Source organism: Phyllobates terribilis, unplaced genomic scaffold, assembly GCF_046119375.1.
Source record: "Phyllobates terribilis strain yellow unplaced genomic scaffold, ASM4611937v1 Scaffold_9__5_contigs__length_417890890, whole genome shotgun sequence".
Classification (NCBI taxonomy): domain Eukaryota; kingdom Metazoa; phylum Chordata; class Amphibia; order Anura; family Dendrobatidae; genus Phyllobates; species Phyllobates terribilis.
This window is the reverse complement of record NW_027362769.1, coordinates 297,783,869-297,928,047: the sequence shown is the minus strand read 5'-3', so window position 1 is coordinate 297,928,047 and position 144,179 is coordinate 297,783,869. Positions and strand designations below refer to the sequence as shown.

At 43.6% G+C, this 144,179-nt stretch overlaps 1 protein-coding gene and 1 pseudogene across 1 annotated transcript; one reads left to right on the top strand and one right to left on the bottom strand.

Moving 5' to 3' along the window:
• Positions 1-37,895: 37,895 nt before the first annotated feature.
• On the bottom strand, positions 37,896-127,391 carry CAVIN2 (caveolae associated protein 2). The gene is made up of 2 exons (XM_073647877.1): positions 126,568-127,391; positions 37,896-43,150 (listed from the first exon to the last, which is right to left on the bottom strand). Exons 1-2 carry the CDS (start codon positions 127,060-127,062, stop codon positions 42,383-42,385), a joined length of 1,263 nt encoding a protein of 420 aa, XP_073503978.1. The 5' UTR covers positions 127,063-127,391; the 3' UTR covers positions 37,896-42,382.
• On the top strand, positions 110,817-111,483 carry LOC141162717 (zinc finger FYVE domain-containing protein 21 pseudogene; annotated as a pseudogene).
• Positions 127,392-144,179: the final 16,788 nt, after the last annotated feature.

Genomic DNA, 144,179 nt, shown 5'->3' with positions numbered 1-144,179 from the left:
GTTGGTATATTTCTTTATTCAGTCAAAGGTATGGACAAGTCCTGTGGGATCCACGCCTGGTTCATTTTAATTAATGTGAGCTTGCCCACATTGGCTGTGGACAAGAGCATGCATCTGTCTGTGATCACAAGTCCTGCCATGCTAAACACACGTTCCGATAGTACACTTACCGCAGGGGAAGCTAGCACCTTTAAGGTGTAAGGGGCAAGCTCAGGCCATGTGTCCAATTCAGAGACCCAGAAGATAAATTGGCCAGACCCATCACTCAGTATGTGGAGACATGTGGACATATACTCTTCCACCAAGTTGTTGAAACTGTCATGCTCATGGATTTGTTCCCCTGAGCTTGTGTTTTGTGGTCGACTTCTCTTTCTGCTGAGCAACAGGAGACACACCTTTTCTCTGGGTGTTTGCGTTGTTTTCTGGCTGCAGTCTGTCTAGCTTAATACAGGTATTTTCATTTGTTCACCTATCACCTTTTGGGTACAGCTTTATATTCTGTCCCCCAGGCGTTTCCTGCCGGTGATGGATTCATTTAGATGTTCTGACTTTGTATTGATGTTTGGAACCAATCTGTAAGCTTTGAGCAAAGGATTTTCGCCTTGATTTTTCTTTGCTATACTTTGCACCTCTCTTCTTCCTATTTTCAGTAGGCTGTATATTTGTTAACAGTAATTGCTTTATTCTTTGTTTGGTATTTCGATATTTACTTTACTCACTTTGAGCTCTTTCCTTTGTTCATCACACTTCTCCTCTTGTAGTTAATTCACACTCTGTTCTGCTCTCCAGTTCTTTAGGAGGAAAATGAAGCAACTTGACGGTTGTTTAGGGAATTTAGGTCCAAGTTGCCATTTAATAGTTCTTTGGTTAGGGCTATCTCTGTACCTGCAGGTATCAATAGGAACTAGTCTATACAGGAACTGGCAGGGTCAGTTGCATTTTTTTAGTTTCTAACCTATTAATCCCGAGTGAGCTTCTACAGAGGCATAACCGAAACGATGCCTCCTGCTAATACGGTCTGCATCAGATGTTGGTGCTGGATATTTCAGAGTGCTGACGAAGGTTTTCCACATTTCTGCCATGCTAACCCTCCCTTCCGAGGTTGTTCTGGTGCCCCAGCTGAGTTGGCGACTTCCTCATCCTCTGCCTTGTGCTTCCACTGAGCCCCCTGCTGTCAGGGAGGATGCCGTCAGTAATGCATCTACCAGTGTGCGCTTGTATTCGCGCATTTTCCAATCACACTCTAGTGACAGAAGTAAGGATGGCACGTTGTGCTTGTAGCAGGAATCCAGCATGGTGGCCACCCAGTAATCAGTACTTGTACAATTCATCCAACTTGGTGGTTGTTGTGCAGGCACAGCAGCATGTATTGGCTCATGTGTTCCAGGCTACCCAGAGGCAACGACAATCTCTCCTCAGTGGGTGGTGTATCGTCAAGATCCTCTGTATGCTCTGTATCCCCCCAGCCATGCTCTAGTGAGCTGCTTTCAGTGCCACCCTGCTGTGAACATGGTTGTTTCTTATCTCCCTCCTCCTCCAAAACTGTCCTCTTCCTGGACAGTTGTGTACCTGGCTGCTGTTGGTACAGGAACCCATCCTCTAAGCCACGTGTGGAAAACTGGCCTGATGAGGATGTGAATGTTCCCTGTTCCTCCTCCTCTTCCCCCTGTGCCACCACCTCATCCATCATCGCCTGAAACTATTTTTTCTAGGAAGCATAGAAGTGGGATAGTAACACTGGCCAAGTTTGTGGAGTACTTGAAGCAGCGCAACGTGGCACACACATCCCCCATGGAGACCCTCTCGTTGGTCGTGAAGTGGTGTTGTTCCGCAGAGCGACTCAGCCGTGCTTGCTGCAGCTGAAATTCCAGTATCGCCTGCTGCTGCTCGCACAGTTTCTCCATCATATGTGAGGTGGAGTTCCACCTTGTGGGTATGTTGCAAATGAGGAGGTGAACGGGAAGGCAGAAGTAAAGCTGCAGCACAGACAGGTGAGCAACAGCAGGGTGAGAACACCGAAAGCTTGCACAGATGGCCCACACTTTCAGCAGTAGCTCTGAAAAATCTGTGTAATTTTTAAGGAAGCTCTGCACCACGAAATTCACCACATGCACCAGGTAAGGGACATGCATCAAACCAGCTAGACCCAGAGCTGCTACGAGATTTTGCCCATTATCACACACCACCAAGCCAGGCTTGAGGTTCAGTAGCAACAACCACTCATGTGTCTGTTCTTTGATCCCCATCCACAACTCCTGTGTGGTGTCGGATTTTTTGCAAAAACAGATGAGTTTCAGAAGAGCTTGCTGTCGTTTTCCCCTGTCAGTGCTGAAGTTAATGGTGCAGGTGTTACGCTGATCAGATGAGAAGGTGTTGGAGGAAGTGGAGTAGGAGGAGGAGCCAACATGAACAGAAAAACATCCAAGAAACATCCAGCAATCCTCGTCGTGGTAGGACATACACCAAAAAGCTTTCTGCCTCAGGCCCAGCTACCACATTTACCCAGTGGGCAGTTAGAGGGATATAACGTCCATGTATCGTTGGTTATGTGAACCTTTATACTGATGGCGCTGCTCAGTGCACAACTGATTTTGTCTGCAACATCTTCATGCAGGGCAGGGATGGCCCACATGGAAAAATAGTGGCAGCTGGGAACCAAATACTGTGGTTCCCATGATCCCAACATATTGTTAGCCCTTTGGAAATCCCTTGTGAGGCCACATGTAAGATATGGGATACAGTGTTTTGGGGATGTACAGTTGAACATTTCAAGAGGATGGTGTTGAGATGCTCAGTGACACTGCTGGTGGTGGTGCTGTTACATCCTCTCTTTGTGGGGAGCCAGGTGAATCTGTTGCTTGTTAAAGGGAGGACGAGGCTGAGACTTCAACCGAAAAGAGAGCAGGAGGAGGCTCAGGTCTTTCCTGTTTTTTCAGGTATTTATTTCACTGCAGTTTGTGCTTTGCATTTAGATGTCTTATCATAAGCCACTGTACTTTGTGTCACCCCCACCTCATTGTAGATTGTAAGCTCTTATGAGCAGGGTCGTCATTATTTTTGCTTTAATTATTGCATTATCTTTAGCTATGTTACTTATGACTGTTGAATATGAATCCCTAAATTGTAAAGTGCTGCGGAATATGTTGGCGCCATATAAATAAAGATTATTATTATTATTATCATGCAGGTGGTGCTCAGGTTATGAACATTTATGCCTCACTTCAGTCTCTGACAGTATAGTGTGCAAACCACCTGTATATTGTCAAGGAGCTCCTTTGAGCTCGCTTTGATGTGCTCAGTTTGTCAGCGCAGTGGGCAGTAGCAGCCAATGCATTGGCTAGGGGTCGGACACGACGCTTTTGCACCCTGTTCCCTCTTTTACTGTGCAACTGGGCCAGCGTGATCACCACCATTTCCTCCGAACTGCCCACATTACTAGGATGGCCTTGACTCCATGTGGGGTCTAGGACCTCCTCATCCCCCATTGCATCATCGCACCTCTCCAGTCTGTCCTTAACTCTGCTGCCCTACTAATCCACTTCTGTTCTTCCTACTCTTCCGCTTCTCCCCTCTGCAAATCCCTTCATTGTCTCCCAATTCCACAACTTATCCACTTCAAGCTGTTCATGACAGATAAGACTCCTCGTTTGGTAAATGGTTTATTGCAAGCTGACACTTGGAACATGAACGTGTCCTGTTTAATGTCTCACAGCAGATCAAAGCTGCCTTGCATGGGAGGAACATTAGAACCAAGATCGGGGCCCTTTAAGCTCGTTGCATCATCCTCAGATGGAAATGCTTTCATTACCTCCTGGCCATTAGAAATGATCTTCTGAAGTCTGAGGTTTGCTGCAGACAGCTTTTCCTGTGTTCTAGAGAGCAGATAAATTGCCTCTTCGCTTGTGGGCAAAGGCTTAGGTCCATTATCTCTTTAGAAGTTCTTTTCCACAAACACACGAGCTTAAGATCGGTACTCTCTCTTACCTTCCAGGGCTGTCCGTCTCAGTCAATAGACTGTCACAGTAGGTGAGGGGCTGTTGCTGAAGACATGTACCTTCATCCGGTAATCTATGATGGCATTGTGGACATCATTATCTTTGAGCTATAGGAATCTGAGGTAGTTTCTACTGTCTTCCTTCACGATAAAACAATGGAACATTTGCTGGATTTTGGCCCTTACTGTAACAGGTTCTTGTCTGAAGCGAATCGGTACTCCTTTTAGGCTGTTGTTTAGGTGAGGCCCAGTGAGGAGCAGGTTATTAAGAGAGATTCCTTCATACTGAGCACTGGTGTCAAACACCACTCTGATTTGGCTAGGTTTGCGAGGGTGATGGACACCAAAAGATGGAAGCTACCAGAATTCTTCTTCCTTTTATAGTAGTGCAGGCTCTGCATGATCTCTGTCAAAGATCTTCTGTATGAAGTCAATGAAATGTTTCTCCATCTCTGGTGCCTTCTTTTGGTGTGTTTTAAAGATGAAAACCTTGATGCATTCTTCAATATATGCAATCTTTGCTTCATCCAACTATTATGTTGTCTTTTGCACACAGGTTTTACCAGGTTCATGATAATATGCATGCTATTGTGATTGGCTACCAAATACATGTGATTTATTATGAAAAGCATTTAATGGCAGATTATTGACATCTTTTTAGACCATGACTAAGGCTCTACACTAAAATGGGTTGGTTTAGTACTTCTGCATGTGGTTCTGCCATGTTTATAACAATTTTTAACTATAAAGAATACATGTGACGCTTATATTTACTTTTTCCATCTCTGGAGGATTTCTTCTTTTTCCAGAAAAGAAATAGAAGCTAGCATTTGTTACAACATACAGTAATAATGCAAGTCAGGATCACAATATTCTGAAGAAATATGGAACATTTTAGAAAATGTTTAGTGATGAGCGAGCACTAAAATGCTCGGGTGTTTGCTGCTCAGGTCGAGCAAATCGAAATGCTCGGGTGCTCGACCCGAGCAATGAGCCCAATGTAAGTCAATGGGAAACTCGAGTATTTTTCCGGCGTCCCCCCCCCCCCCGGAAGTCTGCAGGGGCCTAAAAATTGGCCAAATCGATGGAAACAGTGCTCAAATGATATGGGAAAAGCATGGGGAAGACCCCTGGTAGCATCTCTGACTCCCAGGTCAGTGCTATCAACAATGTTGTCAGAGTATTATGCCACTTTTACAGAATCACAATAAAACATACAAAAACTAAACCAAAATAGATTTTCCTGGAAAAAATGTTAAGGAACATTCTTTCCAGAGTCATGATTTGTATATAAGGCAAAATAAATAACCAAAAACAAAAATGCTCCTCCACACCTTGGGCTATGTTCACACGTAGAGTTTTTGATGCATTTTTGCACTTTTGCTTTGCTTTCAACAGTGAAAAATACATTCACCGGTAAATATAATTTTAACATTTTACTACCTTATCTGGCCATGTGGTGTGTGAGACATGATCAGACACATCCTGCTTCATTTATGAAGGAGGGACCCTGAAAGTCACAAAGCCTATTTTTGCAAGGCCATCAGGCGGCCCTTACTATTGTTAGAGGGACAGCAGTCGTCCCTCACTATTGTTAGAGGGCCATCAGCCGGCTATGCTTTGTTGTTCCCATTATTAATGAGAGGGTCTCCTATACTGTTATTGCATATACAGTGACTGCAAGGGCTGCCAAAAATTTTGCATCAGGACTTGAGTGCTGGGAGGGTCTGAGAAAACTGTCCCAGACCTTTGACAGTTTTCCCCTGGCTCTGCTGCATCGTATTTGTGTCTCTCTCGCCTGTACTCCTTGGTTGTCCAACAAACTGTGACCTCTGCGGCCAGCATTTTCAGATGGGAATTGTTTCAATAATTCTTCAGTAAGGGCCTTCTGGTATTGCAACATTTTATTAGACCTCTCCGCCATGGGAAGGAGAGATAGAAAATTCTCCTAGTAGCGTGGGTCTAGAAGTGTGACCAACCAGTAATTAGTATTAGTAATTAGCCAAAATACGTACAACGCGAGGGTCACGGGAAAGGCAGGGGAACATAAAGTCAGCAATGTGTGCCAGACTGCCAACATCCATAATAACAAATTGAGGATAGCACCACTATTATAATGTAGAATGCTCAACCCGCCACATACAGTTTATACGTAATGACCGAAAAGAAGAAAAAAAAGACTGTATGCATAGGCAAGGATCACTGTAAATCAATATTTATTGGACAAAGACCATGTAAACAACACCACAATGTATTAAAAACACTTAAAACATGAATGCTTCAATATATATCAAGAATCATAGCAAATCATGATATGGTAAACCCTCATGTATGCAAGCCAAAGACAATATATGTAATAGTCTATTATGACAACGATACCCTGTAGTGTCATATATGAAAAAAGATGAAACAGCACAGATTGACCTAAATAAAGGTATTAGTAAAACATATAAATATGCTGCTGACACAATTTTTTTTTTTTTTTAAAGCATTGGTGCCGTCATATAATAAGTATGACAAACGCTACTGATAATATGAAGCATCAGTAGAAGGTCATAAAATGGTATAACTGAACCAGAAGGTGAGCCATGAGCTATACCTGGGGGGTAAGCAAGCAATCAAAAGCCCACTGCCAACAGCCAAGACTTCCCTGTCCTGACCAAGATTACGACTGTCCATGCTCTCCTACTCCTCATCCTCCTCCTGGTCCTCCTCCTCATTCTCCCTCTCCTCAGGCTATCCACGCTAAACAAACGGTATGACTGTTGTGTGGGTAGTACCATCTGTAGTGCAGGAAACAGCTCGTTCCTCCCCCTCCTCCTCTTCCTCCTCCTCATTATCACCCGATTCGCGTTTAGATGAGATGAGGCTAGGCTGTGTGGCATCACCCTGTATAGTTCCTTTCTCCATCTCATTGTGCTCCGCCTGCAATGCCTCCTCTTTAATTGTGAGCAGCGAGTGTTTCAGCAGACAGATAAGCGGGAAGGTGATGCTAATTATGGTGTCATCGCCATCTTGGTGGAGTCCTCAAAGTTTTGGAGGATGACACAGATAACCGATATTCATGCCCACTCATCAACTCTTATGTGCGGAGGCTGACCTGAATACCGACGGGAGTGTTGAAGCTGGTACTCCACAACTGCCCTCTGATGCTCACAAATCCTTCCCAACATATGCAACATTGAGTTCCAACGCGTGGTGACATCGCACACCAGTCAGTGATCTGGAAGCTGCAAACACTGCTGAACCATGCCAAGGGCCGCGGAAGCTTTAGCTGACTTTTTGAAATGGGTACACAGGCGGTGTACTTTCACAAGCAGCTCAGGCAGATCCTGGCAGGTTTTGGGAAACCGCTGAACCACTAGGTTGAGCACATGGGCCAGGCATGGTACATGTGCGAGGTTACCAAGCCTCAGAGCTGCCACCAGGTTCTGGTTATTGTCACACACGACCATGCCTGGCTGTAGGTTCAGTGGTGACAGCCACAGATCTGCCTGCTCTGTTACAGCTGCCAACAACTCTGCAGCGGTGTGCGGTTTGTCACCTAAGCATATTAGCTTCAGCACCGCCTGGCCATGGCAGTGCTGCAGTGCTTCCAGCTTCTGAATAATGTGGTCATTTCGGAGGTGGAGGATGGAGAGGAGGAGGAGGTGCAGGAGCTGCAGAATGTGGGGGCAACCCTGATTGACCCAGGGCCAGCAATCCTCAATGTTGGGAGGACGTGTTCAGTCCCAGGGTCCGACTGGGTCCTGTCTTCCTCTATATTAACCCAGTGTGCCGTCTGGAGATGTACTGTCCCTGGCCACAAGCACTTGTCCATGTGTCTGTGGTTAGGTGGACCTTGCCAGTAACTGTGTTGGTGAGGGCATGGGTAATGTTTTGGAACACGTGCTTGTGCAAGGCAGGGATGGCACACCGGAAGAAATAGTGGCGGCTGGGGACCGAGTACCGAAGGACGGCCGCCGCCATGAGGTTGCGGAAAGATTCCGTCTCCACGATCCTAAAAGGCAACATTTCAAGTGCAAACATTCGAGAAATATGGCAGTTTAGTATTGTGGCCTGTGGGGCATTGGCTGCGTATTTGCGCTTGCGTTCAAAGGACTAGGGAAGGGACAACTAAACGTGCTGGGACAAGGACGTGGACGTGGTTGCTGATTGTGGTGGTTGCTGCATGGAACGACAGGTGCAGGGCGGGAAGCATCTTCACCTGCACCATGGACAGGGGATTGGCATACACGTACAACAGAAGAACAGGCAGTGGTGTCACCCGCAGACACTGTTTCTGGACCCTGGCGTTCGGCCCAACTACTCGGGTGCTTTGCGGTCATGTGCCTGAGCATGCTGGTGGTGGTCAGGCTGGTAGTTTTGCTGCTCCTGCTGATGCTGGCATGGCTGATGTTGCAAATGGCCTTTTGGGATTAATTTGACAGTCTTTAAAAAAGAGCCAGACTCGGGAAGACCTAATAGTTGGACTGGCAACTTTTCTTGTGTTGGTATTCTGGGTAACAGTTGCCTGCCTTGTCTCTGTGGCCACCTCACTGCTTGTTCCTGCCTGTTGTGGTGCTATGCCTCCCTCCCCCTGTGTGCTGCTGTCCTCGCTATGCATCTCACCTTGCCAGGTTGGGTCAGCGCCTTCATTGGCCATCACCTTGTCTTCCACGTATGCACCCTGGGCTTCCTCCTGACTTGCTGGCAATTGTGTCTCATCATCATCCACCTCTTGCAACAGTAATTGCACTCTCCCATCGTTGCCTTCATGTGACCGTGGCTGCTCAAATATTTGTACATCGCTACAGGCGATCTCCTCTTCCCCACTTGAAGAGGGCCGGGCGAGAGGCCTGAATTTATAAATGGAAAAGTGAACAGCTCTTCGGGGTGTCCAAGTGTGCAATCACTTGTCTCCGGGCGCTCGTCATGGTGGGAGGAAGCAGGATCATGGTGAGGAATATGTGGTCTAGACTCACGGTTACTGAAACTGTACCGTGTGGAAGACAGGGTGGTGGAGGTGGCTAACTGACTGGAAGTATTATCTGCTATCCAACCAACAACGTTTTCACACTGCTCTGGCTTCAATAGTGGTGTTCCGCGGCCCTCTACAAAGTGGGACAGGAAGGTAGGGTGACATGATGTGGGTGCTTGTTGTTCTCCCTCAGCAGGCAAAATTTCAGCTTGCCCGTGACCTCGGCCTCTTCTTGCACCATCACTATCATGTCCACTTCCCCTTCCCTTGCCACGCACCTTGCCCATTTCAAATGGAGTATAATATTTGTCACGTTTACAAAAATGTCAGGATTATTACTGCAGTAATATTGGATCACTTCTGATGACCACGGTTTTAGGCAGTGGCCTAATAGTAGTAGACATCTGTCTGAGATGATTTAGTGAATCCTGCTTTGAGCAGGGGGTTGGACCAGATGACCCAGGAGGTCCCTTCCAACTCTACCATTCTATGATTCTATGATTCTATGGTATTGGTCAGCGACCAAGTGTGAATAGGTTTGAACAATGCAAAACTGGCAGACTTTAAATGGAGTTTAATATTTGTCACGTTCACAAAAATGTCAGGATTATTACTAGTGATGAGCGAGCATGCTCGCCACTGCTCGGTACTCGCCCGAGCATCTCAGTACTCGAGATGCTCGGAGCTCGCCGAGTGCTTGCGCGATGCTCAGGTGGGAGCTCAGGTCCCCGTCCTGCATGTTTGGTGCTATTTAGAGCGCCAATCAACATGCAGGGATTGCTTGCCACTCACTGTAATGTCGCAGCCATGTTGGTTGTGGCATTACAGCGATTGCCCAAATCGATGGGAACAGTGCTCAGTGAAACATGAAAAATCGGCAATTCATCAGCGGCATACATCGGTACCCGACAATTTAGAACAGAAAGAATAGAGCATCACACATAGATTAGATAAATAGAAACATGTCAGTCACATATATAATAAGTACAGTGACAGTGTTGGTTACTGTACTTGTCATTTAGTGTTAAAATAAATGATTTATTAAAAAAAAAATTGGCGTGGGGTTCCCCGTAATTTTAGTCTCTAGCGGAGGTTAAAGAGATGGCTGGGGCAGATGTTTGAAGCCTGGGAAGGGGGTAATACCCACAGAGCTTCCCAGGCTACTAATATCAGCCCCCAGCTGAATATCTAGCCTTTACTAGCTATTAAAATGGGGGACCCCAAAAAAATGATGTGGGATCCCCCTATTTTAATAGCTAGCAAAGGCTAGGCAGACAGCTGGGGGCTGATATTTATAGCCCAGGAAGGGTGCCATGAATATTGGCCCCCTCACAGGCTAGAAACACCAGCCCTCAGCCGCATCAGAAATGGCACATCCATCGGATGTGCCAATTCTGGCACTTAGCCTCGCTCTTCCCACTGCCCTGTAGCGGTAGCAGTGGGGTAATAGGGCTGGGGTTGATGTCAGCTTATAATGCCAGCTGACATCAAGCCCAGGTTAGTAATGGGGGGGCGTCTATAAGACGCCCCCATTACTAACCCCATGGTGAAGGTGAAATGTAAAATAAAAACACCAACACCCAGAATAAAATCTTTTAATTGAAATAAACACACAATACTTTAATATTCTAAATTAAACTCTACTTACCATATCGCCCAGTCCAGTTGAATCCCATGTGTCCTGCAATAAATGTAAAATAATTAACCAACCTCATCCTTACCTTTCCATGGTTCCCACGACGGCTCCAGCTCTGCTACATTGAGATGGCAGGCTGGATCGTAGCAGAACACTGCCATTCAGCTTGCCATGCCGCAGAGACACTGAGAAGCGCAAGGGTGCTTGCACTCCTCAGTATCTCGCTGCAAGGGCATCCAGATGAGCCGAGTTCATGTCAAATGAACTCGGCTCACCTCATGCACGCTACCGACAGAGTGTGAGAATTCTCCTGCTCACGCGGTGACGTCAATTGCATCACATATCACGATGTGCTCGGCCCGAGCTTCGAACACCCAAGCATTTTAGTGCTCGATCAACACTAATTATTACCACATTAATATTGGATCACGTCTGATGACCACGGTTTTAGGCAGTGGCCTAATAGTATGGTATTGGTTAGTGACTAAGTGTGAATAGGTTTGAACAACACACAACTGGCAGACTTTAAATGGAGTATAATATTTGTCACGTTCCCAAAACATTTCAGGATTATTACCATAGTACTATCGGATCACGTCTGATGATCATGGTTTTAGACAATGGCCTAATAGTATTGTATTGGTCAGAGACCAAATGTGAATAGGTTTGAACAATACACAAGTGGCTTACTTTAAATGGAGTAGAATATTTGTCACGTTCCCAAAAATGCAGGATTATTACCACAGTAATATCGGATCACCTGAGATGATGTACAAATTTCTCTGCTTCCACAATACAGCAATGCTATTAAAATCAAACAAATCTGGCTTTATGCTGCTAACAAGCAAATGAAGCTTTAGAAATGATGTATTATATTGCTTTTCAAGCAAATAATCAGGATTAAGAGTAAAACTAATATTAGCCCTGATATTTAGGTCTATAGATATCAGTAACAGCAACAGACAGAACGTGCAATGGACCCTATTCTGCTCTATACACTCTCCGCAAGCTATGCCTGCTTAATCCTGGTATCACCGGGATTGATATGCATCTGAATTAGTCCTTAGAAGGTGTGAAGAAACGGCACCAGGGGGGCCCTGCAGAATCCCGCTGTTGCCGCTTCTTCCAGTGGATCCACACCCTGCCACCCGCCTGATGTCACACTATGTCAGACGGAGCACATGATATGGATCTACCCTTTGCACCAACATGACGTTCCGCATCCCCTCAAGGATGCGTAAGATCAGATCGGCACAGTTCTACACCATCACCTCCTGTCCACACGGGTACAGAGAGGCACCAGGGGTTGGGACCATGTGGTCCACTCAGGTGCTGATGTGGTCCCACACTCTCCCACACTCCTGACAGGCTGAGAGGCTCTTTCACTACTCCAGTGAAGCAGAGCCTTGTCAGCCTGGATAGAGCTGCCACCAGTTTCTATTTGATATAACAGCCTTATATCGAGCTAGAAACCAGCCAGGTAGCATGTCGTTGGACCGAACAACAGACGTGAGGTCCGTGGATCGAGATAAAAGGCCAGCCCAAGATTAAATTATATATTTAATCGCCATAAGGGCTCACTAACAATCTACTATATACATCAGGGTTATACATATACAGTGGTCAGAGTTACAAATATAAAATAATGGTAGATAAAGCATAGCAGATCTTAAAGTCAATTACCGGTAGATGGAAAGCATGGCTCGGGGGTTGGGCGACCACATGGGGAAGGTAGTGGACCCTGCTTGGTTATTGGACTTCTCCCACACGTCCTGATGGCACGAGCTTCCCCAGGAAGAGACAATAGGTTTTAGCTACACAGACCTTCCAACTCTCTGGGAACTCCCACTACCTGCCCCCTGTTCAGCCCAAGTCTCCACCCCCTGTTCCTTCCTGGCTAAGAGACTCCCAGAACTAACGTGGCCCATATGTCTTTACTGGATGGTCCCAGGAAACCGGTTCTGGTGTCAACAGACCCGGCCAGGACCCTGCTACGTGTGGGTACCAAACACAGCAGTTGTAGTAGGATCCAAAAGGCTTGGACGTGTATCTCCTTGTCCCTACACGCTAGAGTGGGCTAGCTTGCAGTCTGGAATTTGCTATCTTCCCATGAGCTAGAAAATCCATTTTGTGAAGAGCTGAGAGATATAGTTTTTCCACAGCTTCGTATAGAAATATAGTACCTTACAAAGCAGAGCACATGTTGCTGAACAAAGGAAAGAATCACAGCAGGGGGCTTGCCTGTCAGCTCAGCTCAAGCTGCAGAGGGACACTCACGCTGAAGCCCACCTCCCTTCTCTCTTACAGCTAGGAGTCGGGTTACGCTGTGCCTGGAGACCTGACAACCAGGGAACATGTGATTATTCTAGAATATTCTTCACAGAAGGACTGTTAGTTTAGATGTTTATTGCTGTGGAATACCTGACTAAATCAGCAGACAATTCTCTCCCTCACTCTGCAAATGCTCTCCCTACTCTGCCTGTCTGAAGGGTAGACTGTGACGAGCATAGGGTCACTGGGTCTTACATAGAGCCCATGATGCTATGCGGCCTACCAATCACTGTAATGCCACAACCAACATGGCTGCGGAATTTCAGTGACTGGCAGGCAATCCTCGCATGTTTATTCGCTGTCTAAACAGTGGCAAACATGTGGGGCGGGGACTCAAGCTCCCGCCCGAGCATCCAGGATGTACTTACCGAGCGCCGAGCATCTCGAACAGTGAGATGCTGGGCCGAGTAGCAAGCAGTTGCGAGCATGCTCGCTCATCACTAATAATGATCATTATCTTTAGAATGTATCAACTAAAAAGCTGATTATATAGTTTATTGGAGGCTTGCTGCAGATTGTTTGTCAACTTTGTTCTTGGAGAAAGAAAAGGTAATGGTGCTACCCAGCTGTTGGAATCATCCTGAGTGAATTCTTTTTCCATAACCTTTATGAATTCTTTGTCCTTTCTTGCAGATGCCAACTTATTGTCTTCACTTGTAGAATTGAAGACCATTGACCCGAGGCTGTCATCACAGAACAGGAACATGTTTGTGTTGTCAGGGGGTTCTTGTCGCCACTTAGTGTCACTAAGTTTCTCCTTTACCCAGTAATGATGTGGGCATGGCTAAAAATAAGTGCCGCGAACATTTGGCAAGATATGAGTTTTACAGGTACATCTCATTAAATTAGAATATCATAAAAAAGTTAATTTATTTCAGTTCTTCAATACAAAAAGTGAAACTCATATATTATATAGCGTCATTACAAACAGAGTGATCTATTTCAAGTGTTTAGTTCTGTTAATGTTGATGATTATGGCTTACAGATAATGAAAACACAAAACTCATTATCTCAGTAAATTAAAACATTTAACAAAAAACACCTGCAAAGGTTTCTTAAGCATTTAAAAATGTCCCTTAGTCTGATTCAGCAGGTTCCACAATCATGGGGAAGACTGTTGACTTGGCAGATGTCCAGAAGGCAGTCATTGATGTAACATCCCTGGTGGCGTGCTGGCATGGCTTACCTCCTCCCACCAAGCAAGACCGCCATCTTACCTATCAATCCAGGCTGCACACTTTGCTCCAGTACCTGCTGTGTCTCTTGTCTGATTGCTTAGGGCGGCAGCGTGGCTACTGCCTGATTCTTATAGTTACTGTGTGCGCACTCCTAATGCCTCCCCAGCCTATTGCTGTGAATCACTGGATACTTAAACCCCGTCCACCCAGTAGGGGGTGCCTGAGCAACACTTTCATTCAGTGTGTTCTGTGCAACTGAGTTGCCAGGTCCTGTCCTGTATCTTGTCTGTTTCCGCCCCTGGGGGCTGTATACCCAGGCCCGTTACCTGTATCTGTGACTTCTAGTCTGTCTCCGCCACCCTGGGGGCTGAGTTCCCAGGCTCGTTCCTGTATCTTATTCCTGGTTCAGTTTCTGTCTGAACTGTTTCCTAGCCCGTTACCTGTTTCTCTCTATGTCCGAACCTTCCCTTTTCCTGCAGTGTCTGAACCTGCACCTAACTCCAACTCGTTGTCTATGAACTTCTGCTTGTGAGTTTTGTGTACACTCGCTACTTCATTTTAAGTACCTTGTGTGTATCTGGTTCTGCTTGTTCAACGCACCTGTGGTTTTGCTCTGCTCTGCTTGGTCACCGGCGGATTCGCTCTGCTCTGCTTGTTCACAGCACCTGCGGTTTTGCTCTGCTCTGCTTGCTAACCGCACCTGCTGTTTTGCTCTGCTCTGCTTGTTCACCGCACCTGCAGTTTCGCTCTGCTTGTTCACCGCACCGGCGGTTTCGCTCTGCTCAGCTTGTTAACCGCACCTGCGGTTTTGCTCTGCTCTGCTTGTTCACCGCACCTGCGGTTTCGCTCTGCTCTGATTGTTCACCGCACCGGCGGTTTCGCTCTGCTCTGCTTGTTCACCGCAGCTGCGGGTTTTGCTCTGCTCTGCTTGTCTACTGCACCTGCGGGTTTTGCTCTGCTCTGCTTGTCTACCGCACCTGCGTGTTTTGCTCTGCTTTGCTTGTCTACCGCACCCGTGGCTCCGTTCCTGTATCCCAGTCTGTACTGGTCCCTATCCTGCCTACGTTTCTACCTGCCAGTACCCGCCTGTCTGCATACCAGCCGTGCCTGCCAGTGCCCACCTGTATGCATGCCAGCCGTGCCTGTCCACCTGTCTGCATACCAGCCGTGCCTGCCAATACCCACCTGTCTGCATACCAGCCATGCCTGCCAGTATCCACCTGTCTATATGCCAGTCTAACCTGCCTGTTCCTGCATTGCCCAGTGTGGGTCAACAGCTGTGACCGGGGTCTGACCTGGAGTAGCACCTGGTCCCTCTGCTCGGTTCCTCCCTGGTTCACGGAGTCGACTGAGCCGCCGTGCGACCTTGGTCGGACCGGGTTGATACTTAGTCACGCCCCTCCAGGCACTCCTCGGTTCATGGTCCAGTGGGATCACTAATCACACTCACTCCAGTCAGTCCAGGCGTGTGCGTAACAGTTTGCTCAGGCCATGGTCCCCGTTGAGCCCCACGGCCCTTCGCTCTCAGAGACATTTGAATTCTTGTCTGGCAAATACGTGCACCAAGGAAAAAAATTTTCTCAAGTTGAGGTCCAGGCGATTTACGCACCAGCCCAAATGGAGTTTTCAGCACTGGTTCCTGCGGATCCACCACGGTACTATGGGGATCCAAAACAAAGCCGTGCGTTTGTAGAGCAATGTGTGCTGCATTTCAAATTCTATGCTCACTATTTTCCCACTGATCGGGTTAAAGTAGCATTCATGATGTCCTACTTAGCAAGTGATGCCTTGAATTGGATCACCCCCCGATGGGAAGCATGGGATCCTATTGTCTTTGACCTGCAAGCCTTCCTGGTGGCCTTTCTAATGGTTTTCGATGACCCTAACCCTGAGGCTTCTGCTAAAGCTTCCCTTCCCAATATCCTGGAGCAGTCCCGATGGGTGATGCGTGTAGGTAGCCCACCAGCTCTCCTGCTTGAAGAGACTGCTGCCCACACAGAATTCACACAGGATGACAATGCTCCACAGAACACTTCTCTTCCCAACCTCAAGAGGCAGTCCAGACGTGCAAGGCATAGAGGTAAACCATCACACCAGGTTCTGTCCTCCCAAAGACCTCCTGTTCCCCAGCCTGTTGAGGCAGCTACCCGCACAGAATCCATGAAGGATGACCATGTTTGTCAGGCAAAGCAGAGACCGGAACTTAGTCACAAAATCGGATTGCGGTCCCGCTGCGGTTGTTTGGGACACCCTGACGGTTTCTGTCTAGCGAAGGTTGGAGAATCCCAAGACATTAGGCCTGTAGGAGAGGCTGCCCTTGGCGTTAGTGTTTCCTCTCCACAGATGACCGTGACTGTCTCCATGGCAAGTAAAGGCCTCGGATTAACCGGAAGTTTTGGGCATAAAGCCTTGAAGAGTCGGTGTCTGATTCCCGTCCAACAACTCCAGAATCCGGTATGGGCATTGTCAGCGGAAGGATGAGCCCTACTTTGAAACAGTCAAAATATGTCTGTACAAATTAAGCTTCAGATTGGAGCATTACACATGAAGAAGTTCACATTTCAGGTGCTTTCTGGTTTACCCACAGGTCATCCAGAGCCGAGAGATCTAGTGCCCGCTCAGGTCTGGAGATCCTGCATGGTGTTTTTTGGGGGACTGCTGAGGTACAAGGGGTGTCCAGTCCCCATATCTTCAGGACAGTCAGCAGTGTCTTCTTCTTCTTCTTCACCAGATCTGTTAGTCGCTGACTCGCTGTGCGCTGAAGTCTCCGAAGGAAGGGAAGAGGAGGCATTGTCCCCACACAGTCTCGACGATTGTACCAATGATCTGGCTTTAGGCACCGCCCCGCCTCGCAGACGTGTTATCTCAGAAACCAGACTGAAGCTGGTCCCTAAGCAAGGATCCTGTATCTCTAACAAATATGGCAATAAGTCCATCAAGGCCGTGGCTACCTCCAAGTCTCTGCACCCCTCCAACCAGGCGGAGGACCTCCAGTTGCCTCCAATCCTCCGGGGTGCTACATGATAACAAATGGAAAGAGAATTTTCTGCACCCTGAACCTGGTACTTCGCCCACTTCATCCAGCAAACTTGGCAAAGTGTACATCAAGGCGGTGGTTACCCCCGAGTCTCTGCACCCTTCCAACCCGGTGGAGGATCTTCAGTTGTCCCATGAATCCGTGAAATGGAGAGAGACTTTCCTGTGTCTTGCTCCTGGTACTTCACTCACTTCATCTGTTGCTGAGGATGGCTCGATAGGAGGAAGCATCCTAGTCACTAAGATGGTGAGACCAGTTTTGTTCCCTCTAGTGGACAGAAGTGGTAATCTTCTTGAAGAGAAAGATCGGCCTCCAAATTCTCTGCAGAAAATCCTTGCAGTCTTGAAGAAGAGGTGGCATAAAGGGGGGGGGGTACTGTAACATCCATGGCGGCGTGCTGTCATGGCTTACCACCTCCCACCATGCAAGACCGTCATCTTACCTATCAATCCAGGCTGCACACTTTGCTCCAGTACCTGCTGTGTCTCTTGTCTGATTGCTTAGGGCGGCGGTGCGGCTACTGCCTGATTCTTATAGTTACTGTGTGTGCACTCCTAATGCCTCCCCAGCCTATTGTTGTGAATCACTGGATACTTAAACCCCCTCCACCCAGTAGGGGGTGCCTGAGTAACACTTTCATTCAGTGTGTTCTGTGCAACTGAGTTGCCAGGTCCTGTCCTGTATCTTGTCTGTTTCCGCCCCTGGGGGCTGTATACCCAGGCCTGTTACCTGTATCTGTGACTTCTAGACTTTGTCCGCCACCCTGGGGGCTGAGTTCCCAGGCTCGTTCCTGTATCTTATTCCTGGTTCAGTTTCTGTCTGAACTGTGTCCTAGCCTGTTACCTGTTTCTCTCTATGTCCGAACCTTCCCTTTTCCTGCAGTATCTGAACCTGCACCTAACTCCAACTCGTTGTCTCTGAACTTCTGTTTGTGACTTTTGTGTACACTCGCTACTTCATTGTAAGTACCTTGTGTGTATCTGGTTCTGCTTGTTCACCGGACCTGTGGTTTTGCTCTGCTCTGCTTGTTCACTGCACGTGCGGCTTCGCTCTGCTCTGCTTATTCACCGCATCGGCGGTTTCGCTCTGCTCTGCTTGTTCACCGCACCTGCGGTTTTGCTCTGCTCTGCTTGTTCACCGCACCTGCGGTTTCGCTCTGCTCTGCTTGTTCACTGCATCTGCGGTTTCGCTCTGCTCAGCTTGTTCACCGCACCTGCGGTTTCGCTCTGCTCAGCTTGTTCACCACACCAGCGGGTTTTGCTCTGCTTTGCTTGCTTACCGCACCTGCGGGTTTTGCTCTGCTCTGCTTGTCTACTGCATCTGTGGGTTTTGCTCTGCTCTGCTTGTCTACCGCATCTGTGGGTTTTGCTCTGCTCTACTTGTCTACCGCGTCTGCGGGTTTTGCTCTGCTCTGCTTGCCTACCGCATCTGCGTGTTTTGCTCTGCTCTGCTTGTCTACCGCATCTGTGGGTTTTGCTCTGCTATACTTGTCTACCGCATCTGTGGATTTTGCTCTGCTCTGCTTGCCTACCGCATCTGCGTGTTTTGCTCTGCTCTGCTTGTCTACCGTACCTGCGGGTTTTGCTCTGCTCTGCTTGTCTACCGCACCAGCGGGTTTTGCTCTGCTCTGCTTGTCTACCACACCTGCGGGTTTTGCTCTGCTCTGCTTGTCTACCGCACCTGCAGGTTTTGCTCTGCTCTTCTTGTCTACCGCACCTGCGGGTTTTGCTCTGCTTTGCTTGTCTACCGCACCTGCGGCTCCATTCCTGTATCCCAGTCTGTACTGGATCCTATCCTGCCTGCGTTTCTACCTGCCAGTACCCACCTATCTGCATGCCAGTCGTGCCTGCCAGTGCCCACCTGTCTGCATGTCAGCTGTGCCTGCCAGTGCCCACCTGTCTGCATACCAGCCGTGCCTCCCAATACCCACCTGTCTGCATACCAGCCGTGCCTGCCAGTACCCACCTGTCTATATGCCAGTCTAACCTGCCTGTTCCTGCATTCCCCGGTGTGGGTCAACAGCTGTGACCGGGGTCTGACCTGGAGTAGCACCTGGTCCCTCTGCTCGGTTCCTCCCTGGTTCAAGGAGTCGACTGAGCCACCATGCGACGTTGGTAGGACCGGGTTGATACTTAGTCACGTCCCTCCAGGCACTCCTCGGTTCATGGTCCAGTGAGATCACTAATCACGCTCACGCCAGTCAGTCCGGGCGTGTGCGTAACAATTGACAGACTCCACAAGGTCCCAGAGTTCCAGTTGTCATATGGAAATCAAGGTCCTAGAGTCTGGAGGAGGAGTGGAGAGGCCACAATCCAAGCTGCTTGAGGTCTAGTGTGAAGTTTCCAGAATCAGTGATGGTTTGGGGAGCCATGTCATCTGCTGGTATTTTTTTTTCATCACCAAAGTCAGCGCAGCCGTCTATCAGTACATTTTAGAGCACTTCATGCTTCCCTCTGCCAACAAGCTTTTTGGAGATGGAAGTTTCATTCTACAGCAGAACTTGGCACCTGTCCACACTGCCAAAAGTACCAATACCTGGTTTAAGAACAACAGTATCACTGTGCTTGATTGGCCAGCAAACTCACCTGACCTTAACCCCATAGAGAGTCTATGCGGTATTGTCAAGATGAGAGACACCAGACCCAAAAATGCAGATGAGCTGAAGGCTGTTATCAAAGCAACCTGGACTTCCATAACACCTCAGCAGTGCCACAGGCTGATCGCCTCCATGCCATGCCGCATTGATGCAGTAAGTGATGCAAAAGGAGCCCCAACCAAGCATTGAGTGCATTTACTGAACATACATTTCAGTAGGTCAACATTTTTGATTTTAAAAACATTTTTCAAGCTGTTGTTATAAAGTATTCTGATTTACTGAGATAATGACTTTTGTGCTTTCATTGGCTGTAAGCCATAATCATCAATATTAACATAAATAGACACTTGAAATAGATCACTCTATTTGTAATGATTCTATATAATATATGAGTTTCACTTTTTGAATTGAAGAACTGAAATAAATTAACTTTTTAATGATATTCTAATTTTGTGAGAAGCACCTGTATATGAAATCTTTGTAGGCCTCTTCATCTTATCTATGCAGACATTGTCTATGATAATCCAGCCTAGTTCTAAGTGTTGGGCAAATGTGGTCCGCTGATTTGCTGACGTACCTTGGGCAACCGGAAAATGTGTCTGCCGAGTAGAATCAGGATATCTACACTGTTGTCAAGGGCTGAAATCTTGTTAGGTATAGTCTTTAATGAATAAACCAAAAGAAACTCTTTACAAACAAGGCCAATATCTTAAAAGTTAGTAAATTTTATTAGAGAAATAAATACAAAACTTCATAAAAACACAGAAAACAGTGAGAAACACGGCTGGTAAAACCTTGGTGGGAGAACCTGGATGGTAATAATAATCTTTGATATGCTAATGATAAAATATTAAATATTGCCCTAGCTGGATAAGTACTCAGAGGTTATGTATATACCTTTGTATAGCACACATATCTATAAGGTATCAAATATGTGCAAAATCATTAATGCTCCGCATAACAACATGGCATATAATATAATAGAAAGGCAACAGTGTCCCAAAAAAACAGATATAATTATGCAGATACATAAGCATAGCTAGGGAGTGTATAATACAAGCAGCACATAATTACCACACCCAATGAGCGTTTCGCACTGAAATGCACGTCTGAGGGTGGTTGGGTGCTGGCCAGGTAAGTATTTATATCATAGATAGCCAATCAAACACAAGGTACCACACATGTCATAACATATATATTAATCCCACCCCATTCACCACTGTTCGTTAGTACCGCCATGGGATTGAGTACACCGTTGCTATGGTTAGTGGTCACGGGACCGGATACACGTAATATCAAGTTGAGTCACTTCCTGGTTATCCCCAGTAACCCATACACGGAGATGCTTTAAACAGCCTTAGACCGGATGCCGGACTACCTCACTTCCGGATCACGTCAGCCCTTAGATACCAAATAGCGTCACTTTCTGGATACCAGGTACGGAAGAGAAGGCTCCATCACGCATGCTACGGAGAAATAGCACATCAGCGCCGCAGTACACATGAAGAGGATATGCATCTACCAATGGTCACCCAAAACAAATAAGATGGGATTAATTTATATTTCGCAACCAATATTAGTGATTACATACTATCCAGTGACCAGGGCATAATGGTTCCGTCTTATAGATGGCATAGTCTTTAGATGAGGGTGATGAAGAGCATGGTATCTGGTTGCACTTGATGAATGTGGGTAGGGGGTATCTCCACATTGTTCTCAAGAGAAGCTACTATAAGCCCACAGGCTCTTCTCCCAGAGTCCTCTGTGGCTCCCTAAGAAACATCTCAAGGTCCTGGAGTGGCCTAGCCAGTCTCCAGACCTGAATCCAACAGAAAATCTTTGGAGGGAGCTGAAACTCAATGTTGCCCAGCAACAGCCACGAAACCTGAAAGATCTGGAGAAGATCTGGAGGAGTGGGCCAAAATCCCTGCTGCAGTGTGTGCTAACTTGGTCTAGAACTACAGGAAACGTCTGACCTCTGTAAATGCAAACAAAGGTTTCTGTACCAAATATTAAGTTCAATTTTTCTATTGTATGTAATACTTATTTCATGCAATAAATGCAAATTAATTATTTAAAAATCATACAATGTGATTTTCTGTTTTTTATTTTAGATTCTGTCTCTCACAGTTGATGTGTACCTACGATAAAAATTACAGACTTCTCCATTCTTTGTAGGTGGGAAAACTTGCAAAATTGGCAGTGTATCAAATACTTATTTTCCCCACTGTAGGTGTGGGAAGAATATCAGTCTTTTTCACTGACACTGGACCTCGGCGGTTTCTGTTGTTTGAATGTGGACTCTCATTTTAAGGAGGAGATAAATCAAGGCCGCTGGGTTCTCCGTAGGAAAAGTCTTATACTCTGCAATGTTTTTGATAAACCCATATACGTAAGAAAACAGACGAAAAGAGTCTTGATTTTCTTTTTTGTATTTTGATCCAAGTGTGGTCCACTTTTCTTGAACATTGTACAGCAGCTTAGAGTCTATTGGGTTTACCCCATGAGCAGTGTCCAGGTAGCTGAAACCAGGTAGTTGAGTACCTGCCTTGGCCAGCTGAAACTCTAACAGCAAGTCACTGAACTCTTGGAATTTTGAAATGTCCTTACTGTATATTTTTTGGAAAATCATAGTCACTTGAACAGTGTATTATCTATGGCTTCAGGACTGCCAAAGCTTTGTTCTAGTCTCTCCTATGCAACTATGAGACCAGCCACTAGATTACAGATGTGGACAGATCTGATTCTCTTTACCCGTTCTGTGGATTCTGGCCCAAGCCATCTGCTCAGCAGATCTAGCTCTTCTGCAGCAGTATTACCGAGGTTACTTATTACAGTTCAGAAGGCACATTTCCAACCTCTATAGTTCTGAGGTTTATCATTGAACCTTGTGAGACCGGTTTTAGTAAATTCATGGCGAACCATATACCTTGCAAAGTCAGACATGTCCATTTTATCTGATATTGGAAGACAATTGCTGTCTGAGTAGTGCTATTCATATGGCTAGTAGTGTCCTGACATAGAGATGCAGACAAGTATGGAGCGACATATGCATTTAATCCAGTAACTGGTTTAATGTGCATAGCTTCTGCAACGTGTGGAACGTACCGTATATAGTCGAGTATAAGCCGACTTTTTCAGTCCACTTTTTATGCTGAAAAAGCCCCCCTCGGCTTATACTCGGGTATATACTCAAGTATATACATAGTCCGGTGGTGGATAGTGGGGGGGGTTGCGGCGGAGGAGGAGCAGGGCACACGCAGTAGCCAGCTGCTGCAGCTACACATGTGCCCGCTGTTAAAGGGAAATGAATATTTACCCTTCTCCACGCCCATGGGAGTGGAGAGGGGTGAATATTCATTTCTTTAATAGCATGCGCACAGTGTCAGCAGCGCCGCAGGTACTGCTGCAGCTCAGCGACCCTTTGTGCCCGCTACTAAAGATAATGCATATTCAAGGGTGAATATGCATTCTCTTTAGTAGCAGGCACACAAGATAGCTGAGCCGCAGCGGGAACTGCAGCGCTGCTGACACCTTGCGCACGCCATTAAAGAACAGGGATATTCACTCTTCTCCACGCACATAGTCCCGGCGTGGAGAGGAGTGAGGACATGTGCTGCTCAGATGCAGAGGCAAGCTGCTGCTGGCAGAACAGGAGCAGCGCTGGAGCAGAGAGGAGGAAAGTGAGTGTTATGGGGACGGTTGCAAATAACTTTATTAATAATGGAAAGCAACCGAACCCGGGGTCCGCGATGCAGCCTGGAAGACTGCGGCCGAACACCTTCCGGGTAGAAGGAAAAACAACCAACTAATATATCAATCCCTCCAGTGTTTCTGGACACCGGGACAGGAATAGGGATTCGCACTATCTCCGTTAACTGCACGAGAGATGTGCGACAGATAATGTAGCCGTAGCCCTGTTAACTGCACAGGGGCTATGCAGTAGGTGCTAGGACGTGTGTGTGATTCACACCGGCGTATACGTGCTCCCAGCCGGCGTGCTACCGGACTGTGGAGTATCTTTCCACGTAGTTAACAGGCGGTGCCAAGAATAGGGAGTCCGCAGTCTGCTCGGGGTGTATAGTGACCCCCTTGTCGGAGCCAGACTGTCAGACTAAGCTACCTGCCTCCCTCCAGTTAAGGCTGCCTATCCCCCAATAAACCTGCCTGTCCAAAGCTATAACAGCAAGAGAGCACGTGGAGCCCAAACAAACAAGCGTCCACAGTTACACAACCTTAGCTCAATGATCAGAGCGTGCCGCCATGTTTGTGGGTGGGCTATTTAAAGATTAAGCCCTGCCCACCATCGCATTATTGGTGACGTCACCCGCGGCCAATCAGGCGGTGCCAGGTCACCGGATCAGCTGACTCCCAAACCACCAATCACGGTCCGCCATGTCACGGGCATGCTCAGTGCAGTGCATCCTGGACTTAGGCTTTAGTAGCCCTGTTTCCCTTCGCAACCTATGCTTCACATTGCTAGGCACAAAGACCCAAGAGACAGCTTGTACATTTCGTGCACCAGCTAGGCGTTGGGACTGACGGTGATGCTGAGCAGCATCTTCCCTGGCTGGACCAGAATGGGAGACCACAGAGTCTACTGATGATTGTGAACCCATTTCAGATCCAGCAAACGCCCGATGCCTAACAGTGAGTATAGTATTTTTTTTTTTTAATGTCTGCAGTAATAGGAGGCCATGCAATCCAGGGTAGGGGGGCTATACATACCAGGATTGGGGATGAGGGGGATATGCATACCAGGATTGGGGATGAGGGGGTCATGCATACCAGGATTGGGGATGAGGGGTGCCATACATACCAGGATTGGGGATGAGTGGTCCCATACATACCAGGATTGGGGATGAGGGGTGCCATACATATCAGGATTGGGGATGAGGGTTGCCATACATATCAAGATTGGGGATGAGGGGGTGCCATACATATCAGGATTGGGGATGAGGGGGCCATACATATCAGGATTGGGGATGAGGGGGCCATGCATATCAGGATTGGGGATGAGGGAGCCATGCATATCAGGATTGGGGATGATGGTGCCATGCATATCAGGATTGGGGATGATGAGCTCATGCATACCAAGATTGGGTTCAGGGGAGCCAGGCATACCAGGATTGGGGATGATGGGGCCATGCATACTAGGATTGGGGATGATAGAGCCATTCATACCAGGATTGGGGATGAGGGGGCCATGCATACCAGGATTGCTGATGAGTGGGCAATACTTACCAGGATGGAGAAATTTACCAGTAGCTGCTGCATTTCCCACCCTAGACTTATACTCGAGTCAATACGTTTTCCCATTTTTTTGTGGTAAAATTAGGTGCCTCGGCTTATATTTGAGTCGGCTTATACTCGAGTATATACGGTATGTGGTTGTCAAGAGTATGGTGACTTGCCGGCATATTGGTTTGCACATGGGCCTCTGTGTATAGGGTTTGCTGAGGTTCAGGGTCCTGTCACATTCTGGTGCACGAAGACGGTTCAATATAATGAATTGGCAGTGCACTGTACCAACCTTGAATGCATAAACTAAACGCAGTTGTCCTAGAGCTCTATCTAGTGGTAGTTTGTGAGAAGCAGGCTGGGAGATGGTGTTGATGTGACTCAGCAAATTTTGCCATAAGAATGATACATTACAAGAAAGTTCACGTTTAATCCTTTCAAAGTTTTCTTTAACTTTCCAAGTGAGCTTGGTAGAGCATTTAGTTTTCTCACTAGTTTGTGGATTAATCTTTGCACATTCTTCATCTGACAGTGGATCTTGCAAAGACTGTGTTGTCTTTCCCTCAGCCATTGTACTTCACAGGAGGAATGGATCTGTATTGTGATGTGGGCAGCTGGATTCTAGGAGGGTCTATGCTGGGTGAGATCTGTTGATTTCTTATATGCTGGGAGCAGAAGTTCTGAAGTCTGTGCTGCATCTTTCTAGAAGCTGTAATCTGGTTTTACAGATGAATCTGGCAGAAGTCTTTTTACTATTCTGACTCCATAACTAGACTGCAACTGTAGAGCGTATAAGACACCGTTTCTAGGCTGCATCAGTATGAACCACACGTAGATAAGTAATCAGATAGCTTGAACTCGACTGCAGGAAGCATGTATGAAGATTTCAGAAGAAGGTTTATTTTCCAGGTAAATTCTTGTAGTATGCACAATTACAGTAGTAGTAGCTGTAAAGCTACAGTAAGTAAAAAAGACTAATTCTGAACCAGAGCTGCCAGAATACAGCTTCTTAAGATGGCTGTCAAGCTTACAATGAGGAAATAGAAGAAGAGAAGCTGCTGACATCAGAACTACAGAGGCAGACAGGGAGAGAGGGTGGACAAATTTGTAAAAGTCAAACCTTACTGTATAGCAACACAATTGCAACAATACAATAGAATACTGTAAGATTCCCAAGTTGTGGGACATGACAAAGTGGTGGCAGGTAACCTAAACAGCAAGCAAAAAAATGCAGAATGAAAAATCCCTCCATTCTTGAGAACAGAGAGGATTTTTAATAAGAAGTAAATTGCATAAAAGCACTTTACAATTTTACCCATTCAAGAACTTGTGAATAACTATTTAATGGCTTGCTGGGCAAATCACCACAGGCATGTCATTTCAATTGTCACCTAACTAGAACAACACAGCTTAATATACGCTGCTTTACACTGTCATATACCCCTGGTAGCTAAAGTAGGATTAAAAAGAAACACCTTAAAAAATCCTGGAATATAAACCACAGACAGCAGAGAAGGCACCTGTTTTGTAGACTTTCAGTGAATGTAAATGTGGCGCCCCTGAGGGTTCCACCGCCACAGGGATGCTGCACTTCTCTAATGGAGTGTAGTGTTCCTCCTCTGAGGTAAGAACAGTGTGATAGTCGTGACCCAACCTTTGCATCCAACACCACATTTCTCCACCAGAGGGAGCTAGTAAGCACTAGGTGCTGCCCTCCTGGTTACAGGGAGACTGGGGAACCAAGAGTTAGGGGAACCAGTTAGTGGGTGAGGGTGGAGGACTTACAAGTTAGTTACACTTTAAATTTCATATTTAATAAAAAGCCATCTTTGGTTTTGGTCTTTTGATGGGTCTTTGACTGTTGTTAGGTCGTGATCTCCCACCCTGATAGTGGACCCTGTGTGGGCCTGCAGAGGTCGGAGACACAGCCCTCGTACCCCGGCCTTGGGACAAGAGGCAGGTTGCAGACGGGGAATGTCTCAACCCGGCCAAGGACCAGGACCAAGAAGACCCGGAGCTTAAGAGTGTGGCTCCATAGCAAATGGATCCCAGGCAGGATGCAGACGGAGCTGTGTACGCCACCTGTCCTCGCCATGCTGATATATTCAGAGGGAGTCCGGCTGCAAGAGGGGTACCGGCCCCCGACACCCGACCTTGCTACTCCATGTCCTGCTCGGGAAAGCCCGGTAGGCCCTGAGGATCCCACCGGGTATCGGACGGCGCAGAGCTGCCACCCGTGCCCTTGTCCTGAGAGGAGCTCAGAGGGAGACCCGGCCTATTTCGCACACACACACGGACAGGAAAGGATTCGGTCTGTAGTTCAGGGACACTCTGGTGTAGGGTCCCGATTGAACGCTGGACTTACTCGGAGGTTGTCGGACCCCCGTTTCTGGTGACCGCAGGACTCCGCGGGGAGCAGGGAGTCGCCTTCCTTCTGCCAACTCTAAAGTGAGTAAAGCTTTGGAAGTTCACCCCTATGGCCTCCGGACTGTTTATTCTGCGCTACACCGCACGACGCGGCATCCGTTCTCCTCTACTACTACCCCCTCCTTCCTGTCCCTCTGCCCTGAGGCCTTTCTCCGCCGGTGGGGAGTAGTAAGAACTTTGGCCGCCGTAACACCATGCCTCAGCGGACTGCAGCGGCGCTGGTGGCCTTCACCAGGTGCCACAGGTGGCGTAGTCGTAAATCAGCCACTCAACCCGGATAAGCCCACACCATCCTTTTTAATGTGACGGCCCTGAGCACGGGTCGGGTCCGGGCCACGGCTGCACCCCATCTCTCCATCACAGGACTCGACTCCGAGTCCCCCATCTCCCAGGGTAAACTAAAGGGCTTTTTCGAGTAAGAGGCGTCACATAAAGATAGTTGGCAACCCAGCACCACCTTTGATCATATTCACATGTAAGGTGAGGTGATCTGAGGAGAATCACCGTACTGCCTTGACCTATTTACAAGCAGGGAAGTTTTAAGTCATGTTATGTCATGTAATATTTTATGTTCTCCCAAGAGAAACCACCAAAATGCCTTTCCACAGCTAATATCAGTAAGGGTAGGTTCATAAACTCATTCAGAGTTTCAAACAGACTAGTGGGACGATTTTCTTCTCACTTGTCATCTTTGCGCAGTTCATATGCAATCCGTTTTTTTTTGCAGCAGAAATGAATCATTTACAAGACCATTCACAGTTTCCTATGCGTCATCCGATTTTTTTTTTACCGCACCCATAGATTTGAATGGGTGAGTCTCATCCGATTTACGGAAGAAACTAGTGCACGCTGCGATTTTTTTCAGATGCAGATTTGCTCAGTGAAAAAATCCTCATCTACACTGCCTTATTGAATAACAATAGTCCAAGTACTGTCCATTTTTTTCACAGCCAGCACCAAAAGTATGGTCATGTGAGCGAGCCCTAACAGTGAGCCTGGCAGACTGCCTCAGAAAAAAGAGGTTGTCCACTACTATTAACATTGCCCTCATGTATTTAAATTGTGGCAACAAGTGTTTTTGTAAATACCTTGCTTGTTCTTTATTGCCTGTGAGCGGCACAATCGCTAGCCGCTCACCAGGCATCATGTGACTCCGGCTGCAGCCGGCTCCGAAATCCGCTGATGTCACGTCAAGTTCCGACTGCAACCGGGCATGACCCAGTGACGCGCTCCCCCCTGATTGACGGGCTGTGGGTGGGGTTCACAGTGCGTCACAGCCCAGCATCCACCGCGCGCTTTCCCAATGAAAACAGAGGAGGGGGAAAGTGTGCAGTGGATGCTGGGCTGTGACGCGCGGTGAAACCCCGCCCACAGCCCATCAATCAGGGGGAAGTGCGTCACTGGTTCACGCCCAGCTGCAGTCGGAACTTGATGTGACATCAGCAGATGTCAGAGTTGACTGCAGCCGAGGTCACATGATGCCTGTGAGCGGCCAGTGATAGCGCCACTCACAGCTAATAAAGAACACGCAAGGTATTTACAAAAACACTTGTTGCCACAATTTAAATCCATGGAGGCAATGTTAATAGTAGTGGACAACCTCTTTAACTGTCCAAAGTAGAAGGGATTTCATGCAAACTCCTTCCCATTGTGCGATTCTGTTGAATTGTGCACTTTTGGTGCATTTTTTCACCTGTAGGCTTCTATGAAAATCCTGATAACAAGCATGTAAAACATGCAGTTGCATTTTTAGGTACAGAATCAAAGCTTTTCTGTACTTAAAAAATGTTGCTTCAAATCTGCCTCCAAACCACTTTAAATAAAATGGAAAATGCATAAAAATATGCAACAAAGTAATAATAACAAAAGATTATTATTCCATGTTGTGGTGTGAATACCTGCAGATAACATGCAGCATCTACGCAAAGTGTGCACATGACCTTATGTTTAATTGTGGCATTTAACTCTTTATTGCAGGCAATGGATGCTAAATAAAATTGTGTATGATACAAGGACTATGCTTATAAGGGCTCGCTCTCACTTGCGATTAAATCAGACGAATGCAATCCGATAATAAAATTGGATTGCATTCGGACAAATTTAATCCTATGTTGGTGTGCTCAGTGATGTTTTTTTTTCCAGCTCCGATCGGATTGCGATCGGGCTGGACAAAAAAAAAATCGCAACATGCTGCGATTTCATGCTGGATTTGGATGGCACGCACCCATATAAGCCTATTTTGTGACATTATACAGGTATATTTATGTAAAAACATAAACATATTTATGTAAAAACAAAAATAAACAAAAAAAGTACACATATTTGGTATTGTCACGTCTGGAATGACCCGATCTATAAAACTGTCACGTTAGTTAACCCTTTCAGTGAACCCCCGTAAAAAAAAAACATGTCAAAAGACTGTTTTTTCATCATACTGTAAAAAAAAGTGGAATAAAACGTGTTCAAAAGGTCAAATGTAAATAAAAGCGTCATCTTATCCCACAAAAAGCCACCATATAGCTCTGTCAGTGGAGAGATAACGATTATGAACCTCTCAGAATATAGCAATGGAAAAAGCATTGTTTTTTCTATAAAAATAGTTTTTATTGTGTAAAAGCAGCAAAACATAATAAATGATATAAAAGTGTTATTGCTGTAATTGTACTGACCCGAAGAATAAACAGTCTCATCACTTTTACCACATAGTAAACGGAATTAAGGAAAACCCCTCAAAAAACAATTCCTGAATTGCTGGTTTTGGTTCATTCTGCCTCCAAAAAATCAGAATAGAAAGTGGTCAAAAATTATTATGTACCCGAAAATGGTACCAATAAAAACTCCAATTCATCCTGCTAAAAAACAAGGTCTCACATGACTCTGCCGGGATGGGAATTTTTTATTTACTTAGTCCAATGTTATACAATTCTGTGAATCACCTGATGCTCACTACTCACATTAATTCCACAGGAGGTTTAGTTTCCAATATGGGGTCAATTGTAGGGGTTTCTGCTGTTTTGGCCTGTCAGGGGCTCGTCAAATATGACATGCCATCCACAAAATATTTCAGCCAAAATGGCATTGCTTCCCTTCCAAGCAGTGTCGTGTGCCCAACCAGTAGTTTCCCACCACATATGGGGTATCTGTGTACTTAGGAGAAAAATGAAACATTTGGGGCTCAAACAACATTTTTGTGGGAAAAATTAGATTTTTTTTTTTACTCCTCAACGTTAAAAAATTCTGTGGAGCATCTGGGGTTCAAGGTGCTCACCACACATCTAGATGATTTAATAAAGGTGTGTAGTTTCCAAAATGGGGTCACTTGTGGGGTGGTATCCACTGGTTAGGCACATTAGGGCCTCTGCAATCATGGCTTCAGCTATCTATTCCAGCCAATTTTGTGTTCCAAAAGTCAAATGGTGCTCCTTTTCTTCCAAGCCCTGCCATGCGCTCAAACAATAGTTTTCATCCACATGTGGGGTATCTGTGTACTCAAGAGAAAATCACACAACAAATTGTATCATCCAATTTTCTCCTGTTTCCCTTGTGAAAATGCAAAATGAGGGGCTAAATCAATATTTTTGTGGGGAAAACGTAAAATTGTATTTTTTTTCCTTCCACATTTCCGTTATTCCTGTGGAGCACCTGAAGGGTTAATAAACTTCTTGAATGTAGTTTTGAACACCTTGAGAGGTGTAGTTTATAAAATGGTGTCACGTTTGGGTATTTTTGTCACATAGACCCCTCAAAGTCATTTCAAATTTGATGCGTTCCCTAAAAAAAGTTTTGTAAATTTTGTTGGAAAAATTAGAAATTTCTAAAAAACTTTTAACCCTTCTAACTTAATAATAAAAAAATATGTTTCAAAAATGATGCTGATGTAGAGTTAGACATATCACAGTGTGATAAATGTTATGTATTAACTATTTTGTGCAATATAACTGTCTGGTTTAAGGACATAGAAATTAAAAAAATTAAAATTGTGAAATTTTCGCCAAAATTCCGATATTTTCTCAAATAAATGCAAAAAATATCAGCCTAAATTTACCACTATCATGATGTACAATATGTCGCAAAAAACAATCTCATAATCCCTAGGACAAGTTGAAGCATTCCAGAGTCATTACTTCATAAACTCGCACTGGTCAAAATTGAAAAAATTGGCCTGGACAGGAAGGTGAAAATGGGCTCTGCTGCAAATCAGTTAAAACTTGCTTGGGATATTTTGTAGGGTTTGCCTTCTATCACTGGAGCTTGGTAGCTGTTAAGCAGTTCTGGCAGGGTTGGTAGAACCATAGTAGACAGTTCACTAGTACTGTCCTTCAGCAGTAGCTGATTGTTGACCGTACAGGGATAGAGCAGTTATGCCACTTATAAGAAAGGTGGGGATAGGGCTTAGGTGGGTGGAAAAACTAGACTGGTATTAAAGAGTAACAATCATTTTAATTTCTGTTTCATAAATAAAAAGTACACTTGAAAATAATCAATGGTGTAATATATTTTTTTCAGTGGAATCTGCTTGTAGGTGGTTATCCTTGAATAAAGCTAGTATATATACGTCCAGTGCTTTTTGTAACACAGCTCCTGCCAGCGTGCGATTCAGGTACATGTTGGGACTAAATAAAAATGTATACTAATGCGTACGATTCCGACAAAGGTCAAAAAGACACTTTAGTCCTTTGATGGGTAAAATGGGGCGAATGGCTACATTTGGCGCATACAAAACATGGTCACATAATGAGATGTGAACTGTGTGTTTTCCATATTCTCATGAAGGCATATATTGTGACGATAGAACAGTGGTTTCTAACCTGTGGCTCTCTAGCTATTGCAAACCTACAAGTCTCAGCATATTTAAGAGCCATAGCCATGCCATGGAGATTGATGGAGACCAGTGCTGTATGAGTTAGTGTCTACATTGTGTGCAGAATTATTTGACAAGTTAGGATTTTGACTATTTCCTCATTTTTATGCAGATTTTCCAACTCCAAGCTGTAATAACTTGAATGCTCTTTGGATGAAGCAGATCAGCTGATGAGTATTTGTGTAATGAGGGAGAGTGTGATCTAAGGATAAAACATCCTTTATCAAGGTGTGCAGAATTATTAGCCACCTTGATTTTCTCAGGCAAAATGGGCCAAAAAAGAGATTTAAGTCTTACAAAGGGATGCAGCACTCTTGAAATTGCTAAAATATTGGGGCGTGATAAAAGAACCATCAAAAGTTTGGTTGCAAATAATCAACAATGTCGCAAAAAATGTGTTCAGAAAAAAAATGCACATTAAGGGTATGTTCACACATTGCGTTTTTTCAGCTTTTTTTCTGCAGCAAAACCTGATGTCTTGCAAGGAAGGTTTGTTCAGGATTTTGCTTGTTTTTTTCCTTGTCTTTTTTTGGTGCGTTTTTGCTACATTTTTCAGGATCCCAAAGTTCAGCTTTGCTTCCACCACAGAAGCATGAACACAGGTCACCAATTCAAGACATACAGGTGCATCTCACTAAATTAGAATATCATCAAAAAGTTAATTTATTTCCGTTCTTTACAAAAAGTGAAACTTATATTATATAGAGTCATTACAAACAGAGTGATCTATTTCAGGTGTTTATTTCTGTTAATGTTGATGATTATGGCTTACAGCCAATGAAAACACAAAAGTCATTATCTCAGTAAACTAGAATACTTTATAACAGCTTGAAAAATTATTTGTATGGTCAGTAAATGCACTCAATACTTGGTCGGGGCTCCTTTTGCATCAATGCGGCGTGGCATGGAGGGGATCAGCCTGTGGCACTGCTGAGGTGTTATGGAAGCCCTGGTTGCTTTGATAGCAGCCTTCAGCTCGTCTGCATTGTGGGGTCAGGTGTCTCTCATCTTCCTCTTGACAATACCCCATAGATTCTCTATGGGGTTAAGGTCAGGTGAGTTAGCTGCCAATCAAGCACAGTGATACTGTTTTTAAACCAGGTATTGGTACTTTTGGCAGTGTGGACAGGTGCCAAGTCCTGCTCGAGAATGAAATTTCCATCTCCCATAAGCTTGTCGGCAGAGGGAATCATGAAGTGCTCTAAAATTTCCTGGTAGACGGCTGCGCTGACTTTGGTCTTGATAAAACACAGTGGACTTACACCAGCAGATGACACGGCTCCCCAAACCATCACTGATTGTGGAAACTTCACACTAGACCTCAAGCAGCTTGGATTGTGGCCTCTCCACTCTTCCTCCAGACTCTGGGACCTTGTGGAGTGTGTCAATGACTGCCTTCTGGACATCTGTCAAGTCAGCAGTCTTCCCCATGATTGTGGAGCCTACTGAAACAGACTAAGGGACCTTTTTAAATGATTAGGAAGCCTTTGCAAGTTTTTTTTGTTAATTATTTTAGTCTAGTGAAATAATGACTTTTGTGTTTTCATTGGCTGTAAGCCATAATCATCAACATTAACAGAAATAAACACTTGAAATAGATCACTCTGTTTGTAATGACTCTATATACAGTGCCTACAAGTAGTATTCAACCCCCTGCAGATTTAGCTGGTTTGATAAGATGCAAATAAGTTAGAGCCTTCAAACTGCAAACGAGAGTAGGTTTTATGAACAGAAGCATAAATCTTACAAACCAAAAAGTTATGTTGCTCAGTTGAATTTTATTAAATTTTAAACATAAAAGTGTGGGTCAATTATTATACAACCCCTATGTTTAATATTTTGTGGAATAACCCTTGTTTGCAATTACAGCTAATAATCGTCTTTTATAAGACCTGATCAGGCCGGCACAGGTCTGTGGAGTTATCTTGGCCCACTCCTCCATGCAGATCTTCTCCAAGTTATCTAGGTTCTTTGGGTGTCTCATGTGGACTTTATTCTTGAGCTCCTTCCACAAGTTTTCAATTGGGTTAAGGTCAGGAGACTGACTAGGCCACTCCAACACCTTGACTTTTTCCCTCTTGAACCAGGCCTTGGTTTTCTTGGCTGTGTGCTTTGGGTCGTTGTCTTGTTGGAAGATGAAATTATGACCCATCTTAAGATCCTTGATGGAGGAGCGGAGGTTCTTGGCCAAAATCTCCAGGTAGGCCATGCTATCCATCTTCCCATGGATGCGGACCAGATGGCCAGGCCCCTTGGCTGAGAAACAGCCCCACAGCATGATGCTGCCACCACCATGCTTGACTGTAGGGATGGTATTCTTGGGGTCGTATGCAGTGCCATCCAGTCTCCAAACGTCACATGTGTGGTTGGCACCAAAGATCTCAATCTTGGTCTCATTAGACCATAGAACCTTCCAGGTAGGCCGTGCTATCCATCTTCCCATGGATGCGGACCAGATGGCCAGGCCCCTTGGCTGAGAAACAGCCCCACAGCATGATGCTGCCACTACCATGCTTGACTGTAGGGATGGTATTCTTGGGGTCGTATGCAGTGCCATCCAGTCTCCAAACGTCATGTGTGTGGTTGGCACCAAAGATCTCGATCTTGGTCTCATCAGACCATAGAACCTTGAACCAGTCTGTCTCAGAGTCCTCCAAGTGATCATGAGCAAACTGTAGACGAGCCTTGACATGACGCTTTGAAAGGAAAGGTACCATACAGGCTCGTCTGGAACAGAGACCATTGCGGTGGAGTACGTTACTTATGGTATTGACTGAAACCAATGTCCCCACTGCCATGAGATATTCCTGGAGCTCCTTCCTTGTTGTCCTTGGGTTAGCCTTGACTCTTCGGACAAGCCTGGCCTCGGCACGGGAGGGCACTTTCAAAGGCTGTCCAGGCCGTGGAAGGCTAACAGTAGTTCCATGAGCCTTCCACTTACGGATGATGCTCCCAACAGTGGAGACAGGTAGGCCCAACTCCTTGGAAAGGGTTTTGTACCCCTTGCCAGCCTTGTGACCCTCCACGATCTTGTCTCTGATGGCCTTGGAATGCTCCTTTGTCTTTCCCATGTTGACCATGTCTGAGTGCTGTTCACAAGTTTGGGGAGGGTCTTAAATAGTCAGAAAAGGCTGGCAAAAGAGATATTTAATCCACACATGTGAAGCTCATTATTCTTGGTGCCTGAACTACATCTTAATACTTTAGGGGGACCAAACAGAATTCTTGTGGTTTGAGGGGTTGAATAATAAATGACACTCTGAATTAACTTTTAACGTTTTTAAAAAAAAAAAAAAAAAAATTTGCTGCAGTGCATTTCCCACTTCCAGGCTGATCTATAGTACAAATGTCACAATGCCAAGTTAATTCCGCATGTGTCAACCAGCTAAATCTGCAGGGGGTTGAATACTACTTGTAGGCACTGTATAATATATGAGATTCACTTTTGGTATTGAAGAACTGAAATAAATTTACTTTTTGATGATATTGTAATTTAGTGAAATGCATCTGTATGTGAAACCATTTTAACCAGAATTGACTGTGAAACGTCAAGACTGGGCCAAGAAATATCTGAAGACAATTTTTTCAAAGGTTTTATGGACTGATGAGATGAGAGTGAATCTTGACGGACCAGATGGATGGACCTGTGGCTGGATCAGTAATGGTAACAGACCTCCACTTCGACTCAGACATCAGCAAGATGGAAGTGGGATACTGCTATGGGCAGGTATTATTAATGATGAGCCAGTTGGACCTTTTCAGGTTGAAGATGAACTCAAAATTAACTCCCAAACCTATTCACAGTTTTTAGAAAACTCTTTCTACAAGCCGTGATACACAGGCTATATGAGTCACTGATATTTTTTTTTTTAAATGTCAGAAATGTAATTTGAGTGGTTTGGTTTTTCTCACTTTAATAGATGAAAATAAATAATTGAGATGGGGAAATGTATATTTTTCATTTAATTGCATAATAATTCTGCACACTAGTAGTTGCCCATTAATTATGCACACATATAAATTCTCCTAACAAAGACAAAACCTCACTTTTACTTTCTTACATTTTCAGGTTTCTGGTTTATTAACCTTTTGGATTGACCGACAGCGCTGTAGTTGATCAATAATAAAATGATTCATCAAAAATACAAATTACACCGTACATATTGATGTTTTGACATATTGATTGTAGCAAATACAGTTTAGTTATTCAGTGAACTATTTGTACATTATATACTTCTAAATCTAATATTTTACCCTTTTTCTCCAGCCTTAGAGTTTTCATCCTGGGAATTTACCAGTTTTAGCAAATCAAACATAACCCCAGTTATTCCAACTATTGCAGCTATTTCCCAGACATTAATGATGGGAAACATCACATTTCTGTCACTAAAAGAAATGTTTTCACTTATTGATAGGCTAACAGTGATTTGTAGTCCATATATGTGAATGAGTTCAGAAAAAATACAAAAATCTTAGCATTTTATTTGTGATTTATTTACAATATATTGCTTGTTACAAATGCAGAAGTGTCATACTATTGGCTTACAAAAATATATATAAAGGAGACTTGCTATACCAAACCTTGCTATAAAGCATATACAGTAATATGATTTCTCCAAAAACCCCACTGATACCATCATTTCATGCACATTCACAACTTAAACAGTAAATATATTCTATAAAGGCATGAAACAGCATATGCAACTTTCCATTATATTTAATAAGGAGCCTAACAAGCCAGCTGACAACATTTACATTGATCCAAAGAAAACATATACAATATATAAACTTTACATATAGAACATACAGCATATCTAGATTTTATAAAATAATAAGCCCCAAGTTATTCGATGTAAAATGTAGCAGATGACAAAATATTCACATTAGTGTCACCCCTGAAAGGCTTTACACTGCAATATTAGGAGACACTGGACATGGTAGGACTCGTGTCAAATATACCAGAAAATGTCATTCCATACATGTGCCCCATTTACTGACAAATTGTCCTATTATTCCTCTGTAAGCGGTCTCCCCTAAGCCAGTCGCTGTATTGTGGTATCTTGCATTATCCTATTATGCCAGTTAATTGCACAATAAAAATGGCATCTATGTACAGCAGACTAGACTAGACCAAGCTGCTCTAAATTGCTTATGTAGCACATTTTAGAAATTGTTGAGATTCGGCAGTTTCAAAGCAAAATAAGTGCATTGAATGAACAGCGCTAGTAATGCAGGACCCCAAGATTGTAAAGGAACTTATAGGTTGGCCATAAAGATTACACATAAAGGGCAATGGCTTTTTTTTCAGTGTTTATCTACTACATTTTGTCAGCATAATGTTTTATTTGCATTAGATCCGAGAGGATGAATAAAATGTAAATTGTAGACTTGCTTTGCTTGCAGGGCTGTCTTAATTTATTTGGCAGAAGACATTGGATCATTTAAACTTTTTATGTTTTCCACATTCTTCTATTGATGCATTATCTGCTGTTACAGTATTATTTGTATATGGACACCATGGAGGATGTAAGATGGCACATAGATGCCCATATATCCAATGATCCATTGGGTTCAGCATATACGACACCCTAGTGGCAGACCCAGACAGAATAGGGTTCTCGTTCAAAAATGGTATTGAGGCTCGTTGCAGTAAAATACTACTTTATAGGAGAGAAGCTGCTTGCTGCTTTGGAGGTGCTAGTGGACCCCCTTAACTTTTGCACCAATGATGTGTCCACCCATGCAGAGCTATCCACCCCTAGAATTATTGCTCTGTAACATATATGCACCTGGCAGAGCATGCCACAATTTACTATTTTTATGATTTATATGGGATTTAAAAGAAAGTTCTCTGTATGCCTTTGTATATAAACAATCTCATATAAAGTTACAATAAAGCAATATGTATCTCTTTGGGTGCATCATCATGGGTCCATATAAAATAGAGCCTAATGTCGCTGGTTGCATGAGGCCTTTGGCCTGTCTGACATTGGATGACTGTGTATACTCCAAAACCGCAGTGATAAATTGCAATTGTGGGACAACCCATTTAAAGAGGTGATCCAACTCCTCTCACTTTTTCATTGGGAGGTGAGCTGGACTGGATTACCCCTGTAAGGATGACGTTAGGTCATGTACCATCATGGTCATTACTTGGGCTGTCATTACAGGTCACTCTTGATTCTTTTTTCTATGGGAAAATATTAAGCTTTATTAGCAGTAAGTGATGGGTTTACTGTGGATTCCATGTGACTAAACGTCCTTTAATAAAACTAAAAAGGACAGATTTTTATCCTTTTAAGCTATCACTGGCGTAAAGCAAATGTTGTCCATCTTTATGTGGTGTAATTCACAAATAGTGAATGAATAAAGTCAATCCACTATGCACTACTTGGCTACGCTCAGACAAATAGTAGATACAACTAGCCAACAATAGAATAATAAATCATTACTTTCAAACAATCTCAATTCAGTGTTTAACTACCAGTATTTTGGGTTCTTGACTTAGTTATGTTTTCTTTTAATTAAACAGTTTTAAGCTGACTAGGAAGATTAAGTAATTCTACTATTATTTAATTCAAGCTGCACTACAAATAGATACCTGAAAGTAGGACTTGTTCACATCATTTAGGCCTTTTATGCAGGTTGAATAGAAAGCTGACGCCAATCATGCTTTTTTGTACAATTTAGAAAGGGTACATTGATGCAGAACACTCGGACACGTACCGATGGGTTGCTCTTTTGTCATATGTTGCGCTTATAGAAATCTACGACACATATAAATTTAAAGAGCAAAGACCTATAAGTTGGGAATATTTTGCAACATATTCATGTTAAACATTTCTCAAAATTGGCCTATTTCACTATTTATCCTACCATCCCCCAAAATAAGTGATTGACAGACCTTTAGTCCTATCATTACCTAACCCAGGCAAACTTTTCTTAATCCCCAAAAAAAAAAGGATCATATTTTGGCTAAATGGAGAGTAGAATCATTCTCTAAAGAAAAATATTATCCTCTCCAACCAACTGGAAGCCTTTTATTCTTAAAATAAATTTACTATATGAGAGATCAGACCAAATCATGATGTTACAGGGACTTTTACTGTCTACACCGATGACAGGGACACTTGCGTGTATGTTGATTATTTTACAAATTTTATATACCAAAGTCCATATGTCACTGTACACACATCCGTATTCTCACATGCACCTGCATTTAGCAATTTGAAACATGATATCCAAGTTTTGGATAGATAGAAGCAATTCTCAATTTTTTTTTAAAAAAGGAAAATATAAATTCGACCATCTAGATGTCATCGGGAAGAAGAGACCATCATTTTATTTGTGCTAAAAAATAAAAGTCTCCAGATGATGTATTCTAGGGTTAAAAACTCTTAAATGCTTCAGATCAGAAATTAAGTGGTTGCAGCCTCTGCCGCTCCTCTGGCAGCTTAACATATGCCATATAGCAGAGTAAGGTGAGCACTTTTCTGTTCCTTTACTTGTTGGTGTTCCACCTCTGATGTTGAATAATCCAAGCATGCTCCCTGCCATTTTTCATTTTTTAAGCATGCACATTCTCTAACAAGGCTATGCTTTTGAAATCTCTATGTGGCATTGTATACTTGACTGATTCACAGCCTGTAAGCATAATGCTTTAGTGCGATGGAATGCCTTGATGGGATAACATCTGTATTTTTAAGGAAAGTGATTGAAAAGCTTCTCTTACATAACCTACTTATAGATGTAGATTACACATCTCCCCTTATATGTTCCTGTAAAAATAACTTGCACATACAGTTATTTAATCCATACACATACTCTCACCATAGACGGCTTATATTGCCAATTTTCTTGATAATATAACAATCCAAATCCTCTACAGTAGTCATCAGTGGATATAATCTTTTCTTTTCTATACAACTAACAGAAATATATAAACACAGGTATCTTTCGTGCATTTGATATCATATAGGTGCATTATTCAAATAGCCATGTGTACAAAGCATGTTAGGTGCAATGCTATGTATGCTGCCAGGAATAATAGCACTCAGTGCTGAAAAAAGTCCATATAATCATTTAGCATATATATGGTTCAGTACTTCAATATGTATACTTTTCCATTCTTCTAATGTAGATGCTAACGGTATTAAGCCATAGTGTGAATAGACAAATCAAATATATAAAGCGTTCATTCAAAATTCAATATTTATTGATTAAACATTCTGGGATACTGTCATGTCAACCTTCTTCACCCTCAGATAGAAGTTTTTTTGTTATACGGGCAGTTATTATATTTTCCAATGGGAAAGGGGACACATAGGTGAATTGGAGGTTACAGCATCCAAGTCCAAAGACGCAGTACATTATGTGTAAAAGGGGCCTAGTTAAGCAAAATAACCCCCAATTAAATAGTCCTAACTGCCGTAATCCCTCTGGAGCTTTTCAGTGTAATTCTGCAAAATCTTAAAAAATCTTTATGTAACCAATATATACATGTATATATTAGTTACAGAAATATATACAGGTTTCATATTAGGATAATACGTTCAAACTGAGTGTCCCTATTCTGCTGTGAGAGCTATCAGTATTGTAGATCCAAACTGTCAACTTACAATATTGAATTGGACTGAATCTGGGAACTGTTAAAAATTACAGAAAGGGCAATAATGCGCAAAAATAATGCAGGAGCACTAAGAGCTGTTATATTAGCTGTATGCAATCATGATTTATCCTGCACACTTCCAATGTTTGTTTGAAGTAAACGTGTTTTATATATATATGTCCATGTATACATAAGATAAAGGTTAGTAAGTACATGCTAAGAGAAGAAGAAAAAATAATACAGAAAAAAAAAATTGATTGGACAATAATTTCCTTGAAAATATACAAAATATATCTATATTTGACTTAATGACTTTATTTGCTAGCATCAATAGAGTATAAGTAGGACACATTCATTTATTATACAATCTCTATAGAAAAATTGGGAACCAGTCAGAACAATCCACCACAAAACTGTTCATATGTTCATGTTGAGAGATAATGACATCCATACTTTACTTGTTGCTGGCTGACTGATTAAATGTGGTTTTAATTCATAGGCAAATGAGGCTTAAATGCTCTGGGAGTGAGGATGCACTTTCCAAACCTCTGCCTCCCTGGCTCTATTTCCCACCCCGTCTTCACCTGCTTGACGGAAAGCTGGCAGTAGTTAAGACAGTGAGCTGTCAGTCAGGTAGAAGAAGGTGGATCTCGGCAGGGTATAGAGGCAGGAAGGAAGTAGCTTGAGAAATGCTCTGATCACGTGCTGAGCACTTACGCCTCACTTGCATATGAATTAAAATAGTGATTTTTCAGCCAAGGAGCAACATATTGCCAAAGTAAAGTGTGGATGACATTATCTTCCAAAGAACAACATGGCTGTATAAACAGTTGGGGGAGTGGATCATTCTGATGAATTCCCTTTAAAGATTGGTCCCAACTATTGTAATGAAATATGGCAGATTAGCAAAGTGTACACAGTGTTATTGAGACCTAATCTAAGAAACCTTAATATGTAGATAGTGTATGAAGTCACCAAGCCCATCTATTATATATATATTTATATCCCTTATTTTTTAAGTGTGCCCAAGTCATGTTATGGATTCAGAAAAAAGTACCCGATAGGACTAGCGCTCCCAGACTTGCAAGGATTGGAAAATTAACTCTTGGTCTTCAAAAGGTTTATTTCACTCTGTTTTCTCAATATAGTATATATTAAAACAAGTCATGTTACCAAATTTTTAGTAACAAAGTAATGACCCGCTCTTAAATTGCAATTTTCAATAAAGAGTGCATGTTTATGGGAATAGACAGATAGATTTATCTAAATAGACGAGTGTGCTATTATGTAGCTCTCCAATGCCACTTAAACTTAACTATTCACAAAACAAATGATAACTTTTATATTATCGCTATTTGGTTTATGGACAGGATCCTTTATCTAAAAATACTACACTCATCTAAAGTTTTATGTTTTTCTTTTACATCAAAATAACACTTAACCTTGTATGTGTATTTATTTATTTTGGTGTAAATACCACTTCTAACCAGATGACTGCATACTGAGCCAACTTTTATGCAGTTTGGTCTATTTGTAGAGCAGTTGACTGTGTAGGTGCTTCATAAGATTCTTCTAGTTCCCCAGGCTTTGGCTTGTACTCAGGGCTAAATGGATTCTCACTTTCAAAGTCTATTATGTTCTCTTCATCATCTTCAACAATAGACAGCTCAATGTTTTGCTTCACATCTTCTGTTTTAGGTTCTTTATCCATTATAACTTCAATGGTTTTTACTTCCTCACTGGGAAGTATCTCAGAAGGCTTCTCATCCACTGGGCTCTCAATCTCACCATTCACAGCTTTTTCTTCTTCAGCTTGATTTTGGGACTTCCCCTCACCCTCTATAGGAATTTCCTCCCCGTTGGATTTTTTCATGCTAAATCCTATTGGAACTTTGAATGAGGAACTTTTTGCAGATTTATTTTGAGATGGGGTGAAAGACTTTTTAATTTTTTCTCTCCTTTCCGGGGACACAATTTTAGTGCTGATCTTACTCATTTTTTTTTCAATATTTTGACGTGAAAATGCTTTTTTCAGACTGTCTACTTTCTTCAGGCTGGATCTTTTCATTTTCTCAGCTCTGCTTGGCTCTAATTTTTCATCCACACTGTCATCATGACCATCATCTTCATGATTAATTTCATCATCTGAAGAAAGGTCAATTGTATGCATGGTCTCCTCCTGAGACTTGTTAGGGTCATTGGCTTCTTCTGGACCTTCTGTTATACTAGGAACAGGTGTTGGCTCTTTCACAAAGACACTTGCCGGGATTTCATTTTCTTCCTTTATAGAAAAGAAGAGATTGCAATTAGACATAAAGCAGGCTGAATGCAAAGAAAGAATATTCAAGTTTCAAAGCAAGTGAAAATTAATTGCCATTGTGTTTTTTTATGCAGACATTACAAAAAGCTCAAAAGTTCAAAATTCAAGAGAAAAATACAACATATAATTTCAATATAAATAGCAATTAACATGAAGAAAGAGGAATACCTTAAATCATTGTTAACTATTGTTAGCCGATCATTTGAAGAAATGTATCCCTCTCATCAACCCTTCACATAACAGTTTGCAGAACTAATGCAAGGCTGGCTACTTCATGGCTTCAGAGATTATAATAAATGTGCATCTTGACCGGGAAAATTGCTAATTAACACTTAATAATAAAAAGAGAAAATTGAACAAATGTTTGTTTCTTTAAAAGTAATACTTTAGGTACTCAGAATTCAACAATGCAAGTGTTTACATATAGATAGATAGACAGATATATAGATAGATAGATAGATAGACAAATAGATATATAGACAGACATACATACACACACACATATATTTTTCTATTAATGCCAAACAATAGAGTTGATCAGTAAATAATAGATAAACATACAAATAGAGGACTGCTATAACAGTAAAGTATAGATTGGCAAAATGTCAGTAGTTTTAATGGTTTTTCCACAATGTTGTCCTGTAATGTGTCACAAAACACTGCCTGCTAGAGATCTTGTGCTGGAATCTCAAATGGTACCAAACATTAGACTTTTTCTGTCTCTCCAGTAGAAGGCATGTATGTTTTACTATGAAAATGTTGCGGTGTTTCGTAGAAAACATACTTTGAAGAGGCAAAAAGATTCTTGGATGACTAGTCTAATAGTCCAGTCCCCGACCGCTTCTCAGTGCCCCGCTCTCCTAGACTGACAGATTTCTTCCTATATTAAAAACAAAAGGGAGTGATTTGTCAGTCTAGGAGATTGGGGACCGGCCTCCTGGACTAGTCATCCAAGAAGCATGGCCCATGGATGACTTTTCAAAGCATGTTTCTTCCGAGAAAGTTTCAGAGTAGAATTTCAGGGTAAAACATACGCACATGAAATAATGCAACCGCTGTCTGATCCATGCTGCCCAATTCAGCGGACAGGTTCACTTTAAATGAATGGAGTTATTGAATGTAAAGGACATCTTTCAGATAGTCATACTTGGAGGGAAAGAGTGAATGTGACTACATTGTACAACACATAATACATAAATATACACATATTGTCACGGGTGTGTTGCCACGAAGATCGTCACGAGTACACAGCCTGACTTCTCGCAGCTGACTTGTTGGTGCTTTGTGTTTCTCGGCAGTGAGGGAGTTAATTCTCTCTCTCTCTCTCTGGGCTAGATGAGGTCCAGCCTCGCCCAGCTGCAATCAATACTTCTGTAGTGAGACTCCTTCATATACCTGCTGGTCTGTTTGGGAGGTGTCGGTGAAAGCATTTCATTCAGACTGACAGAGCGGATCGTGGTGTTTGGAGTTGCTGAGATAAGTGTATTTGGAAGTGTTTTTTCCCTTTCCTCGCTTTATCATTTATCTCCTTTCCCGTTGGTTTTCCCTCTGTTGTAGTTGAGTAGTTGTTTGTATGCAAGGTGGTTTTGGTTTTTCCCTTGTACTGTCTCGTTCGTCTAAATACTGTGTTTGGGCATATTATTTCTTGTTCCCTTTGGTTGTGATCGGGGTCCTTCTCAGGACTAGATTACTGAGGTGCAGGGATCTTCAGGAGGTAGGGGTTACGCTGGCGGCCTGGACCTCTGTACCTTTAACAGTACCTCCAGGTTGAGGGATTAGTCAGGGCCCCAGCTTAGGGTCAGCTTAGGCCCCCTACCTCCAGTATACAGAGACAGCGTGACATTTTCACCGACCCACTTAGTTTTTCTCCAGCTACTATGGATCCAGTAGCCGGTCTAGCTCGGCAATTGCAGAGTTTGTCCATGGAGCTGGCGGACGTTAGGTCCAAGGTTTGGCATCCTCAGGAGCAAGCCGGACCAGAACCTAAAGTAGCTCTCCCTGATAGGTTCACTGGGGGGCGGGACAAGTTTTTTGTTTTCCGGGAGGCATGTAAATTGTACTTTCGGCTGCGGCCTCGGTCATCGGGGAGTGAAGAACAAAGGGTGGGAATTGTCATCTCGCTCCTACAAGGGGACCCACAATCTTGGGCGTTCTCTCTTCCCCCGGGTTCCCCGGCTCTCCAGTCAGTGGATAGGTTTTTTGCTGCCCTGGGACTCGTATATGATGACCCAGATCGGATCTCCCTTGCTGAGTCTAAGTTACGTAGGATCCAGCAGGGAGATCGTCCGGCAGAGGAATTCTGTTCGGAGTTCCGTAGGTGGGCCACGGACACCCAGTGGAATGACCCGGCTCTTAGGAGCCAGTTTTGTCATGGTTTATCCGACAAATTACAGGATGTGTTGGCACAGTATGACTCTCCCGTGTCTCTGGAAGCCGCTATGGCCCTCGCTATTCGCGTGGACAGACGGCTTCGGGAGAGGTGCGGGATAACTCTACCCCCTGTGATGACTCCACCTCCTACAAGGTCCCCTCATATGGTGGTTCCCCTGGTCAGTCCAGAGGAGCCTATGCAATTAGGAGGGACATCATTTCGGGGGAGGGGACCGGTGGTGCGCCATAAGGCAGGAAGGTGTTTCTTCTGCGGGAGAAAGGGACATTTTATTGGGGGGTGTCCATCCCGTCCCTTGCAGAGTGAAGAGTCGTCGGAAAACTGTTGATCCCAGGTTGTGTGGTGGACGGCAATCTGGGAGTAGGTATTTCGTCCCTAGGTTCATCTCAGTTTCTCGTACCGGCGGAGGTGGTGGTGGGTACGAGAACTGAGAGGATATCTGTTCTTCTGGATAGTGGGGCCGGGGCTAATCTGGTTGATGCTCGGTTTGCCCGGGTTCAAGGTATGCGGTTGAGTGAGTTGGCTAAACCCATCCCCATATTCTCGATCGATGCCAGGCCTCTCGGGCAGGGAAGTTTTTTGCAAGTTGTGCATGACGTAAAACTTCAAGTGGGGGCAATACATAAAGAACTGTTGTCTTGCTACGTGTTGGAGGGTCTTCCCACCCCTATTGTGTTGGGCCTTCCTTGGTTAGCTAAGCATAACCCGGTTATTAATTGGCAAACCAGGGAGATAAGCCAATGGAGTAAATTCTGTAATAAAAACTGCATGAACACGGTCATTGGTGCGGTTACTCCTTGGGTCTTACCTCCATTTCTGGCGGACTTTGAGGATGTATTCTCGGAGAAAGGGTGTCAGGAACTACCTCCTCATCGCGTGTATGACTGTTCTGTAAAACTGCTCCCTGAGGCCAAGTTACCTAAAGCTAGGTTGTATAACCTTTCTGGTCCTGAGAGGCAGGCCATGAAGGATTATATCTCAGAAAGTCTGGCTAAGGGGCATATTAGACCTTCATCTTCACCGGTGGCTGCGGGGTTCTTCTTTGTTAAGAAGAAAGATGGAGGCCTACGCCCTTGCCTGGATTTCCGTGAGCTTAATCGGATTACGGTCCGAGATCCGTATCCGCTCCCACTTATTCCCGATCTCTTTAATCAGATCGTGGGCGCCAAATGGTTTTCTAAGTTGGATCTCAGGGGGGCGTACAATCTGATTAGGATGAAGGAGGGGGATGAGTGGAAGACGGCGTTTAACACTCCGGAGGGGCATTATGAGAACCTTGTCATGCCATTCGGTCTGACTAATGCCCCGGCGGTGTTTCAACACTTTGTTAATGACATTTTTCGCCGCTTGGTGGGACAGTTTGTTGTCATATATCTGGATGATATCCTAATTTACTCGCCGGATCTGGTGTCTCATCAGGAGCACGTTAGGCAGGTGTTACAGATCTTGCGGGATAATAAACTGTATGCCAAGTGGGAAAAGTGTGTGTTCGCCGTACAGGAACTCCAGTTTTTAGGCTTCCTGGTTTCAGCGTCCGGTTTTCGTATGGACCCTGGGAAAGTGCGGGCAGTTCTTGAGTGGGATCGGCCAGAGAATCTTAAGGCACTACAACGTTTCCTGGGGTTTGCTAATTATTACCGGAAGTTCATTCGTAATTTCTCGTCCATGGTTAAGCCTCTCACTGACATGACTAAAAAGGGGACGGATTTTTCTAGGTGGTCTGACAAGGCTTGTCAAGCATTCTCCTCTTTGAAAAAATGTTTTGCCTCGGCGCCCATACTCATTCAACCTGATGCGTCTCAGCCATTCATTGTAGAGGTAGACGCTTCCGAGGTAGGGGTGGGAGCAGTATTGTCACAGGGTTCGTCCCCTGGTAAGTGGCATCCGTGCGCCTTTTTCTCTAAAAAATTGTCGTCCGCTGAGAGGAATTACGATGTCGGCAATAGGGAACTCTTGGCCATTAAGTTAGCTTTTGAGGAGTGGCGCCATTTTCTGGAGGGGGCTGTTCATCCGGTCACCGTCATCACCGATCACAAGAACCTGCTATATCTGGAGTCCGCGAAACGTCTGAATCCCAGACAAGCTAGGTGGTCATTGTTTTTTACCAGGTTTAATTTTGTCGTTACATATCGTCCTGGGTCAAAAAATGTAAAGGCGGATGCCTTATCTCGTAGTTTCCCGGGGGCCGGGAATACGGACGACCCGATTCCTATCCTTCAGGAGGGGGTGGTGGTTTCGGCAGTATGCTCTGAGCTGGAGGAGGAGGTATTGGGGGCTCAGGGGGACGCCCCTGTTGGACCTCCAGGGAGATTGTTTGTTCCAGATCAGTTGCGACAAAAGGTGATCGAGGCACACCATAACTCAGTTTTTGCAGGACACCCGGGGAGTAAAGCTACTGTGGATCTCCTCTCACGTCGGTTTTGGTGGCCTAATTTACATAAGGAGGTGGTAACTTTTGTCGCGTCCTGTGGGGTTTGTGCGCGCTCTAAGACCTCACATACCCGTCCGTCTGGGGCCCTCTTACCTTTGAAGATCCCGGAGCGTCCTTGGACTCATCTGTCTATGGACTTTATTACGGACCTCCCTCCGTCTTCGGGTAAAACGGTCATACTCGTTGTAGTGGACAGGTTCAGCAAGATGGCACATTTTATCGCTCTTCCGGCTCTCCCTAATGCTAAAACTCTTGCGCAGGTGTTCATTGGGGAGATTGTGAGGCTTCACGGGGTACCCTCCGAGGTGGTGTCTGATCGGGGGTCTCAGTTTGTGTCTAAGTTCTGGAAGGCGTTTTGTGCACGGCGGGGGTTGCAGTTGTCATTCTCATCGGCTTTTCATCCTCAGACCAATGGTCAGACGGAACGTATGAACCAGAGCTTGGAGACATATCTCCGGTGTTTTGTGTCAGAGAACCAGGAGGACTGGGCTTCTTTCTTACCTCTGGCAGAGTTTGCTCTTAATAATAGGCGGAGCGAGTCCACTGGTAAGTCCCCGTTTTTTGGGGCATATGGTTTTCACCCCCAGTTTTGTACTTTCAGTGGGGTGGGGCTCTTCGGGGGTTCCTGAGGAGGAACGATTTTCCTCATCACTCGCTTCAGTATGGAGAGGGGTGCTGAAGAATCTGAATACTATGGGGAACCGATACAAACGTATGGCTGATAGGAGGAGAGTGTCTGGTCCGGACCTAAGTGTGAACGATCGGGTATGGTTGTCTACCAGGAATATAAAACTTAAGGTTCCCTCCTGGAAACTGGGTCCCAGGTTCATCGGGCCGTACAGAATCAGTTCTATTATTAATCCGGTGGCATTCCGTCTTGACCTCCCCCCTACGTTTAAAATTCACAACGTGTTTCACAGATCATTGCTTAAGAGGTATGTGGCGCCGGTGGTACCGTCACTTTTACCTCCCCCTCCAGTGGTTGTCAATGGTAACTTGGAGTTCCAGGTATCGAGGGTCATTGATTCACGCTTTAATCGCCGGTCCCTTCAGTACCTGGTTCATTGGAAGGGGTATGGTCCTGAGGAGAGGATGTGGGTTCCTGCGTCGGATATCAACGCAGACCGATTAGTTCGGGCCTTCCACACGACTCACCCGGATAAACCTGGCCCTGAGGGTCCGGAGGCCCCTCGTAGAAGGGGGGGTACTGTCACGGGTGTGTTGCCACGAAGATCGTCACGAGTACACAGCCTGACTTCTCGCAGCTGACTTGTTGGTGCTTTGTGTTTCTCGGCAGTGAGGGAGTTAATTCTCTCTCTCTCTCTCTGGGCTAGATGAGGTCCAGCCTCGCCCAGCTGCAATCAATACTTCTGTAGTGAGACTCCTTCATATACCTGCTGGTCTGTTTGGGAGGTGTCGGTGAAAGCATTTCATTCAGACTGACAGAGCGGATCGTGGTGTTTGGAGTTGCTGAGATAAGTGTATTTGGAAGTGTTTTTTCCCTTTCCTCGCTTTATCATTTATCTCCTTTCCCGTTGGTTTTCCTTCTGTTGTAGTTGAGTAGTTGTTTGTATGCAAGGTGGTTTTGGTTTTTCCCTTGTACTGTCTCGTTCGTCTCAATACTGTGTTTGGGCATATTATTTCTTGTTCCCTTTGGTTGTGATCGGGGTCCTTCTCAGGACTAGATTACTGAGGTGCAGGGATCTTCAGGAGGTAGGGGTTACGCTGGCGGCCTGGACCTCTGTACCTTTAACAGTACCTCCAGGTTGAGGGATTAGTCAGGGCCCCAGCTTAGGGTCAGCTTAGGCCCCCTACCTCCAGTATACAGAGACAGCGTGACACATATATGCTAAAAGGTCCATATATTTATTAATATTCTTTAGAGGGAACCAGAGTTAAACTTTACAGAACAATTATATATACAGGTAATGATCTAACCAAATAGTTTCCAGCCAACAATGAAAATATTCTTCACATCCGGGTGCCGGGATCCACTCTGCGACATACATTTTTCAGCAGGAAAGTGGCTGATTGACTTAGACTTGCTCCTGCCTCAAATGCCAGGATCCTAGCAACTACTGAACCTGGTAGTTTAACCCTCTACTGGTGGTCAATAGTGACCGTAACATCTAGATCAGTGTTCCCTAATTCCAGTCATCAAGAGTAATCAACAGATCATGTTTTCAGGATTTCCTTAGCATTGCACAGGTGATAATTCCATACTAAGGAAATGAAGTCCTTGGCGTTCCAGCGATGGATTCCTGAATCTGAGGTCTAAAGGCTATGGAGCCTCATTCAAAGGACGAAGCTCTATAGGCTGTAGCAGCAGCCACTCCGGGTCCCGCCGAGCTCCGTGAGACCTAGGGGCTGTGATGAGCAGTGATCTCCGTAACTACACCACTCAGAGTCGCGGAGTCATGCTGCCCTCTATGAGACCCGGCGACTCTGATGAGAGGTATAGTTACTGCTCATTGCAGCCGCCGGGTCTCACAGAGAGCAGCGGGACCCGGAATGGGTACTGCTACAACCTGTGGAGCTTTGTTTTCTGAATGAGGCTCCATTGCCTTTGGACCTTGGATTCAGGGATAGTCATGGGAATGCCAAGGACTACGCCGGACCTGCGTGGGATCTTTTTGTTTTCTAATAAATTGGTGAACAAGGGATAGTGTCTAGTCTTTAATTCTCTCTTTTTATGTTTTTCAGGTATCCATTTGTGAACTACAGCAGATTCGGTGGACTACAGCGGACCTGCATGACTTTTTTTTTTTATAAATTAGTGAACCAGGAAATGTATGGGGGAGGTTTTTTTTTCAAATAAACTATTTTTTTGTGTGTGTGTGTGTTTTTATTTTTTGATTACTGGGTTAGTAATGGGGGTGTCTGATAGACACGACATTACGAATGCCAGGGCTTGAGGCCAGCTGTGGTTTTTGACAAATCAGAGCTGGCATCAACCCTGATTGCCAACGCACCAAGGCAATTGGAAAGAGCTGGGCAAAGTGCCAGAATTGGCGCATCTCATGTGAGGCGCCACTTCTGGGATGGCTGAGTGCTGGTGTTTTTAGGCTGTGATGGGCCTAATAACTTTGGACCTTCCCAGTCTAATAATATCAGCCCACAGCTGTCTGCTTTACCTTTGCTAAATCTCAAAATTAGGGGGGACCCCACGTAGCTTTTTAAAATTATTTGGTTAAACACCCTTTAGTGCCACATGAAAGGCACTGAAAGGTGCAAGTTTATTATATGTAGGGGGCTTGTGAAATTATATATCTGTAGGATCTCTATCTATGTATCTATATATTATTTATTAGATATTAGAAAATCTAATATCTTTCTATCATTTATCCATCTATATCTGTTGTAAGGTTTCTACTCACCTGGTTGCAGTTGAGGTAGGCACAAGAAGCGGTTTCATTAAAATGTCCAGGCTGGTTTATTAAGACTGCATAAACCGCTCAGGATTCTAAACAAAAAGACAGTATTTTCCGACACAATGTGAAAACACAAAGTAAATAGTCCAAACAGTATTGCGGTTCTCTTGCTTGGAATACTGTCCAGTTCTTAGGTCCTGAGCAAAGACCAACACACTGGAGATCTCCCGATCTCCAGACTCTGACACTGAATGAGCCAACTGGCCTCCTTTTTATCTGCAGTACCATGAACCTAGGGTGGGGATATGTAAGCAGCCAGTCCCACCCATATTTTTGACTGCTCATAAACCCAGCCTTACACGCCCTATTAATTCTCTCAGCACTATACGTGCTGGAGCTTGCTTTTTCAGGTTTACATCAACGAAGCTACAAACCTCGATGATACACAATCTCCCCTCAAGGACATGTCCGGAGGCCATCTTACACTGTATATATTATTGCTTTATTAGTTTTGTAACCTACATTTAAATTAAATAGAGAATTACAGTATGTAAAAGATGATGTTAAAAACGCATTGCATACGGATGCGAGGTGAGAAAAAAAAATATTACACACTCACATAACACTCATCCTACTTTTCTGGATCAACTTTGGAGCAGTTTTTTTTACGCAAATTTGAGCGAGGCCTTTTAATGTTTATCAAATTCCGATATAAGCATAGTTTATTACGCTGTCAGATGAATGGAAAAGTGTTCAAGGTTTGTTTTATGGTAATGTAAAGGAAGAAATAAAACCATTAGTGTTATTCTTTATACAATATAAATTCCGTTAATTTATTTTGCACTTGGGTCAGGTATAACAGCGTATATCCAACCATGACGAATAGTTAATTTAGCAGCATAGTAGTAAATTAGATTATCTTCAGCCTGCATCTAAATTTAGACTACACCTGTAAAGGCATGAAAAGGTAGTGAAAACTCTAAATCAATGCTCTAATAAAGAAACTTAGGTGATCTAAAGACTTTCTAGTTAATCTTAGAGCAAATAATTGCTTCCAAAGGAAGATTATATTAGCCTTGGACATTTTAAATTGGGAACAAATCACTATCTCCAATTATAATGAAAAGTCATTTTTGCATGTAGATGTAGTTAAGGGGGTTGAAACATGATTTTATTTTATAAAGGTGCTTATTTTGTGAACAGATTCACATTTAAAGGGACAAAATGATTGGAAAATCTATTGGCTTAAAAAATATAATCCTTTGCTTATTTTCAAAATTTACTAAAGAATTAATTTTCTACATTGGGATGATTTTTATTTGAACCATTACTTCACATGATATCTTTTTTTTAATTTTCATTATTTGCTTTCACTAACATTTCTGTGTGTGAACTCGAATGCTATGATCCTAGTGAACCTTCACTATAGAGTCGGGTAAACTTATCTGAGTGGAATTTAATTATACAAAAATATACATTTTCCAGAATGAGGAATTCAAGTAATTCGCTCTGCGCAAATTCAGCAAGAGGATAGCAGGCTGGTCGCAAATTTGCTAAACTGTAGAGGGACAGCAAAAGGTTAAAATAAAGAAACAAAAAACGAATGCTCACCTCACCGCCCACCTCTCCAGCCAACTCCACTGCTCACTCTCTGCTGCGCGGTCCACGTTGCTTGTGCTTATTGCAGTCACACTCTGAAATCATAAGCATCTTTACGCTATGCCGGGACTAACGGTCGTGACTAGACCCGGGATGTCTCTGCACATGCGTGTTGTAAGCTCATGGTGACGTCATGGTTTTCTGTGACCTTATGATGCGCACTTTGGGATGGGACAAAAATGGCTGGAATGTCTCTGTATGCTCAGGTATGTCCTGGGCCTTGTAGCCCGAGGTTCCTGTGCACGGGGGTGATAAGAAGAGGCACCAAGCACTGCACAGGGTACACTGAGCAGTGAAGGTAAGCGGTGAGGTGAGTATTAGGCGTTTCTTTTTTTTTTCTCTACAACTTACGTTTATTATGTCCTGGGGTCTCTCCAGACCGCAGAGCATAACAATAGCTATTCAATATTGCTGCAAATCAAAGTTTCCAATAAAATCCACACGATCGAACTGAAAAGACTAGCCTAGTTATTTTCTCCCTCCAGATGGACTGTTTGAGACATCTAGAATAATTGTTCTTGTGTGGGGTTGCTTTTCATCCACGGAAGGGAGCTCACACTCAATTTTGCCTAAGAACACTGCACTGAATAAAGAATGGGATGTATACTGTACATCTTCCAAGAGCAACTTCTCCCAAGAATCCAAGAGCAATTTGGTGATGAGAAAAAGCGATAACTGGCTAGGTGAAAAAAACATAAACATTTTTAGTCCATCGCCAGTAAACTTCCCTGATCTGATCTCAATCCCATTGACAACCTGTAGTCAATTCTCAAAAAACAGATGGACAAGTAAAAGCAAAGAAATTGTAATAAACTCCAAGCACTGATTAGCCCCTTCACCACTTTGGGATTTTCCATTTTTTGCACTTTAATTTTTTACTCTTTTTCTTCCCAGAGCCATAACTTCTGTTTAATTTTTTCCATCAATATAGCCGTATGAGGGCTTGTTTTTTGTGGGACGAGTTGTACTTTCGAATGACACTATTCATCCTACCACATACTGTACTGGAAAACAGGAAATAAATTCCAAGTGCGATAAAAAAAAATGCAATTCCACAATTGTTTTTTGGGTTTTTTATTTTCGATACTCACTAAATGCTAAAACTGACCTGGTAATATGATTCTCCAGGTCAGTACGAGCATGCAGATACCAAACAAGTATAGGTTCCTTTTTATTTAAGTGGTGAAAAAAAAATCCAAAATTTGTAAGAAAAAATAAACTTGCTAATGTCATTTTCCAAGACCTGCAGTGAATCCATTTTTCATGATCTGGGGCTGGGTGAGGGCTTATTTTTTGTACCCTGAGTGTTAGGTGTTGGTCTGGTGCTGTATTTGAAATGGGTCCAGGACATTCTGTGGTCTCCCATTTCTGTCCAGCCAGGACTGATGCTGCTCAGCATCACCATAAGCCCCAAAGCCTAGCTGATCCGTGAGCCCTGTTTGTCTCCCAGGTAGCTGTGCCTAGCAATGTTAAGCCTGGGTTGCAGAGTGAGACAGGGCTTGTGGAATCTAAGTCCAGGTTTTGCCGCACTGAGCATGTCCGTGACCTGGCGGATCATGATTGGTGGGTTGGCACCCACCTGACCCGGTGACCTGGCACCGCCTGATTGGTTCACGGGTAACGTCACCAATAGCGCGTCGGTGGGCAGGGCTTAGTCTTTAAAAGGCCCGCCCACAAAGATGGCAACGCGCTCAGATCATTTGAGCTAGCTGTTTGTGGTGTGCATGCTTTCTCTGGGCTCCTCGAAGAGCCTTAGCTTTAGTTAGGCAGGTCAGATTAAGTAGGCAGGTAGCTTCACCTTGCAGACTGGTTCTGACCAGGGGGTTCGCCTTACACCCCGAGCCGCCTGTGAGCTATATAGAGCGGGTTGGCTCAGTCCGGTAGCTCGCTGGCTGAGTGCTCGAATACCCGGCGGGAATCACACCCGCGCGCTAGCACCTTCTCCTATAGCGTAGCGCCTGTATCGAAGACAGGGCTACTGCTCCTAGTCCGGTCACACGTCTCCCTGCGGTTCTTGGAGATTGTGTGAACCGCTTTAGCGCCAATCCCCATAGCGTAGCGCCTGTATCAAAGACAGGGCTACTGCTGTTCCCACGGTCGCAAGTCTCCCTGCGGTTCTTGGGAGATTGTGCGAACCGTCTTACCCTTCCGTGTGCCTTAACACGAAGGGTTAAGATATTTGTTAGGTGCGTCGCCGGTCGCTCTCTCCCTCCGTGCAGTTAACGGAGATAGAGCATACCGCTTTACCCCTTCCTGTGTGAAGTAACACGGAAGGGTTTAACATTTAAATTGTCGTTTGCCTTTCCACCCGGAAAGTGTTCGGCAGCAGTCTTTCAGGCTGCATCGCGGACCCCGGGGTCGGTTGCGTTCCATTAAAATAAAGTTGTCTGCAACCGCCCTCCTAACACTAAGCTTATATGTTTTTATTGATACCATTTTGGGGTAGATACGATGTTTTTATCGCCCGTTATTGCATTTTATTACAATGACGGCCAAGAAACCGTACTTCTGGTGTTTCAAATTTTTTTCTCGCTATGGGCACCGCTCCTGGCAGTGAGAGCCAGGTGTCAGCTGTCAAAATCAGCCGACACTTGGAGGCAATTGTGCGCGCACAGCCTCTGTAAGCGCAAAATCGCCTGGAAGTATCCATACGTCCAAGTTCGTGAAGGGGTGAAAGAGTACCTGTCGTCTTCATTTTTATTTCATGAATCAATAGTACACATGAAAATAAGAAACTTTGTAATATATCTTATCAGAGCAATCTGCTTCTTTCTCCGCCAGGACTGATCTTTCATTCTCAAAATTCTCAAGTCATGGGTAACATTTGTATGCGATGAAGACAGATTATAAGAGATGTTAGTTGGTACTGATAAGATTCTATGTAGATCGGAGGGGAAAGGAGCAGGGAGGTGCTAGATCCAGAGTCTTTCCCTCCTCCTCTAGTCTACATAGAATCTCAGTGGTACAGGTGCTTCTCACTAAATTAGAATATCATCAAAAAGTTAATTTATTTCACTTCTTCAATACAAAAGTGAAACTCATATTACATAGAGTCATAACAAACAGAGTGATCTATTTCAAGTGTTTATTTCTGTTAATGTTGATGATTTAAATTTGTATTTTTACTTTTTTTATATTTTTAAAACCTTTTTTTCCACTTTTGACTTTATTTAATAGTCCCCTTAGGAGACTGGAAGCTGCGATCGTCTGATTGCTTGTGCTATCTGTATAGCAAAAATCGCGATCTCCTATGAACTCCGGCTACAAGCTGGTGTCATTACAATATTCCTGTGAACAAGTACAGGGGTCTGCAGAAGACTTGACAGTCATGGTAACCCATCAGCGCCTCACAATCACGTGACAGGAGGGCCGATGGGTGGGATTTATGATACGCTTCTGGCCGGCATTTATTAAATTCCACTGTCAGAGATTGACAGCGGGATTTAACTGGTTAACAACCGTCGGTGGAGCTCCGATCCACCCGCGGCTGTTAAAGACACATGACAGCTGATTAAATCAGCTGACATTTGAGGGGAACGATGCGGCTCAGCATGTGAGCCCGCATAAAAGGCAGGGACACGGCATATGACAACTATACGTCACGTCGTGAAGGGGTTAAAAAAAATAATGAATTAGGTTAAAACATCTGGATAAGTAAAACCATGCTCACATTGTCAAACAAAAGAAAAAACTGACAAAACCAAGTAAACTTAACTTAAAAAGACATACATTAAAATGATTAACGAGGTGCAAAAATAAAAGTCAGTATTAGCGCCGGTGCAAAGACAATAATGAATTGGGGCCTCAATGTTTTGTGCTGCTTTACCTTAATTATCTGCTTTATAATTTTTGTCCCCTAGGAAACTAAAGCAATCCAAGTTCTTCTAACATAATTAACTTCTTGCCTTTGTAAAAAAGGATGTTCCACTAAATCAAAGCTGTGGTTGCTTTATTCTACGGACATGGAAACCTCTTACTTAAAAAGAAACCCAATAAACTGTGGAAATAGATCAACTAAAAACAAGAAAGTTCTGATTGGAAATACCACTCATGAGCAATACTGGGAATGTCTGAAAAGAATTGTCTTCAAAATATATATCTCAGCTTGGAGTACAAGTTTAATGTCAAGTGAATAAGTGATAACAACTGTATCCTAGAGACAAAAGCGCTGTTACTGCCTGCTAACTAAATATCTCCTCCAGCGACTATTAGGTCTCCGAAATTCTGATACTTCCAATGATTCATTATGCAGAACAGAATGGTCATTAGCTGTAAATTAAAAATAAGTGTAAAGAGTTGGTCTGCATTTTGAGAGCTTACAGATGATTTCTAATCTAAAAAGATAAAAAATATAAAGTAAAGCTTTTTAATAGGTTCTGATTCACTCAAGAAAATAATGAATTCCAAAATGTATGAAATATACTTCTACTCCGGTACAAATAGGATTGAAAATTTTCAGTAAAAAGTATTTTTTTTTTTTCTAAAGAGTTTGTTTTATGTATCGAGAAAGCAAGAATATTTTTGGCTCAAAATAAAAGACTAAAAAAATAAAAATAAGTAGTCTAAAAAGTATATTTGAGTCTAAATCCCGGGTAATGGTAAAACATACCTTCTATTTCTCATTTTGGGTACTTTATTCTAAGCAGCAATTGCTGACTATAAGCTATGGAGGACATGTGGACTAGTCTGAAATATGTATTCTGTCTACTGAGTAGCTTGGGCTGATGCTTTGTCCTTTAGGGTGAGGACACATGATGTAGGTGACCATAAAGCCGTTATGTGCGTGATATGACTGCTGAAAAATGAACTGCACATTTTTGATATCTGTCATGCTTCATAAATTTTAATAGGAATATAATTCCTTTTTAAGTTTAGTGTCCTTGTCCTTATATTCTACATTTTATATAAGGGCTGTGGTATTGAAGCTATTAAGCCACACAATAACTTCTGTCTTCTTAGATTATGCTTTCATATCAGAATAAAATGTTCGAAAATTGGAATTCTGAACATCCGTGCCCTTGGTAAAGAAGAAACCTGAGCACATTTTCTCATTCAGATAGCACATTTTCAATTAGGAAGTAGATGATTTGCAGGTAATTGCTTTTAATTTTTTTTTCTTTTGCCATTTTCTGTTCATCACATCAGTTTTAAAGGACGGTAATCAAAGTTCTCCAATCCTAAATTCTTTCCCATTAACGACAACAGAACTTGATAGGCAGCCAGCACTATAATTTTTTATATATTGCTCTTAGGGTAATAGATATTTTTTTTCCCAAAGTATAGATGTTAAGTACTGTAGGTCTTCATGATAAATCCCATATTTACTTTCATTTTATGAAATATTAACAGATTTGATTAGGCTTTATGCACAGAATCGGCATCGAATCATGTACTTGGCAAAATAACTGTCATGGATCGGTTTTTAAATGTAAATACCCCTCTGGACACAAGTAGAACCTCTTCAATTTAAACCACTGGAAAATATCCCAAATTAATGTCTATAGTTCAGGACTATGTAAACTATTCAACGCCAAACAGAAATGAGATCAAATATTAGAGAAACGACATATGACGAACAATGAATTAAAAATAAACTTTACTGATATTAATAAATATAAAAAACAGTAAACATACAAAATCTAAAGACAACAATAAATTAGTGGTAGGCCATTGGAGGCTCCACAACTAGACATCCACATAATCAAGAGGAGCTTATAGATAAAGGTTTGGACTACATCCACCACGGTTACCCAAAGACCACAAGACTAAACCACAGGTAGAACCAAAGTGCACAGTGCCAATATCAACTCACAATAAAAAATGTCCAAAACCAAATTAGTATGAAATAGATATGCCCTAAGTACTCACATGTGGATGTCAGTCTATGGTGCCTCCGCCCCGGGTGGAAGCCTCCTATGGCCTACCACTAATTTATTGTTGCCATTAGATTTTGTATGTTTACTGTTTTTATAGGGAAAGAAAATCAAACAGTGCAGCACAGTGGCTCAATGGATAGATCGGGAGCCTTGCAGAGCTGGGGTCCTGGGTTCAAATCCCACCAAGGACAACATCTGCAAGGAGTTTGTATGTTCTCCATGTGTTTGTGTGGGTTTCCTCCAGGTTCTCCAGTTTCCTCCCACACTCCAAAGACATACAGATAGGGAATCTAGATTGGGAGCCCCAATGGGGATGAAGATAATAATGTCTGTAAAGCTGAGGAATTAATGGTGCTATATAAGTGAGTAAAATAAATAAATTGTGATGCTTTGTTGTATTGATGGCTTAAATGACTATATGCAGAAGACTGGTTAACAGAACTTGGGTCTGCTGGTATGCAAGTAGGGACGTACTTCAAATATATGCACTTAATATACAGAAGTGAAATAGATATACTGTATTTCTTTTGATTCGTATATTTTATTAGCAGAAATGAGTGAAGCTTCTATTCTTAAAATGCAAATACTCTGATATGCTGAGAAACTTTTGTAACAACTAGCCATTGTGTAGATTCCTCATGACAATAGGTCATTGTATAAAGCTGGCAGACACATGTTTTCTGCCAGTACTGGGTGTGACAGATTAACCACAGTAGGTAAAGTGTATGTTCAGTTTTATGAGAAAATATTATTAGTGCAGGAGTGAGCACAATTACTGCTTTTATAAATACATAGCATACCAGATTCTGCTTCTACAATGCAACACGGACATCTGTGGAGCAGCCGGCAGAGCAGTTTGGAATCCCATTGCATTGTGCAGCGCTGTCTCCTGCACTGGATATGAATAGCATTAGCAGGCACTCTTCCCACTTCTGCTCAGATATGTGCAGCCTGCAGGGTCGGAATTTGCATTTCTAATAAAAAGGGATTGTCTGAAGTAGATGACCTTTTAAGTGGAGAAAAAAATACATGAAAATCTAAAAAATAGTACATTATTAACAGCAGATAAGAAGTTTTTTGTCATATTTCTCAATATGTTATTTAATCCCTTAATGACCGCCGGTACGCATAAAAACGGCAGCCGCTAAGGGGCTTTATTCCCTCATCACCATTTTAAAACGGTGATCGGGAATAAGAGAGTAGCGCTCCCCAGAGACGGAAAATCTCGGGGGTTTCAGCTACTGGGGACAGCAGAGACCCTGGAGAACATGATCAGGGATATTTTTTTTTGGTCCCTGATCACATGATTGCCGCTATTCTTTGAACAAATAACAGCGATCACGTAATAAAAAATAATACCAGTGACGCCATCCCCCGGGCTTCCTCCAGCTATTCATGAAGCAAAATGGCAGCCGCATGCACTTTGCACCCTCCGAGATCCGCCGGCAGACACCCAGTAACCGCAGGAATTTTTTCTATTGGCCCCTGACACTTGATCACTGTGATAGACCCTATCAAAGTGATCAAAAGCCCAATATTTGGCATATATGGCACCACTTGGGCTTTGCCTCTCTCTTCTCTTCCTTGTAGTTGTTCTACACTGAAGTGCTGTCCTGTCAGATAAGCAAAAATCTAATTTCTAGCTCCGTTTCTATACATCCTTCCCCAATCTCCTAATCACCTCCGTGTTATCTCCCTAGTCAGATTACATTTTTTTATTTTATAATTTTTATTTCTTTCATTCTTTGTTGTTAGGGTTAAGCTTAGGGTTAAAATTAGGGTTTTCTCAAAAGTTACAAGAAAAAATTATAACAATATGATGACATATTCAATCAATATGACGACCTAATGTTATCAAATTCTGTGTCGTACCTGTGGATTCAAAATGCTCAATATACCTCTGGATAAAATCCTTGAGGGGTGTAGTTTCCAAAATGGAGTTAGTTGTGGAGGGGGGGGGTGTTTCTGCTGTTTGGGCACATTAGGGGCTCTGCAAATGCGACATGGCACCTGCAATCTCTTTCAGCCAAATTTGTGTACCAAAATTCAAATATTGCTCCTTCCATTCAGAGTATCCAAACAGAACTTTTTGACTAGATGTGCGGTATCACTGTGCTCGTAAAATTGGTAACAAACTGTGGGTTCCACTTTTTCGTGTTACCTCTTGCAAAAGTGAAAAATTGGAGCTAAAACAACATTTGAGAGGTCAAATTTAAATCTATTTTTTTTCATTCCACTTAGCATTAATTCCTGGCTAGCACATGAAGGGTTAAAATATTTCCTGACAGTTTTGAAGTATTTGAGGGGTGCGATTTTTAAAATGCTATCACTTTTGGGGTGTTTCCAATATGTAGACCCCTCAAAGTCTGTTTAAATCTGAATGGGTCCCTAAAGAAACAGGTTTTGTAAATTTGTTGATAAAATGAGAAAGTGCTGCTAAACTTTACCCCTCTAACATCCTAACAAAATAAAATGACAATTGAAAAATTATGCAGATGTAAAGTAGGCATATGGGAAATGTTATTCATTATTTATTTTGTACAGCATGCCTAACTGGTTTAAGGATATAAGGATCGAAAGTTTGAGAATTGCAATTTTTTTCCCCAAACTTTTAGCTAAAATTGCGATATTTTCACAAATAAATGCATGATATCGAACACATTTTACCACTATCATGAAATACAATATGTCACAAAAATACTATCTCAGAATCACTGGGATATGTTGAAGCGTTCCACAGTTATTACCATATAAAGTGACAGTGGTCAGAATTGTAAAATTTGCTTTGGTCATTAAGATCAAAATGAGCTCAGTCACTAAGAGGTTAATTTTAAAATTGAAATATAGTGAATACAGATTTCTTCAATGGCAATGGTCACACTTGTATTAAGGATTAAAGGTGACCTGTTACCAGGTTTTCCCCATGTAAAACTAAAAGCACCATCTTTAAGAACTCTTAGACAGAAGTCCAGCAACATGCTCCCAGTTCCAGCTTTGATGGACGTGGATAACGTCTTCTTCATCATCCTCCCAGTGCTTTAAATCTCAAGCCTATGTAGTTGAAGTACACACATTTACGCGGGCGCGCTTCACTCTAGCCTGCTGAGGGCAGCGCAAAGTTCTGCAATGTGCATGTGTCCATGCTGCCTTCATTTATGGGTCATCAGCTCCCTCATGGCAGAGTGAAGCACGACTGAGCAGGTCTGTATTTCAACTGCACAAGCACTATATTTGCATCGCTAAGTGGATGGATCCATGTCCATCAATGCAAGAAGTCCAGCTATGGCGTGGAAAGAAGCATACGGCATGGGAGAATCATTTCAGGTATTTTCTTTGAATGATACAGGAACTGGTGGCTTATACACATGTTGCTGGACTGCAGTGTCGGAGGGCTTAAAGATGGTACTTTTAGATTATAAGGGGAAAACCTGGTGCCTGTAGTGAGGGGACGCTCATTACAGGTGTTAGATAGGAGATACCGGCAGCTAAATAGGAAAGGATTCTTTACAGTTAGAGCAGTCAGACTGTAGAATGCCCGACCACAAGAGGTAGTAATGGCTGACATTATATCAGCATCTACAACATCTGGCAAAAATTAAGGAATCACCGGGCTCGGAGGATGTTCATTCAGTTGTTTAATGTTGTTGAAAAAAAGCAGATCACAGACATGGCACAAAACTAAAGTCATTTCAAATGGCAACTTTAGGGCTTTAAGAAACACTAAAAGAAATCAAGATTAAAAATGTGGTACTCGGTAAGGGTAATTTTTTTCAGACCAAGCAGAGGGAAAAAATTATGGAATCACTCAATTCTGAGGAAAAAAATATTTTTCCTCGATACACATAACATTATGGGTTATAGATAATTTAGTGACAAAATGTACAATTGGTGGAGAAAGCTGATGGACCTAGGTCTTTCTTCAACCTATGTAACAATGTACGTTCAATCAAGCTTGATTCAAGGACTAATACTTTTTGCAGCGCTAATCTTGACATAAAAGTGATGGACAAAATCTAAGTGTATGGAGTGTGTCTGCTACCAGTGGTAGCTACTTTATGTCAAGTCCAGCATTATAAAAGAGTCTTGCACTCTTCCTTTTGTTTTCGTTGGGCAACATCAGCTCTCCTCCGATACATTTGGCTTATATCTATTAATAGCTATTGAACCCATTTTACGCCCGGGTGGCGAGCATGTTTATTGGTATATGGTCCCCTATCCTGGTCCATGCTCCCCATCCTGGTCGCCCATCCTGGCATAAGCTCCCCCATCCTGGTATATTCTCCCTCATCCATGCTCCCCCATCCTGGTCCATGCTCCCCCATCCTGGTCCATGCTCCCTCATCCTGGTATTTGAGCACCCATACTAGTCCTTCATCCTGTTACGTGCTCCCCCATCCTGGTATATGCTCCTCCATCCTGGACCCCATTCTGGTATTTGGGCCCCCATCCTGGTCCTTCCTCCTGGTATATGCTCCCCATCCTGCTCCCCCCATCCTGATATATGCTCTCCCATCCTGGTATACGCTCCCCCATCCTGGTCCCCCATCCTGTTATGTGCTCCCCCATCCTGCTCCCCGAACCTGCTCCCCCATCTTGCTATGTGCTCCCCCATCCTGTTATGTGCTCCCCATCCTATTATGTGCACCCCCATCCTGGTATATGCTCCCACATCCTGGTATATGCTCCCACATCCTGGTCCCCCATCCTGTAATGTGCTCCCCCATCCTGGTTTATGCTCCCCCATTCTGTTATGTGCTCACCCATCCTGCTCCCCCATCCTCCATCAATTAAATAAAAAATATCACTCCTACTCACCTTTCCATCGCTCCCCTGCAGCGCGTCGCCTGTGTTATTTTACTAAAATGGCACCGGAATCAGCACCTGCATAGGACAATATCCAGCGCTATTTTAGTGAAAATACATTTGCAGAGTGTATTTAACAGAATGGCGCTGGAATACGCGCATGTGCATAACGCGCTGTCCGGCGCCATTTTGCTGAAGACACACTGCAAATCTGTCTTCACTAAAATGGTGCTGGATATTATGCCATGTAGGCGCCGATTCCGACGCCAAACTCCAACCCCTGCCTCCGGCCTGAACAGAGGCACGACACTCCTCCCCGGCAGGTATGAGCTTATGGCGCCAGAGATCGTGGTGTCACGCTGTCTCAGTATACTGGAGGTAGGGGGCCTAAGCTGACCCTAAGCTGGGGCCCTGACTAATCCCTCAACCTGGAGGTACTGTTAAAGGTACAGAGGTCCAGGCCGCCAGCGTAACCCCTACCTCCTGAGGATCCCTGCACCTAAGTAATCTAGTCCTGAGAAGGACCCCGATCACAACAAAAGAGGACAAGTAATAATATGCCCACACACAGTACTTAGACGAACGAGACAGTACAAGGGAAAAACCAAAACCACCTTGCATACAAAAACTACACAACTACAACAGAGGGAACACCAACGGGAAAGGAGATAAATGATAAAGCGAGGAAGGGAAAAAACACTCCAAATACACTTATCTCAGAAACTCCAAATACCACGATCCGCTCTGTAAGTCTGTATGAAATGCTTTCACCGACACTTCCCAAACAGACCAGCAGGCATTTGAAGGAGACTCACTACAGCAGCATTGATTGCAGCTGGGCGAGGCTGGACCTCGTCTAGCACAGAGAGAGAGAGAATTAACTCCCTCACTGCCGAAAACACAAAGCACCAAAAAGTCAGCTGCGAGAAGTCAGGCTGTGTAATCGTGACGATCTTCGTGGCGACACACCCGTGACACTACCCCCCCTTCTACGAGGGGCCTCCGGACCCTCAGGGCCAGGTTTATCCGGGTGAGTCGTGTGGAAGGCCCGAACTAATCGGTCTGCGTTAATATCCGACGCAGGAACCCACATCCTCTCCTCAGGACCATACCCTTTCCAATGAACCAGGTACTGAAGGGACCGGCGATTAAAACGTGAATCGATGACCCTTGATACCTGGAACTCCAAGTTACCATTGACCACCACTGGAGGGGGAGGTAAAGGTGACGGTACCACCGGCGCCACATACCTCTTAAGCAACGATCTGTGGAACACGTTGTGAATTTTAAACGTAGGGGGGAGGTCAAGACGGAATGCCACCGGATTAATTATAGAACTGATTCTGTACGGCCCGATGAACCTGGGACCCAGTTTCCAGGAGGGAACCTTAAGTTTAATATTCCTGGTAGACAACCATACCCGATCGTTCACACTTAGGTCCGGACCAGACACTCTCCTCCTATCAGCCATACGTTTGTATCGGTTCCCCATAGTATTCAGATCCTTCAGCACCCCTCTCCATACTGAAGCGAGTGATGAGGAAAATCGTTCCTCCTCAGGAACCCCCGAAGAGCCCCCCCTACTGAAAGTACAAAACTGGGGGTGAAAACCATATGCCCCAAAAAACGGGGACTTACCAGTGGACTCGCTCCGCCTATTATTAAGAGCAAACTCTGCCAGAGGTAAGACAGAAGCCCAGTCCTCCTGGTTCTCTGACACAAAACACCGGAGATATGTCTCCAAGCTCTGGTTCATACGTTCCGTCTGACCATTGGTCTGAGGGTGAAAAGCCGATGAGAATGACAAATGCATCCCCCGCCGTGCACAAAACGCCTTCCAGAACTTGGACACAAACTGAGACCCCCGATCAGACACCACATCGGAGGGTACCCCGTGAAGCCTCACAATCTCCCCAATGAACACCTGCGCAAGAGTTTTAGCATTAGGGAGAGCCGGAAGAGCGATAAAATGTGCCATCTTGCTGAACCTGTCCACTACAACGAGTATGACCGTTTTACCCGAAGACGGAGGGAGGTCCGTAATAAAGTCCATAGACAGATGAGTCCAAGGACGCTCCGGGATCTTCAAAGGTAAGAGGGCCCCAGACGGACGGGTATGTGAGGTCTTAGAGTGCGCACAAACCCCACAGGACGCGACAAAAGTTACCACCTCCTTATGTAAGTTAGGCCACCAAAACCGACGCGAGAGGAGATCCACAGTTGCTTTACTCCCCGGGTGTCCTGCCAAAACTGAGTTATGGTGTGCCTCGATCACCTTTTGTCGCAACTGATCTGGAACAAACAGTCTCCCCGGAGGTCCAACAGGGGCGTCCCCCTGAGCCTCCAATACCTCCTCCTCCAGCTCAGAGCATACTGCCGAAACCACCAACCCCTCCTGAAGGATAGGAATCGGGTCGTCCGTATTCCCGGCCCCAGGGAAACTGCGAGATAAGGCATCCGCCTTTACATTTTTTGAACCAGGACGATATGTAACGACAAAATTAAACCTGGTAAAAAACAATGACCACCTAGCTTGTCTGGGATTCAGACGTTTCGCGGACTCCAGATATAGCAGGTTCTTGTGATCGGTGATGACGGTGACCGGATGGACTGCCCCCTCCAAAAAATGGCGCCACTCCTCAAAAGCTAACTTAATGGCCAAGAGTTCCCTATTGCCGACATCGTAATTCCTCTCAGCGGACGACAATTTTTTAGAGAAAAAGGCGCACGGATGCCACTTACCAGGGGACGAACCTTGTGACAATACTGCTCCCACCCCTACCTCGGAAGCGTCTACCTCTACAATGAATGGCTGTGACGCATCAGGTTGAATGAGTATGGGTGCCGAGGCAAAACATTTTTTCAAGCAGGAGAATGCTTGACAAGCCTTGTCAGACCACCTAGAAAAATCCATCCCCTTTTTAGTCATGTCTGTGAGAGGCTTAACCATGGACGAGAAATTACGAATGAACTTCCGGTAATAATTAGCAAACCCCAGGAAACGTTGTAGTGCCTTAAGATTCTCTGGCCGATCCCACTCAAGAACTGCCCGCACTTTCCCAGGGTCCATACGAAAACCGGACGCTGAAACCAGGAAGCCTAAAAACTGGAGTTCCTGTACGGCGAACACACACTTTTCCCATTTGGCATACAGTTTATTATCCCGCAAGATCTGTAACACCTGCCTAACGTGCTCCTGATGAGACACCAGATTCGGCGAGTAAATTAAGATATCATCCAGATATATGACAACAAACTGTCCCACCAGGCGGCGAAAAATGTCATTAACAAAGTGTTGGAACACCGCCGGGGCATTAGTCAGACCGAATGGCATGACAAGGTTCTCATAATGCCCCTCCGGAGTGTTAAACGCCGTCTTCCACTCATCCCCCTCCTTCATCCTAATCAGATTGTACGCCCCCCTGAGATCCAACTTAGAGAACCATTTGGCGCCCACGATCTGATTAAAGAGATCGGGAATAAGTGGGAGTGGATACGGATCTCGGACCGTAATCCGATTAAGTTCACGGAAATCCAGGCAAGGGCGTAGGCCTCCATCTTTCTTCTTAACAAAGAAGAACCCCGCAGCCACCGGTGAAGATGAAGGTCTAATATGCCCCTTAGCCAGACTTTCTGAAATATAATCCTTCATGGCCTGCCTCTCAGGACCAGAAAGGTTATACAACCTAGCTTTAGGTAACTTGGCCTCAGGGAGCAGTTTTACAGAACAGTCATACTCGCGATGAGGAGGTAGTTCCTGACACCCTTTCTCCGAGAATACATCCTCAAAGTCCGCCAGAAATGGAGGTAAGACCCAAGGAGTAACCGCACCGATGACCGTGTTCATGCAGTTTTTATTACAGAATTTACTCCATTGGCTTATCTCTCTGGTTTGCCAATTAATAACCGGGTTATGCTTAGTTAACCAAGGAAGGCCCAACACTATAGGAGTGGGAAGACCCTCCAACACGTAGCAAGACAACAGTTCTTTATGTATCGCCCCCACTTGAAGTTTTACGTCATGCACAGCTTGCAAAAAACTTCCCTGACCGAGAGGCCTGGTATCGATCGAGAATATGGGGATGGGTTTAGCCAACTCACTCAATCGCATACCTTGAACCCGGGCAAACCGAGCATCAACCAGATTAGCCCCGGCCCCACTATCCAGAAGAACAGATATCCTCTCAGTTCTCGTACCCACCACCACCTCCGCCGGTACGAGAAACTGAGACGAACCTAGGGACGAAATACCTACTCCCAGATTGCCGTCCACCACACAACCTGGGATCAACAGTTTTCCGACGACTCTTCACTCTGCAAGGGACGGGATGGACACCCCCCAATAAAATGTCCCTTTCTCCCGCAGAAGAAACACCTTCCTGTCTTATGGCGCACCACCGGTCCCCTCCCCCGAAATGATGTCCCTCCTAATTGCATAGGCTCCTCTGGACTGACCAGGGGAACCACCATATGAGGGGACCTTGTAGGAGGTGGAGTCATCACAGGGGGTCGAGTTATCCCGCACCTCTCCCGAAGCCGTCTGTCAACGCGAATAGCCAGGGCCATAGCGGCTTCCAGTGACGCGGGAGAGTCATACTGTGCCAACACATCCTGTATATTGTCGGATAAACCTTGACAAAACTGGCTCCTAAGAGCCGGGTCATTCCACTGGGTGTCCGTGGCCCACCTACGGAACTCCGAACAGAATTCCTCCGCCGGACGATCTCCCTGCTGGATCCTACGTAACTTAGACTCAGCAAGGGAGATCCGATCTGGGTCATCATATACGAGTCCCAGAGCAGCGAAAAACCTATCCACTGACTGGAGAGCCGGGGAGCCCGGGGGAAGAGAGAACGCCCAAGATTGTGGGTCCCCTTGTAGGAGCAAGATGACAATTCCCACCCTTTGTTCTTCACTCCCCGATGACCGAGGCCGCAGCTGAAAGTACAATTTGCATGCCTCCCGGAAAACAAAAAACTTGTCCCGCCCCCCAGTGAACCTGTCAGGGAGAGCTACTTTAGGTTCTGGTCCGGCTTGCTCCTGAGGATGCAAAACCTTGGACCTAACGTCCGCCAGCTCCATGGACAAACTCTGCAACTGCCGAGCTAGACCGGCTACTGGATCCATGGTAGCTGGAGAAAAACTAAGTGGGTCGGTGAAAATGTCACGCTGTCTCAGTATACTGGAGGTAGGGGGCCTAAGCTGACCCTAAGCTGGGGCCCTGACTAATCCCTCAACCTGGAGGTACTGTTAAAGGTACAGAGGTCCAGGCCGCCAGCGTAACCCCTACCTCCTGAGGATCCCTGCACCTAAGTAATCTAGTCCTGAGAAGGACCCCGATCACAACAAAAGAGGACAAGTAATAATATGCCCACACACAGTACTTAGACGAACGAGACAGTACAAGGGAAAAACCAAAACCACCTTGCATACAAAAACTACACAACTACAACAGAGGGAACACCAACGGGAAAGGAGATAAATGATAAAGCGAGGAAGGGAAAAAACACTCCAAATACACTTATCTCAGAAACTCCAAATACCACGATCCGCTCTGTAAGTCTGTATGAAATGCTTTCACCGACACTTCCCAAACAGACCAGCAGGCATTTGAAGGAGACTCACTACAGCAGCATTGATTGCAGCTGGGCGAGGCTGGACCTCGTCTAGCACAGAGAGAGAGAGAATTAACTCCCTCACTGCCGAAAACACAAAGCACCAAAAAGTCAGCTGCGAGAAGTCAGGCTGTGTAATCGTGACGATCTTCGTGGCGACACACCCGTGACACGTGGTATGCGTTCAGTGCCTACGCATACTGCGATCTTCGGTGCCACACTCCTCCTACATGTTACCTGTAATGGCTTTTTGAGTTCTTCTGTCTGGGGCCAGACTGCCCAGGCGAATTACGCAGGCGCAGTATATAGAGGCTTCGGACAGACGGACGCATCCAGCGTTATATTATAGATATTAATTAGCTTGCCCAATGCAGCATTCTGTAAATATGTCTTTATTAGAAAGCCACTGGTTGCTTTCATGCACTGATGTTTTGTGATTTTACCAGAAAATTTGGCCTTCTCTAAGAAAATTAATGGGATTTTCTTTATTATAGATGCCAAAATATTAATGAACTATGTGAACATATGATCAGATTTGATCAGGCTTTCTTGACAATGTTGGAGGCTAAACCTATGACATCATAAAATGACATCAATTATCCAGCGATCTATTTGTTTTCTGTTTGGTCACATTACCAAATCATTTGCATTTTTGCCAAGTTAGTCAAGTAGTCATGTATCTTGGCTCGGACACAGATTTGCTGCTCGTAGGCATGTATGGACTTGTTAGTAAAGCTTTTGAAAGTAGAATATACTAAAATATGTGGCAAATCTAATTGCGGAGTTTTTTATATACGTAGGTCAACAATCATAGAGTCGCTTCCATCATAATACCTAGAATTTAGACTTTCATGCTGTATAAAGTGTAGCTCTATAAATGACGATACATAAGTAAATTAGATCATATTATTATGATCAACTAGACATGAAAAAAAAACATTAAAAAATATTGAGCATTTTCTCTTGAAACATACACGGTTACATGGTACAATCTACATTCATAGCACTGGCAGAAGCAAGCTTAATATTCTTTTGGTATGGAATGATGGAACATATGACAATATTAGTGAGTCTTCACTGTTTGGAAACTTTTCATGCTTACAGCAGATTCCCAAAGCCATGCCAAAAAAATAAGCATTTCAGTGCTGGTGATGTGGCACAGAAAGGCCTACAAATCCTAGCATTCTGGGCATATACAGAAAGGGAAAATAGGAGCCAATTTTATCTTTTTCCCACAGTCCTTGACGCTAGAAAAGGCATAAACTAAACAGTAAAAAACAAAAAAAATGTCCTCTGTAACATACAAGTTCCTATTTTGTGATAGTAACTATCATATCACAATGTAATTTTTCAAGATGTAGCAATTTATAACATAGAGAAGATGTATTCAAGCTGCTATGCTAAGAAACTATTGCTAATCTATTTTAGGGTGGTTTCACACTGTTCTTCACCACATTCAGTGGTCCTGTCAGGGTTTATGTCCTAACCCCCCGCAAAACGGGTTTCTGGCAAATGCACCAACCGTTCCATTGACTATAATGGCTCAGAAGGAGTCACCGTGTGCTCTGTCTTAACATTTTCGCAGTCTACTAGGTCTGGGTGTCTACCTTCAGTAGCCAAATACGCCTGAAAATGATGCACACGGTGACTCCATCTACACCACTATAGTCAATAGGCACATCAGCCATTTTGTGGGGGGTTCGGACATAAGCCCCAATGGAACCACTGAACATGGTGAAGAATGCAGTAGGAAAAGGGGTTTTATCAATATAACGCAATTGTAATAAAAGTTAAAAGGAACCTGTGATTCAATTCATGCTGACCAAACCACGGGCAAGATGAATCAGATCCTAGCAACACAACTGCAGACAGGTATTTTTTTTCTGGTGTTTCAAAGAAAACAGTTTGATGATCCGGTCGAAGTCTACAGAGGGAGACCTGACTAGTTTAGCGAAGAACCTCGTGATGCCGATTAGTTCTCATGGTAGCTGGGGGCCTACTGAATGCTCATGTCTTCATAGGAAATCATCATTTTTCTATATACTGCAATACTAAATCTAAAACTAATTTAACCTGTATGGTAGAGAAGAGTATCATTTGAAATTCGTTTTCATTAGCTTTGCCAAATTTTATCTCAAAATGTGATTCTTTCAATCTAAATCTCAATACTGCAAAGCCTTTAATCAACAGGAAAAGTCATGTATAACAATCTGAGGTCTCCTAGAACAATATTAAACCACTTTTGAGCTCTTTAATGCAAATACTGCCTAAGTAATGTTCAAGTAACCTCAACCTACTGTTAGGGGAAAACAGATGATAACTGGTGGTAACCAACAGCAATATTTAACAGCACAGTGCAGTATCAGACTTTTTAGACTGGTTAATCTGTAAACAGTCCAAAAATTATCTTTTTGTGGAGGCAGCCTTGCTGGTGTTTATACACAGGCATTGCAAATGTAAGAAGCCATGGCATTTTCACAAGAGGTAGTTCACATCCCAAAAGCAAGTACCTGCAACAGGCTGCTGTATTCGGCTGCACATATAGGTCTAACATGGACTATTACAACAAGGAAATGTACCCAAAAAAAATTACAACACTGTCAAAGATCACAGCTGGGGGGGGGGGGGGGTCATGCAGATCCACTGTTACCTTTTTGTCATAAACAGCCCTCTGCTACCACCTATTGTCAGGACAATTACGCAATTGACATGATTAACGGAGGAGGCAGCGGCTGTTTCCACTGCTAGGCTCACAGTGAGAGTATTGTATATATGCAACCAATTTCAACGCATGGAATACATATATACCTTGGTGGGGTCACTGTCAACTCCACAATAACCCAAGAAAAATCATTAGCTGCCACCACCAATCGTTTTACAGGCCCCCCTTTCCAGGTGGTGGAAAAATGGATGAAAATCCCTCAAACAAGAATTGAAAGACTCTTATCTGGCTACAAAAAGCATTTACAAGCTGTCATACTTTCCAAAAAGGGGGTGCTACTAGGTACTAACCATGCATGGTGCCCAAACTTTTGCATCTGCCCATTTTCCTTTTTGTAATTTTTAAAATATATAATATCAAAATATTTTTTTGCCTAAACTACAAAGGAAATGTGACATCTTTAACTTTAGGCCTTTTTGAGATAATTTCCTCTTTAACTTGCTTATCTGTTCACAATAACAGCAATTTTGACCAGGGGTGCCCAAACTTTTACATGCCTCTGTATATACTTCGGTACAGTCATTGTCAAATCCACAATAACCCAAGAAAGATTATTGGCAGTTAGCTGCACCTCCAAGGACTGACGAGGACCAATATTTGACATTTTCCTTTTATTAACACAAGTTACCTCCCCTCTGGTGACTCATAACAGGGCTGATCATGGGATGTGCCTTCAATTTCAGAGAATTATGAGATTCTCAACTTCCAGGATCTGTCTGCCCCTGGGGGTCACACGCAGGAGATATTACCGTCATCTTTCCTATCATAATTTTATCTGTTCGTAGATAGGAAACATGGCATGGCTATTGTTAGCTACCTGGACAATATTAATTTTGGGCTGATTAGCATGTCTCACAGTTATGAGAAAATATGCATGTTCTTCCCCTCTTAGTCCCCAAGTTGAAAATGTATCTCCCATCAATATTGGATCGACACAAACCCCAATATTCCTAGCTATACATAATTTACTATCTTCCCCACGTGTGCATTTGTGAGATATCTTATGGATTTTAATCTTTCTCTATGACAAACATGAACAGAGATATCAAAGGGGTTGTCCACTACTCAGACAACCACTTGTCAATCCCTATGTTTCCCCCCTTGCAAATAATAACACCTTACTCACTTCTAGTTCCAGTGTCACTCCAGCGATGTCGACACTGGCTCTCTTGTAAGATTGGCTGCAGGGATCACATGACAAAACAATCAGCACTGGCTTCACTGACCCCTCTATCAGACAAATAAGATGTCCGGTGTAAGTGAAAGGATAGCTGCAGCTCTCACCTCCTCCGAATGTCTGATTTGGCCAAGGAAGGGGAGAGTGAAGCCAGCACTGATCGGTCACAGTGATCATGTAAAATAACAATGTCGCGCAAGCCCTGAGGAAGCCAGTGCCGACACTGCTGGAGCAGTGAGTATAGCATTATTATTTTACAGGGTGGAACCATAGAGATTGAGAAGGGATTGTCTGAGTGATGGACAGCCCCTTTAAACTGCCCTCCTTGTTTGCAGTGTGTGAGGAATAAAAAAATAATGTTGTTAGTAAGGTTCTGTTCCTCGAATATATCTCAGATCAATAAATTCACAGTTATGCTGACTCTGTAGGTCCAGCACCTCCCTATCTCTTGAATTTTTGTATTATTTATATACTGAAAAAAATCAATTTTCAATATACTTCAGTAGTGCAGTAGTACACCACAATCAGATTTAGGCCACGGCCCACTATCAGCATTTGGTCAGTATTTTTTCTCAGGATTGGGAGTCAATACCAGGAGTGGGTGATAAATGCAGAATTGGTGCACTTGTTTCTATTATACATTTTCTCTGATTGTTCCTCACCTGGTTTTGGCTCCCACTCCTGAGAAAAAATACTGACCGAATACTGAACGATTACTGATAATGGGACTGTGGCCTTAGGTCTTTTCTATCCCTAGGTGGAATAAGCTATGCATTCTGACCTCCTATCCATGCACTGTAAAATCCTAAAATGGAGTTGATTGCCAACCTTCATCTTTTATACTGGCTGTGATAGCCCCCAAATTAGCTGCGCTAGATCATGCGATGTCATAGGCCTTATAGGGAAGCCCGCACGGCTCTTCCTGATGTCATTAGCCCACTCTAATTTTTCGGCAGTGTTTTGAAATGGTGTCGGTCATTATTTTCTCCCATCCATACAATAATAATCAGCGCTCACGAAGTTCCATTATTAGAAAAATAAAAAAGTTCTTAGAATATGACAACCCAATTTTTTTTTTGTACAAATGTATTATTTTCAGAACATGAATAAAAGAAAAAAAAATCCCAAAAACCAATAGGCGATATGCATTTTTTTCCACCATTTCACTTTTTATTTTTTCCCTCATTTTCCAGTACACTAAATAGAATGAATGCAATGTGTCATTCAAAACTACAACTTGTCCTGTAAAAACCAAGTCCTAATTTAGTTATAGAAGAGAGTAAAAAAAAAACAAAAGTCAGAAAAATGAAAACTGACAGCGGCAGGAATGGGTTTAAAGAATACCGTAAGATTTTTGCTTTTATGTGACTGATAACCACTTCCTTTTTTACATACAGGTGCTTCTCACTAAATTAGAATATCATCAAAAAGTTAGTTTATTTCAGTTCTTCAATACAAAAAAGTGAAACTCATATTATATAGAGTCATTACAGAGTGATCTATTTCAAGTGTTTATTTCTGTTAATGTTGATGATTATGGCTTACAGCCAATGAAAACACAAAAGTCATTATCTCAGTAAATTAGAATACTTTATAACAACAACTTGAAAAATGATTTTAAAATCCAAAATGCTGGCCTACTGAAATGTATGTTCAGTAAATGCACTGAATACTTGGTTGGGGCTCCTTTTGCATCAATTACTGCATCAATGTGGCGTGGCATGGAGGCGATCAGCCTGTGGCACTACTGAGGTGTTATGGAAGCCCAGGTTGCTTTGATAGCAGCCTTCAGCTCATCTACATTGTTAGGTCTGGGGTCTCTCATCTTCCTCTTGACAATAGGTCAGGCGAGTTTGCTGGCCAATGAAGCACAGTCATACTGTTGTTTTTAAACCAGGTATTGGTACTTTTGGCAGCGTGGACAGGGGCCAAGTCCTGCTGGAGAATGAAATTTCCATCTCTAAAAGCTTGTCGGCAGAGGGAAGCATGAAGTGCTCTAAAATTTCCGGGTAGATGGCTGCGCTGACTTTGTTCTTGAAAAAACACAGTGGACCTACACCAGCAGATGACATGGCTCCCCAAACCATCACTGATTGTGGAAACTTCACACTAGACCTCAAGCAGCTTGGATTGTGGCCTCTCCACTCTTCCTCCAGACTCTGGGACTTTGATTTCGAAATGCAGAATTTATTTTCATCTGAAAACAACACCTTGGACCACTGAGCCACAGTCCAAGTCTTTTTCTCCTGGGCCCAGGTAAGACACGTCTGGCGTTGTCTATTGATCATGAGTGGCTTGACACAAGGAATGCGACACTTGGAGCCCATGTCCTGGATACGTCTGTGTCTGATGGCTCTTGAAGCAATGACTCCAGCAACAGTCCACTTCTTGTGAATCTCCCCTAAATTTTTGAATGGTCTTTTCTTAACAATCATTTCAAGGCTGCGGGTATCCTGGTTGCTTGTGCACCTTTTCCTACCACACTTTATCCTTCCACTCAACTTTCCATTAATATACTTGGATACAGCACTCTGTGAACAGCCAGCTTCTTTAGCAATCACTTTTTGTGACTTACCCTCCTTGTGGAGTGTGTCAATGACTGCCTTCTGGACATCTGTCAAGTCAGCAGTCTTCCTCATCATTGTGAGGCCTACTGAAACAGACTAAGGGACCTTTTTAAACACGTAGGAAGCCTTTGCAGGTGTTTTTTGTTAATTATTTTAATTTACTGAGATAATGACTTTTGTGTTTTCATTGGCTGTAAGCCATAATCATCAACATTAACAGAAATAAACACTTGAAATAGATCACTCTGTTTTTAATGACTCTATATAATATATGAGTTTCACTTTTTGTATTGAAAAACTGAAATAAGATAACTTTTTGATGATATTCTAATTTAGTGAGATACACCAGTATATTCTTTATTTTTGAACTTTCAAAACAACAATAACATTATAATTAGTGTTGAGCGATACCTTCCGATATCAGGAAATATCGGATCGGGCCGATACCCAAAAAGTATCGGATATCGCTGATTCCGATACCGGAAACCAATGCAAGTCAATGGGACACAAATATTGGAATGAAAATAAACCCTTTCTTTCCTTGTAGGTTAATTCTACATGAAGGAAAACAACTAACAATAATGTAGAATGTATTGGGGGAGGTGGTTGCCCAAATCGATGGGAACAGTGCTCACAGTGAAACATGAAAAGCCGGCAATTCAGCAGCGGCAAACACCGGTACCCGACAATTTATAACAGAAAGAATAGAGCTTCACACATAGATTAGATAGATAGAAACATGTCAGTCACATATATATGAAGTACAGTGACAGTGTTGCTTACTGTACTTGTCATTGTCACACTGACACTGCGTACAGGAGGTCAGGGGCCTAAGCTGACCCTAAGCTGGGGCCCTGACTAATCCCTCTACCTGGAGGTACTGTTAAAGGTACAGAGGTCCAGGCCGCCAGCGTAACCCCTACCTCCTGAGGATCCCTGCACCTCAGTAATCTAGTCCTGAGAAGGACCCCGATCACAACAATAGGGGACAGGAAATAATATGCCAACACACAGTACTTAGACGAACGGGACAGTACAAGGGTCAAACCAAAAACCACCTTGCATACAAAAACTACACCACAACTACAGAGGGAACACCAACGGGAAAGGAGATAAATGATAAAGCGAGGAGGGGAAAAACCACACCAAATACACTTAGCTCAGAACTCCAAAATACCACGCTCCGCTCTGTTTGTCTGTATGAAATGCTTTCACCGACACTTCCCTAACAGACCGGCAGGCATTTGAAGGAGTCCCACTACTGCAGCATCGATTGCAGCTGGGCGAGGCTGGACCTGTCTAGCACAGAGAGAGAGAGTTAACTCCCTCACTGCCGAAAAACACAAAACACCAAAAACTCAGCTGCGAGAAGTCAGGCTGTGTAATCGTGACGATCTTCGTGGCGACACACCCGTGACAGTACCCCCCCTTCTACGAGGGGCCTCCGGACCCACTATCCAGAAGAACAGATATCCTCTCAGTTCTTGTACCCACCACCACCTCCGCCGGTACGAGAAACTGAGATGAACCTAGGGACGAAATACCTACTCCCAGATTGCCGTCCACCACACAACCTGGGATCAACAGTTTTCCGACGACTCTTCACTCTGCAAGGGACGGGATGGACAGTCCCCAATAAAATGTCCCTTTCTCCCGCAGAAGAAACATCTTCCTGTCTTATGGCGCACCACCGGTCCCCTCCCCCGAAATGATGTCCCTCCTAATTGCATAGGCTCCTCTGGACTGACCAGGGGACCCTCCATATAAGGAACCCTTGTAGAAGGTGGAGTCATCACAGGGGGCGGAGTTGCCCCGCACCTCTCCAGAAGCCGTCTGTCAATGCGAATAGCAAGGGCCATAGCGGCTTCCAGTGACGCGGAAGGGTCATACTGAGCCAACACATCCTTTAATTTGTCGGATAAACCTTGACAAAACTGGCTCCTAAGAGCCGGGTCATTCCACTGGGTGTCCGTGGCCCACCTACGGAACTCCGAACAGAATTCCTCCGCCGGACGATCTCCCTGCTGGATCCTACGTAACTTAGATTCAGCAAGGGAGATCCGATCCGGGTCATCATATACGAGACCCAGAGCTGCAAAAAACCTATCCACTGACTGGAGAGCCGGGGAGCCTGGGGGAAGAGAGAACGCCCAAGATTGTGGGTCCCCTTGTAGGAGCGAGATGACAATTCCCACCCTTTGTTCTTCACTCCCCGACAACCGAGGCCGCAGCCGAAAGTACAACTTGCATGCCTCCCGGAAAACAAAAAACTTGTCCCGCCCCCCAGTGAACCTGTCAGGGAGAGCTACTTTAGGTTCTGGTCCGGCTTGCTCCTGGGGATACAAAACCTTGGACCTAACGTCCGCCAGCTCCATGGACAAACTCTGCAACTGCCGAGCTAGACTGGCTACTGGATCCATGGTAGCTGGAGAGAATCTTAGTGGGTCGGTGAAAATGTCACACTGACACTGCGTACAGGAGGTCAGGGGCCTAAGCTGACCCTAAGCTGGGGCCCTGACTAATCCCTCTACCTGGAGGTACTGTTAAAGGTACAGAGGTCCAGGCCGCCAGCGTAACCCCTACCTCCTGAGGATCCCTGCACCTCAGTAATCTAGTCCTGAGAAGGACCCCGATCACAACAATAGGGGACAGGAAATAATATGCCAACACACAGTACTTAGACGAACGGGACAGTACAAGGGTCAAACCAAAAACCACCTTGCATACAAAAACTACACCACAACTACAGAGGGAACACCAACGGGAAAGGAGATAAATGATAAAGCGAGGAGGGGAAAAACCACACCAAATACACTTAGCTCAGAACTCCAAAATACCACGATCCGCTCTGTTTGTCTGTATGAAATGCTTTCACCGACACTTCCCTAACAGACCGGCAGGCATTTGAAGGAGTCCCACTACTGCAGCATCGATTGCAGCTGGGCGAGGCTGGACCTGTCTAGCACAGAGAGAGAGAGTTAACTCCCTCACTGCCGAAAAACACAAAACACCAAAAACTCAGCTGCGAGAAGTCAGGCTGTGTAATCGTGACGATCTTCGTGGCGACACACCCGTGACAGTCATTTGGTGCAAAGGATTTATTAAAAAAAATATTAGTGTTTTCATGCACTGTCTCTTTAAAAAAGCTGGCCGGCAATTCAGCATCTGTACCCGACAATTTAGAATAGAAAGAATAGAGAATCACACATAGATTAGATAGATAGAAACATGTCAGTCACATATATAATAAGTACAGTGACAGTGTTGCTTACTGTACTTGTCATTTAGTGTAAAGGATTTATTTAAAAAAATATTAGTGTTTTCATGCACCGTCTCTTTAAAAAAGCCGGCCGGCAATTCAGCATCTGTACCCGACAATTTAGAATAGAAAGAAAAGAGAATCACACATAGATTAGATAGATAGAAACATGTCAGTCACATATATAAGAAGTACAGTGACAGTGTTGATTACTGTACTTGTCATTTAGTGTTAAAATAAAGGATTTATTAAAAAAAAAATTGGCGTGGGGTTCCCCGTAATTTTAGTCTCTAGCGGAGGTTAAGCAGACGGCTGGGGCAGATGTTTGAAGCCTAGGAAGGGGGGTAATACCCACGGAGCTCCCCAGGCTACTAATATCAGCCCCCAGCTGAATACCTAGCCTTTACTAGCTATTAAAATGGGGGACCCCCCCAAAAAATGATGTGGGGTCCCCCCTATTTTAATACCTGGCAAAGGCTAGGCAGACAGCTGGGGGCTGATATTAATAGCCCAGGAAGGGTGCCATGAATATTGGCCCCCTCCCAGGCTAGAAACACCAGCCGTCAGCCACCCCAGAAATGGCGCATCCATAGGATGCGCCAATTCTGGCACTTAGCCTCACTCTTCCCACTGCCCTGTAGCGGTGGCAGTGGGGTAATAGGGTTGGGGTTGATGTCAGCTTATAATGCCAGCTGACATCAAGCCCAGGTTAGTAATGTAGAGGCGTCTATAAGACACCCCCATTACTAACCCCATAGTCAAAGTTAAAAAAAAACACAAACACCCAGAATAAAATCCTTTAATTGAAATAAACACACAATTCTTTATTGTTCTAAATTAAACCATACTTACCATCACGCCCATTCCAGCTGAAGCCAACGATCTCCTGCAATAAAAGAAAAATAATAAAGCAACATCATCCTTACCTTCCCATGGTTCCCAGGACTGCTTCAGCTCTGCTACATCGAGATGACAGGCTGGACCGCAGCAGAACGCTGCCATCCAGCCTGTCATCCCGCGGACACTGAGAAGCGCAGGCATGCTTGCGCTCCTCAGTGTCTGGCTGTGACGGCATCCATATGAGCCGACAATGAACTCAGCTCACCTCATGCACGTCACTGACAGCGTGGGAGAATTCTCCTGCGCATGCGGTGAGCATGAGAGACTCGGCTCATCTGGATGCCGTCACAGCCTGACACTGAGGAGCGCAAGCATGCCTGCGCTTCTCAGTGTCCGCGGGATGACAGGCTGGATGGCAGCGTTCTGCAGCGGTCCAGCCTGTCATCTCGATGTAGCAGAGCTGAAACTGTCCTGGGAACCATGGAAAGGTAAGGATGAGGTTGGTTTATTATTTTTCTTTTATTGCAGGAGATCGTTGGCTTCAGCTGGAATGGGCGTGATGGTAAGTATGGTTTAATTTAGAACAATAAAGAATTGTGTTTATTTCAATTAAAGGACTTTATTCTGGGTGTTGTGATTTTTTTTAAATACTTTACTAGAAATTCATGGCGGTCATGTCTAATATTGGCGTGACCCCATGAATTTCGGGCTTAGGGCCAGCTGATAATGCCAAGCTGGCCCTAACCCCTTTATTACCCAGTGAGCCACCGCACCAGGGCCCTGGATGAGTTGGGTACAGCGCCAGAAGATGGCGCTTCTATGAACGCGCCATTTTCCGGGGTGGCTGTGGACTGCAATTTGCAGCGGGTGGGGCCCAGAAAGCTTGGGCCTCCCTGCGCTGCGGATTCCAGCCCCCAGCTGCCTAGTAGTACCTGGCTGGACACAAAAATAGGGCGAAGCTCCACGTATTTTTTTTTTAAATTATTTCATGAAATTCATGAAATAATTAAGAAAAAAAGGGCTTCCCTATATTGTTGTGTCCAACCAGGTACAAACAGGCAGCTGGTGGTTGGGGGCAGCCCGTTCCTGCCTGCTGTACCTGGCTGGACACAAATATAGTGCGAAGCTCCACGTCAATTTTTTTTAAATTATTTCATGAATTTCCTGAAATAATGAAAAATAATTGACGTGGGGCTTCGCACTATATTTGTGTCCAGCCAGGTACAGAAGGCAGGAACGGGCTGCCCCTAACCACCAGCTGCCTATTTGTACCTGGTTGGACACAACAATATAGGGAAGCCCTTTTTTTCTTTATTATTTCATGAATTTCATGAAATAATTTAAAAAAAAAATACGTGGGGCTTCTCCCTATTTTTGTGTCCAGCCAGGTACAACTAGGCAGCTGGGGGATGGAATCTGCAGCGCAGGGAGGCCCAAGCTTTCTGGGGCCCCCCCCGCTGCAAATTGCAGTCCGCAGCCATCCCGGAAAATGGCGCGTTCATAGAAGCGCCATCTTCTGGCGCTGTACCCAACTCATCCAGGGCCCTGGTGCGGTGGCTCACTGGGTAATAAAGGGGTTAGGGCCAGCTTGGTATTATCGCTGGCCCTAAGCCTGAAATTCATGGGGTCACGCCAATATTAGACATGACCGCCATGAATTTCTAGTAAAGTATTTAAAAAAAACACAACACCCAGAATAAAGTCCTTTAATTGAAATAAACACACAAATCTTTATTGTTGTAAATTAAACCATACTTACCATCACGCCCATTCCAGCTGAAGCCAACGATCTCCTGCAATAAAAGAAAAATAATAAAAAACCAACATCATCCTTACCTTTCCATGGTTCCCAGGACAGCTCCAGCTCTGCTACATCGAGATGACAGGCTGGATCGCAGCAGAAAGCTGCCATCCAGCCTGTCATCCCGCGGACACTGAGAAGCGCAGGCATGCTTGCGCTCCTCAGTGTCAGGCTGTGACGGCATCCAGATGAGCCGAGTCTCTCACGCTCACCGCATGCGCAGGAGAATTCTCCCACGCTGTCAGTGACGTGCATGAGGTGAGCTGAGTTCATTGTCGGCTCATCTGGATGCCGTCACAGCCAGACACTGAGGAGCGCAAGCATGCCTGCGCTTCTCAGTGTCTGCGGGATGACAGGCTGGATGGCAGATTTCTGCTGCGATCCAGCCTGTCATCTCGATGTAGCAGAGCTGAAGCTGTCCTGGGAACCATGGAAAGGTAAGGATGATGTTGCTTTATTATTTTACTTTTATTGCAGGAGATCGTTGGCTTCAGCTGGAATGGGCGTGACGGTAAGTATGGTTTAATTTAGAACATTAAAGAATTGTGTGTTTATTTCAATTAAAGGACTTTATTCTGGGTGTTGTGTTTTTTTTAAATACTTTACTAGAAATTCATGGCGGTCATGTCTAATATTGGCGTGACCCCATGAATTTCGGGCTTAGGGCCAGCGGATAATACAAAGCTGGCCCTAACCCCTTTATTACCCATTGAGCCACCGCACCAGGGCCCTGGATGAGTTGGGTATAGCACCAGAAGATGGCGCTTCTATGAACGCGCCATTTTCTGGGGTGGCTACGGACTGCAGTTCGCAGCAGGGGGGGCCCACAAAGCTTGGGCCTCCCTGCTCTGTGGATCCCAGCCCCCAGCTGCTTAGTTGTACCTGGCTGGACACAAAAATAGGGCGAAGCCCACGTATTTTTTTTTTTTACTTATTTCATGAAATTCATGAAATAATAATAAAAAAAGGGCTTCCCTATATTTTTGTGTCCGGCCAGGTACAATTAGGCAGCTGGGAGTTGGGGGCAGCCCGTTCCTGGATGCTGTACTTGGCTGGCATACAAAAATATGGCAAAGCCCACGTCAAAATTTTGGGGAAAAATTAATTAAAAAATAAATAATAATTTAGGGACTGCATCTTTATTAACTCCTCAAGTGTCTTTTAGTGTTAAAATAAAGGATTTATTAAAAAAAAAATGGGCGTGGGATCCCCCATAATTTTAGTCTCTAGCGGAGGTTAAGCAGACGGCTGGGGCAGATGTTTGAAGCCTGGGAAGGGGGTAATACCCACGGAGCTTCCCAGGCTACTAATATCAGCCCCCAGCTGAATACCTAGCCTTTACCAGCTATTAAAATGGAGGACCCCCCCAAAGAAATGACGTGGGGTCCCCCCTATTTTAATAGCTAGCAAAGGCTAGGCAGACAGCTGGGGGCTGATATTAATAGCCCAGGAAGGGTGCCATGAATATTGGCCCCCTCCCAGGCTAGAAACACCAGCCGTCAGCCACCCCAGAAATGGCGCATCCATAGGATGCGCCAATTCTGGCGCTTAGCCTCGCTCTTCCACGCTGCCCTGGTGCGGTGGCAGGGGGTAATAGTGGTGGGGTTCATGTCAGCGCCATCTGCCATGAAGCTCAGGTTAGTAATGATGGGCGTCTATAAGACACCCCCATTACTAACCTACAAAGTGTTAAAAAGAAAACACACACTACACCCAGAAAAAAATAATTTATTTGAAATAAAACACACCATTTTATTTAATTCTTAGTTTACTAAAAAAAAAATAGTTACCTGTCCACGTTCCTGCGCTGATCTCCCATGCACAGCTGTCACATCTGGAGATGGTGACAGCTGTGCATGGCTGCTGTAAGCTCACACTGCCGGGAACACGTCCGCTCCCGGCAGCGGGAGCCACTGACTGAGGTCACCAAAGTGCATTCAGTCAGCGCTGCTCCGGAGACCTCCTTTACGGCACTGCTGTACCGTGGGAATTTCTCACGGTACAGCAGGGCCGTAAAGGAGCTAACCGGAGCAGCGCTGCCTGAACTCCGGCGAACCCGCTTATGCAATGACGGGGCTGCTTTACGGCCCCGTCATTCCAGCGGCGGCAGCGGTTCAGAGCGGTCACATTCTATGTGGCTGCTCTAAACTGGAGATCTTCGTGGGACACTCGTGGACTACTACGGAGGGGTAAGGATAAGGTTGTGGTTTATTATTTTATATTTTATTACAGGAGATCGATGGCTTCGGGGAATTAGGTGTCTAGGTGAGTATAGGTGTAGTTTTTTATTTTTTACTTTATTTTAGGTGGCGATCGGCGGAGACAGGTAATGTATAAACTAATTTATTGTAGGTAACCACTGGCCACCAATGACATGTATTTAAATTTATTGGGGACCAAAAAAACATGTATAGGGGCAAAAATAGCATATGGGGCAGTTTAAATAGCAGGATCAGGCTGATGGGAACTACTGCTCCCATCGAGCTGATCCTGCTGGCACGAGTGGATGGGGGACAGACATAGGCCAATGGGAGTAGTAGTGTCACATCGGCCTATGTCTGCCTGCACGCACACACCCACAGACATCGCACAGACACCGCGCACACCCGCACACACTTGCAGACATCGCACAGACACCGCGCACACACTAATCATGACGGGCTGATGGTCTGGGAGGTGAGGCTGACCTGTGCGGCCGTGGGAAAGTTCATGTGAGTTCATGCAATGTAGTCAAGCATGAACTCACATGAAACCTCTGAGGGCACCGCGGCTACTTCAAATGAACAGCTGATCGGCATCACCTGATACCTCAGCTGTTCATTTGAAATAATCGGCGGGAAAGCGCAGCACAGAACGGGAAAGCCGGCGGTGAAGTCTTTTCACTGCCGGCTTCCCCGCCCGGGTCCTTCGCTCCCCGCTCCTTGGTGCTGTGCTCCCCGCTCCTTGGTGCTGTGCTCCCCGCTCGGTCCTAACTTACGATCGGGATGGGAGGTGGCGAGGGGAGCGGAGGATCGGGGTGGAAGGCTGCGGGGAAGAAGTATGGGGCTGTGTGATTGTTTAAAAGCCGGCGGCTTTTTACCGCCCGCCGGCTTTTAAACAATCAGGAGAATTCTTTCAAGCTGGGATGGCATTCTGATGACAGGCTGGATCGCAGCTGAGCGCTGCCATCCAGCTTGTCATCCTTCAGAGACACTGCAGAGCGCAGGCATTATGGGAACTTCCGATTCCGGTATTCGATATTGTAAAAGTATCGGAATTAAGTATCGGAATTCCGATACCGCGAATATCGGCCGATACCCGATATTTCAGTATCGGAATGCTCAACACTAATTATAATATGACCATAATAATAAGTATCAACATTTGTTTTATAAAGAATAAACAACAGGGAAGCTCTTGGAGTTGGATAGGAGTAGAGGGATAGGAGAGGGAGACTATTGGAGAATATGGAGTGAGGATGATAACCAAAATTCAATTGATAGAACTGATTATTTCTGCAGACCCAATAAAGATAAATAGGACAGTTACAGAAATCTGCCCTATACACTTTATTACAACATAAAAGCCACAAACCTACACAAAACACAGGCAAACAATATTACAAATCATATTTTGTTAATATCCGGGATTGTGACATTACATTTATTTCATAACATAGAATCATTTTATTCAATCCCTAATAAAATCAGGATTAAATATGGTCAATTTTTATCCCATCATTAAGAATGCATTTAAATAACTAGTCTCCGGCATCATCAGATGAACTATTGCTTCCAGTCAAATGAAAGTGCCTAAAGTAGTGAATTCATACCCATAGCACATTATCTCTATTGCATATCTTATGATAATGGAGCTATTATATTGTATTAAGCAACAATGAAATGAATATAACAGGCCATAATTACTCCTTTGATCTGTTCTTCAAATTATTACTGCAGATGTATTCTGCGTCCTCATTAGCATACGTAGCTCACCTTACATTTATAGATTGACTAATGGAAACTCATTGGCTTCTAGCACATAAATACATCCACTTTAACTTTTATTTCAGCATAACGCCAGGCAAGATTGTGCAAGGTGAGTTATTGTATTTTCCTAAATGTTTTCCAGTCAATCATTATTCAATACAAGCCGTAGAGTCAGAATGTATTATTTTCTCAGCAATACAAGCCATGTTAATTTACTGCCTTGTTTGGTACACCAGGATTTCAAACATGACGGAGTTGCCAAGGAATTTTCAACTATTTGAGGACAATTATCACAGCGAGCTATTCCAATTATCTCTTTAAGAAAACCTGTTTTTCGAAATAGTGGTCCGGTTACAAATAACTCTTTTCCATCATGTGGGCCATCAGGTAATAATTGTGAACAATTAATTAGGCACTATTCACTTTACCTTGGGGTAAGAATACTTAATGAGATTACTTCTGTTTGCTGATGCTAGGTTGGCTCAAGTTCAAGAGCTAATGAGCAGTAAAATGGCCAGAGGAAAGGTTCGGCAATAAGGAAATGGTGCCACACAACTGCTATACTGCACTTCTTGGACTGGGACTGAATAGGAAATTACGACCTGTGCAGCTCATCTATGGAGATAGATTAATAATTTACCACTCTATTGCTAAATATATATATACCAAAGATTCCATACACTTCTTCCCCAAAATGTTACCAATGGTGTATATAAGAATTAGGAACAAGTTTGTGTCATTTGTACCTTACTTGTAGCAAAGATCTAGCGAATGTACGCTCAACGGTGATGAAGTGTCGGACGCTTGGAACATGGGGTGGGTGATCTTTCAAGAAGTGATCAAAACCTTTAAAGCTCATCTGAGTCACATTAAGAGAAAGCAGCCCATCAATTCATTAAACCAAAGCGTCCATTGTGATTTAACAAGGAAGCAGCAGTATTGAGCAGTTACTTTTAAGAGGATCTGTTACAACAATGCAAGCTGCATGTGTTATTAAATATACCTCCCCCTTTGAAATTTGTGTCAAAAAGATTAAATACTTTTTGAAAAATGTCCTGCATTGTAATCCACTTTTGGGCTTGTTCACACGAGTGAACATGTTTTATGGGATAGCACTTGGTCCAATGTTATTCTAAAGGGCAGTGCTAATCAGTGTTTTTTTCTCAAGCCGATTAAGAATGAGAAAAAAAATGCAGCGATTTGCAGCATAAATCAGATGGCACACACGCATTCAAGTCTATGGGTGAATTGAAGTAATCGGACTGCACTCGGATGACATCTGAGTGCAGTCCGATTACAACAGGCTCACCGAATGGAGAAGATGGAGACATTTTGTTCTTCCTATACTCCTCAATTGTGCTCCGATCCTCTCATTCAAGATAATCGGGCCACACTAAGCTGAGACTGAGCAAGCTCAGATCAGAGTATGAGCCAAGTGTCATTAGCATAATCGATCCAATTCTCTCACATGAGAGACTCTATACTCGTATGACCGTAGCCTTATAGGTGTTATGCCAGATATTACATTTAGTGCTTTGAGTCCAGCTACAAACTGAAACTCTTGAGCCTAGTGTAATCATGAGCTAAAACCAGTCCGCCTACTTATTTTGATATCCAGACTCCTGAGTGAAACTCCTCTCCTGCTGCAGAAAGGGCATACTGCTCAGTACAGGCTGCAGCTTGTTAGCCTGGATGTGGGGAGATTGCGTTTAGCTCATGAATACACGGAACACATGAACTTTTTCATTTTATAGCTGGACTCAAACTGCTGATTTTAATATTAAATATGAAAATATTCAAAATTAATTATACAGACATTTTGACACAGATTTCCAACGTAAGTACACCATCAGAAAATTCATCAGGTCCAGGGGATTGGTTTACTAATACATGCAATTTGTACTATGAAATCTTGTGACAGATCGACTTTAACCCCTTTGCAACATATGATGTACTATTACAACATATGATATACGTTTTATTAGGTCCATGTCTTTGAAGCGGGCTCAGGAGCTGAGCCTGAGTTATTCTCAGCAGCTAAAGGCTGTGTTATTCAGCTATCACCTGACTCTAACAGCAACATGGTGACCTTAGCTGCCCTGCTAACTCCTTAAATGCCATTGTCAATCTCTGACAGGCATTTACAGTGTGTGGCCCGGAGGAACATGACAAACCAAGCATCCATCATCTCTCCCCGATGGGTGGCTATGGCAGCTCGGAGTCTGCTTAAGACTCCCGTGCCTGCAAGAGCACTACTATCAAGACCAACCCGCATTCATAGAAGGCCGATTGCATACATTATATATTACTCTAGCTTGTCTTTCCTTCCTTCACCCTCCATAGAATTTTTAAAACACCAAATGTCATCTCCTATGTCTTCTCACACCGAAAGCAACCAATCGTTTTTCAACTGGCTAACATGGTACCAAAAACTTTTTTTTTTTCTTCTCCTATCTCAGTAATGGGATGATGTGTCTCCACTGAATACATATATTACTTAAGAACAAAGAATGAAAAATCAATCGAGGAGCTAAAAGAAGCACATTTCACTGATGAGATATATTGCAAAGTTGCTTCCTGTGCACTATTGATTGATCAAATCTAAATTAAAATGACAGTTACTCTTTAAATAAATGGGAATTAAACAAGTTTGGCATCGCTGTAATCATACTGGCATGGAGAATCCTACTGCCAGGTCATTTGTACTTCACAATGAAAGAGGTGAGAACTAAAGCCAAAAACCATTGTGGAATTGCATTTTTTGCGCAACTCCGCTGCACATGGAATTTTTACGCCCCGTTTTCCAGAACATTGAATGGTAAAATATCATTCAAAACAACAATTTAAGTCTTACTTTTTCCAGATTACACAACACCTTTCATAGGTTCTTCCAAAGCAAACCAATAGTACATCTGTTCACCACATCTGAATAGTGTTATTATTGTTTTATGAGCTTTGTGTTTTGCAAACCTCATTCAGATAAATGATCTGGCGATAGGTGAACACATTAATGTGTCAGTTTGCTAATGTATGCTTTATTATATTACTCAGAATAGTGTAGCAGTGCTTGTATGAGGAATGTAGACATTTATTTGTTCTGACTTTCCCCAATGAGCATGATCAGGTTGATAGCACAAGGTGTATAAGTTGTTGCCTGATAAGTTTTAACATCAGCTTATCCTGAAAAAGAAACGCATCAGGCATGTTGGAACTCAATATGCCCAATTCTTCTTTTTCTAACATCTGTCAATGGCGGTTAGTTAGAAAGACATCCTGCAAAATTAGTGTGTTTGGATGACTTATTTTATGTATGATCAGCTTAAACCCTAAATGTATATACATTAGACTATGGGTGGATCATCATAAATTCTAGTAACATTCACACAGCCTATGTGGTGAGAAAGAAATTTAACATGCCTGATCCTTTGATCTAAATAGTGGGGAGTGTCGGTAGTTTATTGCCTCTCCCTATTCAGAATACTCCCTGTTGAATATGTATCGCCACATAAATTGCAGACAGGCCTTATTTGTTTGCTTACATTCCCAGCATGACCATCTAGACAGATTGGTAAGGACAGAAGAGGCAGCTCTTAGCTTCCGGGGATTAAGTACTAACACAGTAAATGAGTAGAAAGCTAACAAAGTAAGAGCTTTGCATTCTGCCGAGTAACAAGAATCCATTATGTCCCATGACTCCTCACCGTAACCGTTGAGTTTGGTAAAGAAAAAGCAATGGCGGTGAGTGTTCCCATGTGAAACAACTCCCATATCACAGCTTGCTAAATGAAGATTATAATTATTATTATTCCTGGAACACAGCCATTTTGACATTGAACAAAGAACAATATTGCAATTAATTGCATTCACACCTGAGTTTGATTGGAGATGAGTGGGCTTTAAACAATTTGTTACTAGTATCAGAAAGGCAGCTCCAAAGGTGGAGGAGCAACACATTAATAAGTCACCACATGTTATGGAAAACATTGTAGATGTGATGATATCGTTGTACTAGTTTGAACTATTAAAATTAATAATACTAAACTATTATATTTTTATAATGTACATTAGAGATGAGTCAATCTATTCCAGGGCAATTTAATTCACTTAAAATCCTACCAAAAATTCAGTTTCCTCAGAACCCAAATTGTTTTGCGATTCGATTTGCACAAATCAAACAAAATGGCGGTAATACTCTTCTTAGGGTTTAAAAAAATTATACTCTCCTCACCCCCCAGCTGTCCTAGCACCACAGCTCCCTGCCCAGTCCTCTGCTGGTTTCCTGCCTTCCTGTCCTTCCTTCTCTTTTCACTCTTTGGTACCTCCAGTGCTCCATGACACCATTGGGGCAATGCACATCATGACGACGCATGGAGCTTAGTCGGCACCAGAGACACCACAGAGTAAATAAGTCTGAGGACAGAAGAAAACAATGAAGCGGAGGACCTGGTAGGGAGCTCTCATGCCAGGGTAGTGGAGAGGTGACTCATTTTTTTTAACTCCTCCTGCTCTGGGGTTTGGAGATAGCTCAGAAAAGAAATGGCTTTTACCAGAAATGTAATTCCCATTGAATAAATTTGAATCTGATAATTAAAATTTTGGTATATTTTCTCATCTCTAGTGTATATATGTCTTTGAGGGTAAAATATCATTACATACAGATAGAGCAATTGGCAAGCTAATTACCACAAAATGCTGCGGAAGTAGAGTGGTATGACTTCACTATCTGCATATAGTGAGTGATTGTATCCTTTATATTAAAAAGGTGGAACTATGCAAAAATAAACTTTATTACTTTTCTATAACTATAGAAAAATGGTTTTCCAAACTCTGTAGAGCCACAAAAAAGCACTAAAATCCATATCGCCACAAGAAAATCATTTCCAGAACCATTCTTCAAACAAATCGGTCCCAAGTCTGTATCCATTCATTTGATGTTTCAAGCTCCTCAACATACTGTATATATCCCCCCTTTAGTTTTATTTCCAAGAATAATTTTCTCGCAATGTTTTACCAAACTTTTAGCCACTTTGCCTATTTGTTAAAGAAGCACTCCCATCAAGATTTTTTGTCCTTCTCTTTTCCATTAGGTCAATGACATGTGATTGAAAACTGACTAGCTGAATCCTAAGGTCTATGTATAAACAGGATGTCTCTTTTCCCTGCATGAGTTATCACTGCAAAAGTTCCTGGCAGGGTGGTGGAGGGAGCAGCTGGGTTAGAAGTTGAAGAGGGGGATGACTCATGCAGGGAAAAGAGACTTCCTCTTTCTACATAGAGCTTAGAATGATTCAGCTATTCTGTTTTTAATCATGTGATGTCATAGATCTAATGGAAACAGAAGAATTAACTGGGTAGAAAGGCAAAATGAGCAATTGTAAGTACACAGTGCTATATAATATGATGACTGCAATATAGTAAGATGATAAAAAACTTTGATGGGAGTGCATTTTAATAGGGTAGTGTACTGCTGATCGCTTGGCTACTACATCTGAAAGTCCTTGAATAATAAAAATAAAGTAATGCATCATACATAGCGTCTTAATGAGGTTTAAAATAGAGGAGAAACGTGGGAGCAAAAGATAGAGACACGTATGGGTCTGTGCAGGTAAACTGTCTAACATGACATCCCAGTACAACACCTCAATAATTGTGGCACACTTTGTAGCATCATAGGGTTAAGGGAACTTTCTGAACTAGCTCCATGAGAGGCCGGTACACTGTATATATTCTGCCGTTTTCTTGGGCATTACAAGCGAATACGCTCTTTGAACGATGTAAACAATCTAACATCCGGGATGCTAATTCTGACATTGCACAGTGGACTAATGTATTAGGTTTCCTGTGTGAATAGGAACTGTTTTGATTGTTGGTTTGCATTTTCTTATGTTACAAGGCAGATCCGGAAATTTCTCCCATTCAAAGTGAAACAAAACAAATATGACTCCATTTACATCAGTCTGAATCATTAACAAGCAGAGAATGTGCAGAGATGATTTATTCGAAACATGTCACCCGCAATCAGCTATTCTGACAATTTATACTGTTATATAGGGATCTAAGAAATGAGACATGTAAGATTTATGAAAATACGACAACGTGTCCACATTCCTGATTGGTGGATTACACCTGCAGCCTCAGTGCCAGAGATACACTTTTGGGTACAGAATTGCAATATTATAGTAGAATAAATATCTCTTTAACCCCTTTACAGCCCAAGGCATACTAATACGTACCTGCACCCTGGGCTTTAAGAGCCAGGTACGTATTAGTACGCCCTGTTGATTTCGCCCGCACACAGGCTGTGCGGGCGCGATCACCACAGGGTGTCAGCTGATTGTCACAGCTGACACCCGGTACTATGTTCTGGGAGCGGTCCGGCACCGCGCCCGGTACATTAATCCCGAAGTCAATCGCAGCATTGCGGGGGCAAGTGGAGATGATCGCGATACTCACCTCCTCTCCCGGCCTCTAGCACTGTCTGCCGAGGCTTCCCGGATGTTGCCATAACGACCCGATGTCGTCATAACAACATCCAGGTAACCAAATAGCAGGAAGATACTTTGGTCCTGCGCAGTGCATGACCAAAGTGTCTTCTGCATCTGCAGCGCTGACAGCCTCTATAGCACAGGGATGGTGCTCCATCCCTATGTTATACAGGCGATCAGAATGTAAAAGTGAAAGTCCCATAGTGGGACAAAATATAAAAGTCCAAAAAGTGTTCAAATGGAAAAAAAAAAATTGTAAAAATATGAAAATATAAATAAAAAAAAAATCCACCAAAAATAAAAGCATAATGTACCCATCAATAAATATTATTATGAACAAAAAACAAAACAAAACAATAGAAGTACACATATTTAGTATTGCCGCGTCCGGAATGACCTGACCTATAAATCTGTCCCACTAGTTAACCCCTTTAGTGAACACAGTAAAAAAATAAAATAAAAAACAAAGCAAAAAACAATTTGTCATCATACCGCCAAACAAAAAATGGAAAAACACGCGATCAAAAAGACAAATATAAATAAACATGGTACGTCTGAAAACATCATCTTGTCCCACAAAAAAACAAGCCTCCATAAAGCTCCATCAGCCAAAAAATAAAAAAATTGTAGCTCTCAGAATAAAGCGATGCAAAAAAATATTTTTTTTCTATAAAATAGCTTTTATTGTGTAAAAGCGCCAAAACATAGAGAAACGAGATAAATTGGTACCGCTGGAAACGTACTGACCCGAAGAATAAAGCTACCTTATCAATTTTACAACACGTGGAACAGCATAAAAAAAACCCATAAAAACATTTCCGGAATTGCTGGTTTTTGTTTATTCTGCCTCACAAAAATCGGAATAGAAAGCGATCGAAAAATGTCACGTGCCTGAAAATGATAGCAATAAAAACGTCAACTCATTCCGCAAAAAACAAGCCATCACATGACTCTGTCGGCCAAAATATGGAAAAATTATAGCTCTCAAAATATGGCGAAACTAGATTTTACAAAAAAATGCGTCTTTTAGTGTGTGACAGCTGTCAATCATAAAAACCCAATATGATTCTGGTTGTCTAATCACTTATACTGCACGAGGAACGGCGTAAAAAATAAACTCTAGGGTTAGGGTTGTTTTTTTTTTCAAAAGTAAAAAAGATGGCGATATGGCGACTAGTGTTGAGCGCAAGTGCTCGCTACTTGAGTTTGCATCGGCTGCTCGGGTATGCACTGAGTATCGCGGGTGCTCGAGTGACATGCTCGAGTCTCCGCCCCATATGCTTCGAAGCCAAAAAAAACCTTGCGGGGATAGCCTGCCATGCACGAGTGATCCCCGCATGGTTTTTTTTGGGTGTCTAATAACCATGAAACATGCGGGTGGGCACTTGAGCATGTCATTCGAGCACGCGCGATACATGGTGCATACCCAAGTACCCGATGCAAACTCAAGTAGCGAGCACTTGCGCTCAAGACTAATGACAACTTATTCAATATGATGACCTAATGTTATCAAATTCTGTGTTGTACCTCTGGGTTCAAAAGGTTCACTATACCACTTGATAAAATCCTCAAGGGGTGTAGTTTCCAAAATGGGGTCACTTGTGGGGGGTTTCCACTATTTAAGCGCTTCAGGGGCTCTCCAAACGCGACATGGGTTCATTCTCAATTCCAGCCAATATTGCGTTTAAAAAGTCACACAGTGCTCCTTCCCTTCTGAACCCTGCGTGCGCCCAAACACTGTATTTTCCACACATATGGGGTATCGGCTTACTCAGGAGAAATTGCACAACAAACTACATGGTGCAATTTCTCCTGTTACCCTTATAAAAATGCAAAATTGGGGACTGAAAAACATTTTTGTGGGAAAAATGTGAAAATTTTATTTTTACGGCTCAATGTTATAAACTTCTGTGAAGCACCTGGGGGTTCAAGGTGCTTAACACACACCTAGATAAGTTCCCTGAGGGGTCTAGTTTCCAAAATGGTGTCACTTGTGGGGGTTTCCACTGTTTAGACACATAAGGGGCTCTCCAAACGCAACATAGCGTCTGCTAATTATTCTAGCAAATTTTACATTCAAAAAGTCAAATGGCTCTCCTTCCCTTCCGAGCCCTGCCGTGCGCCCAAACATTGGTTTTCCCCTCATGAAAATGCAAAATTGGAGGCTGAAAAGCATTTTTTCTTGCAAAAATGTGAAAATTTTATTTTTACGGCTCAACGTTGTAAACTTCTGTGAAGCACAAGTTCCCTGCGGGGTCTATTTTCCGAATTGGTGTCACTTGTGGGGGGTTTCCACTGTTTAGGCACATCAGGGGCTCCCTAAACGCAACATGGCGTCCGTTAATTATTCAAGCTAATTTTACATTCAAAAAGTCAAATGGCGCTCCTTCCCTTCCGAACCCTGCCATGCGCCCAAAGTGTTTTTTCTCCACATATGGGGTATCTGCGTGCTCAGGAGAAATTGCACAACAAATTTTGGGGTCCATTTTTTTCTGTTACCCCTGAGAAAATAAAAAAAATTGGGTCTAAAGTAACATTTTTGTGAAAAAAGTTAAATGTAAATTTTTTTCTTCCACATTTCAAAAATTCCTGTGAAGCGCCTGAAGGGTTAATAATGTTCTTGAATTTTGTTTTGAGCACCTTGAGGGGTGCCATTTTTAGAATGGTGTCACTTTTGGGTATTTTCTGTCATAAAGATCCCTCAAAGTGACTTCAAATGTGATGTGGTCCCTAAAAAAATGGTTTTGTAAATTTTGTTGGAAAAATTAGAAATCGCTGGTCAACTTTTAACCCTTATAGCTCCCTAATAAAAAAAAATGTTGGTTCCAAAATTGTGCTGATGTAAAGTAGACATGTGGGAAATGTTATTTATTAACTATTTTGTGTGACATATCTCTCTGATTTAAGGGCATAAAAATTCAAATTTTGAAAATTGCTAAATTTTCAAAATTTTGCCAAATTTAAATTTTTTTTCACAAATAAACGCAAGTGATATCAAAGAAATATTACCACAATCATAAAGTACAATATGTCATGAAAAAAACAGTCTCAGAATTAGGGGGATACGTTGAAGCGTTCCAGAGTAATTACCTCATAAAGTAAAGGCCCCGTCACACATAGCGATGCTACAGCGATCCCGACAACGATACGACCTGTCAGGGATCGTTGCTGCGTCGCTATGTGGTCGCTGGTGAGCTGTCAAACAGGCAGGCTCACCAGTGATCAGGGGAGCAGCGACATCGTGGAAAGAATCTTTCCACGATGTCCTGCTCCTGGTTACCAGCCTGCTGAAGCAGGAGCAGGCTGGTAACCATGATAAACAGCGCGTTACTAGGGGCACACGCGCACCTAGTAACCCGCTGTTTATCATGGTTACTACTCTGCTACGGTGAGCGGGAGGTTACCGCTCACCGTAGCAGAGTGGTAAACATGATAAACAGCGGGTTACTAGGTGCGCGTGTGCCCCTAGTAACGCGCTGTTTATCATGGTTACCAGCCTGATCGATGGTCCCGCTGGTCACACACAGCGATGTGTGCTGACCAGCGGGAGGGCAAAGACCAAAAAATAGTCCAGGATATTTTGCAGCGATCAGCGACCTCACAGCAGGGGCCTGATCGCTGCAAAGTGTCACACATAGCGACATCGCTGGTGAGGTCGCTGTTGTGTCACCAAAATCGTGACTCAGCAGCGATCTCGCTAGCGATCTCGCTATGTGAGACGGGGGCTTTACAGTGGTCTGAATTGTAAAAATTGGCCTGGTCATTAGCGTGCAAACCACCTTGGGTTGTAAAGGGGTTAATACATTTTGTTCATACAGTCATAGAGAATCTCGGTGATCCTTGGTCTTGACTTATTGCAGATCACATTTATTTTAAAGGGATGCTTTCTAACAATACATGTTGCCCAAACAGCGCGCAGTATGAATCAGAGCCTGGCTGCACAACGTCAGGCAGCTAGATTTCTCTATGAAACGCTCTGGTGAATCAGGGGAAATATAGTTTGAGGATCCAGAGGCGATGCTGGACTAGTCTCATCTCTGGCTATGGTCCTTGGCTTGCTGTTCTCAGTGCTGATAGGAAGGAAGAAGCCTTTTAATCACCACTATTGGTGCTAAGAAAAATTGGCCAGGATTGACACTGGAGTAGTCCTATCCCCAGCTATGATCCCTGGACAGATTCTCAAACTATATTCTTTCTGAATCGCCAGAGTATTTTGGAGAAAAATATACTTAGCTGCAACCCTGAAGCCAGGCTCTGATAGATGCTCACTGTGGTTTGGGCAGCATGAACCTGGGGACAGATTGCCTTTAAAAAAAGGTTTTTCATGAAGGCAACTGCTATCTATATGCCTTATGAGAAATCAATGTCATGGTCCCAGCTTGAAACCCTCCTGTATGAGCCACTTTGGAGAGCCAGGAGGACCCGGTCCATCTACTCATATGGACAGGCAAGGAGTCTATATGTTCTCACCATGTTTGAGTGCCTTTCCTCCAGTTTCCTGCCACACTCTAGATATACTGATAGGGCGATGGTGGACAAAGACCGAAAAGGGCCTCTGTGCAAGAATTGTCTATGGGCCCTTTACAATCCAATAGCTCATCATAATGCAAAATTTCACCCACTTTGGAGATGGAAATGGGCCCCCTTACCTCTTGGGCCCCTGCGCGGATGCACAGGCTACACCAATGTTATGGCCGCCCCCGTGATAGAGAACTTGGATTGTGAGCCCTAATGGGGACAGTGATGGTGATGTCTGTAAACTGCTGTGGAATTAATGGCGCTTTATAAGTAAGGAGTAAAATAAATAAGTTAAAAAAATATATAATACACATTCTCTCCCCAACAAAGCATAATAAAGTGAGTTGCTGTGTTTTAGGCTGTGTGCCCACGTAGCGTTTTCCAAGCGTTTATGCTGTGGAATTTCCGCAGCGGAAACGCTTGTAAAACGCTAGGTAATCCGCACCCCATGGTCCCCAAGGGGATTCCGCATGTTCTATGCACATGCTGCGAATTTTTCCGCAGCGTTTATGCTGCGTACAAAAATCCGCAGCATGTCATTTAATTTTGCGGAAGTGCAGCGGAACTCCCGCCATTGACTTGCATTGAGACGCATAGAAACCGCGACTGTACATTTTTACAAGCGGCTTCTATGTGTCTCTATGTGCGGATGGTACCCACCTGTCCGGCGTCTTCTCTCTGAATGCCAGCAGCGCTGAAGGACCTTCGGTGATGTCAGTCATGTGACCGCAGGCCCTTCACCGCTCTGTCTCGGGAACCAGCCAGGAAGCAGCGCTGCAGCCACGCCGGGCATCGGGGGTCAGTATAGCTTTATTTGTTTTAATTTTTACGGTCACACTATATAAATCCATGCTGGTTGCATGGATTTATACAGTGTGACCTAGTTGTCAAGCACTTTCCAAGTGATGCTATCGCCTGGAAAACGCTTGTCAATCTGCATGCGGAAACACATGTGGATCCGCATGTATTCTGCAGGAAAAACGCATGCACAATCTGCATGCATTTTTTCTGCCAGGGAGATGCAGAAATGATGCAGAAATTTTCTGCTTCATTTCTGCATCGTGGGCACATAGCCTTAAAGATTTTTTTTTTTGCGTTCTTTTCTGTACCCCTATAGACATGCATGATTTATCTTGATTTTCCCATAAGGTGAATCAGAGTTTGTTCAGATAAAATCTTGAGCACTTTACGTGCATGGAATCCAAGCTCATGATCACGTATCTTTACTCCCATATCTGTACATAATATTTTTAAAGAACTTGCTAAGGAAGCCTCGATGCTGAAACCCGAAGCTGACTATCACATATCTCTACTACCATCTCTTAAGAAAAGCACACACAAAACACCTTAAGCTACAGCACTGCATGAAATGACATGGAAACATTGTGCAAGTAGATATCACACGGATGTTAAAAGAAGAACCACACAAAAAGGATAACGTGTCATATACTGTATATTAAACATAAAATAAGTCAGTATTAGTGGTGACATGCGTGGTAAGAAAAAGTCCATTGTTAATACAAATAGAATGTTTAAAAGCACCAATCCAGCATTTTTTTTTTCAGCGTTCGAGTGGCGCTTTTAAATGTAAGCCCCCTGCCTCTGGTCATACAATCACCCTCCAGAGTCTTTCCCGCTTTTCGGCACCGCTCTGGTTCTGTGGCGCCATCTTGTGACAGTAGCTTCTGACTGTCCGGCACACAGAAGCTACGTCACAAGCTCTCAACACAAGTCTATGAAAGGCAGAACAAGGCCAGAACAAGGCTCTCACAGACTTGTATTGAAAAGTGATCTCCGCGCAGCTCCATAGAGCAGAAAGCAGGTCACTTTTCACCGGAGACAGACCGCAGCGGCAGCGAAAACACCGGAAGGTGAGTATCAGACAGGGGGCAGGGGACTTACATTTAAAGCATCACTCCAATGGTGCAATAAAAATAAAACGCTGGAGTGGTGCTTTAAATGTAAGCCCCAAGTATGCCTTAGTCCTCATTCAGATGTCCAGAATTTTTCTCATGCATAAAAACATGGAGTTTTGAATCCAAGTTACATCAGTGTTTGGTCAGTGTCAGTTTTTACCATCAGTGTTTCATTGCTGATAACATAATTATTTGCACAGACCCATTGACTTGTATAGGTAATTTTAATCCATGATTTGGATAAAAAATTACCATGTTGCCATGAGTATACATAGATTTGAAAAACCCAACAGAACACATAGCCATTATAGTCTAACTGAAAAATACAGAGGATTCATGGACATCTGAATGAGGCCTTAAGCATGCCTCCAACAGATGCCATATAGTAACATCCATCACTCATAGGGTCCATTGTAAGATGAAAAATGTATACAGTAAAAGGGCATTAACCCTGCAAGATCTACACTACATTGTTAAAAGCGCTCGTTTCACTATTATCTTGCCGTATAAACAGACTGCTGATAACCCAAAGAAAGTAATGGCCCGGACTGCACCCGTAACAAGGGGCTAAAAGGGAGGGCTTAGTATGGCTGCTAGGCCTGCATAGTTGGCAGGTAGGGGTTAAAGTGTTCAAGAGTGGGGTTTGTGGGGGACTTCTTGGGGGAGGAGCAGTAGGTAGCTGTTTTGAATAGACTTATCTGATAGGCTGGTGGGTGGTCCTGCGGGGATCCAGATAAAAGTGGGTGCCTTTCGGGATGGTCATTCTATTGTGGAGCTGAGAGGTGAAACGTCCCGCCATCCCGCCCCTATCATATTATTTGGTTAATGTAATTTCATTTTAATTGTCACAGCAATCGGCGTAAAAGGAGGGGGGTTTTGAAGGAGGTGGCTGCACTGAAGGACGGTGGAAGTCCAGTGCCGGGATTGATTCCCGAGATGTTTGAAGGTTATTAAAGTGGAGGCGGGTCCCTACTGGGCTAGGTCCCAGCGGGACAACTTGGTTCGGGCAGCAGACAGCTGGGGGCGGTGGGGAATAGCTGTTGTTGCATCACGTTTTAAATGGGGTTTAACCTTCAAACCCCCCCTGCCTCCTTTTGCTGGTTATTCAAGAATGTTGTTATTATAGTTTATTGAATAAACGAGGCTGCTGTGGCCTTAACCTTCCAACGTCACGCAGTGTGTTGTGCTTTTATTTAATAGATAAGTTGAAGGGTTTCAATGGGCACAACAGGCCTATAGTCACACATTACGAAGTCATGAGCAAAGCGCCTGTTCATCAGGTGAAATTATCTTTCGTCCAGCACAAAAAAATCATGATAAACAGGACTCTCACGGACAAGAGCTATGACAGCCTATGGGCACTGAGCGGTGTAGTATAGATCGCTCAGTGGTCTACCTGCATAAACAGGTATTTATATGACCCCTGATCGGTAAAAGTTTACTGATTGGTGGTCGTATCGTGCCGTCAGACGTCGATGTAACCTGACCTAGTAGATCCTTTTTTTATTTAGATACTGTCATATGAAATCATATAGCCTACTTCACTATACATCACATTTTATTTTTGCTATACAAATGTATTCTGGCCTGATGGAGGACAAAAAGACCCTCCTTGTTTAGCCACACATTGGAAGATTTCCAAGGGCTCACACTAAACACACATCACAAAGTACACATCTCATTAGTAAATTGTAAAGAAAACGATGTAAAGTCCCACAGCAATGAGGTGGCATGAAGAGGAAAAAAGCGTCTAGCAAGCATGCTGTGTGAGCAATATTGAGAAATATGGTAACATTTTCAATATGTTGTTGTATTTTAAAATGCCGTATTTTAGGGCATGTGCACATGACTGTATTTTTGGTCCAAGTGTGATCTGACAAAACATCGGATAGCACTCGGCCCAATGTTATTCTTTGTTGCCGTATAAATGTTCAATTTTGTCATCAGACCGAGCCGCATTGCCCGAGTTGGATCCAATTATCAGATCGCACTTGCCATTCAAGTCAATGAGTCCATTGGAAAAAAAAATAAAAAATCGGGCTGCACTCGATTGACATCTGAGTGCAGTCTTATTTTCACGAACAGACTGAGTGAAGAGTACAGAGAATTTTTTTCTCCATCTTCTCATCTGAGAAAATCAGATCACACAGTGATCATACTCTGATCAAGCTGTGATCAGAGTGTGATTAGCATATTTGACCCGATTCTCTCGGATGACAGAAAATAAGGTGGTGTGACCCAAGCCTTACAACAATAAATCCTTGACATTGTATGTGCTCTAAACAATGCTATAGAAATCCTGAGATTTTGTAGGATACCGGTTTAACACATCCATGTTACGCGGTTCAAGTACCGACCACAATGTAAGGACTGGCCATTGGTCTCCGGGCCTGAATTCAACAGCCTCAAATATGCCTATGAGACTGTTGATTTCGAGTCAGGAGATCCACAGCCAGTCCATTCATCACTGTCCATACTTAGATGGCAAACCACAGATGTGTGTGACACTCAGTTGTTGGGCCTTATAGACGGGTCTAATGACTGAGTAATGGAGTATTATGCAGTATTACAGAAATGTCATTATTTTCTGTTTGTTATTAGCTGATGGACGAACGCATGCAGATATGTGCAGACATATGTACAGGTATATATCTATGGTATCAGTCTGGAGGAGTTTAGTTATATTTTGTAATTTTAGCATTTTACCCTGATTAAATATTACTGATAAATGGAAGGCTGTCTGAAAATCATTGATTTATCACACTCCATGTTGTCCCAGCTGGGAAATAAGTGTGAAACTTGCAGCAAAGCAATGTCTGTAGTGAAATGGGTCAGACTGAAGGCATGCTATATAAATGCGGTTAATAATTATGTCACCTACACAGCATTGCAAAATTGCCACCTGAATCTTCCAATGACAACACTATAAAAAGAGGTTTCTTTAGACTGCCATGCTCGCTTGATTTATGGATATGGCCACTGATTTTCATTGAATAAGGTAATCAAATTACCTCTGCTAGGTTAGGAATTCCTAGGCCGTAGAAGTGATTGATTGTTCAATTTCTGAATATTATCATCCTCCCATATGTTTTAATGCCTGCAAACCTGTACAAAAATGGTATGGCTAATAAATATAAAGGCCATTTCCTTGCAATTGTACAGCACTGAGAGGGATTTTGTATTTCACACTTGTCTGTTTGCCCTAATAAAAGTGAACAAACTATCTGCAAGGAAACTTGTCATGCTGGGATGAAACGCTTTAAATGTTGTGGTAAATAATGCGGATGTCAGAGTCACAGAACAAGGGCAGGAGCTGCTGGAAATCCGCAGGCAGGTCATCTGGATATAAGCCGTGTACATATGGAATATGGACACAAGACTAAACTGCGGGATATTAGCTCAGGCTTCTTTAGATTTCTTCCTATATACAGATGGAAGAACAACTGGTCTGTGTTCACTACTAAAAATTAGCCAAGTTTTTACTTGACCTTGTGAAACTTTTGCAAAAGCAACATATTTGCTGGCTCAGCATTAGGACCGACTATCAGTCAGGGCCAGGGGTGCGGTTACAGCCGCCCCACTCTATACACAGGCCAGTGACGAAACCTGTGCCTGCGCCATGACTGAAACCCGAACACTGTCGGGGGAAGAGAGTTAATAGGGGCTCTAAGTGCAGGCGTCGAACAGGTTCTGAACGCTTTTAACCTACAGATAAACTCTATATCTGGACGTTAACAGCGTTTTTCACTCGACAGGTTCCTTTCAAGTGAGACATGTTCTTGCATTGAAAGAAGTATTTTGGATTTAGCAAATAATATTTTTCAATGAAAAATTCAACAATTTTCATAGCATTATCCATCATGAGATGCAATCAACCTGTGGATTAATCCTATATCTACAGAATAATGTTAGGAAGGTGCCAGATTGCTGTACTGAAATTGCAGCACCTGGAAGAAAATGAACTTATTTCTCCCAGGAGCCTCCAGCTTTCAGTCACACATGGCTACAGTCATCACTCACTGTCACTTTGACTGACAGCTGCCTCTTCATTGATGGACTGCAGAGCTGGCTGTCAGTCAAAGTGCTTACAGCTGCTGCTCATAGTATAGTGAGCAGTGGCTGTAGCCGCACCGGCACACCTTTGTGACTAAAAGCTGTCAGCTCCCAAGAAAAAGAAAGTTCATTTTATTCCAGGTGAAGCACTTTCAGTACGGTGACACGGCACCTTCCTAACGCTATTAACCTGCAAATTAACCCTATATCTGCAGGTTAATAGTGTTATCCGACCCAACAGGTATGAGATCCTTCATTGTGTACTTACAGAGAGTAAAAAAAGACAAACTGTGCAGTGTACTTTTGGATGTATACGTCATACATATCAATATAGTTAAAGGGGTATGCCCATTTCCAAGATCCTATCCCAATATGTAGTAGGTGTAATAATAATAAGATTAGCAAATACCTTCAATTAGAAATGTAGTATAGTATTTTTGATTCGCTATGCCACTTACCTCATGTGCAGGCATTGCAGGACCTTAGGTATCCATGGTTACGACCACTAGCAGCTAGCTAACTGTCACTTTATCAGAGGACGTAACCATGGATACCTAACGTTCTGCAATGCGTGTACATGAGGAAAGAGACACAGCAAATAAAAAATACTACATTACATTTCTAATTGGAGGTATTTGCTAATATTATTATTACAACTACTACATATTGAGATAGGATCTTGGAGATGGGAATACTCCTTTAAAGAGAGAGACATACAGTCATGGTCAAAAATGTTGGCACCCTTGAAATTGTTCCATGAAATTAAGTATTTCTCCCAGAAAACTATTGCAATTACTCATTCTTTGTTATACACATGTTTATTTTCTTTGTGTGCATTAGAACAACACAAAAAAAACCTGAGAAAAAAGGCCAATTGGACATAATTTCACACAAAACCTCAAAAATGGGCTGGACAAAATTGTTTGCACTTTTCCAAAATTGTGGGTAAATAACTGTTTCAAGCACATGGAGATCTTTCAAACTTACCTGTAGCAAGTAACAGGTGTGGGCAATATGAAAACCACACCTGAAACCAGATAAAAAGGGAAGAAGTTGACTCAATCTTTGCATTGTGTCTGTTCGTGCCACTCTAAGCATGAAGAACTGAAAGCGGAGAAGAGAACTGTCTGAGGACTTGAGAACCAAAATTGTTGAAAAATATCAACGATCTCAAGGTTACAAGTTCATCTCCAGAGATGTTAATGTTCCTTTGTCCATGAAACATTGAAAAGCGTAGTCAACTATGCTACTTAATCCTTTTTTTAATCTTTAAATGGGAGTCAGTGGTCAAAGAAACCAATTATATGACATGCACCTGCCGACATCTGGTCAACATGTTTGGCATTTGAATTTAGAGACTTTGCAGGTGTATATGTTAGACATGTGTAATTTAATAGGAAGGTACATTTATTTTTTATATCCTTATGAACGGATTTATGGTTATTTTTCCCTTTATGATAAAGTATTACAAAAATAATAAAATATTTACACTCGTTATACAATAGGAAAACTTTTTGTACTACACCATCATTTGATATGTGTTTAAAATAGTACTCCAGCAATCTTTGCTTACTCACCTGCTGCTGACCAGTCCCTGTCTCTGGAACTAGACTCTGGCTGGTCTCTCACTGGTCTCTCTAACCCCGCCCCAGATCCAGTTTATAAAGGGCAGGTTTCTCCCCTCCCTGGACTGAGGCAGGAGGTGCTGCATGCTAATTGTCCCCAACCAGTGAACCTCCCACCTGCTTTCAGACATGACATAGCTGCCACTGTGGCAACCAGACCTCGGGGTGCCACACATGAGATGGAGGATATGCACACCACTATAGCACTCCCCCTTAGACTCTGAACTATGTACATAATAACGTGAATATGCTTGGTTGGAGTCTTCCTTTAAAAAGTTCCTAAACATTTTCAACCCATTAATCTAATTACATAACAGGCTAAAAGTGATATAAAAGCTAATATTGGAATGGGGATCTTTGGGCTCACCAGAGGACAAGATTCTGAGGGCCCACCCTTCATCTAACCAGAACATATACACAGCTAATGATGCAGGTGGATGTTACCCCACATGTCATCAACAAAGCTCAGTATGTTAGATATGAATCCACACTTCAAAAAATAGACTCTAGTGGCAGGTGATTGGCTCCAAAGTTAGCTCCAAGTAAAGTTGTCTTTCGCTAAACCTTTCAGGCAAAATTTTAATGTAAAGGTATATGTTGAGAGCAATGTATGAAATGCTTCAGCTCATAGTCAGCAGCTGTAGCTTAATAACAGTACTATGTTTCTAGGGTACAATATCCCCATAGCATAGTAAGTGATGGAGCATTACAACATTTTTTTTGCACACTCTATTTGCAAATAACATATATTATAGACCATGGGTGGTGTATAATAGATGTACCACACTCATCTGTAATAAGTATATTCACATAAGACTCATTAACTTCTAGTTCATTTTGCTAAAATGCATGCAAAATATCTGGTACAATGTGTTAAAGAAGCATACCCATCACAATTTTTATTCTCTTAATATATTGCAATCAAACTATATAGCACTGTGTACTTATAATTGCTTATTTTGCCTTTCTACCCAGCTAATTACTCGTTTTTCCATCAGGTCAATGACATCACGTGATTAAAAACTGACTAGCTAAAACCTTCTATGCTATATGTAGAAACAGGTCAATTTTCTCTGTATTCGTCGTAAGTCGCTGCAAAAGTCCATGGCAGGGGTAAGAGGGAGCAGCTGGGTCAGGAGATGAAAAGGGAAATGATGAATGCAGGGAAAAGACACTTCTTATTTCTACATGGAGCAGAGAGAAAAGAAGAATTTACTGGGGAGAAAGGCAAAATGAGCAATTGTAAGTACACAGCGCTATATAATATGATGACTGCAATATATTAAGAGGATGAAAACATTGATGGGAGTGCTTCTTTAAATGAAGAAAATCATATTTGTAGATATTAGTCATTGTAATTATAGATTTGTTAGGTTTATTTCTGCAACATGTGAATGGACTATTGTAAGCTCAATTTAGATGTAGAAATGTAAGGAACAGATCTGCTGTATGTGAAAACACCCTTATACTTCGCTATTTTCAGATCAATTTCTAGTTTTGGTTTGAAAAAAAGAAATTGCATGTAACAAGATTGCATCAAAATACAAAGCATTAAGTGGATCTGATCATTAATGTATTTACAACATTTCTTTGACGTGCGATCTTTTGTAAATTATTTCTAACATTTTTGGGCAATTCAGTTTGTAGATCGTCAATTTGTGTTTGTTAATTGATGGTGTCAGAATATCTTACATGAGCTGTGGTTCCCTAGAAAGTGTGGCGTATTGATTCCAATCCCTCTTGTAGTAAGCCAAAGCTCCTTTTTCATTTTCATCTTCAGTTGACATAGTAAAATAGTGGATAGGGATCTGGATATCATATTCCTCACTACAATGGAAGTTACACTCAATATAGCATATAGTAGAAACTTAGCAGACCCTGCTTTCTTGCTATGATCACTGTTATTTCAGATTTACCTAGGTAACATGATGCACTGTCTATATCGGCACACCCATCAATCTGAGTATAAAACCCCAGAATATCCTCTTGGTGTATCTGCTTATGTATTATCGACAGAAATAGCAAAGAGCGGAAGCATTTGCTAAAAGGTAAAATCCATCTTCTCTATTTAATTGTATGTTTAAAAACCAGAAAACAGGAAAAGCCGGGGAGGCAGCAGCTTGGACCGGCAAAGTGTCAATGGAACTAGGGATTCCCGTTGATGGCATTGTCAAGGGCCATTCTAAGCTGAGCATCAAGGAGAAAGGAAAAAGGAGAAAGGAAAGGAAAATATACGGTATCGCATATATGCTGCAGTGCCAGGATGATACCGCATATTTTCTTTTCCTCTCTCATGCAAAGATCACACACATTACACAGTTTGAGGCTTGGCAAGTAACAACTTGGGATACTGTCTGGGAATCCCTGGTCACCTTGATGCTTTGCCAGGCCATGCTGCCTGCTAACACCTCACCAACCTTTTGCTTTTTTTTTTTTAAAACCTACAATTCAATAAAAGGATATGATTTTTATCTTTTGGTGAGCGCTTTTGCTTTTTGCAACAGCACCACAATTTTTCTGTAAGCACTCTGTCGGAGTTGTCCTTCCTTCACAATGAGCGGTCTAGTATACAGTTATATGAAAAAGTTTGGGCACCCCTATTAATCTTAAGCTTAATGTTTTATAAAAATTGGTGTTTTTGCAACAGCTATTTCAGTTTGATATGTGTAATAACTGTTGGACACAGTAATGTTTCTGCCTTGAAATGAGGTTTATTGTACTAACAGAAAATGTGCAATCTGCATTCAAACAAAATTTGACAGGTGCATAAGTATGGGCACCTCACCAGAAAAGTGACATTAATATTTAGTAGATCCTCCTTTTGCAAAAATAACAGCCTCTAGTCGCTTCCTGTAGCTTTTAATGAGTTCCTGGATCCTGGATGAAGGTATTTTTGACCATTCCTCTTTACAAAACAATTCCTGTTCAGTTAAGTTTGATGGTCGCCGAGCATGGACAGCCCTCTTCAAATGATCCCACAGATGTTCAATGATATTCAGGTCTGGGGACTGGGATGGCCATTTCAGAACATTGTAATTGTTCCTCTGCATGAATGCCTGAGTAGATTTGGAGCGATGTTTTGGATCATGGTCTTGCTAAAAGATCCATCCCCTGCGTAACTTCAACTTTATCACTGATTCTTGAACATTATTGTCAAGAATCTGCTGATACTGAGTGGAATCCATGCGTCCCTCAACTTTAACAAGATTCCCAGTGCCGGCATTGGCCACACAGCCCCAAAGAATGATGGAACCTCCACCAAATTTTACTGTGGGTAGCAAGTGTTTTTCTTGGAATGCTGTGTTTTTTTGCCGCCTTTTTGTATGACCAAACAACTCAATCTTGGTTTCATCAGTCCACAGGACCTTCTTCCAAAAAGAAATTGGCTTCTCCAAATGTGCTTTTGCATACCTCAGCCGACTCTGTTTGTGACGTGCTTTCAGAAACGGCTTCTTTCGCATCACTCTCCCATACAGCTTCTCCTTGTGCAAAGTGCATTGTATAGTTGACCGATGCACAGTGACACCATCTGCAGCAAGTTGATGCTGCAGCTCTCTGGAGGTGGTCTGAGGATTGTCCTTGACTGATCTCACCATTCTTCTTCTCTGCCTTTCTGATGTTTTTCTTGGCCTGCCACTTCTGGCCTTAACAAGAACTGTCCCTGTGTTCTTCCATTTCCTTACTATGTTCCTCACAGTGGAAACTGACAGGTTAAATCTCTGAGACAGCTTTTTGTATCCTTCCCCTGAACAACTATGTTGAATAATCTTTGTTTTTAGATCATTTGACAGTTGTTTTGAGGAGCCCATGATGCCACTCTTCTGAGGAGATTCAAACAGGAGAACAACTTGCAAGTGGCCACTTTAAGTAGCTTTTCTCATGATTGCATACACCTGGCTATGAAGTTCAAAGCTCAATGAGGTTACAAAACAAAAAAAAAGTGCTTTAGTAAGTCAGTAAAAAGTAGGTAGGAGTATTTAAAACAAGAAAATGATAAGGGTGCCCATACTTATGCACCTGTCAAATTTTGTTTGAATGCAGATTGCACATTTTCTGTTAGTACAATAAACCTTATTTCATGGCAGAAACATTACTGTGTCCAACAGTTATTACATATATCAAACTGAAATAGCTGTTGCAAAAACACCAATTTTTATAAAACATTAAGCTTAAGATTAATAGGGGTGCCCAAACTTTTTCATATAACTGTAATAGCCATATAGAAGATAGCGCCAAGCTGAATGTTCTCTATTCCCTAATGTGCTAATCTATTGTGCTTGATTATTTGTTATGTGTGAGCAAGCACAAGTATACAGTGGGTACGGAAAGTATTCAGACCCCTTTAAATTTTTCATTTTTGTTTCATTGCAGCCATTTGGTAAATTCTAAAAAGGTCATTCTTTTCTCATTAAAGTACACTCTGCACCCCATCTTGACTGAAAAAAACAGAAATATAGAAATTTTTGCAAATTTATTAAAATAGAAATACTGAAATATCACATAGTCATAAGTATTCACACTCTTTGCTCAGTATTGAATCGAAGCTCCCTTTTGAGCTACTACAGCCATGAGTCTTCTTGGGAATGATGCAACAAGTTTTTACACCTGGATTTGGGGATCCTTTGCCATTCTTCCATGCAGATCCTCTCCAGTTCCGTCAGGTTGGATGGTGAACGTTGGTGGGCAGCCATTTTCAGGTCTCTCCGGATATGCTCAATTGGGTTTAGGTCAGGGCTCTGGCTGGGCCAGTCAAGAATGGTCAGAGAGTTGTTCTGAAGCCACTCCTTTGTTATTTTAACTGTGTGCTTAGGGTCATTGTCTTGTTGGAAGGTGAACCTTCGGCCAAGTCAGAGGTCCAGAGCACCCTGGAAGAGGTTTTCATCCAGGATATCTCTGTACTTTGCAGCATTCATGTGCCCTTCAATTGCAACCAATCGTCCTGTCTGGTGTGCTGCCACCACCATGTTTCAATGTTGGGATTATATTGGGCAGGTGATGAGCAGTGCCTGGTTTTCTCCACACATACCGCTTAGAATTATCACCAAAAAGTTCTATCTTCGTCTCATCAGACCAGAGAATCTAATTTCTCATAGTCTGGGAGTCCTTCATGTGTTTTTGAGCAAACTCTATCTGGGCTTTCATATGTCTTGCACTGAGGAGAGGCTTCCGTTAGGCCACTCTGCCATAAAGGCCTGACTGGTGGAGGGCTGCAGTGATAGTTGACTTTCTGGAACTTCCTCCCATTTCCCTACTGCATCTCTGGAGCTCAGCCACAGTGATCTTGGGGCTCTTCTTTACCTCTCTCACCAAGGCTCTTCTCCCACGATTGCTCAGTTTGGCTGGACGGCCAGGTCTAGGAAGACTTTTGGTGGTCCCAAACTTCTTCCATTTAAGGATTATGGAGGCTACTGTGCTCTTCGGAACCTTGAGTAATGCAGAAATTCTTTTGTAACCTTGGCCAGATCTGTGCCTTGCCACAATTCTGTCTCTGAGCTCCTTGAACAGTTCCTTTGAGCTCATGATTCTCATTTGGTCTGACATGCACTGTGAGCTGTGAGGTCTTATATAGACAGGTGTGTGCCTTTCCAAATCAAGTCCTATCAGTTTAATTAAACACAACTGGACTCCAATGAAGGAGTAGAACTATCTCAAGGAGGATCACAAGGAAATGGACAGCATGTGACTTAAATATGAGTGTCTGAGCAAAGGGTCTGAATACTTATGACCATGTGATATTTCAGTTTTTCCTTTTTTTTAATAAATTTGCAAAAATTTCTACATTTCTGTTTTTTTTTCAGTCAAGATGGGGTGCAGAGTGTACTTTAATGAGAAAAAAATAACTTTTTAGAATTTACCAAATGGCTGCAATGAAACAAAGAATGAAAAATTTAAAGGGGTCTGAATAATTTCCATACCCACGGTAAGCCATTAGGGCTCATTTGTCCATATAATGAATAGTGGAGCAATCTACAGGAGTTCTCCTTAGTTTATCCATGGTTGCCAACTGTCCAAGATTTTCCGGGACTCCTAGGCTGAAAGGGACTGAGTTTATTTCGGATTGGTTGTTTTTGTGGGGAAGTGAGGGTTACCAGGAGGGGCAGGGTTGTAATCAGGACTAAACAACCCAGAAATGTTGGCAACTACCGTATGTAGATCCCTTTAATAAAAAGTAGGCCCTGAGAAACAGCTTATGACTATGCCTATATTACGACTCCCAGTAGGTGTTGTACAGTATATTTTCTGCCCAACCAGACCCCAATTCACCATAGATATAGAAAACACTCCAGAAATATGGCGGACTGCCATTCCTACAAGAGAGGAGCCCATAAGTGCCTTCTACCACAATGTGTACATACTATTCACATAAAGTCTATACGTATAATAAAGAACATCAGATACACTATGTAAAATAACGAAGTAATCACCAGGTATTAGTTTCTGGCTATAGAATAAGTAGGTTAATACATTTTATGCACAAGAGAAATTAATAGCGCAAATGCACCAAAGATAATAGTTCCCCCCTCTTACACATATATATCATATATAAAGATGTAAAGATGTCCACCGACCGAGATGGAAAGAAGCTGGTCCGCTCCCCCAGCGGGCTCCGCATGCTCCCCAAGAACCGGGCGCTGGGGAGTCCTTTTAGCATGGAGGAACCTCAGTGGATACCGGATAAAGAGTGTCCCCGCTGTATGCATTGTGACGCCAAATTCGACTTCATAACGAGGAAGCATCACTGCCGGAGGTGCGGGAAATGCTTCTGCGATAAATGCTGCAGTAAGAAAGTGCCTCTGCCACAGATGTGTTTCGTGGACCCCGTGCTGCAGTGCGGGGAGTGTTCTGTCATCTCTCAGAAAGAGATGGAGTTCTACGATCGGCAGTTGAAAGTCCTGATGCACGGAGCCACCTTCAGTATTACCCAGGGATCCTACGAGAAGTCTGAAACAGTCATGTGTCGTCTCTATAAAACAACCACCGATATCTGTTTCTAGATGGGGAAAACCATTATGAAATCGAAGTTGCTCGGATTTCCACAGTTCAGATCCTCACAGAAGGGTTCACTCCTGGAGGGGGGAACAGTCGGGCGACCGGGATGCTGATCCAGTATAAACCTCAAGGCTCCGACGAACTATTACAGATGAAGTTTACAACAAGCGAAGACTTTATTAGCAACAAAACGATGGCGGCGTTTTTGTATGAATCTCGGGACCAGTGACTGAAGATGGGAGGATGCAGAGTCGTGTTTGTAATTGTCATGTCTCGCTCCACTTTCCGCACCTGATGTAAGACTAAAGTTATAATTAAAGGGACTTCTTAGAGCGAGAGTTCCTCACCGTAACCGTGCAATATGTATCCACAGTAAAGCTTCAGACATATATATCATAGTGGTAAATGACATATATAATTATAGCTATCTTTGGCTGTGTGGGAATTTAGATCAATGTCAGTGTGTATCAGCGTTAACAGTATGCCAGTCTTGTGCTAAAGCAAAGCGCACTACATGATGGAAAATTGTATTCCACTAAATCAATGAGAAAACAACAGTTGTTTTGACAACATAATTATGGAAAGTCTCATTCTGTCTTCTTATTACATACATGTCATCAGCCTAGCGTACCATATATGCTTTCAATTAAATCATTTACTTCTGGCTATAACTAAGAGCTCAGCAGAGGACAAAGAAAGGAATAGAAAAGAACAGAAACTAATTGTTAACCCTATAACATGCAGGGTAGTTTTGTTCTCATTCAAAGCTATATTTCAGTTTTTGGAATGCTTGTAAATGGAACACAATATTATTGCTTGCATAATTGAAAAAATACATAATCTAAGCAGAAGAAGGTGACTTCAGCATCCAATAATGATCGACTTGCTTTATTATAGTGTGGCGCCCCAGCGGGTTCAGTCGCCACAGAGGTACTGCATCTCACCCAGAGGTGTGGTGCCCCACTCTCAGGTAAGGAGGGAGTACAGACCAGGACCCACCCACCTCCAACCAACACTACACCATTCCAGACCAGCAGGCAGGGGCAAGATGCAAGTGTACAATGCTGAGCCCTGCCCCCTAGTTGGAAGGGGGGGAACCAAGAGTGGGGGAACCATGTAGTGGGTGGAGGAAGTAGATCAGGGGAGCACCTTCAGAAGGAGTATAAGAAGGGAACCATCTTGAAGGAGACAGGACAGTACAGAGGAGAGAAACCTGGGAGCCTGAGCTCAGGAGGAGCTCTGCTCAGGAGGAGAGGAGAAAGGAGCGGGCCTAGACTGAGAGGCCCGGGAGGACAGACAGAGAGGACAGGAGCAGAGGGAATGCTCCAGAGAGACAGAGGGGATCCCAGAGCACGAGAAGTGCAGGAAGCCACCCGTGCGCCCGAATCTACACGGGTGTGGAGGGATCAGGCCGCAGAGGGGACTGGCCCCTAATTAGTGGAGAACTATAAGGCTCAGCTAGATAACCGGAGGCTACTCTACTTTCAATGTGCAGCTGCCCAAATCCACAATTACATCACTGAAAAGGTGGCCGCATAGGATTCAGGGGACTGCACGTCGCCCGACAAGATCCAAGGCTACCAGCTTGGGACACTGATTGTGAGGCGCAGGGCAGGAGGGTGAGAGCCAGCGCAGGAAGACGACCGAGGAAGGAACATAGAACGGGGTCCCATTTAAGTACTCCTGAGAGACTTGAGAGATTGCTGAACCACTTACTTGGTGAACGCAGACAATGTGGGAGGTTACACACTGGCACTGGTAACCTGGAGTCTTGAACAACTGAGTAAAACCTTGAAGACTGCATCCCCGCTGTGTCCTAGAATTATTGCTGCGCCATCACCAGCCCTGACCTACACAGCACCAGCAACATCTACCTCATAACATCACTATTTCCTGCCCTGGGGCCAAGCTCTGCCTGTGTAGAGCTGAACCAATTCTGCTGCGTCACCACCAGCTCCAGAGGATCTGCACCGCAGCAGCGGCCCCATATAGCCGCATACCACAGGTGGCATCACGAACATTATCTTTAAAAACTTAATTCCTCTATTACTTTATTCCCCTTTTATTGACCGCCCTGGGTCACGGACCGGGTCACTGCCACTGTGACATCCCCCAGCATCGACCGACCCGGCTACCGCGTACCCCATGGCCCCAGGGGGCGCGTCAACTTGGTGTCACGAATAGGATGAACCAACCCGTTGTCACGGGTCTCGTGCGCCTATAGACTGTGTATAGCTGTATAAACCGCAGCCATTACTGTAGCACATGCGGAGTTAATGATATGTGGGGTGTCCCATCGTGGGCGGAGCCTCAGAAACGGCGCCAAAATAGGCCCCTCCCGCTTGCATAAACTGTACCAGAGTTGTCTGTAACTCAGGCTGAAAGGTGCCAGCCTTCCCCTTTGCATCAGACTGAGGGGGGAGATTGTCGCCTTCCCCTGCAGAGGGCTGTGTGATCCCATCCATCTAGCTGCTGCAGCCCTGTGCTGTGTGATCCCAGCTGCTGCAGCTCTGTGTATACAACACAAGTGTGAGAAGCTGTGCAGCAAGAGTGCGACTGTACAGTGACCAACAGAGCAGTCTCGGTGACCAGCTGTGCAAGGAGTGACGACATAACCATCCGGAGCGGTGAGTCCTACCCCAGCAAGGGTGAACTAGGGGGGGAAGAAAGATGCCCATCTTAGGAGAAGCTCCAACAGCAGGTGCTGCCGCAGCCCTCATAATGCCACTGTCTATGCCATACATCCCAGGAGCGGCCTGGTTACCACAATACTCAGGAGAGAGAGGGTGGTACGCGCTTGATGTGCAGAAGGCGAGCGCGGAGGACATGCCCCTGACTTCTGGTGTTGCTGACTCTGGCCGTCCACAAGCAGCTTCTGCTCCGGCTGCAGTTAAGTACCCCGGAGACAGAGTCACCTACACCCGTCACCATGGAGAACGGGGGTGGTATGCCCTCCATGTTCACAGAGTGAAGGAGGAGGAGGACATGCCTCTGCTGTCCGAGGCTGATGACCCAACTGGGCCAGCCTATAGTGGACAGGTGATTCCCAGGAGGGAGCACCACTATTGAACTGTTAGTCTAGAAATATGTAAATAGTTACCTGGAAGGGTATAGTACTAATCAGCAAGTGTGTGTTTTAAAAGCTTATTCATGTGTTAGTATACCCGAAAAAGTTACAAGGACACTTAGCCTGTGGACGGTGAGCAGCTAAAAACTTTCCGTTGTAAATAGTTTGCACTTCTTAAAGTGCTTCTTATTGGTTTTATATAAAAAGACTATTGAACAAAAACCCCTTTGGAGTGGCCGAAGACGTGGTCAAACAGTTGGATAACCTATGCCCTGCAGCCACGCCCAGGGCCTACGTTGAGGGTTTTTGGACAGGTCTCTCATGTTGCACCTTCATAAGTGAGATGGACACCCGGTTATGGATCTCACTGTAGTTTGCTGAAAATGTGTTTATTAGGAAAAATATTTTATGAGTATGAAGAAGAATGTTATTAAAAGTGCTTTTATAATGTTTTATATGCTAATAGAAACCTGTAACGTTTAAAAAAATGTGCCTCCCATAAAGGGAAGAAAAAGTTATCTACCTATTGTTTTTCTATGTGACGCATCTAAAAAGTTTGTATGTCTAAACACCTGTGTTTTTGCTCTGTTCCAGCCGGCGGACATGCTGTGTTTTACCAGGGGGGTATGTGGCGCCCCAGCGGGTTCAGTCGCCACAGAGGTACTGCATCTCACCCAGAGGTGTGGTGCCCCACTCTCAGGTAAGGAGGGAGTACTGCCCGGGACCTACCCACCTCCATCCAACACTACACCATTCCAGATCAGCAGGCAGGGGCAAGATGCAAGTGTACAATGCTGAGCCCTGCCCCCTGGTTGGAAGGGGGGGAACCAAGAGTGGGGGAACCATGTAGTGGGTGGAGGAAGTAGATCAGTGCAGCACCTTCAGAAGGAGTATAAGAAGGGAACCATCTTGAAGGAGACAGGACAGTACAGAGGAGAGAGACCTGGGGGCTGGAGCTCAGGAGGAGCATAGGATTCAGGGGACTGCACATCGCCCGACAAGATCCGAGGCTACCGGCTTGGGACACTGATTGTGAGGCGCAGGGCAGGAGGGTCAGAGCCAGCGCAGGAAGACGACCGAGGAAAGAACATAGAACGGGGTCCCGTTTAAGTACTCCTGAGATAGTGAGAGATTGCTGAACCCCTTTCTTGGTGAACGCAGGACGACGTGGGAGGTTACACACTGGCGCTTGTAACCTGGAGTCTTGAACAATTGTGAGTAAAACCTTGAAGACTGCACCCCACTGTGTCCTAGAATTATTGCTGCGCCATCACCAGCCCTGCACTGCACAGCACCAGCAACATCTACCTCATAACATCACTGTTTCCAGCTGTGGGGCTAAGCTCTGCCTGTGGAGAGCTGAACCAACTCTGCTGCGTCACCACCAGCTCCAGAGGATCTGCACGGCAGCGGCAGCACCATATAGCCGCATACCACAGGAGGCGTCATGAACATTATCTTTAAAAACGTAATTCCCCTATTACTTTATTCCCCTTTTATTGACCACCCTGGGTCATGGACCGGGTCACTGCCACTGTGACATCCCCCAGCATCGACTGGCCCGGCTACCGAGTACCCCACGGCCCCAGGGGGCGCGTCAATAGCATCATGAAAGCATCATGAATGCAGAAACGGGACCATTTGTGAGACCATAATAAAGCAAGTCGGTCATTATTGAATGCTTAAAGGGGTTTTCCCACTAACGAAAGTTGATTTTAATCAATAGATCTTGTAAGAAAAATAACTTCCACAATTGGATGTGTTTAAATAAAATGTTTCTGTGCCGAGATAATCTTATAAATGTGCCCCTGCTGTGTACTGTGTAATGACCGTACAGGGACATGGTTGGATCATACCACATCTCCTGGGCAGGGGAGGAAGCACAGAAGAGTATACAGACATTACAACACGGGATCGTAGCTGATTCTTTTTGTGAGATAAAACATTTCTCTGCCTGTTTTTAAACAATGTTTTACTTCAAAGAATCAATCAGCTGTGGTCCCCTGCTGTAATATCTGTATACTCTTTTGCTTCCTCCCCTGCCCAGGAGAAGTGGTATGATCAGACCGTGTTCCGTACACGATCAGACACAGCCATTACACAGTACACAGCAGGGGCACATTTATAAGATTATCTCAGCACAGGAACATTTTATTTAAACATATCCAATTGTGGAAGTTATTATTATTCCAAAATCTATTGATTAAAATCAACTTTTGTTCGTGGGAAAACCCCTTTAAAAGGGTTGTCTGGTCTACATCGATAAGTCTGCAGTCACTGCGACTGCAGACTCATGTATGCCCCCAGCTGCGTTGCAAGGATTCACTGGTTTCTGAGCCGGGACTGGAGGGTATGTATAAGTTATACATAGTCCTGGCAAGTGTATGGAGCGAGGCCACGCCCTCTAGTTGGTCACACCCACTGGATGACCATGTCACTAGTCGGGGCGAGGCCTCGCTCAATAAATACTCATACATACCTCTACTCCGGGCTCAGAAACCGGCGAATTCCCACAGCACACTGTTCTTGTGCTGGGGGAATTCATAAGTCTGCAGTCACAAAGAGTGACTGTAGACTTATTGATTTGGACCGGACAACCCCATTTAAGCCACCTTCTGCTACTTTGATCCTGATTGTTAAAAGGGATCGTCCCATGTTTGTTGTGCGTGCATGCACATGGTATTGAAGCATGAGTGGCTCCCCGCTCATGCGCAGTGACGAGCGGCTGCCAGCGCGTGCACACTGAATCTGGGTGTACGTACCCAGCTTCATTGACTGTGTGCGCATGCGCTGGAGCTGCTGCAAGTCATGAGCTTGCGCGGGCAGCCGCTCTTCACTATGCATGCGCGGGGAGCCGCTGGACACTGGACAAACACGGGAAGCAGTTCGACACTGCACAAGCGTGGGATTTTAGAGCGGATTTCCGTGACATCAGCGCTCCCTGGAACATCAATCACAGTGCATGGGCGTCGACAATGTGACGAGCCCATGACTGAAAGAAAATAAAGCCCACCCCTATGACTGAATGAGAAGGTACTATATAACCATACAAAGTTATTTTTTGAGATGATTACTGCGCCGTTTTGATTAAAAACAAGGTGTTAGTGATGCACATTGCATCACTAACAACGCTCTGGGGACAGTTTTACTGGCGGAAACTTTAGGAGCTGTTTGGAAGTACATATTAATTATTGATTTCACAATAGTTCATATATACCACCAAATAGTTGCTAAAAAATACAATTTGTAATGCATAAAACAAAGTAACATCAATGAAAATCTAAAAAAAAATAGTTATAGCTGCTAAAATGCAAAAACAAATAAACAAGCCTGTAGCTGGTCAGTGAGGCCCATTAACCATTGAGAGGTTAAAAGTTGTCTAACTTTTCTAAAATGAGACCAAGAACAACGCTGAAATGTTACATTCACAAAAGTTTTATCTAATGTGGGAATTTCTGTATAACTGGAGGGCGTGCTTCATAGTACATTCCTATTCACCCACCTGCCAGAAGATAGATTTGTGCTATTCGCAACTAAATAATTCATTCCTTTACATTGCAAGAAAAGATGAAAACGTTAGATAATATTGTTGACGCCTTAAACTATTATGAAGATGTTGGATAAAGCTTGATTTGGAGCTTGTCACCATGAATAACCTCAGAGCAAATTTCTAGTATTCAATTCAGGTGTGACTACAGTTAACCCAAATATTTCTCTTCTTCCCCTTCCCATTATGACACTTAGAGGGGTTCAGGAATCTGAGCTATGTGAAGTTGACTGAGGGCCAGGGTGGTGGCTGTAGTGGTCCACTTCAAAAGAGGGATCTTTGTATGTATGTATGTATGTATGTATGTACATATATGCACATTAGAAACTTAAGCACCAGGCCCATTTTGGTAAACGTTCTTTCTCAGGCCATAACAGACCAAAACCAAATACACTGTGTGCAGAATTATTAGGCAAGTTGTATTTTAGAGGATTATTTTTATTATTGATCAACAAATATGTTCTCAATCAACCCATAAATATCCAAGCTTAATATTTTTGGAAGATGGAGTGGGTTTTTTTTTAGATTTGGCTATCTTAGGAGGATATCTGTTTGTGCAGGTAACTATTACTGTGCAGAATTATTAGGCAACTTAATAAAAAACAAATATAATCCCATCTCACTTGTTTATTTTAACCAGGTAAACCAATATCAGTGCACAAAATTTAGAAATAAACATTTCTGACATGCAAAAACAAAATCCCAAAAAATTAGTGATCAATATAGCCACCTTTCTTTATGAAGACACTCAACAGCCTTCCATCCATAGATTCTGTCAGTTGCTTGATCTGTTTTCGATCAACATTGAGTGCAGCAGCCACCACAGCCTCCCAGACACTGTTCCGAGAGGTGTACTGTTTTCCCTCCCTGTAGATCTCACATTTTATGATGGACCACAAGTTCTCTATGGGGTTCAGATCAGGTGAACAAGGGGGCCATGTCATTACTTTTTATTCTTTTAGGCCTTTACTGGCCAGCCACGCTGTGGAGTAGTTGGATGCATGTGATGGAGCATTGTCCTGCATGAAAATCATGTTTTTCTTGAACGATACCAACTTCTTCCTGTACCACTGCTTGAAGAAGTTGTCTTCCAGAAACTGGCAGTAGGTCTGGGAGTTGAGCTTCACTCCATCCTCCACCCGAAAAGGTCCCACAAGTTCATCTTTGATGATACCAGCCCATACCAGTACCCCACCTCAACCTTGCTGGCGTCTGAGTCGGAGTGGAGCTCTCTGCCCTTTACTGATCCAGCCTCTGGCCCATCCGTCTGGCCTATCAAGAGTCACTCTCATTTCATCAGTCCATAAAACCTTTGAAAAGTCAGTCTTAAGATATTTTTTGGCCCATTCTTGACGTTTTATCTTATGTTTCTTGTTCAAAGGTGGTCGTTTTTCAGCCTTCCTTACCTTGGCCATGTCCCCGAGTATCGCACACCCTGAGCTTTTTGATACTCCAGTAACGTTGCAGCTCTGAAATATGGCAAAACTGGTGGCGAATGGCATCTTGGCAGCTTCACGTTTGATTTTCCTCAATTCATGGGCTGTTATTTTGCACCTTTTTTAGCCAACACGCTTCTTGCGACCCTGTTGGCTATTTGCCATGAAAAGCTTGATTGTTCGGTGATCACGCTTCAAAAGTTTGGAAATTTCAAGACTGCTGCATCCCTCTGCAAGACATCTCACAATTTTGGACTTTTCAGAGCCCGTCAAATCTCTCTTCTTACCCATTTTGCCAAAGGAAAGGAAGTTGCCTAATAATTAAGCACACTTATATAGGGTGTTGATGTCATTAGTCAACACCCCTCCTCAAGCCTATGAAGCTTGGAGTAGGACAACATGTATAAAAAGTATCATGTGATCAAAATTCTCATTTGCCTAATAATTCTGCACATAGTGTAGACTTAACGCAACTCACCACTCCTAGATCAAATGGAAAAAGGGCGAACAATTGGAGTTTTAGAGGTTAAAAATATTATTCCTTTATTAATACGAATATCTCACTAAAACAATCAAATAGACATAAAATGACCTGCAGAAAATAAAGATACCAGAAAAAATGAAAAAGAAAATAAAGACCAGGGGAGGAATCTGGAAAATGGGCAGTTGCAAGTGATTCACATATATAGGAGGATAGTGTGAGGAAAACAATAACTCTCTTATAAGGTAAAAAAAAAAACTCTCACCATAACTTTTGCTTAGTTCCCCCACACGTGTATTAGTATGGCAATTCTTTTGGAGGATTTGATGTTCACAAAGGGGCCATCAAATCTTACCCATGATGCAGAATTGTCTCCCAGAAGGTGAACCGAAACCCCAACGTGCATTTCGCTTTGTTTAATACATGGCTTTGTCAAGGGAAAGTAGTCTAAAGACCACTGGACGGCTGCATCACTAGTCGGGGTGCAGCTTTGCTCGATATAAATGTATGGAGATAGGCGGCACCCACTGGCCGGGTTCTGGCCAGGAATATGCATAACGCATATGTATCCGCTGGTCCCGGCTCAGAAACCAGCAAATTCCCGCAGAGCGCAGTACATGCACTGGGTGGATTCATAAGTCTGAAGTCACACAGAGTAACTGCAGACTTATCAAGTTGGACCTGACAACCCCTTTAAAAATTCACATAAAAAGCAATTACAGTTTTTGGACAAAAGGCTAAGTTCTCACGATGAGCTTTCAGAACGTTCTTGACACCATTTTTACTGTACAAAAAACCCTCATAGTTTGCATTTACAGCAAAGTGGATGGGATTTATAGAAATCTCATGCCCACTGTATTTTTTTTTTACGTAGCAGTGCGTGTTTGAAATCTGCAAGATGTCAATTTCTGAGTTTTATGTGCGGATTTTCCTTACAGTATTGCATTAGATGTAGAAAATCTGCAGGTAATAAACGCATGTAATAAGCACATGACTGTACCAATAAAATGTTGTCAAAGCCAAATACAAGAGAAGTATCAAAAACTAAGCCGCTTTATTTAAAACATAACATACTAAAAGAAACAAAAATTGCAGCGTAAAGAAGATGATAAAAATGCTTGCAAAAAATTACCAATAACAATTCAAAAAGTGCATGAGATGAGAATCATGTATCTAGTATACCATCATTGTTTTTGGAAAAAGAGAAAATTTTATTTAATTTTGAACAACCTAAGATTTAAAAAATAGTTTCTCACTCTGCAGTGTGAAGCAGGTCTTGAAGGCGTTGCCCATAATATATTATTAAAAATCTGTATTGGCGCCCTCTGGTGTTCATTTGATTCCTTACCATAAAGCCCATTTCATGTGTTCAGCACTGATGAGAAGCCACGTCTAGTGGCAATCCGGACATCAGAATCTGTACATGGACCGTGAAAGATGAATATGTGAAATTGGACTTAGAGGGTAAGGAAAAGAGTGTACAGACATTACAGCACGGGATTGCAGATGATTTTTTTTGTGAGGCAAAACATTTCCTGCCTGTTTTTAAGCAATGTTTTACCTCACAGAAAAAATCATTTGCAATCCCCTGCTATAATGTCTGTATAATCCCCCCCTTCCCCCTTCTTTCTCCCCTGCCCAGGAGATGTGGTATGATCAGACCATGTCCCTGTACGGTCAGACACAGCCATTACACAGTACACAGCAGGGGCTCATTTATAAGATTATCTCAGCACAGGGACATTTTATTCATAATCACATCCAATTGTGGAAATTATTATTCCAAGATCTATTGATTAAAATAAAGTTTGTTTGTGGGAAAACCCCTTTAAACTTAGTGAAGTGAATAATGGATTTGGGTAGTGTCCATATGGGTTGTAAGGAGGAAAGTGATAAAATAAAATAATATGGTGTCAAAAATGCTTATCTATGTGCATACCTAGCCCAGTTCGGTTTGTGAACCATAGCCATATACAACAAGATAGCTAATATAGGAGAAAGAGTAGAGGCCTCTGCCCACCCAAACCATGACCATTGCACGTCAGAGACCCACAACAACCGGCCAGGGATAGCTAAGTGGGTCTCCAAAACTCCAAAATCAGAATGTGGTTTTATAGATGTAGATCTTAAGAGGGGACCTTACACAGTGTGTATTTATCTTACTACAAAGGAAAAACTGTTAAATCACAAACTCAACTCAGCTCTGGCTTTATTCACACATCAGCATTTTTGATCAGTATTTCATCAGTATCTGTATGCCAAAAATAGAAGTGTCTCCAAAACACAGAACAAGTGTCAATCTTTCAATTCTGGTGTTTCTCTGTCAGTTTCACTCCTGGCTTTGGAATAGAAACACTGATGCAAAATACTGATGTGTGAATAAGGCCTTACCTGAATGTTTATAGATGCACCCATAGTGTAAACCTGTATCATTATTCCATGGATTCTTCTGCTCCAATGCTGTAGAGTAGAATGACAGTGTGATCTGATATTCCTCATTTCTCCCGTACAGCTGCACATGGGAGCAGACACACTATGGGCGGCATGTGGTGCAAAGAACTGATCTAAAACTACATCCAGTTTTAACAGCCCATAAATTAGGTTGTGAGTGATTTTGATTGGAATGAAGATTTGTTTTCTTCACTGTATTTAGGGTGCAGACATTTCTGGCAAATGCAGGATATAACTTCAATGTGCAGGGATGAAGGCAATAGTCTTCTTCTCCTGGGATGGGACCATGGACCACAAGCTCAGTTGTGTACATAAACCCTAAATGGGGGTCACAATAGATAAATCCTGGCTGAACTAGCATATATGTGGGGGCGGATACAGACAGAAGAACAGTACATGGGCCCTTTGTAGTTCATCATACCACACCCTTTATGGGTCAATGACAGAAGCGGCTTGTGAGGTGTGAATGGGTCCTAACCTTCTGGGCCCCTGTGCGACTGCACCAATGGTACGTCTGTCCCGGCATATGTGTGATAAGCTAGTGCATGACTGCAATACAGTGAATTATTGTACAATTCAATGTGAAAAGAACTGGAAATGTGTAAAAATGAATCAAAGTAGAAGTCCACTGCCTGTGGGAAATAGGCTGCTTCCATGAAAGGCAGTGGGAGACGAGCGATCTGTCAGTGCCACAACAATGCAGCCTAGTCTTATCCTGGGCTGGGCGGCTTGCTCAAGAGGAATGTGAAATATTTGGAGCTGGGATTTTACACCACATACAGAAATGTGACACAAGGCCAGTTTTTTTCCTAACCTTTGCCATATGGAAAAAGTGCCCACACAAATATTTGTAACTGCTATATATGCACAAAGCCCTGCTACAATCACAAGAGTCCTCCCATTACATTAGTGGTGCTCATCTAATCCCAGGGGGAATGATAGGGAATAACTGTCCAAATGTAGAATGTCATGTAAAGGCACATTGTGTCCATAGTTATGTCCTCTCACATGTAACAATATTCTATAGTCATCAACCCGCAACACTCCATCTATTGTAAAACTACAACTTCCAGCATGCCCTGGCAGACGAATGTATCTATCAAGTCAGAACCCACTATAATGTTTTAACCATCCCCTGTGCAAGAACAGTATATGTGTCCTTTATAGCCCAATAGTTCATAATAATGCACAATGCCACCTGCTCTGGAAGTAGAAATGGGCCCCCTTGCCATTTGAACCCCTGTGGGGCCGCACAGGTTGCACCAATGATATGTCTGCCCCTGCTAGGAGACATAGTTTTAAGAAAGCTGGAAAGCAACAAGTCAGACAATTCTAATTTACTAAAAATGTATTTTAGGACATTTTGACACTTCCAATATTCACAGTCCGAGTGTGGAGAGCAATGTCTGGACTGGCCATAGGTCTCTACGTGCGCCTATGAGACTGTCCCATTAGAGCCAGGTCCGGACATCTCAGTTCGTATGTGGAGCATGAAAGTCGGATGTGTGAACTGGCCTAACATATGGCATTGTATGCAACATCAAAACGTATAGATATCTAATAAAGCAAGGCGCTTAACGCCATGTGTAAGGCCAAGTTGTGCCAACAGTAAGCTAATCCTGACTAGAAGAAACACTCCAAACAGTTTACTAAAGAGTGATGTACGTTCTGCAAATGAAGTAATGTGCGGATTTACCAATCTAGTTGCTCTATGGTGGGTGTATAGAGATCTACCGCCCCAAACTAACCCCTGGCCCCCTAGGGCTCTCACTGCCCAGCAGAGAATGCTGTGCCCCCAAGATTCTCACATATTAGGCATATTAATGTGCCATGGAATAAATGGCGCTATAATAATAATATTAATGCATGAGGACCTTTCAGAAAGACATAGCACCTTGATGGTGGGTCACAAAGTATAAAGTTTACTGATGCCTTTATAAGCTGATAGAGTGAAGTACTCGAACCCTGTAAGACAATTGTATTTTGCCCTATTTTATGTTGAAGCTGTGCCCAGTTTGAGAAAGAAAACTGACACAGCCCAGGGTTAAATTAAGAAATGTTCAGCAGAATTGGACACATGCTAAAATGCTCAGAGTTGAAAGGGTGAAGATTCAACTTTTCCATTTTTGGTCTGAATTATTCACGATTAGCTTGAGCACATGATATATCTACTAAGTGAACAGGAAAAGGGGAAACCTCAGGTTAAAGTTAAAAGTGATTCTTTATATTATATCACATCCTGAAGTTACGTTCATCATTATGTTACAGAAAGGTTTATATTATTATAAGAAAGAAATACATAAAAATATGTATGAAGTATGAAAAGTAAATGTTTACAAAGAGGTATTCTGAGACAGTAACAGTAAGGGTGGTTTATGTAGAAAATATGTAGCCGTTTGCCCTTTAGCCACATCTGGATTAGCTGTCACACTGCTCTGTAGGTGACCAGTGTCCAGTTATGCTGGTGCAATGTAGCAATGTGCACCCACCAGCCACTCCCTACAGCAGTGTTCTCGAAGCTAGCTGTTGTAAAACTACAACTCCCATCGTGCCCTGACAGCTGCAGGTTTGGGAGCACTGCCCTGCTGCATCTGGTGACACATCTGGATCTCCACAGCAGCATGGAGTGCAGACTTTAAGTGGTTTGTGAATAGGGTTCGTTAAATGGCGTAATGTATTTTGCTGTGATAGTTCAACGTGGATGTCACCACTAAAATTCCACAACATGTGAATCCATTAGATGGTGGCCATATGTGTAGCGATTTTATGCTTCATGACTTTTTATAAGATGTAAATTGTGGTACCTGATTTGTATTTTGTGGAAGCACTATGTGGTTTGTCGGCTATTGGTGTGAATTTAACAACTCCAGTATAAAATATTACGTTATTGCATTTGATGCAATGACAAATCTGGGAATCAGCGATTCCAAAGCATCTTTAAAGAAGATATTTTTTGTTAGAAAATGACATAATAAAATAAACAAGTCTCGGAACAATAAAAGTGAACAATGCACACACTTTGCAATTAATATTTATTCCAGAGTTTCTTTCCATGCATGTACCCCATTAATTGCAGAAATTGGATGTTTCAGCGAACATGCCCATTTTCCATACTATAGGTATCACAATAATGACCAATATTTCCATCCCGATCTGATGACATCTGCATCAAATTTTAAAGAGGATACAGAAATGATTGCTACCCATATATATAAATGAAAGCAAGTGCACAAAGAATTGTCACCTGCTTCTGTCGTTGTACATGCATGTGATGGTTATGGCCTGTTTACAGCAGGTGACAAAGATGCAGAATAGGATTAAACCAATGGCCTACAAGTAACAAAAGCAACTGGAGTGATTTGTGCCAAATACATAAATACATGCAAGTTTCATAAAAAAATTATTATATTTTCACTTAAATCAATAAATGAAATCTACATCTGCTATGAGTGGGTTTTCAGTTTAAAAAAGTGTTCACCTCCTAAATAAATGAAGCCTAAACCAAGTCCTATGTGGTCACCACGCCCAGTTTTCGTTTCCATTTCCAAAGTTAGGGACTGGAAACAAAAGTTGCTAATTTTACAGTGAAAATGTTTCAACTCGCACCATTTTAGTGGCACCACAACCTTGATAAATGTGGGCCTCAAGTGAAATCTATATTACTTCAGGGTAACATGACAACATGAAGATCGTGCTGCTGCATTGTGACAGCCCATCTAATGATTGTCAATAGGGCTGCGTTGTCACCATTGCAAAAAATCCAAACCTGTTGGATTTTTGGTTGTGCGCGTGTCACTTGACAATGTTGTTCTGTACAACTTACGACCCGCATGCGAAGTCTGCGCTTTGGTTGTTTTCACAGACAAATCGCAACTCTCAAAAATTTCCAGGCACACAAGTCATTTAGCTTTAGCCTTACTATATATTATTCAATTCTTCTGCTTTCATGTGAATTAATACAAAAAACACCCCACCTGTTCATTTCAACCATATATGGTCTGATTTTAAACATTTTAGTTGAGCCATTTCTTAAAGTGAAAATGTGGTTTTGAATGCAAGATTTTGCTCAAATATGCCGATAAAAAAACAATACATCTAAAATAAACACACACATATAAAATATAGATAGATAGATAGATAGATAGATAGATTAGTTATTGTATGTCATGATAACTATATTCTAAGTACCACTAGCTCCACAGTGAGAAGGGAGTGGCTGCCCAGGGTACCAGTCGGTACATGTTATGCAAATAAGAATCTTTTTAAAAAATATTTTCGATAACTAACATAGCAGAAAAAGTAGTATTTTGTACTATTTCAGTGTAACGTACCTGGAAGATCAATACTTTGAAATTATTTCTTCTCAAGAGCACATTGTGGTTGCTTTCCAGCTTCTTCACCTGCACAGTCTGCTTATCCATACGATCCTTGACGTCTCTCATGTTGGCGCTGACTTTGCGAGATTTCTCCAGAAGTTTGCTGACAGTGTTGCTGGTAGATGTATGACTTTTTGAAAGTTTGGTGATATCATTTTGGATGCCCTTTACTGAGTTTTCTATGTCAATCTGCCTCTTTTCCATTTTGTGCTGGTTTTCTTGCACTGAATCCAGCATATTCACTAGTTTATCCAGCAGGGTGAGGACTGTGATGGCGTTGACCTGATTACTGTCTTTGATGGAGTCAGCCACTAGTTGCTGTGGTGTAGGGCTTGAGCTGGGGGACTCTGCAGGGCTGTGGCTGGGCACCACCAACTCCTGGCTCTCATGATCAGCACTCTTCTGAAACTCTTCATTACTCTTCTCTATCTGAATTGCATCTTCCTCCATGTTCACAGATGTTCACAAATCAAACCGTGCAGCTGCTGTACTTTTCCTCTTGTGCTTTCTGATGATATATTCTAAAGAAGTTACTGTAAAAGTAGCAGATGTTCTCTTCTTTGGCTTCTTCTCCTTTGATTAGTGTTTGCTTTGATAGGATAGTATGACACACTAGTCTGCAGCAAAACACTGCCAGCAACTACATTCCAGCTTCCCTTTTAAGCCTCTACTCCACCCAGTGGGAGGTGAAATGTGAATTATCCAAACTTTTCAGATCCAGGGGTGTGTTCCAGAGCATACACTCCATGTCACGGCACTCCTAGATGTGCAGGTTTACATTTTTTTTAACATGCCATAGTTTAATAATGACTTCATGCAGGCACAGAAAACACCCAATGTTGGACAGGAGCCATCACTGCTTCTCTTGGCTGCAGGGGAAAACTTTTGGCTGGCTGCTATGATACACTGGAACACTGAGCATGTTTTTTTCCTGGATGAAGTTATTTTCAGAGAGAAGTATTGTTTGCATCTGCCAAGGGAATAACTCATGATGTGGTTCACATCTACATTTCTTTTTCCTTACAAATATAGGTTAGAGATCTCAGTTTTCACAGAGCTCTTAGAGGGAAAGCTGCAGTTATTGTAAGATTATCTTTCCTTTGTTGTGGATGTTTTTTTTTTCTAGGACATTTCCTCAATTTAAAGGCAACCTGTCACACAATTCAAGCTGCTCAAACCATCGACAGCTTGAATCAGAGCCTGGCTGCACGACTGCAGCCAGATAAATTTTTCTCCGAAACGCTCCTAGCAAGAGACCTGTCATTCACTTGGAGCGATGCTGAGAGAAGCTGTCCGGGGGCGCTGCAACGCTAGTTCTTCTCTGGCTATGATCCCCAGCCATATCTTCCAACTATATTTTCTTTGAAACGTTGGAGCATTTCAGGGAAAGACACACCTGGCTGCTATCGTGCAGTCAGGCTCTGAGTTAGGCCGGTTTCACACGTCCGTATATTTCCGGTACCGAAAATATCCTTGTCCCGTGTGTCCGGCGCTGTTCCCAAGTGCCGGGTACTGAACACTGCCCTCATCATGGTTCCTTGCCAGCGCTGAGATCAGCACCAGCAGGGACCATGATGAGGGTAGTAGTGTCTTCTCCCGCAGTGTCCCTGTGTAAAAATAAGAGTAAAATAATAAAATCCATATGCTCACCTGTCCAGTGATGTACCCCCACTGTAATCCTCTGACTGCTGATGCCGAGGAACCGGGGAGAATGAGCCGCTCCAGCAAGCGGGCCCCGGAGCTGAGCTCAAGAGCGGTGTCCTGTCACTCACTGAGCACAGCTCTGGGGCCCACTTGCTAGAGTGGCTCATTCTCCCCGACTCCTCGGAGTCAGCGGTCAGAAGATTACAGCGGGGATCATCTCTGGACAGGTGAGCATAAGGATTTTATTATTTTAATCTTATTTTTACACAGGGACACTGCTGGAGAAGACACTACTGCCCTCCTCATTGTCCCTGCTAGTGCTGATCGCAGCGCTGGCAGGGAACCATGAGGGCAGCGCTCAGCACCCGGCGCTTGGGAACACCGCTAACTGTATACTGATTCCTAGGCGCCGGTACGTGCCACACGGATGACACAGGGATGTCATCCGCAAAAAAACTGACATGTCAGTGTGTTTCCACGGACCGTGTGTCTGTGTGATCCACACACTGACATGTCAGACCCATAGATTTGAATGGGTCTATGGGTGTCAGTGTCTCCAGTATGTGTGGAAACTGTCACCACACATACTGGAAACATGGATGTGTGAAAGATCCCTTATACTGCTTGTGGACTGGGCAGCATGAGTAACATGACAGGTTCCTTTAACTCTATAAAGCCATATTGTATTGTGCTGTCATGAGGCTGAGCACTTTAGATATAGGAATGTATATAAAAATTTACTTTAGAGGCTGCAGAGCCAACATGGTACATCCCTCTTTTTCCTAAAAAAACACTTCTCAATCCCGGCACTTACACGCATTGGTTGCTATCAATGAGGTTATTAAAGGGAATCTGTCACCCCCCTGGGACTTATCAGACTTCTAATATGGGCATACAGGTGACAGAAATGTAAATCTATACATACCTGTATGTCGCATATTAGAGGTCTGGTTGGTTTGAAATGTCTTTTTATTCAGTCTTGCGGGCCGGGGGACGGGAATAAATCCCCACCTACTTTGCTAATTACAATGTTCCCCCTCTGCCCTGTGACTTCCAGATCCCACGCATGCGCAAATCACCTATAACGCAGGCGCCTGGGAGTTACAGTGACTTCCCGGCGCCTGAGCACAAGACCACTGCTGGAAAAATATAGCCGGGAGAAAAAAATGTGTGCCTTGCGTTATAGGTGATTTGCGCGTGTGCAGGATCTGGAAGACGAGACTGCACATCACAGGGTACTGTGACGTGCTGGGGAGGGGGGGAACATTGTAATTAGCAAAGTAGGCGGGGATTTCTTACCGCCCCCTGACCCGCAAGAATGAGAAAACGGACTGAATAAAAAGACATTTCAAAGCAACCAGACCTCTAATATGGGGCATACAGTTATGTATAGATTTACATTTCTGTAATGTCCATAGTAGAGGTCTGATAAGTCCCAGGGGGTGACAGATTCCCTTTAGTGGTAGTCCGTAGAATGTTCTGTCACTCTGAATGCCTTTGGGCATGCAAATCTTCAAGATCTGTTGCTGGCAGCTCCCTTTACGAAATATATCCCTGAGACAAGTTCGGAGGTGCTGCAGGCCATGGTAGTATGTTTAAGCCATTCAGGCTGCTAATAGTAGCACAAGCAACATGCAGCCTGCTCTTGTCTTGTTGAAAAACAACTCTTGTGATACATTCACAATCCCTCATGAAGGCCTCTTCATTGTATTGCCTACTTGGTCCACAGACCAATTGTCGGCTTTTAATGTGTCTAAGAAAGAAGCTGGACCCATTACTGAAAAGGATAAACTTCCATTCCAGCCTCCATTGTTGTCTTGCTCTGCACTATGATAGCCTTAGAGAGTAGTGGTATGAGGTCAATAAAAGACCTGTGTCTGCACTTTTGGCTCATAGCCCAAAGTTTTGCAAACTCATTCTGATGGCTTGTGTAGACACTATTTGATGCCTTAGGCATAGTATGTGACATCCAATTTCACTTGCAGTATAGAATGGATCGCTACAGGCCATTATTTGAATTTGACGAGACCACATTCGCAGTGCTATCGAAAGGGCTTAATGAGGGAAAGTCACACTCACACCCGTCCTACTCCCGAGATTATGGTGGGGGTAGTATAATGTATGGTAGCCAGACCTCACTAGTCTATATTGCAGATGCACAACTTGACGTTTGATTAATTTGGTCAAGAAACCAAAGGTAAGGTAATTTCTCCAAAGTCACAGAATTTGGCAAAAGAGCCATTATTCAACACAATAATGCCTGGCCACATGTTGCTTATACTGCTGTGAGGAGCCTTCATGGCCTAAACGTGCTATCTTGGCCTGCAGTGCCTCTGGACTTTTCACCCATCGAGCACATCTGATATTGGTCGGCATTTGCAAAGGGAGCTGCTAGCTGTGAATCTTAATGATTTGGTTGCCCCAGTCCCAGAACATTCTTTAGACAACCGTTAATAACCTGATTGATAGCAGTCAAGGAATGTAAGTACACTGCTGATTTTGCAAGTTTTCCCACCTATAAAGAATGGAGAGGTCAGTAATTTTTATTGTAGGTACACTTCAACTGTAAGAGACAGAATCTTAAAAAAAAATCCAGAAAATCACATTGTATGATTTTTACATAATTAATTTGCATTTTCTTGCATGAAACACAGTAAGTATTTGATACAATAGAAAAACAGATCTTAATATTTGGTACAGAAACCTTTGCTTGCAATTACAGAGGTCAGACATTTCCTGTAGTTCTTGGCCAAGTTTGCACACACTGCAGCAGGGATTTTGACCCACTCCTCCATACAGATCTTCTTCAGATCTTTTAGTTTTTGGTGCTGTCGCTGGGCAACATTGAGTCTCGGCACCCTCCAAAGATTTTCTATTGGGTTCAGGTCTGGAGACTGGCTAGGCCACTCCTGGACCTTGAAATGCTTCTTACGGAGACACTCCTTTGTTGCCTTGGCTGTGTGTTTCGGGTCATTGTCTTACTGGAAGATCCAGCCATGACGCATCTTCAATGCTCTTACTGAAGGAAGGAGGTTGTTGGCCAAAATCTTGCGATACATGAACCCATCCATCCTCCCTTCAATACGGTGCAGTCATCTTGTCTCCTTTGCAGAAAAACACCCACAAAGTATGTTTCCCCCACCATACTTCACGGTTGGGATGGCTTTCTTGGGGTTGTACTCATCCTTCTTCCTCCAAACATGGCGAGTGGTGCTGATGCCAAAAAAGTTCTATTTTGGTCTCATCTGACCATATGACTTTCTACCATGCCTCCTCTGGATCATCCAGATGGTCATTGGAAAACTTCAAATAGGCCTGTACATGTGCAGGGGACCTTGCGTGCCCTGCAGGATTTTAATCCATAACAGCATAGTGTGTTACTAACGGTAATGTTTTAGACTGTGGTCCCAGCTCTCTTCAGGTCATTGACCACATCCTCCCGTATAGTTCTGAGCTGATTCCTGACCTTTCTCAAAATCATGCTTACCCCACGAGGCATGATCTTGAATGGAACCCCAGACTGAGGAAGATTGACAGTCATCTTGTGTTTTTTTCATTTTCTCATAATTGTGTCAACATTTGTTGCTTTCTCACCAAGCTGCTTGCCTATTGTCCTGTAGCCCATCCCAGCCTTGTTCAGGTCTACAATTTTGTCCCTGGTGTCCTTAGACAACAGCAACAATAAGGTTCTGAAGGTCTTTGGACAGTTCATGGGTTTTAGCCATGATGAGATGTTTCTTGTGTGGCACTTTGGTAATGAGACACCTTTTTATAGGCCATCAGTTGAACCAGCTGATATTATTTTTCACTAAGTGGCAAGATTGCTTTCTAATTATTGATAGATTTCAGCTGGTGTCATTACTTTCCATGGCTTTTTGCACCTATCTTTCTTCGTGTGTTCAACATTTTCCCTGTTTCATTTCTCATTATTACACATAACTTAATTTATAGACATCTCTGGTTTGATTTCTTTGCCTATATGCACTGGATGCATTGCTGCCGACATATGGAGAGAATTTCATGTCAATAGCACCTTTACAAAAATATTTACTTAGAAAATTGGTGACATGTTCAATTCATATTTCACCCGCTGTATATAAACATCCTAGACCAAACTTTCCCTTTTTACAGAACATACAGTACATGGAGATATTTACCTTTCCCCATTCTTGCACTTATCATCATTTGCGGCACCACTGCAGATAGCGTCCTGACACCATGAACAGTGGGAGTAAGGGTATGTGCACACGGTGCGTTTTTTATGCGTTTTTGCTACTGCAAATCCGCCTGGATTTGGCCCCAAAAATGCATTGCACACCTTATCCCAGCATTTTCTATGGGATTTTGGAAGTTCTGTGCACATGATCAGGAATTTTCCTGACAGGATTTCATGTGCGGAAAAAGAAGCAGCATGTCCATTCTGTGTGTGGATTTGCCCCTGTTTTTTCTATATAATGTATTGGAAAAAACGCATGGCAAATCCGCAGGCAAAAACGCACATAAAATGCATGTAAATGCAAAAAAATGCATCAAAAGCACGCAGAATTGCCGCAGCGTTTTTGATGCCAAGAGGTGCAGAACCTTGCAGAAACGCTACAGAAATTTCTGCAAGCAATTCCCGATCATGCGCACATAACTTTATGAGGATTACAACAAGGTGTAGAGATGAGACAATTTTGAAAAATCTTGAGAGATTTACGAACGCATCTAGCAGATCTCATTGACTAAACATTTATTGGCTCACACATCACATTTTCTTCTCTCATTGTCCTTATTTATATCCATTAAGGCTCTGTCTTGGTATCCAATCCTTTCCTGTTATTCCTTCATGGCAAAAAAGCTTTTAAAACCTTATTTTTAAAAACTTTTGGTTATTATTGTAATTATTACGATAACTACGTTACTACGTATGTTGCTACCTGTCTCTTAGGATGTCTTTTACAGATGATACACCTAAATGTTTATGATGCTGGCACTTTACTTTTTGTCTACATTGTGTGCTGTGGGCAGTTAGAAGGTTTCTGGTCATAAGTCTGCTGTGCGTTGCAACGCACATGCTCCAAACTAGCAGGTTTGGAGTATAAAGTGTATTAGAAATGGTATCTTTTTGTAAGAAGAAGTAGACAGTAATTAGGTAGACTGTAAATCATAGGGCTAGAGATGAGCGAACTTGTTCGGAAAACATTTGCCAATCTCAAAGTCGGCACGAACATTACACATTTGGATTCATGTTCAAACCTCTGAGCATTTTTACTCAAAATCGGCAAAATTCGACCAAAGTGCGGTAAATGATCACGTTTCCGCTAATGCTTTTTTGGGGATTTTGGCTAGGATAATGGTGCTGTATGATAATCGGGGGTGATGTGTTTGACCTCTCCCAGTTCCCACCCCTTCCCCTCATCAGAGGAGCGGCGGACTGTTATTCCTAATTATTTTTTTCTTAACTTAATGTGTGGAGATTCCAGCAGCCAATCAGGGCGCAGAAACCATCCTCAACGTCCAGATACAAGGGCGTGTGTCATTGGCTGCCGAAGTCACATGTCCCTCTCCATATAAGGAGTGGACTTGTTGTTTTGGCGCCATTTTGTTAGTGTAACAGCGCAGAGAGGCTGCTCCTGCTGCTACTGGATAGTAAGATAGTTAGCTAGGTAGTTGATTTTCAGACAGGTAGTTCAGATAGATAGGATCCTGTGTGGCTGTGAAATTGACCTGCCAGCAGATCAATCTTTTTTGCTAATTGTGTGGTCCAGAGACACCAGGCCACATTTCAGCAATTCACATTTCACAACTCTTTTGTGCTGCTAAAATTGTATTCCAGGCAGGAGTCCACATTTTAAATTCCAAATTATTTGTGCTAATTGCATGGTCCTGAAACAAGACCACATTTGTGCATATAAATATTTAGTGCTGGTAATATTGTGCTACAAGCAGGAGTCCACATTTGAAAAGATTCACAAACTCAAGAGGAGGAAATGTGACATGCAGAAGTAGTGCTGTTGCAGAGTGTGACATGTAGAAGTAGTGCTGTTGCTTTAAAAGCATTCAGCAACTATTAGAAGTAACACAAGCACATGAGACAGGAAGTGTTGTGCTCCAGAAGCATCCAGCAACTAGAGGGGTTAACACAGTCACAGGAGAAGGGGGATTGTGGAGAAGTTGTTTACTGTTTAGCTGGAGCCGAAGAGAAAGGTGGTGTGTGTGTTCTGTATCTCACAGAATCGCCCCTGCAAGTGAAAAGGATTCGAGTCAGGAGGGAAGCTAAGCATAGGTCAGGTAGAGTTCCTGAACTAACAGTGCAGAGTATTGTCAGTCAGAAAGATGAGAACTGGAAGAAATGGTATCACAGGGATCATCTGCCTCAGCAACCCCCCCTCCTCCATCTCACTGTGCTGTAAAGAATGCTGTGTTCATTAATGTGCCTTTGCATTAGAACTGTGCTGTCCTGTACTACTTGGAAGACTGTGAACTGCTGTGCTGCTAAGGAAACTGTACTGTTTGTCACTGGAGCCTATTGCTCATAAGACTTAACTTGTACTGGCTGTGAGGCTTCTTATTAAATGCTACTGTTCTACCGTTTATGAGGACTCTTGTCAAGCGAGTCTGGCCAGCAAGTGAAACAACCTATGTGTCTGTGCCTGAGGGTCAATACCCCTGTGTGCCTGAGAGAAGCTGCAGCACATGGTCTATGGTCACCCCGAGTAACGGTTCCCCCAGGATTCCAAAGAATTCATGTAACCTGTCTCGCCCCTATCTAAACCTAGTGGTGTGCGTGTAACAGAAAGCATTTGCACCGATGCTCAAAATTTTTTTCTCTTGGATCCGGGGCTAGGCGAAGTAGGGTCTGAGTAGAATCCAGACCCTCGTCACCAGACGTTAACCCCCTGGGTGGAGGTGATCCCGATGAGACTCAGATACCTGAGGCACACGTAGACTGTACTGTGCTGTCAGGGCAGGAAGAGGAAGAGGGTGACTCTCTGGGCAAGGAGTGGGAGAACAGAAAGGATGACGATGAGGTTATAGATTCCACTTGTTGTGAATCCCGAGGCACGCAGCTGAGTAGCTCAGCAGAGGAGGTGGAGGAGGAGAAAGACAAGGAGGTTATGTTGCAGCCTCCCACGCAGAAATGGAGTTATGCAACCACGACAAGCACTGCATCCTCAGCCACAATTGTGACCAGCAGCGGTCACGGGTCTGCAGTCAGCAGGGGCGGCAAGGGTTGCCTAGCTTGGGCCTTTTTTGAGACCGCAAAGGATGACCCAACTCACATTATCTGCCAACTTTGTAAAAAATGACTCAATAGAGGCAAAAATTGCAATAATTTGACTTCTACATGCATGAACCGGCACATGTGCGATCAACATGCATTAGTCTGGGAATCTCACTGCGATAAAATACGGACTAGCCACAGAACCTCCACTTGTTTACCTTGTTTACTTGTTGCTCGCTACAGTCGGGGTGAGTGAGATTCCATCATCTGTTACAGAAGTGGACATGCCTGCTATTTTTGACCGATCTCAGACACCGAGCACACCCCATCTTTCTCAATCCACCATAATATCTCCGCATTCACCTCACTCACAGTTCAGTAGTTTATTGGGTTCACCCTACTCCACCCTCTCTCAGCACAGCAGCCAACCTTCAGTCCCACAGTTATAGTCACGTAAAAGATTGTTTCCTCCTACACATGACAAAGCTAAGAGCTTGAACTCCACCATCTCCAATCTGTTGATCACAGAAATGCTGCCTTTCTGCCTAGTGGATACAGACGGTTTCTGAAAGCTGATGGCCATCGCAGTCCCCCAGTACCAGTTGCAAATTACATCTCTACGAAAGCTTTGTCTGCCAGCATGTCACAGACAACATCATCTGTTCCTTGAAAAAATCTATGTCTGCCAGGGTGAATTTCACCACAGACACCTGGACGAGTAAGCATGGCCACGAGCGTTACATCTCACTGACTGGGAACTGGGTGATTCTGGTGGCTGTGGGGGCAGACGGGGAAGGGGCTATTCCACAAGTCTTTGAATCCCCAAGGCTTGTGGGACAAACCTCTGTATTTAACACTTCATCCACTGCTTCTGCCTCCTCCACCTCCTCTAGGGCCTCTACCTGACTCTCAACCTCTGCCTTAATGAGACATGCTTTCCAACAGTGCAGAGAGAATCCCCCCTGCCTCCGTACTGCGCAGCCAGGGCTCGGAGATCGCAGTCACACAGCTCAAGAGTTGTGGATAGCTATCCAGGCCAGGTTTGAGCAATAGCTGTCTCCACTGAACCTGGAGCCAGGGAAGGCTGGGTGCGATAACAGTGTGAACCTGGTGGCGGCCCAACCTCACAAACGTGCCGTGCATGGCTCACGTCCTCAACCTGGTGGTAAAGCAATTTCTCCGCCACTATCCCAGCCTGGATGCGCTGCTGCAGAAAGCACGATCGCTGTGTGATCACTTCCACCGTTCGCACCCCACGGGTCATTGAGTTACATCGCTACAGAGGTTTTTGGCCCTACTGCTCAACCGGTTGATATGCGATGTGCCAGCACAGTGGAATTCCACTCTGCACATGTTGTAGTAACTGTGGCAGCAGAAACGAGCCTTGGTGCAGTATCTCATTTTGCATAGCCTGGGCCAACGCAATATGGACACGTTTGCGGAGTGGGCAGAGATTAAGGAACTCTGCACCCTTCTACACTGTATCGAAATGGCTACAAAGATGGTTAGCACTGATGATGCTGTCATCAGCATCACTATTCCGGTCATCTACATGCTTGAGCACAATTTGAATAGTCTGCAGGAGGAGGTGGTGATTTCAGAGGAAGAGGAGAAAGCAGAGGATGATGCGGAAGGGATAACAATATCTCTAAGTTCCAGACTGTCGTCTAATAGACGGGTGCTATGGGAGGGTGGATTACAGTGATCGAGGGGGGCTCATGGTACCAGACAAACTGTTAGTGAAGGTGCAGGAGCTGAGGAACAAATGGAGGAGGACGAGGAGGAAGAGGTGATGGGCGCACAACAGTTAGAAGATGAAGAGGATAATGATCCCCTCTCTGTTGTCCGTGGTTGGCGGGAGGGGACCGAGGAAGCAAGCTTCAGTGTTACCCCACCACCAACAGACCATGGACTTGGACCTCATATAAGAGCCTGACACATGAGCCCCTTCTTGCTGCACTATCTGCATCATGATGCCCGTATTGTTAGGATTCAAAATAGTGCTTAGTACTATAGTTGCCACTCTGATAGATCCATGGTACAAGAATAAATTTTGGCAGATGCTTCCCACCCTGGAAAGGGACACGCACATGCTAGAATATCGAAACACACTTGTAGACAACCTAAAGAATGTTTTTAACCAAGACAGCAGTGAGGCACACAATGTGCATTCTAGTTGTAGACTTCCAACCCAGGAATGTCGAGTAGTCAACGCAACAACATTAGCAGCAGCAGTGTAAGTGGCAGAAGCAATTTCTGTGAGTTGTTTTACACATTTTTTAGACCAGCTTGTGCACCAGAACAACAGCGTACAAGTCTGACACATAATGAACGACTGGAGAGGACGATGCAGAAGTATCTCGAGCTCAATATCAATACCATCAGGGAAACTTTGGACCCTTTTGCATTTTGATCTTCAAAAATGGAAGAGTGGCCTGAGCTCACCCGTGGAGGTTTTATCATGCCCGGCAGCTAGCGTTCTCTCAGCGCTGCTGGTGGTGTCCTGATGGATAAGCACATCCGGCTTTCCCCTGAAAGTGTAGACCGCTTAACTTCCATCAAGAAGAACAAGTCATGGATCTCCAAAACTTTTGCACCCCAATCGCAGACTGTACAAAGTAGGCGATGTAGTTTTTAGTGTGCTGCATTGATCTTGCGTTATTGCAGTCTGTGACATCTTTGTCGTGGCTTCTGTGCCTGCTGTTGCTACTGTTGATTATGTTATCAATAATTTTTTGAAGCGTGGAGACTCCTAGTTGGGTATCCATCTGGTGTGCTGCCTGTAGTGGAAGGGGTATCAGTGCCCCATTATACTATTTTTACTCTGGTGAAATTGATGCCACTTTAGTGGTGTGTGGCACAAATATTTTGATATATGGAGACTCCTAGTTGGGTCTCCATCTGGTGTGTTGCCTGTAGTGGAAGGGGTGTAACTGGTCCATTATACTATGTCTAATCTGGTGAAATTGATGCCACTTTGGTGGTGAGTAGCAATAATTTTTTGAAATGTGGAGACTCCTAGTTGGATCTCTCCATCTGGTGTGTTGCCTGTAGTGGAAGGGGTGTCAGTGCCCCATTATACTATTTCTACTCTAATTTTTTACAATGTGGAGACTCCTAGTTGGGTCTCCATCTGGTGGGTTGCATGTAGTGGAAGGGGTGTCAGAGCCTCATTATACTATTTCTACTGTAGGGAAACTGATTCTACTTTAGTGGTGTGTGGCAATAATTTTTGGAAATGTGGAGACTCCAAGCTGGGTCTTTTTCATGTGTGTTGCCTGTAGTAGTAGGGCTCCCAGACCGGCAGGCCTGCACTTACTTTCAGTCAACTACCTGTTTTACTATCCTACTATTTTATATTACATTTTTCTAGCAATAGTAGTATTCAAAACTTATATTTGTATCACCTTAGTATGGCTGTGTGGAAAAGCAGCTTGAGCTGTTGCATGTGGTATCAGGACTCCCAACACGGCAGGCCTACACCGGTCCCTCACCCACCTCGTCGTAATTTGCAGTTAAATTCAAAGCTGTAAATGCTGGCCCAAATCCTGATACCTCATGCATGGCCCATGACTGACTGCTGTTGTGCCATTATAACATTTGTACTGTGGGTCAATTGATGCCACTTTTCCTGGTGTCTGCCCCTAATTTGAGCTGTTTTGGCAGCTTTTGCCCCCCCCTGAAGGTGTTGTCTCTGCATTTGGTTTTGCCTCCTGTTGAATTCAATGGGGTTTAGTAGAGATGAGCGTTGTTCGACTCGAACTGTTCGCCAATCTCAAATTCGAGCTGTTTTAGGCGGTGTTCGAGCCGTTCGGCGAACACGAACAATTTGAAAAAAATTCGGCTGTTCGTGGTTATGTTCGATAACTTCGTGCGCCAAAATCATAACTGGATTTTTTCTCAGTAATGCTGAAAATTAATGTTAATACGCAGTTTGAGTGTACAGCGGGGCGGGGGGAGGGGCAGGGGATGGATCTCTGCAGGAATAATGAAGATCTCCATTTTTTTTTCTCTTTCCCACATTTACAGTGGGGAGGTGCAATCTGTCAGCCTATCAGCAGCGCACACACGGAGCTAACTGCTTTTTTTCACACAAACAAGGGCATGTGTCATTGGCAGTGTATGTCACATGTCCTTGCCCTATAAGACCCAGCCATTTTCCCCGTCGCCACCATTTTCTCACTGCTGCAGCTGCGTGTTAGACAGCACCGCTATTGCTGTGTGCGCTATACCTTGTTCATTTAAAGCCAATTCTCGCACAAATCTACAGATAGCTTGGGAGTAGGGAAGAGTTGTGATTGCAGTCCTTTTAAGGACTAGGTTACAGCATTTCCTACGACTTTTATCAGGCAGGTCTGTGCTCTTAAATAGATAGGTTGGGAGTAAAGACTAATTGTAATTGCAGTCCTTTTCAGGACAAAGTTACATCAGTTCCTATCAGTTTTTGCCAGGCAGGTCTGTGCCAGTGCTGTGCAAGTTTTTTTCACAGCATTTGGCTAAATCTAGCAAAGCTAATCCTTTTTGGCCTATTGCAGAGTGTGTTAGTCAGTGGAGTAGCCTATCTGTGTTGCAAGATATGCCACCTGTGTATAGAATACCAATTTTTTTACTGCACCTAGTGAAGTAAAACCTTTTGGGCATAGCATCATTCTATTAGTCCATCTATACTGACCTCCATAAGGTTGCAAATTGAATATAATTTTTTTCTGCATCTAGCTCTGAAAAAATATTTGGGCTTCTAACAGTGTGTGGGACTTGTTCTATTAGTCCATCTATACTGACCTCCATCAGGTTGCAAATTAAAAATAATTTTTATCTGCATCTATCTCTGACAAAATATTTGGGCTTCTAGCAGTGTGTGGGACTTGGTCTATTAGTCCATCTATACTGACCTCCATCAGGTTGCAAATTAAAAATAATTTTTATCTGCATCTAGCTCTGAAAAAATATTTGGGCTTCTAGCAGTGTGTGGGACTTGTTCTATTAGTCCATCTATACTGACCTCCATCAGGTTGCAAATTGAATATAATTTTTTTCTGCATCTAGCTCTGAAAAAATATTTGGGCTTCTAGCAGTGTGTGGGACTTGGTCTATTAGTCCATCTATACTGACCTCCATCAGGTTGCAAATTGAATATAATTTTTTTCAGCATCTAGCTCTGAAAAAATATTTAGGCTTCTAGCAGTGTGTGGGACTTGGTCTATTAGTCCATCTATACTGACCTCCATCAGGTTGCAAATTAAAAATAATTTTTTCTGCATCTAGCTCTGAAAAAATATTTGGGCTTCTAGCAGTGTGTGGGACTTGTTCTATTAGTCCATCTATATTGAGCTCCATCACGTTGCAAATTGAATCTATTTTTTTTCTGCATCTAGCTCTGAAAAAATATTTGGGCTTCTAGCAGTGTATGGGACTTGGTCTATTAGTCCATCTATACTGACCTCCATCAGGTTGCAAATTGAATATAATTTTTTTCTTCATCTAGCTCTGAAAAAATATTTGGGCTTCTAGCAGTGTGTGGGACTTGTTCTATTAGTCCATCTATACTGACCTCCATCAGGTTGCAAATTGAATATAATTTTTTTCTGCATCTAGCTCTGAAAAAATATTTGGGCTTCTAGCAGTGTGTGGGACTTGGTCTATTAGTCCATCTATACTGACCTCCATCAGGTTGCAAATTAAAAATATTTTTTTTCTGCATCTAGCTCTGAAAAAATATTTGGGCTTCTAGCAGTGTGTGGGACTTGGTCTATTAGTCCATCTATACTGACCTCCATCAGGTTGCAAATTGAATATAATTTTTTTCTGCATCTAGCTCTGAAAAAATATTTGGGCTTCTAGCAGTGTGTGGGACTTGTTCTATTAGTCCATCTATACTGACCTCCATCAGGTTGCAAATTGAATATAATTTTTTTCTGCATCTAGCTCTGAAAAAATATTTGGGCTTCTAGCAGTGTGTGGGACTTGGTCTATTAGTCCATCTATACAGACCTCCATCAGGTTGCAAATTGAATATAATTTTTTTCTGCATCTAACCCAGCCAATAGTTTTGGCCTAATACCACAGTTTGGCCACTCAGCTCTGCTCGGTTCCCATCCATTGTTTTTTTGTGCAAACAACTCCAGAGTTGTGAATTAGTTAACCACCAAAATGAGTGGAAAAAGGCCTGCTGCTGGTGGAAAGGGGAATAGGCGTGTTGGGAAGGGGAAAAAAGGTTGTGTCCGTGGGGTAGGTGTTAAAGCAACTGTAACATCTGCAGAAGAAAGACCATCTTCCAGCCAAACTAAAATGTCTACTTCTTTTAGCGGACAATGTGATAAGATCCCTTTCTTACGGCCACGCCAATCGCTACAAATTCCAGATGAGGCACAAAAATAGAAGGTGCTTCAACGGATATCAAGTGCTCCTTTAAGTGAGCTCTCCTCCACATCAACTTCAACATCACAAATACTCCAGTCCTCAAAGATGTCACCCCAATCGCACTTGCTTTCTCACAGCTCCCAAATCTCCAGCTGCCCGTCTGAGTATGAGGTAGAACAGATGGTTGAGTCTGCAGAGCTCTTTACTCATACTATAGCCTGGGAATCAGAGGTCGGCTACAGCGCTTCTGTGAATCCAGACGAGGAAATGATCTGCACTGATGCCCAGAATCTTTATGAGTCGGATCCAGGACCAGACGCTGAAGGTTCTGACCATAATGTAGACCCTCATTCCCAAACTGTAACTCATGTTGGTGGAGACAATGAGGAAGACGATGATGAGACTCAAATACCTGATTGGAGTGACAACTTTAGTTTTTAGTCAGGGCAGGAACAGGTTGGCTCTGAGGACGACGGGTGTGATAACGCACAGGGTGATGATGATGAGGTTGGAGATCCCACTTACTGTCAACCCACAGTCAGCCAAGAGATTAGGTCAGCAGAGGAGGTGGAGGAGAATGCTAGTGACGACGAGGTCAGGTTGCGCCTTCCTGGACAGAGACGTAGTACTGGAAGCAAGTCAACAACTGCATCCTCAAACAAATCTCTGCCTCTCACCACAAGTCGTGGTGGCTCTTCAGGTCGCATGGGTGCTAAGCCTTGCATAGCCTGGGCATTTTTTCAGATCGATAAAGATGACCCAACTCGTGTTATCTGTAACATTTGTCAGCAAAAGCTAAGTAGAGGCCAAAAAATACATAGTTTGAGTACTTCATGCATGAACCGGCACATGGACATGAAGCATAAGTTGCAGTGGGAAGCTCACTGTGCTACAATGCGGCCTAGCCGGCCGGGCCAACCACCATCTGCCATATCTTGTGCATCCGCGGCCTCTTCATCCTCTGTGACTGGGGGGACAGCAGTCACACCTGTTTTGGGACGCAGACCTGCCACCTCTTTACCCGCAACAGCCAGCGTGATTGGCAGGTCATCATTTTCTTTGGAGGTGGTAACACCAGCTGGTGTTGAGCGCTGTCCGACATCGATAGCACCACCTTTGGATCAAGGCAACCTAACATGTCCGCCTGCATCTTCCTCACAGACCGGCAGTTTGCCGGGGACACCCTTATCAACTCCGTCTAAGCACAATAGCCAGCCCTCGGTCCCTCAGATGTGGACAAGTAAAAGACCATTTCCTCCTAGCCATGAGAAAGCTAAGAGGTTGAATTACACCATCTGCAAGCTCTTGGCTACAGAAATGCTGCCTTTCCGCCTGGTGGACACAGAGGATTTTCGAGACCTTATGTCCGTCGCAGTGCCCCAGTACCAGATGCCCAGTCGGCACTACTTCTCAAAGAAAGGTGTGCCTGCGCTCCACCAGCATGTCGCACACAACATCACCGCTTCTTTGAGAAACTCTGTGTGTGACAGGGTGCATTTCACCACAGACACTTGGATGAGCAGGCATGGACAGGGGCGTTACATGTCGCTGACTGGGCACTGGGTAACTATGGTGACAGCAGGACAAGGGGCTGCTGTCCAAGTCTTGCCGTCCCCACGAGTTGTGCGTCAATCCTCTTTATCTCAAAGTTCCTCCACTGCTTCTGCCTCCTCAACCTCCTCTCGGTCCTCCACCTGCACCCAAAGCCTATCTGGTCATGCCACAAGCTTTCTAACTGCATAGAAGGGATCCTGCACACCTCCTTACTATGCTGGCAGTAGGGCTCAACATCACCAGGCGGTTTTTACTTTGAAATGTCTGGGAAATGTGAGTCACACAGCTGAGGAGTTGTGGTCAGCTCTGGAGAACCAATTTCATGAATGGTTGTCTCCACTGGACCTGAAACCAGGGAAGGCCGTGTGCGACAATGCTGCAAACCTGGGTGCGGCCCTTCCCCGGGGCAATGTCACACACGTGCCTTGTATGGCTCACGTGTTGAACCCGGTTGTCCAGCAATTTTTAGCCCACTATCCCGGACTAGATGGCCTTCTGCAGAGGGCACGGTCACTGTGTGCTCACTTCCGCCGTTCGCATCCCGCAGCTCAGCGACTTACATCTCTACAGAAGTCGTTGGGCCTGCCACTTCACCGGCTAAAATGCGATGTGCCTACCCGGTGGAATTCAACTCTGCACATGTTGCAGCGACTGTGGCAGCACCGACAAGCCCTGGTGCAATACGTTCTGACGTATAGCCTGGGCCAACAAGATCCAGAGGTGGGGCAAATCACGCTGGAGGAGTGGTCTCAGATCAGGGACCTATGCACCCTTCTGCACAGTTTTGAAATGGCGACGAAGA

Coding starts and splice junctions, on each gene's coding strand:
- CAVIN2 (XM_073647877.1), bottom strand. CDS start 127,062: ATGGAGGAAGATGCAATTCAGATAGAGAAGAGTAATGAAGAGTTTCAG. Junction 43,151..126,567: donor TCAAAGTATTGATCTTCCAG/GTACGTTACACT, acceptor TTTTCTATAAAG/GAAGAAAATGAAATCCCGGC.